The sequence below is a fragment of the Lepidochelys kempii genome, chromosome 14, assembly GCF_965140285.1.
Source record: "Lepidochelys kempii isolate rLepKem1 chromosome 14, rLepKem1.hap1, whole genome shotgun sequence".
In the NCBI taxonomy this organism is placed as follows: Eukaryota; Metazoa; Chordata; order Testudines; family Cheloniidae; genus Lepidochelys; species Lepidochelys kempii.
Genome location: NC_136393.1, coordinates 48,939,503 through 49,072,291, shown reverse-complemented (window position 1 = coordinate 49,072,291; position 132,789 = coordinate 48,939,503). Strand labels below are relative to the sequence as shown.

Here is a 132,789-nt window from a genome sequence, read left to right as displayed (position 1 = left end):
ACGGCAAGAGACCACCCTGGCTTCCCCAGGAGATCTTCAATGATCTAAAACTCAAAAAAGAGTCCTACAAAAAGTGGAAACTAGGTCAAATTACAAAGGATGAATATAAACAAACAACACAAGTCTGTAGGCACAAAACTAGAAAGGCCAAGGCACAAAACGAGACTAAACTAGCTAGAGACATAAAGGGTAAGAAGAGAACATTCTACAAATACATTAGAAGCAAGAGGAAGATCAAGGACAGGGTCGGCCAGTTACTCAATGAGAGGGGAAAAATAATAACAGAAAATGTGGAAATGGCAGAGGTGCATAATGACTTCTTTGTTTCGGTTTTCACCAAGAAGGTTGGTGGCGATTGGACGTCTAACGTAGTGAATGTCAGTGAAAATAAGGTAGGATCAGAGGCAAAAATAAGGAAAGAACAAGTTAAAAATTACTTGGTCAAGTTAGAGGTCTTCAAGTCACCAGGGCCTGATTAAAGGCATCCTAGAATACTCAAGGAACTGACTGAGGAGATATCCGATCCATTAGCAATTATCTTTGAGAAGTCATAGAAGACAGGAGAGATTCCAGAAGACTGGAAAACGGCAAATATAGTGCCCATCTATAAAAAGGGAAATAAGGACAATCTGGGGAATTACAGACCAGACAGCTTAACTTCTGTACCTGGAAAGATAATGGAGCAAATAATTAAGCAATCAATTTGCAAACACCTAAATGATAATAAGGTGATAAGTAACAGCCAGCATGGATTTGTCAAGAACAAAGCGTGTCAAACCAACCTCATAGCTTGTTACCCTGTCAAAGAAAGTTTTGTGGATGGGGGGAAGCGGTAGACACGGAATATCTTGACTTTAGTAAAGCTTTTGATACTGTCTTACATGACCTTCTCATAAACAAACACGGGAAATGCAACCTAGGTGGAGCTACTATAAGGTGGGTGCAGAACTGGTTCGAAAACTGTTCCCAGAGAGTAGTTATCAGTGGTTCACACTCATGCTGGAAGGGCATCACAAGTGGGGTCCTGCAGGGATCGGTTCTGGGTCCGGTTCTGTCCAATATCTTCATCAGTGATTTATATAGTGGCACAGAGAGTACACTTATAAAGTTTGCAGATGATACCAAGCTGGGAGGGGGTGCAAGTGTTTTGGAGAAAAGGATTATAATTCAAAATGATCTGGACAAACTGGAGAAACTGTCTGAAGTAAACAGTACGAAATTCAATAAGGACAAATGCAAAACACTCCACTTAGGAAGGAACAATCAGTTGCACACATAGAGAATGGGAAATGACGGCCTAGGAAGGAGCACTGCGGAAAAGGATCTGGGGGTCATAGTGGACCACAAGCTAAATATGAGTCAACAGTGTAACACTGTTGCAAAAAAAGCAAACATCATTCTCGGCTGTATTAGCAGGAGTGTTGTAAGCAAGACACGAGAAGTAATTCTTCTCCTCTACTCCCTGTTGATTAGGCTTCAACTGGAGTATTGTGTCCAGTTCTGGGTGCCACATTTCAGGAGAGATGTGGACAGATTGGAGAAAATTCCAGAGAAGAGCAACAAAAATGATGAAAGGTCTAGAAAACATGACCTCTGAGGGAAGATAGAAAACACTGGGTTTGTTTAGTCTGGAGAAGAGAAGACTGAGAGAGGACATGAGAACAGTTTCAAATATGGAAAGGGTTACAAGGAGGAGGGAGAAGAACTGTTCTTAACCTCTGAGGACAGGAGAAGCAGCAATGGGTTTCAATTGCAGCCAGGGCGGTTTAGTGGGACATTAGGAAAAACTTCCTAGCTGTCAGGGTGGTCAGGCACTGGAATAAATTGCCTAGGGAGGTTGTGGAAGCGCCATCACTGGGGATGTTTAAGAGCAGGTTGGACACGCGCCTGTCAGGGACGGTCTAGATAATACTGGGTCGTGCCGTGAGCGCGGGGGACTGGACTAGGGACCTCTCCAGGTCCCCGCCAGGTCTGGGAGTCTATGCTGCGTCCTAGCACCACAGCGGCCTCTGGTGGGCAAACTGCGGAACTGCAGCACTTCTTCGGCAAAATGTATTTTATGTGGGAAAATACAAAATTCGATGCCCCGTGGTGCAGGGTCCCCCCGGAGTGGAGCTGATCACAGCACCCTGCCCGCGGAGCCAGGTTAGGACAGAGCGGGGCACACAGGGCTGCTGGGGGGTCACAGACTGGGGTTCAGAATGGCTAGTGGGCAGGGACGGCGCCGAGCCTGGGGATGTGGGGCTGCAGAGACCCACGGGGATGCGGGGTGCAGGGACACGGGCAGACGTGCCTGACTGAATGGGAGAGGTTTGGGGTCAGCCAGGGTCTGCATGGGGGAGGCTTCCCAATTCCCTAACAATCCTCCCCCCCCCCCCGAAAGAAAAACCTCCCACCCACACCCAGCACCCTCCAGGCTCCTTCCCTCTCCCTCAGCTCCTCCGTTACCCCTGACACCCCCCAAGCCTTTACACTGCAGGAAACACACAAGGTTGTGTACTAACACGCCTCCTAAGGAATCTATTTGTCAAAACAGAATGACCAGCTTCTTCTTTTGGTTGGTCTGTATTGTTACAGACATACTCACTGGGAGACAGTTCGAAATAAATGACCAAACTAATTGTAACTGGCATGATTCTATTGTGCTATTTTGACAAATCAAATGTGCAGAATTTTGGAGAATTTTCAAATATGATGTGCAGAATTTTAAAATTTTGGTGCAGAATTCTCCCAGGAGTATAGAACCCAGGAGTCCGGGCTCCCAGCTCCCCGCTCCCAGCACTAGATCCCGCTCCCCTGCGGCAGGCCCTCACCTTCCTCTGGAGCAGGTTGGTGGCGTCCGCGTGGCCGAGCTCCTGGGATCTGAGCTGCACCATGAGGGCAAAGACCTTCTCCCGCCAGCGCCTCAGCAGGGACTGGCTCTTCTGGGCTGGCTCGGGCTGCAGGGGGTCACAGGGCTGGAGGGAGACATTCGTTCAACACCAGGCTACAGCGCTGCCCCCTACAGCACAGCGCCTCCTAGTGCCGCCCTGGAAAACTGGGCCCGCCATGGGCGTCAGGGGAGAGCGCCCCCTGCTGAGCCCCCGCCCCACAACACAGCACCCCCTTTGCCGGCCTGGGGAACTGGGCCAGCCCTGGATGCCGGAGAAAGCGAGCCAGCAGTGCCAGGGGGCCGTTACCTTCCTGGTCAGCTCCAGCTCCTGCAGGGCCAGGATGTCGCTGAGCGAGGCCAGTCTGAGCTGCAGCAGCTCTGCCGTCGTCCTCAGGGCGTCGCGCTCCCCTTCTAGGCGCTGGGGGTAAGGGGAGGGTGTGAGCGCCCCCAGCTGGGGATCAGTCCTGTCCCCCACCCCCATGTGCGTCAGCGCCCCCTGAAGGGGGGGAATCAGTCCTGCCCCCTGCAGGACACAATAGGAACTGCCCGTGTGTAGCTCGCCCCTCCTCACCTGCACCTGGCCAAGCAGCAGCTGCCTCTCGGGGCCCAGCCCGCTCCCCTGCTCTCCCACATAGGTCCGTAGCTGCTGCAGCAGGGCCTGCTGGGAGGCCAGCTCCGCCTGGGCCGTGCTGCGGGGGGAGAAAGCAGGGGGTTGACACATGGGGATGGGGGCTTCCTGCCTCCAGGGGGCGCCATCCTGCGGCTGTTCCTACCTGAGCTGCTCCTGCAGGCTCTGGCGCTCCCGTCCCCTGGCCTCCAGCTCCTGCTCCAGCTGCAGGGCCCGCTGCTGCAGGGAGCCAACTTCAGCCCCATGGGCCACGCAGAGACGGGAGAGCTGGGGGGAGAGAGGGGACCTGGCTGGGAAGAAACCCAGGAGTCCTGGCTCCCAGCCCCCCCTGCTCTAACCACTAGACCCCCCTCTCCTCCCAGAGCTGGGGAGAGAACCCAGGAGCCCTGGCTCCCTGCCCCCTGCTCTAACCCACCAGACCCCACTCCCTTCCCAGAGCTGGGACAGAACCCAGGAGTCCTGGCTCCCAGCCCCCCACTCACCTCAGCCTGGTGCTCCCCCAGCGCCCCCTGCAGGTGCTCTGTTGCCCTCTGGGTCTGGGCCTTCCCTTCCTCCAGCGCCGCCTGCAGCTCCCGCCGCGCCACCACCAGGTCCTGCTGGTGCTGCTCAGTGGCCACCGCTCGCTCTGCCCTCAGGGCGTCGGCTTCTGCTTGGCCACGCCTCCTCTGCTCTTCTAGCTCCGCCCTCAGGACATTAGTTTCTGCTTGGCCACGCCTCCTCAACTCTTCCAGCTCCGCCTTCAGGGCAGTAGCTTCTGCCTGGCCACACCTCTTCTGCTCCTCTAGCTCCGCCCTCAGGGCCTCCCCCTCAGCCTGGCTCCTCCCCCTCAGCTGCTCCAGCTCCCCCTGCAGGCAGGCCACGGTGCTCTCCCGGGCAGCCACCATGGCCTCCTGCTGGAGAACGGCAGTTCGGAGCCCAGCTAGCTCCGCCTCCAGCCGCTGGATCTCGTGGAGCTGGTGGGAAATGAGCTCGGCCTGCTGGGATATGGCCAGGGCATGATGGGCAGCTGGGGGCTCCGCCTCCCTGTCCAGGGACCTGCAGGGGAAGGAGACATGGAGCCTTTCACCTCTAGGGCGCGCCTGCTCCCAACTGGCCCCAGCGTGGGGACTGGCTGGATCGGGGCAGGAGGAGGAATGGGGTCTTTTACCTGCTCCACACTCCAGGCTCCTCCATCTCCGCTCCTGCCCTCCCCCTGGGTGCCCTAGCGCCCCCTGCTGTCCATCTTTGCAGCTCATCTCGGAGGTGCTGGTTCTCCCGTCTCAGCTCCCTGAGCTCCTGGGGCTGCCAGCAGGGGGGCCCTGCCCTCCAGGAAGCCGTTCCAGAAGCAACCAGGGGAGGCGCCGACCGGCTCTGGAAATGCGAGGGAGGAATCAGCCCCCTAGGACCTATAGCAGAAAGGACATGACTGGGACCAGGCATCCAGAACAGCAATTCGTAGGGCTCATCCCTAGGGGGCTGGAGATGGGGAATGGGACCCAGACATTCGGGATGGCAGTGCAGGGCGCTCACCCCTAGAGGGGCAGAGACCAGGACATAGAATCATAGAATATCAGGGTTGGAAGGGACCTCAGGAGGTTCTAGACCAACCCCCTGCCCAGAGCAGGACCAATCCCCAACTAACTCATCCCAGCCAGGGCTTTGTCAAGCCTGACCTTAAAAACCTCTAAGGAAGGAGATTCCACCACCTCCCTGGGTAACGCATTCCGGTGCTTCACCACCCTCCTAGTGAAAAAGTTTTTCCTAATATCCAACCTAGACCTCCCCCACTGCAACTTGAGACCATTACCCCTTGTCCTGTCATCTGCTACCCCTGAGAACACTCTAGATCAATCCTCTTTGGAACCCCGTCAGGTAGTTGAAAGCAGCTATCAAATCCCCCCTCACTCTTCTCTTCCGCAGACTAAACAATCCCAGTTCCCTCAGCCTCTCCTCATAAGTCACGTGGAATGGGACTCAGGCATCCGGGATGACAGTGCATGGTGCGGGGCTTAGGGGACTCTCAGAGCTGTGGATGTTACCGGTGAGTCTGGGGGCTCCAAAGACGGCCGGCGGGTCCAGGTGACCCCTGGACTCTTCCCTTTTGTCCATTGTTCTGGGGATGGCCAGACGACTCTCCGTCCCGTCCTGTCCCTAGGGGGGAACAGCCTGGCTCGTCTCTCTCCCCTGGCCTTGTGCAGGGCCAGTGCAACCACAAGGCGAACTAGGCGGTCGCCTAGGGTGCCAAGTGGTTGGGGGCGGCCAAAGGCATGCTCCGGGGAGGCGGGGGAGCGGAGGGGAGCTGGGGCAGGGGGGCGCGGGGAGGGCCACCTTGCAGCAAGTAACGGGGGGGTGGCAGGGTGGCGCACAGGGGAACAGCTCCCTGCCCCAGGTCACCTCTGCTCCGCCTCCTCCTCTGAGCGCGCTACACTGCTCAGCTGATTGGCGCCGCCAGCCTGGGAGGCGGAGAAGCGGTGATGGCGGGGTGCTCGGGGAGGAGGTGGAGCAGAGGTGAGCTGGGGCAGGGAGTTGCCGCACGGCTCCCTGGACCGAGGGGGAGGGGGGAGTTGCTGCATGGCTCCCGAGGAGAGAGGGGGCGGCGGGGAGCCTCAGGACAGAGTGGGGGGCGGGGAGCTGCCATGGGGGGTGCTTCAGGGCCGGGGGGGTGGAGAGCTGCCGCAGGGGGGGCACCTCAGGGTGGAGGGGGGGCGGCAGGGAGCTGCTGCAGGGGGGGCACCTCAGGGCAGGGGGGGTGCAAGGTGGAAGTTTCGCCTAGGGCGCAAAACATCCTTGCGCCGCCCCGGCCTTGTGCCCACGTTCCCCGCCAGCCCACATCTGATGCCGTCTGCGGATTTAGGATAGACCCTACGATAACGTCCCGAGCCATCGCACAGCAAACAAGGCAGCTCCTTCCCCTCCCACACCCCCCTTCAGGGCCCACGTTCTCCCTTGATCCCGCCAGGCTCCCCTGCCTCTCACTCGCCACCTGCCCCTCCTGCTCCCCTCCAGTCCCCCCTCCCCACCTGTCCCCCACCATCCCCTTCCCCCCTGCCCCCACTCCCATCCCCCGATCCTCCACAGCCTCACCTGCCCCCTTTCCCTCCGCCCAGCGCCGCTTGTTCCCCCCCCCCGCGCAGGGCATGCCGGGAGTCTGGTCCCCCCCGCCCCGCGCAGGGCACGCCGGGAGTCTGGTTCCCCTCCCAGCGCAGGGCACGCCGGGAGACTGGTCCCAGCCCCCGCGCAGAGCACGCCGGGAGACTGGTCCCCCCCGCCCCGCGCAGGGCACGCCGGGAGACTGGTCCCCCCCGCCCCGCGCAGGGCACGCCGGGAGTCTGGTCCCCCCCGCCCCGCGCAGGGCACGCCGGGAGTCTGGTCTCCCCCCCCCCCGCGCAGGGCACGCCGGGAGACTGGTCCCAGCCCCCGCGCAGGGCACGCCGGGAGTCCGGTCGCCGCGCAGGGCACGCCGGGAGTCTGGTCCCCCCCGCCCCGCGCAGGGCACGCCGGGAGTCCGGTCGCCGCGCAGGGCACGCCGGGAGTCCGGTCCCCGCGCTCCCCACCTGCCCGCGACCGGCTCACTCCGGCTCCCCGCACCCGCAGCGCTCTCGGGAAACGTCGCGAGACCAACCGCCCCGGATCCGCAGGAACCCGAACCGGCCATTCAACGGGCAACGGGGAGGGGCCAGCGCGGGACACGCCCTTTTGCCGAGCTAACCAATCAACATCGAGAGAGTGGAGTCGGTGGGGGGGAACGTACGCCCTCAGGCTTCAATGACCAATCAGTGGTGAGAATGGGATACAGAGTATCCGCCCCTAAGGCGTGTTGACCAATCAGAGCTGTAGGAAGCGAGAAAGGGCAGAAGGACACGCCCCCCGCGGAGCTGACTGATCGTAGCTCAGGGCGGTGGGGTGACGCCCCCCTTGAGTCAACCAATCGTAGCACGGAAACGGGGGCGGGACACATGAAATGGGCCAATTAGAGCTGGGAGAGGTGAGACTCGGGAGTAGGCGGACACGCCCTCCACGGAGCTGACCAATCAGAGCTCAGTGAGAGAACGACTCCAGGGGGCGGTTCTGGGCTCCCAGCGAGGGGCGCCCCCAAGGCGGGAGGGGGGCCGCGTCCCGGACTCCTGGGTCCCAGCGAGGGGAGCCCCCGAGGCGGGAGGGTTTAGGGTGCGGGGCGCGTCCCGGACTCCTGGGTCCCAGCGAGGGGAGCCCCCGAGGCGGGAGGGTGCGGGGGGGTCGCGTCCCGGACTCCTGGGTCCCAACGAGGGGAGCCCCCGAGGCGGGAGGGTTCGGGGGGGGCCGCGTCCCGGACTCCTGGGTCCCAGCGAGGGGAGCCCCTGAGGCGGGAGGGTTCGGGGGGGGGGCCGCGTCCCGGACTCCTGGGTCCCAGCGAGGGGAGCCCCTGAGGCGGGTGGGTTTAGGGTGCGGGGCGCGTCCCGGACTCCTGGGTCCCAGCGAGGGGCACCCCCGAGGCGGGAGGGTTCGGGGGGGGGCCACGTCCCGGACTCCTGGGTCCCAGTGAGGGGCGCCCCCGAGGCGGGAGGGTTTAGGGTGCAGGGCGCGTCCCGGACTCCTGGGTCCCAGCGAGGGGCGCCCCCGAGGCGGGAGGGTTTAGGGGGCGGGGGCCACGTCCCAGACTCCTGGGTCCCAGCAAGTGATTTGAAGTGATGTATGTTTCTGGTGATGCCATTTCCCACTGCCACTGTTCTCTCACAAACAGTTCCTGTCATGGCATTAGCCTCCATAATGGCAACTATGGCACCATCTCCCTTCCCGATTTGGAGTTTGGTAGGCTTTACCGCCCCCACTCGACTTTCCCATCGTGTGGCACTCAGTGGTTTCAGTGTCAGAGAGGATGTTCCCAGATGTTGCGTCAAAATTTGCCATCCCTGAGTTGATGCAGAGAAAAATACATCCATGCTTTGAAATTAGCAAATTCAGCAGCCTCACTAGAAGCTGATGCTGCATCACTGACCACCAAGTTCAATGAATGAAAACTACATGGGACAAAAAAACCTCAAGGGTTTAACTCTCGGATCCGTGTCTGCATTGCTCTGTTCTTTCCTCTCATGTTGGCACCATTATCGTAGCCCTGACCTCTCACGTCAGCGATCGCAATTCCCGTCTCTTCCAGCTTTTTAAGAAGCACATTTGTCATACCAGCTCCTGTAGTATCATCAGTGTTGATAAATTCTAGAAAATGCTCTCTGAGAGTCACCATTGCAGGGACATTGTCACTAGGTTCTGTTACAAAACGCACCATTGATTAACACCAGCTTCTCAGGGAGCTTCCTGTGTCCTGCTGCTTCCCTGGACCCACTTGAAGGGAACAGGCCGTCAACTGGACTAGTTTGAGCCAGTTAGGCCCTTAAGATGCTGATCTCTTCCCTCACTTAGGCCCTGCTACCAGCCTGCTTATTAGTCCCCTTCAACTGAGTGTTGAGAGCCACTCTAGCTGGCACAGAACAGCAGCCATGAGTGAAAGAAGAAAACACCCCTCGGGGACAACATTCAGAAAAAGAAAGCCAGCAAAGAAAGCTTTTCTGTCTAAGCAGGAAGGAGCTCTCCTGAGATACACGGACACAAATGTTCCCGGTGAGCCTTTCGGCCCCAGTGAGGATGTGAGTGGTGAGAAGAGGCCTGATCTTCCAGTTAGTCACAGTGCAGGTGATGGGCCAGCTACTGCAGCATCCATATCTCCATCTCAAATGGATGTAGCCATGCACAGTCCTGAAGAAAAGCGTAGATCAGAGGAGAGGGTGGTGGAGGCGCAAAAAACAGCTGCTGCTGAGTTTAGTTCCTTAAGTCGAGATGATCCAGGACTGTGGACCCCCCTGAGCAGTAGCCCGAGGGACTTCCTTGTACTGCACGGGCCACAGCAAGTGAAAAACTTTATGTTCCCCAAAGACAATGAAAATAGAATTTTCCATCCAACACATTATTGGTGTGAAATCCCCAATGGTGACAAAGCGGACAGGCCATGGCTTATGCACTCAAAAACCCAGAATGCTGCATACTGATTTCGTTGCAAACTCTTCCAGTCTAATGTTGGAAGGGACCTCAGGAGGTCATCTAGTCCAACCCCCTGCTCAAAGCAGGGCCAATCCCCAATTTTTGCCCCAGATCCCTAAATGGCCCCCTCAAGGATTGAACTCACAACCCTGGGTTTAGCAGGCCAGTGCTCAAACCACTGAGCTCTCCCTCCCCCTCCAGAAAGGCTCTTGCAAACTAGCAGAACGACCATCTCTGCTCTGATCCTGATCTAGAGACTCTCTAACTCAACTGTAATTTATACGATTCTTTTAACCATTTACTAACTTTCTCCTTTTCTTTTTTATTAATAAATCTTTTGTTTTTAGTTACTAAGGGGATTGGCTGCAATGTGATTTTTGGGAAAAATCTAAATTATATATTGACCTGAGGACAGTGGCTTTTGGCTCGGAAGAACTTTATGTGTGACTTCTGATTTTATCATTTATTACTAAAAAGACCAGTTTGGGTGGACAAGCCAGGAGCTGGAATGCCGAAAGGGGACTGTGCTTTAGCTTCCTGCTAACCAGTGTGGGGATACAAGAGCTCATTTTGTTACTGTTTTGGTTAATCTAATTATAGAATAAACCACCAGTGTTTGGGGTGTATCTGCCCTGTCCTGAATTGGGCATTCTCAGTGGTGATTCATACCAGGCAACAGTCACACCAGTAACAATTCTACTGTCAGCAAATTTAATAATATGAACCCAGACCATCCAAATATGCATTTATCCACATTTTAGAAAGACCACTTTCGGAGGAAAGTCAAATACAATAAATTGCTGACAGCAAAATCAGGGAGATTTCTAAAAGAAAAATGAGTTACATGAAGAACACCTATGGTAATTTTTATACCCAGTTTGCACCTCATGAAAACAGCTTGGATGTGACAGATGCTGGACATTTTAGTTTGAAGGCCGTGCATCTCAAGGGGGTTTTCCATATGATCCGTTCATTTTTATTTCATATTCCTGGTATTGTCAGAGTCATTCCCACCCTGACAGTTACATTATTTACTTGACGGTATAACGGGGGTGGAAGAGAGGATCGAGCAGGAAATGTCGTGCATGATGGAATCCAGCATCATTCCTATATTTGTCATCAATCCTACATTTCTCATCTGTTTTTGCCTTTCCATCCTATATTGGGCAGCGGGCACAAGGGAACGGATTGGGCTTTCAGGGCTCTGTTCATTTTAAATTCATATGGAAACCAACCTTTTGTTTCTGTCTCAAAATACAACTCACACAGCAGACCAGTGCTTTCCGGAAAGTTTTAACAAACAAATTTCCCTCTCGGGTCCATTTACTGAAGGACTTCAATAAGGTGAACAGGAGAACGCAAGCAGTTTGCCTACACAGGGACAATTCATTATTCTAGAAAATATATTAACACATTAAAACTAACGCAATGGTAAACATGACGTAGGTGCTTTTGAAAATCCCACCTGCAGTTACTTAGCAGCACGAGTTCCACTGGAAATCAACGAGTCTGACGTCGCTTCGGTTCCTTTGAAAATTCCAGCCTTCGCACCCCGTACACACGCTAACAGTTGTATGCAAATCTATATTAGCTGGTTGTGACTAAATAACAATCAGCTCACATGAATTTAACACCCCTGTTCCCACCCCAGTTGCTTCACCCAGGCCTCCCCGCACTCTCTCTGCTCCCTTCCTGAGCCTCTTCAGCCAGGCCTCCCCCTGCTCCCCCCCCAGCCTCTTCAGCCAGGCCTCCTCCTACTCCCCCCAGCCTCTTCAGCTGGGCCTCCCCCCTACTCCCCCCTCCCCCCAGTTGAGGGGTCTCTCCAGGCCATAGAGATCAGGGGGGTGGGGGCTAAAGGAGCCGCATGCTAACACCAACCCAGAAGAGCGGGCGGATTCTCTCCCCGGCGAAAGAAGCCCGCGGGAAAGTGAGGATCGGATCCCCGCGATCAGCATCAAAAAACGCCACCCGCCCCTCTTCATAGTCCAGATAAACCCGGATCCTGCGGGGTGCCCGGCTCGGGGACAAGGGGGTGCTCTGCCCAGGGGACGTGAGAGCCCAGTACTCATCCTCACTGCACATCCCAGCCCAGATCCCCTGCTCAGGTTCAGGGCTGATCCATCCCTTCCTGCCCACGGACTCTCTGGCCACCCCTACAGCACAGAGTCCCCTCCACTCCCCCTCCACCTCCACCTCCACCTCCCAGTAATGTCGGCCCGAGGTGAATCCCTCACAGCCCAGCACGCAGGGCACAGTGTCACATCTCTCAGGGTTGTCAGGCAGATCCTGCCGTGTGTCTCCCCATCTCACACGTCTCCGATCCGCAGACACGGTGAGGTCAGGATGGGCCGTGTCTGGATCCAGAGTCACGTTCACTGCAGAGAGAGAATCAGAGCGTGAGGGGCAGAGCTCAGCCCTGGGGCAGGGTCTGATCGTGTCCGTACAGAACCTGCCCCAGCTGGGGAGTGAACCAGGCAACCTCCCCCGTCCAGGATTTACCCAGCTCTGCATGGGGAGCAGTGCTGAGATCTCAGCCATGTGCAGGGGGGATTCACACCCCTGACAGAGCCAGTTCAGTGACAGAGTGAAGGGATCAGCTCCGCTCAGCCAGGCCCCCAAACCCAGAGTCCGATTCTCAGTGATTCCATCCTTGTGCTTGGGGTAAAGACAAGGGGGTTAGAGGGGGGTGTTTTTAAGCCACCTTTGTCCTTCCTTTAGTCTCCCTGGCCCCTAGTTACAGGGGCCTCAGGGCTGCAAAGCAGAGAGCAGCCATAGTGTGATGCCTCCTGTCTATGCCCCCAGCAGAGCCGTCCCTTGGGGAGGGCGAATCCGGGCAACCACTCCGGGCCCTGTGGTTTGGGGGGCCCCACGGGCTGGTGCGATTGGCTGGAGCAGTCAATCCCAGAAGAGACGAGTCCATCACTTCCGCCGCGGACCCCGCACCTCCCTAGGGCCGGCCCTGGCCCCCAGCATGGCCCCCAGCCCACTCCTACAACAACGGCTGGGAGCAGAGTGCTGAAGAGCCCCTGTGCCAACTTCACATGGACAGGACGGGGCGGGACAGGGCCGGGGGCAGGCGCTCCCTTGCACCGGAGCTATTTCCTGGGGACAGTTGCCATGCAAATTGAGGCCCCTTTGCTCTGACAGAGCAGCATAAAAGGGCCAGACGATCAGGCCCATGGAATCTTTCCCCACCTGCACCCACCTCTCCCCACAGATGTGATTAGAGACCCTGGCACCAGAGGAGGCTCCCAGCAGATTACAGGGAATCCAAAGTCCCCCGTCCAATGATGTAACTCTTCACACCCTGTATCCTTGCAGAGCCCCCCGCTCCTAAAGATCAGCCAGCTGAGCAACAGAAAAACTGCTTTTATAGAGACCCCACTGGCCCCCCATGACTCTGTAGCTGCGGTGTGGGTGAGGACACCGCACACTTACTGAGTGGCCGCTCATCTTGTGCTGGTCTATCGGGGACTTTCCAAACTCCACACTGCTGGCCCCAAGGCTATGCAATGGCTAATACAGGATTGCCAACTTCAAGAGATCAAATCTCATGAGATTGTCCCAAAAATCATGACACGTTTGAAAAGGATTCTGTTGTGGTTTCCAGGTCAGTCTCTTGATGTTTGAACTCCCCTGGCCCCTCCCCAGGGTGTGAGCAAGTGACAATTAGTGTTGCCCACTCTCCCATATGTACTGGAGAAGGTGATTTTGGCTCCTGCTGCAGGAGCTCTCACCCCCACATCTGCCCATCTCCTGCCCAGCAATTAATCCTGTCCCCCAGCCCCCCATCTGTTCTGTCCCCATTCAACCTCCCTCAATTCAGTCCCCCAGCCCCCATCATCACTGCCCCATCAGTTCAGCACCCCTACCCCACTGCCCTCCCAGCACTCACCCTATCTGCTCAGAACCCACCATCAATACAGCCTCCCCCAGCCCATCAGCCCCCCACTCACTTCAGGCTCCCTGCAGCCCCCAGGCCATAATAAAGCCTTCCCAGCCTCACCTCTGCCCCTCCTAGGGTTCTTCATCTTCCCTACGCCTGGGGGCTACCGTGGGGTCCCCTCTCCCACTTCCCAGGCTGGCAGGGGAGCAGCCGCACTGGGTGGCTGACAGCGGGAGCCCCAGCCGCGCCCAGGGCTGCTGACAGGATTTCGAAGTAAAATTAAGCCTCAGTTTTAGAGCTCTCAAATGTCGAGGATTTTTTTCAGCCAGACCTGAGAGCTCTATCGCGAGATCATGAGCGAGGCTTAATTCTAAATTCAAACAGAGAAAAGAATCGACTTTTCTGTTTTTAGGAAAGATCTGGGCAGCCACCAGTGATACGGTGTTCAGCTCCTGTCAAATGCAAAATTGAAACAAACCCTGAACTATGGTGCTGCCAATGAGCCACCATGATTCACATGAAAGTTTTCACTCCCCCTTTGATACGAGAAATTTACCTTTGTCCCACTGAGGTTTAGACGACAGTGAGTCTAGAGGAAGAAATGGGTGAAAAAGATGAAATGTCATGTTGATGAATATATTCGCATTGTTCATGTGCGAACACAAAAGCCAAATGAAAAGAAAACAAACTTTATGAAGTTCTAGTTAAGGAGGTTAAGTGCAATTCAGACCAGTACAAACCATTACACACTTCACTAAGAAATAACCACAAACATTAAAAACTAAGGACATGACCTAAGGTTACACGACGGAGCCAGAGATGTTTTACACAGCGATTACACACCTGTGGCTGGCCCATGACAGCTGACTTGGGCTCGCAGGGCCCGGGCAATGGGGCTGTTTAATTTCGGAGTGGATGCTCGGGCTTGGGCAGAAGTCTGGGCTCTGGGACCCTGAGACAGGAGAGGGTCGCAGAGCCCAGGCTCCAGCCCGAGCCCGAACCTCGTGAGCCAGACTCAGTGGACACGGGCCAGCCTCAGGTGTTCAATTGCTGTGTAGACAAACCCTCTGAAACCAACACATAATTCACAGACAGACCCATGACCTGAAACTTTCTCACGGATTAGCATTCAATCAACTTTAAATCTGCCCCTGTACCATGAGTACTTAGTAAACTTGGCTCATCCTTCCTGACAGCCCTGGTGGTCTCATTCTCTCCAGCTCAGGAGGCTAAAAGGTGGAGAATCTCTAAAGCAGGGGTGGGGAACCTATGGACCGTGGACCAGATTCGCCCTGTTGCTAAATTTCATCCGGCCCGCAGCTCACCCCCCACCACCGCAGGGTAGGAGCTGCAAGTACTGAAGCCCCGAGCCTCTGCGCAGAGCCGCGGGAACTAGGAGTGTGGAGGGAGCTGCGGCACCCCCCAGATTTTGCACAGGTTCCTAGCCACCGGCCCCACACCCAGGGTCCCAGCTGGCTGCTGGACCATCGCACGCGGGGTCCCGTCAGCTGGCCCTGCACCAGGGACTCTGCTCCCACCCCCCAGCTGCGGTCCCAGCCTCAGCCCCCTTGCCCCTGTCCACATTTCTCCCCCCGGTCCTGGAGCCACGGCCCAGTCTTGGCCCCACCTCTGGGGAGAGGGGGCACAGACAAGGGTAAGGGGTGGGTGCCAGGTAAAAAGTTTGGGAACCACCGGCTTTCAGCACTCCCCACTGTAAAAATATTTCCAGCGCGACTGCTCACGGGGCTGGAACCGCAAGTGCCGGCAAAGCCTGCTGCGGGGGAAAGCCCCGAGCCTCCACACCCACCACCCACACACCCCCCCCGCCGTGGGTGCGTGGCTCGTGACTGATTTTTTTCTGGGGGTCAACGGCCCGTGAGAGAAAAAAGGTTCCCCAGCCCTGCTCTAGAGCGAGAGCGGGACTGTGAGGACACAGGAGGCCTTGCAGACAGAAAATCCAAACAAACATACTTCAAAACCAGTGAATTCAGCAGGAAGCTCAAGCGAAGGTTCACGTTCATAGCTGCTAAGAAAGGAAAACCCGCAGGGAGTCCGAATGTAGGACCCTAACCCTAACCCTAACCCAGAGCGTCTGTGCCGTATTGAGAGCTGAGTCGGGAATTCATAGGTTCCAAATGATTAGTTGACTATCTCCAGCCACAGTTATTATCCCTAAGAGATTTCCCCAGCTCTGTCAATTATCTGTGTAATGCACGGAGAAAATTCTTTAGGTGACTGTTTATTACCTTTGAATTTCGTCATTCTGGTCTCCAGAGATGCATTTCTTTGAGGAAATTCCCAGATTCTCCATTTCAGGTCCGAAGAAAAGGCCACTGGGTTCTGAAACTTCTCCCTCTCACTTCTGAAAGAACAACCCAGTGTTACTCCTTGTGGAGTCCGTTCATATTTGTGTTTTACTAAAATGTATTTTATTCTAGCGAATGGTTGTAGCTCAGCCGACCGTGGGGGATTAAAGTCTCTCTGGCCCCAGGAATACGTCCAATACCAGCTTTGACACGACAAGCTTCCCCTTCATTTTGGTGAGACCGACATTGGAAAACTGCATCCAGGTCTGGTGTCCCCATTTTAAAATGGACGTTGAAAAAGTGGAGACGGTGCAGAGAAGACCCACAAAAATGATTTGAGGGCTGGTAAAAATGTCTTGCCCTGAGAGCACCCTGGCACTTGAGTGTGGGGTACAAATACCGTCACGGGGAGAACAGACGTGGGCTCCTCAGTTGAGCCGACAAAGGCACAACAAGGACCAATTGCTGGAAGCTGAAGCCAGAGAAATTCAAATGGAAAATAAGAGACATTTTTAAGAGTGTGGGGGGATTAACCTTGGAAGAAACTGCCAAGGGAAGTGGTGGATTCTCCATCTCTTGACAGGGGCGCCAGAACAGGGGGGGCACGGCCCCATCACTTTTATAAGTAGAAGAGCTCTGCTCTCTCCCTTTGTACCTGCCTTAAAGGCAAGTGAAGGGAGAGGGGGCAGAGAGGAGCGAGCAGGGGAGGGGGTCTCAGGGGATGAGGCAGAGCAGGGGTGGGGCCATGGTTTGGGCACCCATGGCCCCCCCACTCCTAGGGAGCTTCAGGTGTTACTGTCTGTTGATGTCTTCAAATCTAGACTGAATTGGTTTCCTGGAAGGTGCTTTAGTTAACACACGTTAGGATTTAGTCAAATACAAGTTATTGGGCTGAATACAGGAATAACTGGGTGAAATTTAAGGACCTGTGATACATAGGCACCGAGTCCATGGGTGCTCCAGGGCTGGAGCACCCACCGAAAAAAATAGCCCCACAGATCAGTTCCTCCCCATGCCTGCCAGCGCCTCCTGGGGATCAGCTGTTCAGCAGCGGGCAGGAGGCGCTAGGCGGAGGGGGGCAGCAAGGGTGGGAAGAGGCTGGGCAGGGCAGGAAGAGGCAGGCCGGGCCTTGGGGGGAAGGGGTGGAGTGGGGACAGGGCCCAGGGCCGAGCCGGGGTCCAACACCCCCGGGGGAATGAGAAAGTCGGAGCCTGTGCTGTGATATACAGGAGGTCAAATGTGATGATCTTACGGTCCTTTCTGGCCTTCAACTTTATGCATTTATGAAACTCAGCAATACCATGTGGCAATGAGTTCCACGGGTTAATAATGAATTGTGTAAAAAAAGGGTATTTCCTTTTCTCAGCTTTACACTAGTTGCCTTCCAGTTGCACTGAACATCCCCTTGGTTTGTGAGTGTGGGAAGCAGGATCACCTGACTTATATCCTGTACACCATTTAAGGGAGATAATTAGGGACAATCCTTGTGGGGATGTCGATACCCATTATACCAGGACCTGGAGTGAGACCCACTAACCCATTTCAAAGATGATTTATGTTCTTATTTAGCTCTTTGGATACATACAATGGTCAGTCCACTAGCACAGGGGTTCTCAGCTTACAAAGGCCAGGGCGTGTCCACCCCACACTGGGGAAGGCAAACGACTTAATGAACTTGCCCTGCCCCAGGGAGCCTTGAGCAGGGTGAGTCGGTGCAGTTCTGGGGGGCAGGGCTGGAGCTGGGGGGAACTGGCTGGCGCCTTCTATTGCTGGTTCATCAATGGCCAGGAGCGGAGTCGTGTAACACAGCTGGGCGTGTCCCTGCCCGTGGGCGTCTGTCTCAGCGCAGGGCCGGCCAGGCTTGTAGCTGGACATCAGCATCACAGGGCGAGAGGCAGCCCAGGCTGGGGATCTAGAGGGCTCAGCAGTCCCACCGTCCAGGCTGCACCCCGGGAACCCCGTCCCACTAATGTAAATCTCCCTTGTTGCAAATGAAAGTGATTACTCCTTGTTCTACCCCCACTGGACTTGAAGAACAGCTGATCACCGCTCTGTGTAGAACAGCCTCAGACATATCTGAAGACTGTTATCAGGCCCTCCCTGAGTCTTCTCTTCTCGAGACTAAACACACCCATTTATTGCAACCTTTCCTCACAGCTCATCCACTCTAAACCTCTGATCATTTCTGTTGCTCCCCTCTGAACTCTCCAGTTTTTCCACATCTTTCTGAAAGTGCGATGCCCACAACTGGACACGGTATTCCAGCTGAGGCCTCACCGTGGCAAGAAGGGTGGAACAACGTCCTTCTGTGTCTTCCACGTGACACTCCTGTTAATACATCTGTGGTGGGGTGTTCACCCCACATCAGCCCCTCAAAAGAGTGAGGGAAGCTGAGAAAGAGGAGATGAGTGAGACAGGCCACACATGAGGGGTTTAGGGCAGAGAAGCAACCCCTAATTGGACGATAAATCTCAGCTGAGCCGGGGGGGGGGGGGGGGGGGTCTGGGCTAGTATAAAGCCAGGAAGCTGGCAACAGAAACTGGGTGCCGCGAGGAAGTCTGCAGCCACCCTGTGTGCGTTGGAAAGGGAAGGAGGGAACCCAGGGGAAGAGTAGGATGCTGGGAGCCTGGCCCTGGGGGAAGGGAGTACTTCGAATCACAGGGCTAGAAGGGACTGCCAGGGTCATCTCGTCTAACCCCTGTACGAGAGAAGGGTGGAGAAGAAAGCCTCTGGGAGGCGAGCAGGAAGCAGCTCAGGGAGAGAGCAGACCATTTAGTGATCAGGCTGGAGGGCTGAGTCCCAAAGAGGAAGCTGCAGCCCTTGGAGCGAGAGATGAGGCTGCAGAGTGAGAGAGAGACAACCGGGGGAGAGACTGCAAGGGGAGGTGTTGGCCCTGGAAGAGAGCTAATCCCCAGAACAGCATCACATGGCCGACTCATTCAATGTGTGATCCATTTTAACCCCCAGATGTTTTTCCACAGTCCTGCTGCCTAGCCAGTTATTCCCCATTTCATAGTTGTACATTTGATTTTTCCTTCCAAAGTGGAGCACTTTGTCTTTATTGAATGTCCCCTTAAACTGATTTTAATCCTCCCTCCTTCCGCCCTTTGTCTCTTGTGTCTATTTAGACTGTAAACTCCCTGGGGCAGGGACTGTCTCTTACTACATGTCTGTGCAGCACCCCGTGTGTTGGGCCCTGATTTTGCCTTGAGCCTCTCGGCCCTGCCATAGAGCTTCTGATCACAGCACGTTATAAACTCCTTAGAGCAGGGAATGTCTCTTCCATCGTCTCTCTTGCCACACCAAGCCCACTGATAGAGCTCACGGCATAATAAGAAACAATTAATAAACAGCTCATTGAATAGTCATCAGAGGGCCCTGACTTTCCATCCCTACCAACCTAGGTGGAGTTTGGAGTCTGTGACCTAGAAATGAGAGAGCCATTCTCCATCCCCAATCTCCTGAGGTCTCCACTCCATCAGCGACACTATAAATAACAACCCTGTCTGTACGTAAATCACTCTTTTCTCAGGTAGACCTATTCTGGAGTCTAGTCAAAATGACAACAGCCCCAAGATTAGATTTAACAGAGGGAGATTGGGAACCAGCCCCACGCTCTGCACTGCTGGACCATGGGGAGCCAGGTCTCATGTCCAAAATCCCTTCCCTGCATTGGAAAGTGAAAGGGAGAGTAAGAAGGAGCCACCTACCTTCTCAAGGTGCCTTTGATGTCCTAGAGAGGAGAGATAAAAGGAAATTCAGTCCCGTATCTCATACTAAGGATCCCTCCTGCTCTGGAGGGGACTCACTTTGTCTTCACAGTTTTGAGGTTCAAAGTGAAATGATTTGTTATTTATTAACATAAACAAAAACATCACACGTGTTGCCTTTGTTCTTTTGGAGAAGTCCTCTGACTGCAGGATCTGGGCCCAGGAAGTTTGTATAAGGAGGCACACGAGCTCTTCGTGTAACGACATGTGAATAACCACCCGGCACATGGAACCAGAGGGCTCAGCCTTCTGATGTGCTGAACAAGGATCTTCCGAAAACTCAGAGGTGTGGGGAAGATCCCCTCCTGCAGACTCCAGTGGGTCCAGAGGGAGGAATGTCCCCCATGCTGTGCTGCCCCCATGCTGTAAACTCTCTCCCCACTCGCCCACAAACATTACGAAGGCCCGTCCTGTGCACTTCTTAACATCCACAGGAAGCTGGGGCTGGGTGAGAACAATGGGTGTGGGGTACAGAGTAACACAGGGCCATTCACTATCCTACATGCCAGGTCAATGCAGGATACCTGAGGAGTGAAGAACGCTGCCCACAGCAGATATTGGTTGCAACAGAGAATTTGACCCTAGGTATCAGCTAGAGAAGTCCAGGATGCTACAGTTTATGTCTCACCTTCTTTCTTGTTTGCTGCTTAGAGGCACTTTTTGAAAATTAAAATAATTAGAAAGCTTTTGAAATTCTAAGGACTACTTATACAGTCAGGATACCATAAGTAATGAACAGCTTCCCTAACTAACTTCAGTTCTGGAAAAAAAAAATCACGACAGCCTCAGACCTCATGTATCAATTTTGAGGCCACTATTTTTCCTTTTTTGGTGTATGTAGGAAGAGTGTCAAAATCAAGTTTAAAATGGAAACTCAGCTTCAATCTTAGCTATTTCTGTAATTAAGGACTGGTTCCATCTTTCATCTTTTGGAGTTAGCGTCTGGAACAGAAAATGCCAGATTGGATCAGACTTTAGGTCCATCTGGTCAGTATTCTGTCTCCAAAGGTGGACAGTGCCAGACGCTTCAGGGGAAGGTGTAAGATAATTTGCACCCCACATTCTCATCCTGCTCTCTAAGAGGTAGCGACTGGCTGAAGCAATGAAGCATAAGGTTTAATATCACTCTGGATATTGTGTTATCCATATAAATATCCTATCAATTCTTGAGTTTTGCTAAATGCTTGATATTAGGGGGCTTATTCCTCCACCCTCTCACTTCCTTGGTCCTTCTCGCCTGAACAGAGAGCAACAATACCCTAAGTCCAAAGATGCCAACAATTCAATGTTTACTGGGGTGAACCTCCAGCAAGCTTAAATCCAAGTTCCTTTTTCCTTATTTTTGAATCCCAACTTACTTCCTGTTTGCCCCTTATTTATATAGTAATATTCTCAGCTATACCTTAACCAATCATTTTACTGAAATTTACCTAACCAATTGTAACATGGTTAGCTAACCAGTTATATCCCACCACCTTCATTAGTTTACACCCAGCAAAATTAATTATCCAGCAGACAGAAACAATCACAGAACCAGACAGAGACCATGAAAATAAACAATAGCAAAGTGGGAACTATAATGACAAAACAATACAGAAATGAGGATTTTACAACTACACCTATAAGGACATAAGGGTTTCCCAGCTGTGTCTATTGGTAAGTGAGTTCTTACCAGACAGAAAACTATCAAACTGCATTTCCTTTTACATCCTCTAGGCCCTTCCCTTTCTCTGGAGGTGATAGATCGGATCACCTTTCCAACAGCCCCAGGTTGCCTGATTTCAATGTGACTGGTTTGGGATGTGAGGATGTGACCAGTTGCTTCCCAGCTGAATGCATCCGATGAAGTGAGCTGTAGCTCACGAAAGCTTATGCTCAAATAAATTGGTTAGTCCCTAAGGTGCCACAAGTCCTCCTTTTCTTTTTCCCAGCATATGGCAGCCCCTGCTGCTTAGCCTAAGAACAGGGTCTCAGACTGTCGCCGTGAGAGAAGGCCCTTACACTGGCAGACAGTGATTTTGATTCTCTCTTTTATACCTCTAGAACTAGCTAAATGATAAGAATACACCTGAATTCTTAAAGTATAGGCCTTTCCAGACAGGCCTGAATATCAGGGGGTAGCTGTGTTAGTCTGTATCCACAAAAAACAACAAGGAGTCCGGTGGCACCTTAAAGGCTAACAGAGTTATTTGGGCATAAGCTTTCGTGGGTCTCAACGACATCTGGTGGCAATGAGTTCCACAGTCTAATTATGTGATGTGTGAAAACATGTTCATTGGATCCGTTTTGAATTTGTCACCTTCTAATTTTATTGCATGTCCCTTTGTTCTTGCATTAGGAGACAGGGAGAACAGAGTTTGGAGTTTGCCATTTTTGGAGGAGTCTTCTCCAACTAGAATTCAAACGAAGAATTTTTTTCATTTAGGACTTGATCCTATGCCCAATGTATTCAAGAAGTATATTTCCATTGACTTTAATGAGCATTTTATCAAGCCCTTAAGGAAAAATAATGTACAGTTTACTAATACTGTATGTTCTGACCATTCACTCCTACACTCCAAAAGTGAAGAGTTAGGAGACTTTCTTGCCCTGTGAAAGGTTCTGGGGGTGTTTCTAACACTGTCTCACCTGCAGGAATTCACTCGCTGGCAGCTGGCACTTCTGCTCCATCTCACTGATCAGGGAACTGAAAGAAGATATTTCCTCAGATAATTTGGCAACATACTCAGCCCTCCTCTTTTCAATTTCCTTATTCAGCTCTTCCAGCTGGGCCAGGAGGAGTTGCTCTTGTTCCTCCAGAAACTGGCGCAGTTGCTGAAATTCAGACACAATCTTCTGCTTCTCAGTTTCTAGCTGTTTCTGAAATGACGAGATACAGCCAGGGAAAGCACAGGTCAAGGACAGGGACATGGAGTGAGTCATGGGACATTTTATAAAGCCTTATGTGTACACATGGGAGCATGTCATTGCAACCCGTAGCATTTAACTCCTGACATTTTATGGAGAACATGCTCTATGCTCAGTAGACAGGTGGTTTTTCAATAGATTTTCAAGAGTCCTAGCTGGTGTTTAGAATATGAATGTATCTTGCATTGTGAGGATATTCTGTGATCCGTGGCATCTGGAAAACCAGATCCTTCAGATAACAGAGAGCACAGCAGGTGCAGGATCCAGAACTGGAGAGGCAAGGACTAATTCTGGGGAGCGAGCAGTAGAACCCAAACTCAGAAACACTGGAAGCAGCGATGTCACTGGGGCCTGTTCCAACGCTCACCAAAATCAACAGGAGTCTTTCCAATGACTTCAGTAGGGTTTGGTTAGGAGTTAAGTGACCATCCTTCTCTGGGGCAGCATGAAAGACCCCCTAAGCTTATATTCCACCAGCTTAGGTTAAAAACTTCCCCGAGGCACAAATTCCTTGCCCTGGGATGGTATCGCAGCCACCACCAAGTGAGTTAGACAAAGATTCAGGTAAAGGACCACTTGGAGTTCCTGTTTCCCCAAAATATCCCCCCCAAGCCCCTTCACCCCCTTTCCTGGGGAGGCTTGAGAATAATATACCAACCAAATAGGTAACCAAGGTGAGCACAGACCAGACCCTTGGGGTTTTAGGACACCAAAAACCCAATCAGGTTCTTAAAAACAGAACTTTATTATAAAGAAAAAAGTAAAAGAAGCACCTCTGTAAAATCAGGATGGAAGGTAATTTTACAGGGTAATAAGATTTAAAACACAGAGGACTCCCCTCTAGGCAAAACTTTAAAGTTACAAAACAAAAAACAGGAATAAACCTCCTACTTAGCATAGGGAAAATTCACCAGCTAAAACAAAAGATAATCTAAGGCATTTCCTTGCTATTACTTACTATTTCTGTAATAATTAGATGTATCATTTCAGTAGGAGCTGGATTACTTGCTTGGTCTCTTTCTTTGTCTCAGAGAGAACACAAAGGAACACAAAACAAAAACTGCATGCATCCGATGAAGTGAGCTGTAGCTCACGAAAGCTTATGCTCTAATAAATTTGTTAGTCTCTAAGGTGCCGCACGTCCTCCTGTTCTTAAAACAAAAACCTTCCCCTACAGATTTGACAGTATCTTCTCCCCTCATTTGTCCTTTTGATCAGGTGCCAACCAGGTTATTTGAGCTTCTTAACCCTTTACAGATAAAGGAGGGATTTTATGCTACCCTTAGCTGTATGTTCATGACAACCCCGCATCCCCCTTCCCAGCTCCGACGCCGCAGAGCCTTTACCCCATATCCCCCCTTCCCAGCTCTGACACCGCAGAGCCTTTACCCCATGTCCCCATTCCCCATCCCTCCTTCTTAGCCAGTCCAAATATACCTGTAGTACGCGCCCCTAGTCACACCCCTTACAACTTATGGTCATGTTCCATTCTGGAGGGTTGTGAGTCTGGGACCTTCATCTCACCTCTTTTGTATCCCATGGGAGGGGTAAGGAGTAAGGTTGTGTCCTGGCCAAGACCGGGCTTTTCTTTGGCTTTTAGTGTTTCTTATGCCTCCCCCCATTCTCCTTTGCCCCTCCTAACTGGTTGCTTGACCTTGGCTTGAGAGAGGAGCCAGGCAGCCTTCCAGTGTGTGCTCATATTTAAAACTTTTATTAAAGCTAATGTTAAAAAAATTATATAATATACAGGTTGGGGAAGGAGTGTCTGCTCATCTTGACATAGTGCTTAGATTATCCACAAATATAAAGTTAGTTTTTAAAAGTCACCCTGTAACACTTTAGAATCATAGAATCAATGAATATCAGGGTTGGAAGGGACCTCAGGAGGTTCTAGTCCAACCCCCTGCTCAAAGCAGGACCAACCCCAACTAACTCATCCCAGCCAGGGCTTTGTCAAGCTGGGTCTTAAAAACCTCTAAGGAAGAAGATTCCACCACCTCCCTACGTAACCCATTCCAGTGCTTCACCACCCTCCTAGTGAAAACTTTTTTCCTAATATCCAGCCTAGACCTCCCCGACTGCATCTTGAGACCATTGCTCCTTGTTCTGTCATCTGCTACCCCTGAGAACAGTCTAGATCCCTCCTCTTTGGAACCCTCCTTCAGGCAGTTGAAAGCAGCTATCAGATCCCCCCTCATTCTTCTCTTCTGCAGACTAAACAATCCCAGTTCCCTCAGCCTCTCCTCATAAGTCATGTGCTCCAGCCCCCTAATCATTTTTGTTGTCCTCCCCTGGATTCTTTCCAATTTTTCCACATCCTTCTTGTAGGGTGGGGCCCAAAACTGGACATCGTACTCCAGATGAGGCCTCACCAATGCCGAATAGAAGGGAACGATCACGTCCCTCGATCTGCTTTACCTGTTCTTATCTGTTCCCATTATACTAACAAACCCATCTGGCTAGGCAGAAGCCACACACTGTGTCTTTGTCCTTTGTTCTTCACACACATTATTAAGGATGTAAGAGTATCAAAAGTCAAACCCAAAATTCTATCTCAGGTTAACAAACAAACAGTTATGGCTGTTGAAAGTAAAGCCAAAAAATGGGGGAGAAATTTGCAAAAAATTTTGAAATTTCAAACTTGTTTCCATTTTTCAGTGTTCAAAATGGGACAACTTTTAATTTCTTTGAAAAATATCATGAAATAACTGGAAAAAATTTCACATTTCTGTTTCCCCTTTTTTCTAAAATGTAATAAAATAATGTCCATTTCCACCACCGCCCCATTTGTTCCTTTTATTCCATTCTCTCTGGAACTCTTCAAAAGTTCTCCCATTTTGGAAAAATTGGCAAAAAGAAAAAGGAAAATCCAGGAGAAAAAACCCGGAAATTATTCATGTTATTGTACTCAGTGGCAAAAAGGAGCAAAAGGGGAAACAAAGGGATAAAAAACATTTGAAATTTTGAAAAAATTTCAGCTTTTTAAAACCAAAATTAAAACTTCAGTTTGAAATGAAAATAAACATTTTTGTTCATTCTGAAATTTCTTGTCAAAAAACTTTTATTATTTATTTGCAAAAGACATTTTCCCACAGAAAAAAAAATGTTTTCTACTAAATCCCATTTTCCTACAGGACATTTTTGTGTTTGAATTTCGACCAGCTCTAGTTGCAAGACTAAAAGAAAAACTACCATTAGCTAAACAAATTACACTCACATTATCAATGGAAATATTTGGATTATTAAAACTCTTTCCTTAATGCTCCATTTTCCTGTTTATACTCAATTAAATCAGAACAATTCTTCTTTACAATGAGAATAAAGAAGTAATAAACTTTCACGGAAGGGAAGATGTTTCTCACTGTTCTTCTTCCGTTAGACTAAGCAGAGTATCAATAATGTCCCTGTGCACATTTGTCTCTGAGTAAGAACAGCACCTACCAGTAGTTCCTGGCTTGTATTTTCCGCACTAGATTTATATGACAGAATCTCTTCTCTCTCTTTTTTCCAACTCTCCAAACGGCTCTGAATTTGTTCCTAACAAAAGAAAAACTGGATTAGCTTTGGTTGCTTTCCCCCATTTTATTTATATTTTCAAGAATATGAAATGCATAATAAAACGGGTGAGTGCTCTAACCACATGACTATACCGTCATTCTCATGCTTGTGGTCTCTCTCTCTCCTGCAAATGACTCTCTAAGGGCTTGGCTACACTTGGAAGTTAGAGCGCATTAAAGCAGCCCCGGGCGCCCTAACTCATGACGCGTCCACACTGGCAGACTCCGTGGCTCCGTGGCTGGAGCGCTCCTGGTGCTCCACCTCGACGAGAAGCCTAACGCTTGATGCGCCCTGGCTGGAGCACCGCAGCACCAGTGTGGACGCCCTGGTCTGTTAGTGCGCTGTGATCGGCCTCCAGACGTGTCCCACAACGCCTGCTCCAGCCACGCTGGTCATCGCTTTGAACTCTACTGCCCTGCCCTCAGGTGACCACCCGTCAGACCCGCCCTTTAAACTCTCTGGGAATTTTGAAAATCCCCCTCCTGTTTGCTCAGCCAGGCGTGAGGTGCTTTCAGCGCAACTTTCCCGGTGACCAGGCCTCCATGCGCCAGGCGAGGCCCCGCATGGAGCAATGGCGAGGTGCTGGACCTCATCAGTGTTTGTGGGGAGGAAGCTGTCCAGTCCCAGCTGCGCTCCAGCCGTAGGAATTACGATACCTTTGGGCAGATATCAAGGGCCACGCTGGAAAGGGGCCATGACCGGCATGGCTGCAGTGCGGGGTTCAAGTGAAGGAGCTGCAGGATGCCCACCGCAAAGCCCGCGGGGCAAACAGCCGCTCCGGTGCTACCCCGTGACCTGCCGTTTCTACAAAGGGCTGGACGCCATCCTGGGGGGCGACCCCACCTCCACTCCGAGCAGCACCCTGGACACTTCAGAGCCCAGTTCAACCAGGCAGGAGGAGGAGGAAAGCGGGAGTGAGGGTGCTGAGGAGAAGGGGGACAGCCCAGCACCCCCAGCATGCAGCCAGGAGCTGTTCTCAAGCCAGGAGGAAGGTAGCCAGTCGCAGCGGCCGGTGCTCGGGGAAGGACAAACTCCAGAGGAGGTTCCCGGCAAGTGGCTTTTATTTTGGGAAGGAAGTTGTTGGGGGCGGGCTCTTGGGGCGAGGAGGGTTAGGGCCGCGTGCCTAGATGCAGAATAGGGCGTTGATGAGCTCTCTCACATCGCGGCAATCGGCCTCAGCGATCTCTTCAAAGGTCTCATGCAGAAGCTGGGCAATGGGCTTGCGCAGGTTCCTTGGGAGAGCCTCTGTGGCCCTTGTCCCAGTCAGGCTAACATGTCCCCACCACTGTGCCGCGAGGGGCGGGGGGACCATTGCTGCACACAGGCAAGCTGCAGACGGGCCGGAGCGGAAGCCGCCTTGCCGCAGAAGACCCTCCCTTGCTTCCCAGGTCACCCTCACCAGCGAGATCTCTTCCAGGACAAACTCATCCTGTGGAAAATGTGGGGACAGTGTTCAGTATAGGGGCCCCCTGCCGCTGTTGGCTCTCCCCGAGGCACAGAAACCCAGAGGACAGTGCGGCCGTGAATCAATCAGTCCCCCTTGCCCCTGTGCTTGCTCACCATTTTGGGGCTCCCGGGGGTTATGTGCGCAACTTTGGGATGAGCGGTTTCTGCTGTTGTGTAGACTGTGCTTGTCTTTAAGTACGGGGGAATCATTGCTCTGTCTGGCGTGAACAATGCTGCTGCTAAGTGTTGCATTTTGGCTTTACAAATGCAGCCTTGAGATCCCAGCCGTCCTTGTTATCAAGGGCCGAAAGACTCCAAAGAATCAGGAAACGTACACGAGAAAGCAAAGAGGACCTGCTGCATGAAGTCATGCAGCTGTCCCTTAATACACATCGAAAAGCGCAGGAGTGGCGGGAGAGTGAAAGGAGGGTCCGCCTCAAGGCATCCCTCATCCTTGCAGCCCCGCGCTGGGGCCCTCTAATAGCCCAGCTCTCTGGCTGTTCAAATTCAGCCAAATACTCTGCCCTGATCCTCCACCTCCTTCCCCCCGGATAACAGGACCCCGGATCTTCATTTTGAAAATATGGTCACCCTACCCCGGCCTCAGCAGATTTCAAGAAATCTGCTGGAATGGGCCAGGCCCGCAACCGTTGTCCATTCTGTATGAGACGCAAACCCCGCTCCCCCGACCCTGCAACGATCCAAAGGAACCTGTGTGAGCTGGAACTTGTAGAGTTTCCTGCCCCCACGTGGATTTCTCCCTGCACAGGGGATGCCCTTGCTCTCGGGCACGCAAATCATACCCTGCTTTACATATCCCGGTGCTATTAAAGCCATACCGCCCTGCGAGTGTGGGTGTCATTACACCCGTATAAAAGTGTATAGCCTCTTCCTGCATGGAAATGGAAACAAGCATTGCTGGCATCAGGCACCTTTACACCTGTCCAACTTGTATTCACACCCGGGGGCTTTTGCTGATATAACTATTTTGTTTAAAAAAAAAAAAAATCCCACCCGTCACCAGCACAGCCCAGTACAAAACCTGTATGCAGAGGAGGCCTGAAAAACACGTCTCCGCAACGTTCTTCCTGTATAAAATCCCTTCTGCTTTTCTACCTTCTCATTGTAGGAAGCTAGTTTTATTACCTTGCTGGTTTTATATTTCTCAGATGGCTCTGTTCTGATTGCTCGAGCCTGCCTGGGCTGGGATGCCTTCCCAAGGCAAAAATTACCTGGGAATCCAGAGCAGCCTCCTCGAGAGGAAGCACGGGGTGGTCTTTGTGACGGCGGGACTCTCTGCACACCACACAGATGAGGGTTTGATCCACTTCACAGAAGAGTTTCAAAAGCTCCTCGTGTTTTTCACATGCTTCCTTCCCCGTTGGGTCTGGGAATTTTTTGGCTATTTCAACTACGGCCCTCAGCTGCCGGTTTGGCTGGAGTTCCCCTTCCTGGAAGGGGTCCCTGCACTGGGGGCAGGGATAGTGGGGCGAGGTTTTGGACCCCTTGCAGTACTGAGTGATGCAGGCTCGGCAGAAATTGTGTCCACACTTGAGAATCACCGGATCGTTAAAATAAGCCAGGCAAATGGAACAGAGAACAGCCTCTTGGAGCTCTTTGACCCGGCTTGTGGAGGCCATGGCACCTGGGAGAGAGAGGAACGTACTGTAACGTTCACTTGCCCAGCAATGTGTCTATCCCCGGCTGGAGCTGGCCTCCGCCCTTCCTGCAGCCGCCTGCCCTCTGCCTCCTTGCTGGTCTGCTGTGACTGTGTTCGCTGGGGCCTGGGATCCTTCAGGTCTGGAAAGGAGAAAATATAAGGAGAGATGTAGATAAAATCAGGGCCGGATTATCCTTCTGTGGGCCCCCTTGGAGGCAATGGGGCGCGGGGCGGGGAGGGCGGTCCCGGGAGCGAGGGGCCGGCCAGGGGCAATGGGGCGGGGAGGGCGGTCCCCGGAGCGAGGGGCCGGCCAGGGGCAATGGGGCGGGGGCGGGGAGGTCGGTCCCCGGAGCGAGGGGCCGGCCAGGGGCAATGGGGCGGGGGCGGGGAGGGCGGTCCCCGGAGCGAGGGGCCGGCCAGGGGCAATGGGGCGGGGGCGGGGAGGGCGGTCCCCGGAGCGAGGGGCCGGCCAGGGGCAATGGGGCGGGGGCGGGGAGGGCGGTCCCCGGAGCGAGGGGCCGGCCAGGGGCAATGGGGCGGGGAGGGCGGTCCCCGGAGCGAGGGGCCGGCCAGGGGCAATGGGGCGGGGGCGGGGAGGGCGGTCCCCGGAGCGAGGGGCCGGCCAGGGGCAATGGGGCGGGGGCGGGGAGGGCGGTCCCCGGAGCGAGGGGCCGGCCAGGGGCAATGGGGCGGGGGCGGGGAGGGCGGTCCCGGGAGCGAGGGGCCGGCCAGGGGCAATGGGGCGGGGAGGGCGGTCCCCGGAGCGAGGGGCCGGCCAGGGGCAATGGGGCGGGGGCGGGGAGGGCGGTCCCCGGAGCGAGGGGCTGGCCAGGGGCAATGGGGCGGGGAGGGCGGTCCCCGGAGCGAGGGGCCGGACAGGGGCAATGGGGCGGGGAGGGCGGTCCCCGGAGCGAGGGGCCGGCCAGGGGCAATGGGGCGGGGGCGGGGAGGGCGGTCCCCGGAGCGAGGGGCCGGCCAGGGGCAATGGGGCGGGGGCGGGGAGGGCGGTCCCCGGAGCGAGGGGCCGGCCAGGGGCAATGGGGCGGGGGCGGGGAGGGCGGTCCCCGGAGCGAGGGGCCGGCCAGGGGCAATGGGGCGGGGGCGGGGAGGGCGGTCCCCGGAGCGAGGGGCCGGCCAGGGGCAATGGGGCGGGGGCGGGGAGGGCGGTCCCCGGAGCGAGGGGCCGGCCAGGGGCAATGGGGCGCGGGGCGGGGAGGGCGGTCCCCGGAGCGAGGGGCCGGCCAGGGGCAATGGGGCGGGGGCGGGGAGGGCGGTCCCGGGAGCGAGGGGCCGGCCAGGGGCAATGGGGCGGGGAGGGCGGTCCCCGGAGCGAGGGGCCGGCCAGGGGCAATGGGGCGCGGGGCGGGGAGGGCGGTCCCCGGAGCGAGGGGCCGGCCAGGGGCAATGGGGCGGGGGCGGGGAGGGCGGTCCCGGGAGCGAGGGGCCGGCCAGGGGCAATGGGGCGGGGAGGGCGGTCCCCGGAGCGAGGGGCTGGCCAGGGGCAATGGGGCGGGGAGGGCGGTCCCCGGAGCTAGGGGCCGGCCAGGGGCAATGGGGCGGGGGCGGGGAGGGCGGTCCCCGGAGCGAGGGGCCGGCCAGGGGCAATGGGGCGGGGGCGGGGAGGGCGGTCCCCGGAGCGAGGGGCCGGCCAGGGGCAATGGGGCGGGGGCGGGGAGGGCGGTCCCCGGAGCGAGGGGCCGGCCAGGGGCAATGGGGCGGGGGCGGGGAGGGCGGTCCCCGGAGCGAGGGGCCGGCCAGGGGCAATGGGGCGGGGGCGGGGAGGGCGGTCCCCGGAGCGAGGGGCCGGCCAGGGGCAATGGGGCGCGGGGCGGGGAGGGCGGTCCCCGGAGCGAGGGGCCGGCCAGGGGCAATGGGGCGCGGGGCGGGGAGGGCGGTCCCGGGAGCGAGGGGCCGGCCAGGGGCAATGGGGCGGGGAGGGCGGTCCCCGGAGCGAGGGGCCGGCCAGGGGCAATGGGGCGGGGGCGGGGAGGGCGGTCCCCGGAGCGAGGGGCCGGCCAGGGGCAATGGGGCGCGGGGCGGGGAGGGCGGTCCCCGGAGCGAGGGGCCGGCCAGGGGCAATGGGGCGGGGAGGGCGGTCCCCGGAGCGAGGGGCCGGCCAGGGGCAATGGGGCGCGGGGCGGGGAGGGCGGTCCCCGGAGCGAGGGGCCGGCCAGGGGCAATGGGGCGGGGGCGGGGAGGGCGGTCCCCGGAGCGAGGGGCCGGCCAGGGGCAATGGGGCGGGGGCGGGGAGGGCGGTCCCCGGAGCGAGGGGCTGGCCAGGGGCAATGGGGCGCGGGGCGGGGAGGGCGGTCCCCGGAGCGAGGGGCCGGCCAGGGGCAATGGGGCGGGGGCGGGGAGGGCGGTCCCCGGAGCGAGGGGCCGGCCAGGGGCAATGGGGCGGGGGCGGGGAGGGCGGTCCCCGGAGCGAGGGGCTGGCCAGGGGCAATGGGGCATGGCAGGGGCGGCCCCGCTCCGCCCAATGCGAGGGCCGACGCACAGTGGCCCACCCGGCCCTGTAATGCCAGCGTGACCCTTCCCCTCGGGGATGGGCCTATGCCACACCGCACAGCCCCCCTGCCCAACACCCCCCCGACTCCCTATGGCCAGAGCCACCCCAGACCCACTATGCCCATCACCCCCCCCCGAGACCCTCCCACAAATGCACAGCGCCCTGCACAACACCACCCCTGCCCGCAGCCCCACCACAACTGCCCAGCACCCCCCGTCACTGAACCCCCACTCCCTAGTGCCCCAGCACACACAGATCCTCCCCGCCCCTTCACAGCCCAGCGCCCCCCCCAGACCCACCCCCTAAGCCTTGCCTCCCGGCCGCACTCACTGGCCCTGCTGGAATCGCTCTGCCCCCCCCGGGGAGTGATGCGATCAGCCAGGCCAGGACCTGCCCCGGCCGGGGTCCCTCAAGATGCACTTGCCTGGAGGGGCCCAGCCAAGCCCCCCACATTGCCCCACACCCACACCTGGCTGAGACTGGCCAGGCTTCTGCACCAGTCCCAGGTGGCTCAGCTCCGGGGAGACAGGTGGGGCCCCACAGGTGGTGGGAAGCAGAGACTGCCCAGAGCGGGAGGCGCGCTGGGGTCCGGCCAGGGGGCTGAGAGGAGCCGGGGCTGGGGCCAGGAGGTGGAGAGGAGCCCTCAGCCAGCTGGCGGGCAGGCCAAGAGGAGCAAGTGGTGGGCGGGGGGAGCCAGAGGGCTCTCGGGGTGCAGTGCAAGGGGAGCAGGCTGGGGCCCCTTCTGAGCATGGGCCTGGCTCCCTGGAGCCACTGGAAACCTGGCACTGTATAAAATAACGAATATATTGAACTCCTACGTTTGTACAGATTAGACTTTAGACAAATATTTTCCTATGCAGTCATAAAAAGAATTAAGTCAGTCAAGTCACCGAAGAGATCCAAGCATTTTCTAAACAAAAGAGTTGATCGTAAAATCCCTCATTCCGTGCCCACAAAAACTTTATAGAGGCCAACAGTATCGGCAGAATGATGCCAAAAATATGCCATGATACTTTCCTTCAAACATCATTGTCAAGGGTCCCTCCCCACTCTGAACTCTAGGGTACAGATGTGGGGACCTGCATGAAAGACCCCCTAAACTTATCAGCTTAGGTTAAAACTTCCCCAAGGTACAAACTTTGCCCTGTCCTTGAACCCTAGGCTGACACCACCAAGCATTTTAAACAAAGAACAGGGAAAGAGCCCACTTGGAGACGTCTCCCCCCCCCCAAATATCCCCCAAGCCCTACATACCCCCTTTCCTGGGGAAGGCTTGATAAAAATCCTCACCAATTGGTACAGGTGAACACAGGCCCAAGCCCTTGGATCTTAAGAACAAATGAAAAATCAATCAGGTTCTTAAAAGAAGAATTTTAATTAAAGAAAAGGTAAAAGAATCGCCTCTGTAAAACCAGGATGGTAAATACCTTACAGGGAAACCAGATTCAAAACACAGAGAATCCCTCTAGGCAAAACCTTAAGTTACAAAAAGACAAAAAACAGGAATCTACGTTCCCTCCAACACAGCTTATTTACCAGCCATTAAACAAAAGGAAATCTTTTCCATTTTCTAGCATTTCTAGCTAGATTACTTACTAATTTAACAGTTGTAAGGCTGGATTCTTGATCTGTTCCCGGCAAAAGCATCCCAGAGACAGAAAGAGCCTTTGTTTCCCCCCTCGGATTTGAAAGTATCTTGTCTCCTCATTGGTCATTTTGGTCAGGTGCCAGTGAGGTTACCTTAGCTTCTTAACCCTTCACAGGTAAAAGGGTTTTGCCTCTGGCTAGGAGGGATTTAAAGGTGGTTACCCTTCCCTTGATATTTATGACAATCATCGTTAGAAATTATTTTTAAACATTCCAAAACAGGATCTGATGTGAATTAGAAATAGATCAGAGTTGCCCTCTTAGTCTGATTGGGACTGGAACTTTGCCCAGGTTCTGGTGTTCTCGAGCTAATCAGATCCATTTCTGATATAATTTTATTATTAATGTGTGTTGCAACATTTAAAAACTTCCTCTGGGGGGCCTGCTCATGCCACACCCCAGAATGAGCAGGCCCCCCAGAGGTCCACTTTTTGTATGACTCTTTTTTGAGTTTCAGGTCAAAAAGGTTGAAATGTTCCTTTTGACCTTTCAGAATGGATTGGTTCACGTTTTGGTTTCAAAAGGCCTTTACCTCACATACCCTCCTCCCCACCCCATAGACATTTCCTTGGCCACAAGGGCCCGTCCCAGCCACCGTCTTCTCCTGACTCCCTCTCTGGGTTTTCCGTGGCTCAGCCCTTCGTCCAAGTCACCCCAGGGATCTTGTGAGGACCGCCCCAGGTCACGTGGTGGAGAAGGGACGGAGGGATGTGTGGCTTGCCAGCAGGGAGGGTAAGGAGTGGTTACGGGGTGGGAGGATGGGGGTCCAAGGCCTGGAGGAAGAAGAGGGTAAGGCTGGTGGGGGTGAGGGGCAATGGCTGGGTTTGTCTGCTTTTTTGCCCCTTGGAGGTGGCGACCCTACCTAACAAGCATTGTTAACTTGCTACAATTCTCAAACATAGAGGGAAGCTCACGCGCTCGTCGTAGCCTGGCCGTGGGCCTGGGACTTCGGCTTTGGAAATCGTGGCCCTAATAGTCTATTGCTGCTGGCTCGGCGTCTGCCCGGGCTCTGAGGCTGCGGCCGCCCGACTTTAACTTCTCAAGGAGGCCCTGGAGTTCCCCCGCGGCCAGGAATCTCATGCCAGCCTCGCCTCCCGGGCTCATAGTGGGTAGGATGTGCTGAACGACCTCTCCGAGGACGTTGGCTAGCTCCTCATAGATCAGCAGGTCCTCGGTGAGCCTCTTAGCCACGCAGACCTTCCCTGCTAGCCCGTTCATGAAGGTAACACATTTCCGCAGCCCGTTCTGCAGGGCGACGATCTTGCCCTGGAGCACGGCCAACGCCTGCCGCTCCGCGTCGATCTGAGCCAGGCGCGGCTCGTTGGCCGCGATCTCGGCCTCCACCCGCCGCTCCTCCTCCTCGTGGCTGCGGACGTCTGCTGAGAACCTGGCCGCTTTGTTCGTGTGAACGGCATCCTGGGCCTCGCCTGCGGCTTTATTGGCGGCATCCAAAGCTACCTGCCCACAGCCGACCATGATGGAGCCTGGGGGAAGCGAATGTCATTAGTTCTGGGATAGCGATTTGTACTGGTATTAAACGAGCGCTTGGAGGCCCCGACCGAGATCGGGTCTGCCCATCACCCCAGGCCCTGCACAGCCCCCCCCGACCGAGATCAGGTCTGCCCATCCCCCCAGGCCCTGCACAGACACCCCCCACCCCCGACCGAGATCGGGTCTGCCCATCGCGCCAGGCCCTGTACAGACCCCCCCCCCCATGACAGAGATCGGGTCTGCCCATCACCCCAGGCCCTGCACAGACCCCCCCGACCGAGATCAGGTCTGCCCATCCCCCCAGGCCCTGCACAGACACCCCCCACCCCCGACCGAGATCAGGTCTGCCCATCACGCCAGACCCTGTACAGACCCCCCCCCCGCCCCCGCCTGAGATCGGGTCTGCCCATCGCGCCAGGCCCTGCACAGGACCCCCCCCCGACTGAGATCGGGGGTCTGCCCATCACGCCAGACCCTGTAAGACCCCCCCCCCATGACAGAGATCGGGTCTGCCCATCCACCCAGGCCCTGCACAGACCCCCCCCCCCGACTGAGATCGGGTCTGCCCATCGCGCCAGGCCCTGTACAGACCCCCCCCCGACCAAGTCTGGAGCCCTGTCCACCGGGGCTGCGCAGATACCTTCCCCCTCCCCCCAAACAGAGCTCAGGGCCCCCATCATGCCGGGTGCTGCATGGACCCCCCAACAAAGACTGGGGCCCAAGCGCTGCATATGTGGAGTGGGGTCCCCTAGCTAGTAGCAAACTCCAACCCCCTCCCTTGCTGTGGGGTGCAGACCCCTCCAGCAGCCTGCGGGGAGACGGGCATTCCCCCAGGACTCACCCCCCAGCCACTCACAGTCCCACGGCCCCCCCCAGCAGCCCCAGCCTGGGGCCTCCTTCCTTTCGGGCCCGGTGCTCCTCACACACGGCCTGGGCTCGTGCCCTCCCCAGTGACCCATGCAGCCCCTTCCCCCCCCCCACCTGCCCCCAGAGGTGGGGGCAGCATGGCCAGGTATCCAGCCAGAGCCCTGTGGGGAGTCTCCTGTGTGCTCCCCCCCGGCAGGGCACCGGGGCAGGGCAGCTTCCACAGCCCGGCTGCTGCTCCGGGCAGTGGAGGGTGCCACACCCAGACCCCGAACGGGATCAAGGCCCCGTTGGCCAGTGCTGCCCAGAAGCCAGGCCAAGGTGCTGACGAGCTAAACAGGAATAAATGGGCTGGGATTTGAGAGAACCAGAGTCTATTTCTGGCTCTGCCAGGGCCCCACTCGGTCACCTTGAGCCAGCTGCTGCCCCGCTCTGTGCCTCAGTTTCCCCACCTGTACAACATGGGTAATGACACCCCCCTCCTTTGTGAAGCACTTGAGCTCTGAGGTGGGAAAGAGCTAGATAAGAGCCAGGAATGGTTTGGATTAAACAAGGCCCAAGGTTTTACATTGCTGACTACACGGCAATAAATTATTTGAAATCACGTGGTTCTTAAGTGTGTGGTGAATATGTGGTTATGGGACCTTTCTATTCATGGAACCCATCCACCTATCCCCACACTCCCCTCTCTCCATCCATTTCTCCATCCATCCCCATACACCCCCCCCATCCATCCATCCCCACACCCTGCCCTCCATCCATTCCTCAATTTCCATACACCACATCCATCCATCCATCCCCACACACACCCCCATCCATCCCCATACACCCCCTCTCCCTCCGTCCATCCCCACACCCCGCCCTCCATCCAGTCATCAATTTCCATACACCACATCCATCCATCCATCCCCACACACACCCCTCTCCATCCTTCCATCCTCATACACCCCTCTCTCATCCATCCATCCATCTAGCCTCACACACCTCTCTTTCCATCCATCCATCAATTCCCACACACTCCCCCCATCCATCTATCCCTCTCTCCATCCATCCCCACACACCCTCTCTCCATCCATCCCCCCACACCCATCTCTGCCTCCATCCATCCCAATACACCTCCCCCATCCATCCATCGCCATTCACCCCCCTCTCGCTCCATGCATCTGCATACACCCCCCCATCCATCCCCATATAGCCCCATCTCTCCAAGCCCATACACCCCCTCTATCTATCCATCCATCCATCTTCATACAACCCATCTATCTCTCCCCCTACACATCCATCTGTGTATCTACTCGCTTGGAGGCCTCTTTGTATTCCCTCCCCCTAGTGTAGGACCCACCCAGCTGGATGGTGGATAAGATCCCCTTCTACCACATACAAAACATTTGGCCTGAGCCAAGAAATGAGCCATCTCTAAAGAAGAGGGAATTGTGCTCTCGGTGTCCTGCTGAAACTGCAAACCGGGCTGGGTGACCCAGTCTGAGAACCTGCCAATGTACTTTGTACAGAACAAAACATCCCATGAGAGAGAATCAGAACCACTGCCCCAGAGGGGAAAGGCCCCATGCCCCATTCCCTGCACCCCTGAGCCAGCCATTCCCCATCCCTGGGGCTGGATCGGAGCCAGCGTGCCCTAGAGGGGATAGACCCCCATCCCATTCACCAGCCCTCTTATGCTTGCCAGTTTCTGGCTGGTTCTCCATGCTCAGTACAGACTTGAAGAGCGAGAACTACTGGAAAGGGGATTAAGTGGCCCCATCCTATCGTGCCAGTGGATGGACGGCCTCTCCAAGTCCTAAATCCCTGGTAGCAACTGCGAAGTGTGTGCGATAAGGCGCCATGAGGCAGTAAGCTACAAACAGCACAAGCCACTCACCCGCAATTGTCCCCAGGAGAGGAATAAACATCAGCCCGATGCCGACATCTCGTTGCAGTCGGTTGCGTTCTGCTTCCTCTCGTTGTCTCTGCAGCTCGGCCTGCATTTCTCCGAGGTGTCTGTTGGCCCTTTCCAGCATCTCTCTGGCCTCTCTTTCTGACCTGCGGCAAGAGCCCAGCTGGATCCTTAAGCGCTCGAGGTTCCCTTTCTTTTCCTCTTGCTCATCCTGCAGGTTTTTCTTCTTCACTACTAACTCCTCGGTTGTGGCATCTACCGACTCCAGCTGCCTTCCCAGCTCCTCTTCTGCTGCTGACATCTCTCGGGAAGCTGCCTCGATTCGTCCCCGGATTTTCCCGTGTGCATTCGGATCTGCCTCGGCTTCAAGTAGGTGTTGGGTGAAACACACCAGTTCCCTCATCCCTGCCTCAAAACGGTCCCGGACGACCAGTTTATAACCCTCATCTCGCCCAGAGCAAGTCGAAAGAGCCATGGGGAGCTGCCACAAGATGATATCCTGCCTGCAAGAACAAAATAACTCTGAGCATCGCAGACAGATGTTGGGTCCAGCTGTTAGCAGAGGACAGCTGTTATCCAATCTGTGCACGGTTACACCTGGGCAAGTACAGAACAACTCCACGGGTGCAGCAGGGTCGCTCCAGATTCACACTGGTGACCGAGATCAGAATCCAGCCCTGACTCCATTGAAGGCAGGGGGATCACTCTGGATTCACACTGGTGACTGAGATCAGAATCCAGCCCTGACTCCATTGAGGGCAGGGGGATCACTCTGGATTCACACTGGTAACTGAGATCAGAATCCAGCCCTGACTCCATTGAGGGCAGGGGGATCACTCTGGATTCACACTGGGTCACTGAGATCAGAATCTGGCCCTTTATCGTTATTTGATTCCTCACAAATGGAAAAGTTCTGTGGCCTCTTCAGGTCCACAGGATCTTCTAGTAGACAGACTGATTCCTTCCTTGCATTGCAAGTCCGCACCTCGCCTTTCCCCTGCCGATCTGAAATTCAAGGCGCGTCAGCTCCAATAAGCAGGGACACGTCTGTAATGTAAACGTTTTCAGTGGGAAAGGGCCTCACGTAACCACAGAACAAAGGAGGGCCCTGATTCCTCGCCGTGTTCCTAGTTTAACATGGAGGTGACTTCGTGTTACCAGTTCTCATGGGAGGTTTTAACCTTGGTGACTGGAGAATGTGATTTTTTCATACCCAGCCCCCCCGGCCTTTGACTGTCTTCCCTGCACCACAGGGGTTTTGGGGTACGGGTGGGGTGGGGTGAGCAGCTCCCTGCCCCAGGTGGGGGGGGGCGGGTGGTGGATCCAGGGTGCAGGTCTGGGGCTCTACTGATGTAAGGCAGGGGCAGATGCGAGGGCCGGGTGCTGGCAATTAATTGATGTGGCAGCTTCAACAACCTCTGCAATTACCCTTAGGTTAACGAACCGGCTGATGGTGCCATTGGCATCTTCCAGCATAACCGCACCCCAGCTCCGCTCTGCCCATCGCCTCAGTGGAGGGGAACGTGCTGACACCCTGAAGGACGGGTCTCCCAGCGAGAAAGGAATGGTGGGGGAAAGGAAGTAAATGAGCCCCTGGCGTGGGTGGCAAAGGGGGCATACAGATGCCACGACGAGGGGGGAATGAGGGACTCTGGGATCGGCGGAAAGAAGGCACACCGAGCCCCTGGCATGAGTACTCCTAGGGGAATTCTGTGCCAAAAAATTGAAAATTCTGCACAGTTCTGCATATTTTATCTGACAAAGGAACACCGTATAATCACACCAGTTTCAATTATTTTGGTAATTCATTTCAAAACCCCTGTCAGCAAGTCTGTCTGTCTGTCTGTCTCCAAACAACAAAAAAGGATTCCCCCAGGAGAAGAGAGTTAAAAAAAAAACCCTATGACCACCCAGTTCCTGTTTCTCTGTTATGCTTTTGTTGGGCACCTCAGTCTGGGTGCATCATGCATGGTAGCTGGGCACATCCCTGCCCCTCCGGTCTATTACTCGATTCTTGTTTTTTCATCCTGTCCCCATAGAGAGGTTCCCAAACAGAGGACACTGCAGGAGGGATGGAGAGGTAGAAAGGGGCTACAGTTAGGGGGCACTGGAGGGGAGTATTTGGGGGGTGCTGAAGGGTGTGTACGTATACTGGAAGGGGGTATTTGGGGGGGTGCAGGAGGAGGCTGCGTCAGGCCTCCCTCTGCCCAGACACCATACACCATTCCCTCTGAGCCCAGGGATCCAGCGGCAGACACAGCCTGATGCTGGCCAGACCAGGGTGGATGGAGTTTCCCGATTTCAGTGCTGAGCTGTGCAGAGTTGATGGTGCGCAGGGCTCCATCCCCGCTGGGCTGGGCACTCTGCTCACGGCGGGACACGCCGCCTCCTTCCTTCAGGGCATGCCGGGAACAGCCGCTGCCGGGAACCCTCCGGCTCCCGCTCCTCTCCGCAGTGCCCTCTATTTGTGGGGAGCCAGACTCCGCTGGGTCCAGCGGTCCCTAATGGCGGCCAGGAGCTCTGCAGCGCCAATTCTGCAGAGAACAATGAAATTCTGCGCAGAGCGTTAATTCTGCAGTCCTCGACTAAATAACGACGACGAGAGGCTCCTGAATGCTAGTAAATGCCCGAGGCTTTATTGGAAGTGCTCAGCGCTGCGTCATCGCAAAGCAGGAAATCCAGGGACCGACTGGGCCACTCACACGGGACGGTCGGTTCATTGCCAGGTGTGCATAGTGAACTGCCATCTGGCTGAATCCCCCCTGCGCCTCGGGGGAGCTACTCAGAGTAAGTGAGGCCGCTACGCCAGCTTCTGATTTCCTCCCACCTGTCAGGAGGAACCCTGCGCCCATCGAAATCAAAGGGAGCTTTGCCTCACCCTTAGTGGGCACAAGGTGGGCCCTCCTCAGGCCGTACCCCTGCGGGCCAGGTTTCTGAAAGGCTTTAAGTATCTAACAGTGCAGATGGGGACCTAGGGGGACTCTCAAAAGTGCCAAAGCTGGTTAGGTGCCTAACTCCCCTTGCAATCCACTAGGTGCCTAATTCCCCTTGCAATCCAATTTAAGATCCCCCAGGTGCCAATCATAGAATATAAGGGTTGGAAGGGACCTGCACCATTAGGTGACTAAATCCCTTGAACACCTGGCCCTGTGAGTCTAGCAAGTGCTATGGCCCCATCTTGCAGATGTGAGGCCCAGAGAGTGGGGAAGTGACTTGCCCTTCAGCTAACAAAGTGAGGCACAGGAAAGACTGACTGGAACCCAGGAGTCCTGGCTCCCAGCCCCCTCCACCCCCCTCTGTCAACGCAAATCTCTCCTGGGTTACTGAAGGTGGAATTTGCTCTCCAGCGCAAGTAGCGGGAGCTCTGTCGCTTGTGATGTTTCTAAAATCTATAAATCCTGCTTCATAGAGAATGGGCATTTTCCTCATCTCCCCCCTCCGTGAATCTCTCTGTAGGTTCTTATCAGGGCCAACTACTACCTAAGTGTCTCACCTCCCCCCGTACCCTGTGGCTGAGATGGGGTAACGATACATCCCTGTCTTACAGATGTGAAGCCCAAGCACAGAGAAATAAAGTGACTTGCCCAGGGTCACAAAGGACAGCGTGTGGCAGAGCAAAGACTAGAACCAGCGTGTGCCGGGTCCTCGCGCAGCACCTTGACTGCAAAGCTGGCCTTTCTCAAGCTCGGGTCTTGCAAAGCAAAGGTCATATTTGGAGCGAAGCGAGGTGGGGCTATGATTGGTTGATTAGGGAGACTCCCCATAGCATGAGCCAGTAGCTCGGACCCCACCAATGCATCCATCTACTCAAATAGGTCTTCTTCCTCCACGGTCAGCTCCTTCATCCCCTGTTTCACCGCTCCCTCAATTGCCTTCTGTTCTTCCACGCTCACGGGGGGTAGCACAGCCTTCAGCTCTCTGTCGATCGTCTCCACCCTGGCCTCGACACTCCTATCAAACTCCTTTTTCTTCTCGATCACCATGTCGTAGATGGCTTGGCGGGCCTCTTTGCAACCTTTCTGTAATGCCTCCCGCTCAGACTTGAAGCTCGGGTCGGAAGGTTCCATGGCGATCAGTCGCCCCAGGCTGCTCACGCGATCCATCAGGTAATTATTGGACACTTCGGTGTAGGTCTCAGAGATCATGTGCACCAGGTGGGCCACGTTGGAAGCGTTGAACGCCTGGGTGTAGATGGTGTCTATCACGAAGGATTTGGAGGAATAATTTTCAATTTTCTGCACATCTGAGACAGAACTCACAAATTCCTTGATGTCCCGACTGAGGCAGGAATCAATGAGGCTGGAGATCATCTGGAAGAATCTCACCATCTTCTCCCACTGCTCCTTCACCCTCCCCAGGGCCTCCAGCCCTTTGATCAGCATCTTCCGTGCCATCTCAAAATCGATTTCTTGCACCTTGCATTTCTCCATGGTGCACATGATCTTCATCAGCTCATCATTCTGCCTCTTGAAGTTCTCAAAGCTCCTCTGATACTCATCCTGGGTCGACTTCAGCATCTCCCGGCTCTGCTCGACCTTCAAATGTGCATTTCGCAGGGCACTGGATCCTCCCGTTGAGCCTTGCTGACATTTAGCCACGTTCAGCGGCTTGGCGGTGAAGGCAGGAGATCCCACTGAGGATTTACTGTGTGAATCAAATTCTGATGCTGTTTGGTATAAGCGTTTGATCTCTTCAACGAGAGACTTCTCTTCTTCCTTTCCTTTGTTTTGGGACAAGGCCATCTTTTCCAGCTGTTCACAGATACGGAGGCCAGATGCGCAGATCTCTTGAGCTTGATTTTTTGGCTCACACATATTTTCCGTGTCTATGCTGCTCTTCGTCTTTAGGAAACTCTCTTTCAGCCAGTTGGTGTTAACTTCCTGAGTTTTCTCATTGACGACTTTCTTCATGTTGAGGCCATCGTGCTCATCGCTTAGCTCTTTGAGCTGCGTTGCAAACGTCAGTAGCATTTCTGACTTGGCAAAAATGCTGAGTGCCGGCATTATGCTTCCATGGTTGAATTCCTCTGGGCCAGCCGCTGCACTGGCTTTCATTTTCCCAGCTTGCATCTTGCCGTGTTTTCCCGTGAACATGCTTGTAAACCCATTGATAAAACTGGTCATTCCATCTGTAATATTCTCCACAACGGTCATGCCCACAGCATCCCACCCTGTGGGGATGGCTTTCATGGCTTCCTTGTACTGGTTAAAAGATTCATCGACCTGCTGCTTCATCTGGTTGTGATACTGTTCGGCCAGCTTCTGTGCCTCCTTGGCTGCTTTCTCCTTGATCTGTTCTTGCTGCAGGGCTATCTGGATGTCTTTCAGCTCATCCTCGTAACCTTTCTTGGCATTCAAACAGGCCTCCATCAGCTCCTGGATCAGGTAGATGACGTCTGAATACTTGTCCTTCACCGCCTGGGCTAAGTCTTTGCAGTCGTCTGCCACCGCCTTCATGTTCTTTAGGTGCGTCGGCAGCATGGCATTCACCATCTCCATGTCCTGGAACAGAATTTTAACAATCACCTTCATCCGTCCCGGGACGCTCATGGAGAGGAGTCTGATCTGGTCCATGTTGACGTGTGCGGTGTTGAAGGCTGCCCAGCCTTGGTTACTGACTTGACACAAGCAGGCCCTGAAGGATTCTGGGTATTTGATGTGCTTGAAGCCATCCTTAGGGGGGTTCTTATTGATGGAGAAGTCTCCCTGCCCTGCTGAAATGAAAACCAGCTGCCCCAGTATGGCGATGGAGATGGGGGCCGGCATGAGGAACTCCTCCCAGTTGGCATAGGACTTCATCCTCAACTCCGTCTCCTTCCGCACATCCTTGGCTTTGCTGACACTCAGCTGAGCTTTAACCAGCACCTGGGACTTTCTGTCTTCATCTGCCATTGGGCAGCCAGTAACCCTGAAAATATTATTAATTATTATTAAATGTGTATTTTAGAGTAGCACTCAGTTAGGAGAAAGGCTCCAGCGTGCTGGGAGTGGGACAAAGACCTAGGAAGATGTGATCCCTTCCCTAAAAGAGCTTACAAACTAAAAAACATGTACTAGTGGGTTAGCGCGGGGCGGGTGAGTCAGGACTCCTGGGTTCTCCCCCCTGCTCTGGGAGGGGAGGGGCGTCTAAGGCGTTAGAGTGGGGGATGGGCTGGGACTCAGGATTCCTGGGTTCCATGTGTACAATGGGGCTAATAATCCGGCCTTTCTTTCTCTCTGTGGTACGTATCTGTCCCCATTTAGTGTAGTATCTGGGCGCCTCACACTCTCTAATGTTTTACCCTCGTACCCCTCAGGGAGGCAGGGCAGAGCTGTCTTCCCCATAGCAGGGATGGGAGAGCCTAAGCACCAGATGTTCAAAGGTGTCTAGGCACCTCACTCCCACTTAAATCAATGGGAGTTAGGCACCAGGGAGAAACCTGGCCCCAAGTCAGAACTGAATGTGGGTCTCGTCTAAAACTAGCTGCCTAACCACTGGCCCAGCTGCCTTCCTCTGCTATTGTCAAATTAGATTATAAACACTCGGGGGCAGGGACTGTCTCTCTCTCTCTGTGTCTGGGCAGCGCCCGGCCCAATGTTAGCTGCATATGACACATGTTCCAGAATGTGGTGTTGCACTTCTTCTTCCACAGCAACACTGTGGGTGCTGAAAAATTTAAAGTTCCTTTATGCTGAGAACAGTTGGAGACATCTGTTAATGTGTTGTGTTCAGGTTTGTTCTTTGCTTTTTTGTTTTAATTGGCTGGTTGACTTCCAAAGTGTCAACCTCTGAAACAACATTTGATGCCTGCATAGTTGACGTGTCTCAATAGCCATAAAGCCCACACACTTGTGAAGCTGCAACTGGAAAGCAGACTCAAGAGTAAAGTAAGAAGATCCATAGATGGGAATTGGAGTGTTTATGTTCCCAGCACACACTCTTTCTCTTTAATGGACCAGAGGAAGGTATCTGCGTAGATACTTTTAGCTGGGGTAGAGTAGATCTTCATCTCCCTGATCTTCAATGGTTGTGTATTACCCTCCTAAACCTAGGCCACAGTTGCACCATCCTCTCCTTCAAGAGAGTAGAACAGAATTAAGGGAGAGAGAGGGCAACAGCAGCATAGGGAAGCCTGGGCTGCCCTGTCCATGTGGGGAGTGGGACGGTAGGATCCCCTGCATTAGTAAGTTATCAAGGCACAGAAGGGATGGCAGTCGCAGCTAAACCTTCCTCCGTTCCTTTAAGAAAGGAGCAAAACAGACATTGTCCAGAAACATAACACAATCTCTTCTCTTACCAGCCTTCCAGTGACAGCTTAAAGGGCTAATTGACTATGTGGATATATGATTATCCACCAGAGGACAGTCAACATTCAGGTGATTGACTTTAGCAGTGTAGACTGTGTCCAGTTTTTTCACATACTTTCTGTATTTGTATTTCTAAGCCTCTGCTTTATTTTGCCTTCCACTATCAAATGCATGAAACTTTTTAACAACTTATTGAGCATCCTGATTTACACGGATAACGTACTATTTTGTAAACTTTAATATTTTTTTGTGACTGCAAGCAAACATTTTAGCATGATTCTACAGGTAACTTCATAAGTATTTATTACTCTGATTTTAACCTGGAAACAGTTGTTACTTTGACTATTTTTTTGGGGTGATTGGAAAAATATTATGGCAAATTCTAACTTTAAAAAAAAACAAAACAAAATGTTGTTTATAATGGTCACTGTATATTACTACGTCAGTGAAAGATTACAGTAAATACTTCAGCCAGTTAGGAACTATAAGCCCAGTAAGCTTGGTTCTCTGTCTTCCTTTTGGCATTCTAATAAAGCCTCATCTTTGGTTGCTTTTCTTGATGGTTTGTATTTAATAAGTTCTACAATTTTCTATAAATAAAAGTAAATGTTAATAGCCTATCTGTGTATTTTCTTGAAAGACCTAAATTAATATTCTCTGCTAGATCCCTGGTCCTTGGCTAGCATCCCTACTGTTTACAAACAGAGCCTACCATGAACATTAACACCAGGATTCACGCTGGTGTTCAAGTGAAGTTGCGCTTTGCATCAGAGATCTCGTCACTTGAACACCAGCGTGAATCCTGTTGTTAATGTATATATTTAAATAGCTCCTGTGCTCTGCTTAGTGTATTCCCATGTTCCTTGAAGTCTTTAAATCATGATTTGAGGACTTCAATAGCTCAGACAGAGGTGAGAAGTTTATTGCAGGGGTGGGTGGGTGAGATTCTGTGGCCTGCGTTGTGCAGGAGGCCAGACTAGATGATCATAATGGTCCCTTCTGACCTTAAAGTCTATGAATCTATGAAACGGGGCCCTGATCTCAGCTGGGGCAGGGACTGTCTCTCGCTGTGTGTCTGGGCAGCGCCTGGCACAAGGGGGCCCTGATCCCCGTTGGGGCCCATAGGTGCTCCTGTAATACAAACAGTTAATAATACTAAGGAATGAATGTGCTGAATGCAGGAGGCAGAAAGGGCTGCACTGAGAACTTGTCCGACTGGATCAGCTCTGGGAATATCATCTGCGTAGCGTCCGGTCTCCTCTCTCTGACAGCGGCCACCGTCACCTGCTTCAGAGGAAGGTGTAAGAACTAGGCAGTAGGAGACGCTGGATAATCTCCCTGCAGGGAACGTTCCCTCCTGACCTGCAGGAGCTGACGGTTGGTTTTCACGCTGAAACAGGAAGGTTAGAGCCTCACCAAATCCTGAGGGTTTGTTTCTTAATCCTCACTATTCGAATTCGTGGCTGGACTCCATTGCAAGTGTCCGAGCCTTCTTTTGAATCTTCTGGAGCGGTTGGGCCCTAGCTTGTCTTGTGGCAGGGAGTTCCACCGGACAAGTGTGCCTTGTGTGATCAGTCCATCTGTTGCTGTTCAGTTTCTTTGAATGTACATTTTATGCACTTACCCTCAAGTACACTTGCCTTCTTTTTTCCTTTCTATTTTTTAAACTATTTAGCTTGGTGCTACAGAATCAGTCTTGACATCCCAGGAGTCGTTTTCTCCAGAGACTGATCCACCCCAAGTTTATGATCGGACCAGGACAGGTCCTTCTCCTCACCACACATCATTTACCGCCCTCCACACACACACCAACGCCTGTGTCCTGAGTGTAACCGGTGCAGCGACGCTGCCTAAGTCTGCAGAAAGCCTGAGCCGATGGCTCTGCGAAGGAAGAGCTGCCCACGCACGTCAATGGGGCGATGACCCCTAAGCCCAAGGTAGAAACCATGATGTATTTCACTGCCCAGTAAAGCCCCGAGACAAGGGGGCCCCAGACTATGACAATCACCACATCTCATTTTGTCAGGACAAGTGGTGGCATCTGGGGGTACCACTGCTCACTGGTCTTATCTCCGTGGGCAGAAGATAATTCGTCCATCCACCTAGTACTGGCTACACGGGGACTTTCGGCGTCACTGCACTGGTGGGGAGGTGGATGTTTTTAGCCCAGACCAGCCCCGGCTCGGTGGTGCTGGAGTCACGGAGCTCCCTGCTACTCTCCATTAAGGAGCAGTTTGGGCCGGGACGCGGGAGAAGCTGGACTACGAAGTGCCCTGCTGGGATCCGGAGAGAGCCGGGTTATTCACCGCCCCGCTGGTCCCGATCCCCGACTGATTTGCCGGGTGAAAATTTCGTTAGGCCAGGGCTTTCTTTGTTTCTTTATAAAAAAACAACCAACCTCCCCCTCCCCTTCAACCTGCCCACGGGGGCAGAGAAAAGCCTTACCACGAACTGCCTAGCTGCGCCCGCTTGCTTCCTCCTGCCAGAGATGCTGGAACCCAGAGCCCGGCGCTGAGTGTAGACAGCAGTGACTGCGCCAGGCAGCTCCCCGGAGGGTCAATCAGCTCCGGGGAACCTGAGGTTTGTGTGGGATGGGTGAGATATTGCCTTTTAAGGGGCTGGGGAAGTGCAGGGACTGGACCCACTGGCTTTCAGACTCTCATCTCTCCCCGCAGGTTACACTAGCAGGGGGCAGGACGTTACAGCTGCTGAGCTCACCGCATCCGCCAGGGCTCCTGGACCCCTCCACGCCCCCCACAACCTCCCTGGGTTCCCCCCCTCCCGTACCTTCAGGGAACCCACTCCCCCCATGACAGGGGCTCTGTGCCCCCCACTGTCCCCTCCCCCCCCGTCAGAATCTCTTGTGCCCCACACTGCCTTTTCCCCCCATGCCGTTTCGCCCTGTCAGGAGCTCTGTACGCCCCCCATCCCATGGCCTGCCCCCCAACCCCCTCTGGTTTCGTTTCTGGCTCTGGCTCAGAGCTCAGTCACTGAGGGCGTCCACACGTTAAACTCAATTGGGATGATGAGCAAACAGCAAGCCCGGCTCTGCTCACCCTGTGAGGTGGCAATTAGGCCATCGACCCATCCTTCGCTCTACAGACCAGAGGGCTCTGCCCCCCCCCACGCTTCCCCCTTCGGATTGCCCCCCCAAAACCACTAGGCTTCTGCCCAGAGACGCCTCAAATGTTCCCTGAGAGCCTGGAGCCGATGGGCTGTGGTGTTTAAACGTAGCACGGCCAGAGAGAGAATGCTGGTGCTTCCCTAGCCCAGCCAAAACGGGGCAGAGCGGGGCTAGACTGAAGCTCCTTTGGGAAGCACCCTCCTGTATTCGATGATGTGTGGGGCAGCTGGTGCTGCTTAAGATTGGACTGCTAAAATTGTTTGCTTTAAATGCAATGGGGGGTTTCCTGCTCCTGCTGGCAGCCAAGGGGGATCTGTCAGGAAGCCTGAAATCTGAGACAGTCCCCCAAGAGCCAGCCGAGAATCAGGGGAGTTGAGCTGGCCCTTGCCAGCCTGGGGAGCAGTCTGTTTTCTCTCTCCTGGTTTTGCTTCTTGTGTGTTATCGTGCTTGAGTCTAAGCGCTGAAGCCAGGACACATTGCGACCTTCCAGGAAGAGTCTCGATGGGTTTAACCTCACTTGTGTGTGTGCGCACACGCACCAAGAAACATAACACCTCATAAAGAAACTTCTCCCGTGTTTCTCCACTGCATGACAGAGGCTCTCGCCCCCTGGAAATGGGAAAGCTGGGCTTTTTTCAGCTTTGTTTTTAAACCAGCAAGCCCCGAGGAAAGGTTATTTTAAGGGCAGAAGTTTCTGGGGAGTATCACGGATGTGAAAACCACACAGCAGCTAAAGCGTGTGAGTGTGATGAGCAAAGCCTCAAGTCATTTAGCAGAAATTACTTACCACTTATCACCATTCTCAGCACAGTCCTACTCCCTAATCACATTGTCTGACGCTCATAGGAATGGAAAGTATGATGAAGTTCTTCTTATGATCTGACTATTACATTCATGTTCAGAAACGTCAATACAGAAAATAAAACAAAGCCACCAACCACATCCCACCCCAGGCAGGACCCCATCTGGGGTATCACCAAACAGATACACCGCACAGTCAATGGGGACCCCCATCTTGAAAGAAATCTTCCGCGAACCCCCTCTTCTAGCCTTCAAACAACCCCCAGCCTCACCAAGCTGGTCATCAAAACAAATTCCCCACAGACCAGGACCCACCAGTCCAAAGTGGCCCTGGAACAGATGCAAAACCTACATGGATGGAGAGGGAGTGTACGGGGATGGATGGATGGAGAGAGGTAGGGATGGGGGTGTGTATGGGAAGTGAATGGATGGAGAGCGGGGTGTGAGGGATGGATGGAGGGAGAGAGGGGTGTGGGGGGGATGGATGGAGAGGGATGTATGCAATATATCGAGGAAGGGAGAGGGGGATATGGGAGGATGGACGGATGGGGGTGTATGGGAATTGATGAATGGATGTAAAGAGGTGTGTGTGGATGGAGGGAGGGATGTGTGTGGGGCTAGATGGATGGATGCAGTGAAGGGTGTGTGGGAATGGAGGGAGGCGTATGGATATAGATGGATGCATGGATTGAGGGGGGGTGTATGAGGATGGATGGAGAGGGGATGAATGAGGATGGAGGGCGGAAGAGGGATGTGTGTGGGGCGATCGATGGATGGAGAGGGGTGTGTGGGAATGGAGGGAGGGATGGGGGTGTGTATGGGAATTGAATGGATGGAGAGGGGGGTGTAATGGAGAGAGGGGAGTGTGGGGATGGATGGAGAGGTTCCATGAATAGAAATGTCCCATGACCACACATTCACCGCATACTTAAAAACCACGTGAATTTAAATAATTTCTTACCATGTTGGCAGCAAAGTAAAATCTTGGGCCTTGTTTAATCCTAACCATCCCTGGCTCTTATCTAGCTCTTTCCCGCTGCAGAGCTCAAAGCGCTTCACAGAGGAGGGGGGTGTCATTATCCATGTTGTACAGATGGGGAAACTGAGGCACAGAGGGGTGCAGTGACTGACCCAAAGTGACCCAGGAGGGACCTGGTAGAGCTGGGAATAGATCCGAGTTCTCTCAGGTCTCAGCCCATTTATTCCTGTTTAGCCCGTCAGTGCCTTGGCCTGGCGGTTAGACAAACACCAGCGCAAAAGGGCCTCGATCCCGTCTGGGGTCTGCGTGTGCCCCCACCCCACACACAGAGCAGAGCAGCTGCCCAGGCCCCCTGCTTGGGGGAGCACACAGGAGCCTCCCCACAGGGCTCTGGCTGGATACCTGGCCATGCTGCTCCCTCCCCTGGGGTGGGGAAGGGGCTGCGTGGGTCACTGGAGAGGGAACAGACGCAAAACCTGCAGCCGTAGCTCCACTGCTACAATGATCAACGCTCCCCCAATGCACCTTCCACGATCCACGGGTCCTACCCCTGCCTCTCACGGCGTAGGTACCTCGCCCAGGGCGCTAAATGCCCCAACGAGCACTAGGCGCTCTCAAATGAACTCACATGGGACAACGATAAAAGACAAAAAACACCTGCTCCCCTGTGGGTGACCCCATCGCATGGCGATCACTCCATATCTGACCTCTCCATACTCGTCCTCCAAGGAAACCAGCACAACGCTTTCCAAAGACGAGCCCAGGAGCTTACATCCCACACTGCTGGACGCAAACTCCCGGCCCGAACAGAGACGCTGGTTTGCGGTCTCCTTACAACAATCTGGAGCCCGCTACCCCGTTGCCCTAGGGCGGCAGATGGTTGAATTGCCCACTTCATCTTGCAAGGTGTGTTAACTCCTTACGCTAAACGATCTGCTCCCCCTTGGATTTAGCTGTGACGCCCTTTCCCAGCCCCGCAGAGGAGCTTGGTGCAGGTCGAAAGCTTGGCTCGCTCTCCAGCAGCAGTTGGTCCAATAAAAGAGAGATTACTGACATTCCCCACGACACGGATCTGACCCTCGTCTTTCAACCCCGCTCATGCCTGCGCTGTTCCCACGCAAACACCCCTGCGGGAATGTGACCTCACCGCTGGGGCGTCTCCCCGTGGCCAGGCATGGCATGGCAGCACTCTCCTCTCTGGCGCCCCCTCCTGGCCCCCTGTGGCATGGTGACTTCCCTCTCTGGCGCCCCCTCCTGGCTAGGCAAGACATAGTGGTTGTCCCCTTTCTGGCGCCCCCTCCTGGCCCCCTGTGGCATGGTGACTTCCCTCTCCGGTGCCCCCTGCTGACAATCACTTTAGTCTCTTCTTGCGACTCAGCCCTGCACCCAGGTCAGGCTTTAGTCCCTCCACAAAACCCAGCGTCTTTCAAGCTGGCCGTCGCCCCATGGTCCTTCCCCCCCCTTGCAGGGCTTTGAACCATCCTTATCCTCCTCTGTCCAGGGGAGCCTCACACCCCCTTCCCGGGCGGCTGGGGGACCCAGGCCCATCCTCTGCCCCAGGCTCCACGGCCTTGGTGTAGTAACGGGGCCGACCCATTTACCCTTCTTGCGAGCTCAGCTGTGAAATGTGAGTGAAAGTCACGAAAACATCCCCAGCCCCCGGCAACTCTGACGGGAAGCAGAGGAAAGGGAAACAGAAAAACGAAAGGAGTCCAAAACGAGCGCGCCTCCAGCCAGAACGCACGGGCTGGGCAGGGATCACGCCTGGCAGCCAAGAGAAACTGAGGACCGAAAATTAATAAACCAAACTTGGCGCGTGGGAAATTAGCCCGAACTGGGAGACTGAGGGGATGAGCTGCTCCACCCCCCACTCCCTCTTGGGGTCCTTAAAGAAAACGGCTGAGGGGGAAAAACCGGTTTCTGGAGCAAGCGCCACCATGGGGGCTGCTCCCCACCCACCTCCTGGGACCCTGGGGCCTTCGGCCTCCTGATCCACTTGAGTCATAACTGAGGCCTACAGGGCCAGCGGGGGGCGTGACTGGGCAGGACAGAAGGGGGGGGGCGTTAAATCTAGTGCCAGCCTGATTCCCCCCCGCCCGAGACACCCGGGCACCACCCACCACTGGCAGTGCAAGGGGCTGGATGGAACAATCAGTCACAGCTGCACCCTGCTTCTGAACACCCGCGGGTGACGTCAATGCAACAGCAGGGGACGGGCCCCTGCCCCATTCCCCGCCCCCCGGAGCCAGCCAGTCCCCACCCTGGGGCCAGATGGGAGCCAGCGCCCCCTAGAGGGGACAGGCCCCGTGCCCCATTCCCCACCCCCCTGAGCCAGCCAGTCCCCGCCCTGGGCCAGATGGGAGCCAGCACCCCCCAGAGAGGACGGGCCTCTGCCCCATTCCCCGCCCCCCTGAGCCAGCCAGTCCCCGCCCCGGGGCCAGATGGGAGCCGGTGCCCCCTAGAGGGGACAGGCCCCGTGCCCCATTCCCCGCCCCCCTGAGCCAGCCAGTCCCCGCCCTGGGACCGGGTGGGAGCTGACGCCCCCTAGAGGAAAAAGGCCCCGTATTAGCCACATTATTTCAAAATGACTTTATTGAGCTAGAAAAGCGGGGTATTTACAGGGTTAAGGCTCATAGGTCCAAGGACCCCTCAGCGCCGCCTCTTGGCAGACCTGGGCGGGGCGGGGGCAGGACCCGCTGCCCCCTTCCTCTTGCTCCCCCGGGTGGCAGGGGTAGCGGCACTGGGCGGGGCAGGCGTGCCGTCCAGGCGGTAGGAGGCCAGGTCGACAGCCTGCTGGAGGATGCCCGTCAGGAGGAACTCGGTGCTGGCGACGGGCAGCCGGGCGCTCAGGGCGGGTCGGCAGCGGGGAAGGTCTTCGGGGCAGGAGATGATGACGCGCTTGTCCTGAAAGGGTTAAATCCTGCTCACTCCCGACCCGCAGCCCCCCCTTCTGTGCCCCTCAGTCCCGACCGGCAGCCCCCCTTCCTTCCGTCACTCCTGCCCCACAGCCCCCCTCCTCCTGTGCCCCTCACTCCCTCCCCTCCTCCCCGCTGCCCTTCAGCCCCCCTCCCCGTGTCCCCCCCAACCTCCCCTGCCTGTCACTGCCAACCCGCAGCCCCCTCCGTGCCCCTCAGTCCCGACCCACAGCCCGCACTTTCTTCCGTCACTCCTGCCCCACAGCTCCCCTCCTCCTGTGCCCCTCACTCCCTTCCCTCCTCCCTGCACCCCTCATTGCTGCCCCGCAGCTCCCCTCCCCTTCACTCCCCCCCCCCCAACCTCCCCTGCCCCTCACTGCCAACCCGCAGCCCCTCTCCCAGCTCTGCCGGTGCCCCTCACTCCCCCCTCACCTTGTACGTCCGGGGCATATGGGGCAGGAAGACCCCCCCGCTGCACTGGATGATGTCCTTCATGTGCTCGGGCTCCGGCTTGACGTTGGGGGTGACGTGAATCTCGTAGCCCTGCGGGAGGGGGACGCGGCTGTGACTGACCCACCCCCTGCTCCCATGAGGGAAGGGGCGGAGCCTGTGGAAGGGGCGGAGCCAGCGAGGGGCAGGGCCCATGGACCATGTGTCCACAGCTGAGACCTCGAGGGTGAGGAGCTTGTGACAGGGCCAGTTGCAGGCGGCATCCTGCCCAGATGGGTCCACCAGGGTGCTTAGGGCATGAGTGGGGGGGGGGCCCACAACTGCAGCTCTCCCCCCCCCATGTGGTGTACGGTGGGGAGCAGACTGGGGGGGGGGTGAGCGGGTTCAGAGGGTCTCACCTGCAAGAGGCTAGTGGGGGGTGGATGTTGGGGGGAGCCAGTTGGGTTTAACATGCAGACGGGCCCCCCGAAGTGGGCAGTGTGTGGGGGGGAAGGGGTCTCAACGGCAAGGGCCCAGGATGGTGCAGGGGGTGTCAATGGGGACGGGGGGGGGGGTCTCACGTGCAGCAGGCCCCCCGCGTGGTGCAGGGGGTGTCAATGGGGTCGGGGGGGCTCACGTGCAGCAGGCCCCCCGCGTGGTGCAGGGGGTGTCAATGGGGTCGGGGGGGGGCTCACCTGCAGCAGGGCCCCCCTGTGTGGTGCAGGGGGTGTCAATGGGGTCGGGGGGGGCTCACGTGCAGCAGGCCCCCCGCGTGGTGCAGGGGGTGTCAATGGGGTCGGGGGGGGCTCACCTGCAGCAGGGCCCCCCCGCGTGGTGCAGGGGGTGTCAATGGGGTCGGGGGGGGCTCACGTGCAGCAGGCCCCCCGCGTGGTGCAGGGGGTGTCAATGGGGTCGGGGGGGGGCTCACCTGCAGCAGGGCCCCCCTGTGTGGTGCAGGGGGTGTCAATGGGGTCGGGGGGGGCTCACGTGCAGCAGGCCCCCCGCGTGGTGCAGGGGGTGTCAATGGGGTCGGGGGGGGCTCACCTGCAGCAGGGCCCCCCCGCGTGGTGCAGGGGGTGTCAATGGGGTCGGGGGGGCTCACCTGCAGCAGGGCCCCCCCGCGTGGTGCAGGGGGTGTCAATGGGGTCGGGGGGGGCTCACCTGCAGCAGGGCCCCCCCGCGTGGTGCAGGGGGTGTCAATGGGGTCGGGGGGGGCTCACCTGCAGCAGGCCCCGCCGCGTGGTGCAGGGGGTGTCAATGGGGACGGGGGGGGTTTCACGTGCAGCAGGCCCCCCCGCGTGGTGCAGGGGGTGTCAACGGGGTCGGGGGGGCTCACCTCCAGCAGGGCCCCCCGCGTGGTGCAGGGGGTGTCAATGGGGACGGGGGGGGTCTCACCTGCAGCAGGCCCCCCCGCGTGGTGCAGGGGGTGTCAATGGGGACAGAGGGGGGCTCACCTGCAGCAGGGCCCCCCGCATGGTGCAGGGGGTGTCAATGGGGTCGGGGGGGGGCTCACCTGCAGCAGGGCCCCCCCGCGCGCTCGCTGCAGCGACTGGGCCAGGCTGAAGTGGAAGTTTCGCTCTTGCTCGGGGTCCCGCACCAGGAAGCCGCTGGGCGACAGGAAGCAGGTGCTGCGTCCGCTCTGGGGGAGGGGAAGGGGGGCAGGGTCACCTGGGGCAGCCCCCCAATGTTGCTTCCTCTCCCGCCCTCCGGTCCCCAGCCTCGCCCCAATCGTTCCCTCCGCCCTGCCCCTCCCCCACAGGGTCCCCCCTCCCACCCTGCCCCCCCCCCGGGGTACCTTGGCCAGCCAGTCCAGCGTGACGATGGGCACCCCCCGGGCCAGGGCGCACAGGAACTTGACGGTGCGGCGCACCCGGTCCGTCACCAGGTGGGTGCAGTCGAAGACCGACTGGGCCAGCGTCCCGCCCAGCGCCGAGACCACCCCCTCGCCCGCCTCGTCAATCACCCCCGTGAACAGCACCTGGGGGCGGGGAGCCCAGTCAGCACGGACCAGCCCGTCCCCCAGACTGCCCCCCTCCCCGCCCCTCGCAAGCGGGGCGGCTTGGTACAGTCCCTTCCCCACCACCCCCAGGGGCAGAGTAACTTGCTAAATCCCCCTCCCCACCACCCAGGGGGCAGGGCTGTTTGGTATGGTCCCCTCACACCCTCCCCCCCCCGGGCAGGGTAACTTGGTACGTCCCCTCCCACCCCAAGGAGGGGGAGCTGTTTGCTACCAGCTCCTCATCCCCTCCCCACAGCAAGGCACCATGGTAAATTCCTCTCCTACCCCACCCTTACGGCTTGGTACGTTCCCATTAGGTCCGTTAAAGGTAGGGGTACAGCCCCCCCCCCAACTTGGTACAGCCTGACCACCCACTTCCACTCCAGTGCAGGCCTGCTGGAGCCTGGATTCCAGCCCCCCCCACCCCCCCTCCCGCCTTGCACCCGTGCCAGGGCCCGACGGGCCGTGTCCCGCCCCACACCGGCCCCAGCAGGTCAGCAGGTCTCTGGACTCTGAACAAATGGCCCAACGGAAACCCCGAGTGTGTCTGTGTGGGGGGGGAGAGTGGGGGGGGACGGGACTAAAAGTAACGCACGAGGGGAACTGCTGGCCACAGGAACAGCCAACCACCAGGGCGTCATGGCAGCGAACTGACGCAGGAAACAGGTACGCGAGCCGCAGCCAGCGCATCACCGCCATGCGTTAACCTCCTCAGGCCTCTCGACACATTTCTGGTGGCCTGAGAGCGCGGCCACCAACTCCTGCTGGTGGCCGCTCTGCCAGTTTTCCCTAAAACGCTTCATTAATTTGAGGAAACACAAATAAACGTGCACCTCGACACGTCCCAATCATGGGCATCGATTTACGTAGGAGGGTCTTTTCCTGACTCAGTCACAGAAGTAACGCAGAGTCGTCTCTGTTCTTTACTGGACCGACAGCACAGAAACGCAAACAGGGTGCTTTGCACGTTCCCGTCTCTTTTCGGAGGGGGACGGTTTGGTTGGTTAGCTAGTGGTCTACTGCTGCGAGACGTGACACTTGTCTGTTAACATCGCTTTTCACCGTCTCCCAGCTGGCTGCGAGAAGCGATATGAACAAACCGACAGATATCACCTTTCCCAGCCGATTTACTGTGACAAATTAAGCCGTGGAGGCCATGGGAGGGGGGTGGTGAGCTGGGGGGACGGAGCCCAAAGCCCCAGGGCTGAAGTCCGACCCCACCGCCTCTGGGAAGGTGAAGAACTCAGTGTGTGTCTCCCCAGAGGCGGGCAGATTATGTATCATCTACAGATCGGTCTACACAGTCCCTGTCGTCCCCCCCCCACTCCCTCCTCTGAACCAGGATAGAACCCAGAGCTGGGAGATACGTGGGGCGGGATGGGAGTTGGCACCCCCTAGAGGGGAAGGGCCTCCCCGCCCCGCGGTCCTGGGCTTTCTTACCCTGGGGGAGGTCGTGCCACCGGCTGCCCCCTGGGATCGGCGAGGGGCCCTGGCTCGCAGCCCCTCCACCTTGTTCTCTGTGCTCTGACGGCGCAATGTGGGGACCGGCGCCTCCTGCAGGGGCAATGAGGGGAGTGAGACTCACTTACAGCCCCCCCACCCCGCCCCTTCGGAGTTCTCCCCAGCCACTTAGACCACACCCCCATAGTCCCACCCCCTCGCAGGACAGGCCCTGCACCTCGAGTCCACCCCAGCAATGGATTCCCCCACCACACTGTATCAGGCTCCGCCCCCAGAAAATTATACCCCGCCCATTTTGCAAACAACCGGAGTCAGTCTGTCCACACAATAAATTACACCCTGGCCCCTAGTGCCCAGGCCCCACCCATATTAGGCCCCGCCTCCCAGTGGCCAGGCCCTGTCCATAGCAAGTTAGGGGTGGGGCCCGACACCTGCGGTGGGGACTTTCTCCCAGCCCTGCCAGTCCTGCCCAGTGGCCTGTTACCCACCTGCCTCTTTCTGGCATCGCTCCCAGCATCCTCTTGGGCCATGGTACTGCCCACTTGTCCCTTGCCCTGCACCTGAGGCGGATCCGGGGTGGCCACCCCTCTCCGCTTGCCTCGGGCCTCCCTGGCTGGCTCTGCTGCACCCCTCCTCCTGGGGGCTGGCTCCAGGGCGGGGACTCTCTGGGACCGCCGGGCTCGGCCCTGCAACGCCTCCGGCTCTGGTCCCCCTGAACCCCTCCTGGGCTTGTTGGCTGGGGCTGGTTCCGTGCCTGCAGCCCCCCGAGATCTCCGGGCCCGGCCTGGTGCCCCCTGGCTCGAGGCCTCTGGCTCCGTGGGGGGGTCCTGGGTCCGCACAGCCCTCCTGGGCCTCTTCACAGGGCCGGGCTGGTCCACCTCCTCGACGCTCCCCGGCTCCGGCGCCTCCATGTACACGGCCGGGCTGCAGAGCTGACGCCGCCCCCTACGCTGGGGGGCGGCCGGGGTGGGCTGGCTGGGGTCTCCAGACCCCACTGGCTTCTCCGCCCCACCCCGCCGGCTCCGCCTCTCTGGAGCAGGGGCTGGTGGAGGGGGAGCGGGAACCGGAGCGGATCGCAGGCTCCGGCGCCTCACGGGTGTGGAAGGACTGGGATGAACCTCTGGGACCTGGGGGGGGAAAGAGAGACAGAGATTGGGGGGCTGGGATCCAGGACTCCTGGGTTCTGTCCCCAGCTCCGGGAGAACGTGGTGCAGGAGCTCCCCAGTCAGTGTGTGCAGTCTCCATTCCTCCAGGAGAGGGCGCCAGCCCCTGCTCACCTTCCCAGCATCCTCAGGCCGTGCCCCCGGCGGGTGGGCCCCAGCCCCCGTGACCCCGACAGCCGCTGGGGTCTCCCATCTCTCCGCAGCCTCCGGGCCACCTGGAGAAGAGGATGAATTAATTCCAATCAGCAACTGCAGTTCCCTTCATTGCCACTAGATGTCGCTGCCTGCCAAGGCACATCATGTGACTGCCAGCAACACCCCTGCTCCTTGCACAGGGTGTCTCACACCCCCCCCCACCCCCCATCACTCACCCCACCCCCCACCCCCCATCACTCACCCCCCCATCACTCACCCTGCCGTCTCAGGCGCTGCCCGGAGCGGCTGCCTCCGGGCTCCGCTCCTGCCCGCCCGCCCTCACCCGGCAGTGCCAGGGCTGGTCTGCGGGGGGCGCTCAGCACGAGGCGCACGGGCTGGGATTCCTCCTCTTCCGGCAGCTCCCCCCCAGCGCCCCCTGCTGGCAGCGCCCGGCCAGGGGGCTCTGACTCCTCCTTGGGGCCGAGGCGAGCAGCAGCGGGGGCCTGGGTGCCGAGGGGCAGCAGCCCCCCAGAGGCCGGGCCGGGTACTGCGGGCTGCGCCGGCTCCTGAGACAGGGCTCCCCCTGGTGGCGGATGGCGGAGCAGCAGCTGGGTGTCCTCCTCGGGGGTGAAGGGCTGGGTGGGCTGGTCCGAGTGGAGCCCGGGGTCCTCGCAGAACAACTGAGTCGCCCCCACAACATACAGATCCTCGTCCGAGTCCTCCTCCTTCTCTGAAGAGGCGCAGACTGAGGGTGGGGGGAGGAGGAGGGGGGAAAAGAAGATGAGGATAGAACCCAGGCATCCTGGCTCCCAGCCCCTCTTCCTCACTCTAACCACTAGCCCCCACTCCCCTCCCAGAGCTGGGGAGAGAACCCAGGCGTCCTGGCTCCCATCCCACCCTGCTCTAACCACTAGCCCCCACTCCCCTCCCAGAGCCGGGGAGAGAACCCAGGCGTCCTGGCTCCCATCCCACCCCCCTCTAACCACTAGCCCCCACTCCCCTCCCAGAGCCGGGGAGAGAACCCAGGAGTTCGGGCTCCAAGCCCCTGCTCTAATCACTCCAGTCAGCACTGGGTGGCTCGGCCCAGCCTGGCACAGAGGCGGGGAGACCAGTCAGGGCAGGTCTGTCACAGCAGCAGCTCTCGCGCTTCCCAGAATCCTTAGCAACCTCCTCCTCCTCCTCCCCACCATGAAATCCAAGATGGCGGCTCCAGACGGGTTTCCTCTCTGCCCCCCCCCCTTACCCTGAGCGCCTTAACCCAGCGTGGGGCCGTTGTGCTCACCTGGAGCGTGCAGGGCTGGGCCAGCAGGGGGCGACATCACGGACCCTGCAAAGGGATGAGAGTGGCAGCAGGAATTGGTGGGGGAGGGGTGACTGCCTGAGGCCCTGCCCCTGGGGTCACTAACTCCACCCCCTGCCTGCGGCCCCGCCCCCAGGGGCATCACTAACTCCGCCCCTCTGGTGACATTGGTGAGTTCTCAACCCAGCAGGGCCACGGAGACTGAGCTGCCCTGTCTGGCCACCAGATGGAGCCACCCCGGGAGGAGACGCTGATGGGGGCTGGGATTCCCCCCCAACCCACCTTTTGCAGGTGGGGGTGATCTGAAGACAAACGTCTGGGTGGCTTCCTCCTCTAGGCTGCTCCCAGAATCTGTGGAGAGAGGAATTACCCAGGGTCCTTCACAGCTTTCCCACCACCGATCTCTTCGCTCACGGCCCCACAACCCCACAGATCGCCTGCTCAGAGGGAGGGACGAACGCTAGGTCATGGGGGGAAACTGAGGCACAGAAAGGGGAAGAGACATGCCAGAGGTCACACAGATACAGAACCCAGGAGTCCTGGCTCCGCCCTCCCCCCTTAACCACAGATCCCACTCCCCTCCCAGAGCCAGGGATGGAACTCAGGTGTCCCACCTGCCGCCGCGGGGGCTCTGGCGGCCTCGGCCCCCGCGGACGGGGTCTCCTCAGCCAGGTAGCACTGCGTGGCCTGCAGGGCAAAATCAGCGTCCTCTGGGAAGGGGAAGAAGAGCGGAGACTCCAGGTGAAACTGACGCGCCTGATCCCAGCCCAGCATGCAGGGCAGGGCCCTCACCCCTCGGGAGCCGGAGACCGGGGCAGGGAACGGGACCCAGGCGTCCGGGATGGCAGGGGCAGGGCCTCGGGAGCCGGAGACCGGGGCAGGGAACGGGACCCAGGCGTCCGGGATGGCAGGGCAGGGCCCTCACCCCTCGGGAGCCGCAGACCGGGGCAGGGAACAGGACCCAGGCGTCCGGGACGGCAGGGCAGGGCCCTCACCCCTCGGGAGCCGCAGACCGGGGCAGGGAACGGGACCCAGGCGTCCGGGACAGCAGGGCAGGGCCCTCACCCCTCGGGAGCCGGAGACTGGGGCAGGGAACGGGACCCAGGCGTCCGGGATGGCAGGGGCAGGGCCTCGGGAGCCGGAGACCGGGGCAGGGAACGGGACCCAGGCGTCCGGGACGGCAGGGCAGGGCCCTCACCCCTCGGGAGCCGGAGACCGGGGCAGGGAACGGGACCCAGGCGTCCGGGACGGCAGGGGCAGGGCCTCGGGAGCCGGAGACCGGGGCAGGGAACGGGACCCAGGCGTCCGGGACGGCAGGGCAGGGCCTGTGTCTCCCAGCCCCCATATTTACCCTCCACATCCGTCTCGCTGTCGTCTCCGGGCTGGGCTGGGCCCCACGCTGGCTCTTTGTTCCCCTCGGTGTCCATCACCTTGGCCTCTGGGCTGACATGGGACTGGGGGGCCGGTAGCTCCTCCCCACCTGCCTGGGCTGGGCCCCCCACCAGACCTGGTGCCTGGTCGAACTCTGCCCCGGGAGCTCCCTCCACATCTGTGTCGCTGTCTCCACTGGCTGTAGGCAGGTGGAGTGTCTGTTGGCCAACATCTGGATTCTCCTCCACATCTGTATCGCTGTCCTCAGCGGCGACAGGCGGGGGGTCCTTTTGTCTTCCAACATCTGGTTTCCCCTCAGCCTCCTCCACATCTGTATCACTGTCCTCAGCGGCGACAGGCGGGGGGTCCTTTTGTCTTCCAATATCTGGTTTCCCCTCAGCCTCCTCCACATCTGTATCGTCGCCTGCCTCCACAGTGGGCTGATGGCTCCTCTGTACAACATCTGGATTCCCCACAGACTCCTCCACATCTGTATCACTGCCCACATCAACAGCGGGTAGATGGCTCTTTGCAGTGACATCTGGATTTCCCACAAACTCCTCCACATCTGTATCGCTGTCCTCATTTCCTGCAGGCCGATGGCCCTTAGGATGCACATCTGATTTCCCCACTGTCCCCGTCACATCTGTATCTCTGTCTCCAGGGAGAGCAAGTTGATGGCTCTTTGTTACAACATCTGGATTCTTTGCCTCCTTTTCCTCCACATCTGTATCACTGCCCACATCAACAGCGGGTAGATGGCTCTTTGCAGTGACATCTGGATTTCCCACAAACTCCTCCACATCTGTATCGCTGTCCTCATTTCCTGCAGGCTGATGGCCCTTAGGATGCACATCTGGTTTTCCCACCGCCCGCGCCACATCTGCATCTCCACCCCCTGGGGAAACAAGTTGATGGTTGTTCGGTACAACCACTGGAGTCTCTGCCTTCTCCTCCTCCACATCTGTATCACTGCCCACCTCAACAGCGGGCTGATGGCTCTTCTGTACATCTGGATTCTCTGCAACCTCCTCCACATCTGTATCGCTCTCCCCATCTTTGGCAGAGTGATGGCTCTCGGGATGCGTATCATCTGGATTCTCCACTCCCCCCTCCACATGTGTGTCTCTGCCCCCAGGGAGAGTATGTCGATGGTTCTGCTGCACATCTGGATTCTTCACCGCCGCCTCCTCCACATCTGTATCGCTGTCCCCATTTCCGGCAAGCTGATGGCCCTTTGGATGCACATCTGCATTCTCTGCCTCCTCCTCCACATCTGTATCACCACCCAGCTCAACGGCAGGCGGGTGGCTCTTTGGATCCACAACATCTAGATTCTCCACATCTGTATCGCTCTCCCCCAGGACAACAGGTCCATGGCTCTTCTGCACAACATCTGGATGCCATACCTCCTCCTCCACATCTGTAACGCTGCCCACCTCAGCGAGGCAACCGTTCCCCAGGCCCCCGACAGCTGGTGCCTGGCCCGTGCCGACGCCCCTGTGGCCAGGCCCCTTGACCAAGCGGCAGGTGGCCAGCGCAGGCTCTCGGGCCGTCCCAACAACCCCCATGGCCCTGGGCTGCTCGGCACCCAGGGCAGCGACTCCGTTCTCCGGCGGGCCGGGGGGCCTCTCGCCGCCGTAGCTCAGGCGCAGGGAGGGGCAGGGGGCGTCAGGGGTCTCGCCACCTTCCTCATCGCTGGGGGGCAGAGAACAGCAGATCAGAACCCACCGTAACCTACAGAGTCAGCACTACCGAACCGCCCACCCCACAGCACAGCGCCCCCACCGAGCTCCCTCCCGAGCCCCCCGCAGCGCCCTCCACTGAACCCCCGCCCCACAGCACAGTGCCCCCTATCAAGCCCCGCTGCGCTCCCTACCAAGCCCCCGCCCCTCAGCATAGCACCCCCCCGAACGTGCCTGTGCTCCCTCCCGAGCCCCCTGCCGCGCAGCACAGCTCCCCCCACTGAACCCCCCCAACCCCAGTACCCCCTACTGAGCCCTACAGCAGCCCCCTGCCCCACAGCACAATGCCCCCTACCAAGCCCACCCTGCGGCATGGCTCCCACTACTAAGCCCCCCCAGCAGCCTCTATCAAGCCCGCTCCACGACACAGCTCCCGCTACCAAGTCTCCCACAGCACCCTCTACTGAGCTCCCTGCCCCATAGCACAGCGCCCCCTACTGAGCCCACCCCATGGGGCAGCTCCTGCTACCAAGCCCCCGCAGCACAGTGCCGCACTGGGATCTTGGGGTCAGCACTTACTGCTGGAGGAGAGCGCCCCCTGCTGAGCCCCCTGCCTCGCTCCCTGCAGCAAATCCCCCCCTCGCTCTAACCACTAGACCCCGCTCCCCACCCAGAGCCAGGACAGAACCTATGTCCGTCTCTACCTTTCCGGCACCACAGTTGCGCACGGGGAGGAGAACGCTGCATCGGAACGGACTCCGGTGTCAGAGGAGGAGTCGGAGCCTGGTGGAGAAGACAGACACAGGGTGTCAGCAGGGAATCCGGGGGCCTGTGCGTCTCCCACCTGCAGAAGGTTTGTTACCATAATATCGTAGGATGCCTGAGCGCTGGCGCTGTCAGTAACCAGAGGGGAAGTCCAGACATGGAATTCCCGACCCTCATCCCTCCACCCCCAATTTGTTATCGTAGGGTCTACTGTAATAGAGAGGGGTACAAACAAAGCCAGGAGTCCCGACTCCCAGCCCCCTCCCCTGCTCCAGTGACTAGCCCTTACGCCACGGGAACAGAACCCAGGAATGCTTGCCCATTAACACTGGTTTGTTATTGTAGGGTCTACAGTAATATCATAAGGTCCCTGTGCATAGGCGGGGTGGGGGCTCAACAGAACCTCCCACTACCCTACTCATGCCCTCACCTAGCTACTTTGTTATTGTAGGGTCTATAGTAATATCACAGGGTACCCTAGTGCCACAATTGTGTGTAACCTTGCAGGAAGAGGGAGTCCATACAGACTCAACCCCCACCCCCCACACTTCTGAATCCCACACTCATGCCATGCCTGGTTTGTTGTTGTAGAGCCTATCATAATATCATACGGAGGGGGTTGCCCTAATGCCAGGACTGTGCCTAATCTGTGTGGAAGTGGGAACCCAGATACAGACTCGCTCTCAGCCCCCCTGCGTGCAGACCGTGGCTAGTTCATTATCGTAGGGCCTACCATAATATTATAGAGTTGCCCAAGTGCGAGGACTGTGTAATCTGTGTGGAAGAGGGAGGAGCCCAGACATAGAATCATGCCCAGTCCCCCACACTCATGCCCTGGCTAGTTTGTTATTGAAGAGTTTATCACAATACCATAGGGTCCCTTCACTCCAGGGCTCTTTATAAACTTGAGGGCAGGAGCCCAGACACAGAATCATTGGCAGTCCTGCCGCACCCCAGCCCGACTTGTGCCACGCCTGGTTTGTTATTGTAGGGCCTACCATAATATCACGGGGTTGCCCTAATAATGCAATAGCTAGATGTAATTTAAGTGGAAGCGGGAGCCCAAACAGAAAAACAAACCAGCAATGGTATGAGCGTGGGGTTGCTGGTTTGTTATTTTAGGGTCTGCAATAACATTACAGACCCATCCCCACAATCCCAACTCACCATTGCTCCCCGGTAGTTGCAGGAGCCTTCCTCCGCCCTGCGACTCCTCCTCATCCTCAGAGTCCCTGGCCAGCAGGGCCCCGTAGCCCATCCTCTTGCTGGGCGCAGGGGTTTCCTCGATGGCCAGGGTGTTGGGGACCCGGGGCTGGGTGGGCGGCACCTCCAGAGAGTCTTCAGGGTCGGCGCCCACCAGGGGCAGCAGGAAGTACTGGCAGCCCAAGTCCCCGAACATGAGGGTGTCGCCATCCTCCAGGCTGTAGCGGACATGGGGCAGCAGCACGGCACGCTGGCGCCGGGTCCGGTTCAGGCTGCCCCGATCATAGAGCAAGTGGGGTCCATCCGGCACCGGGACCTCGATCACCGCATGGGCCTTGGAGACAGAGGGGGCCGGCAGGCAGACCTGGCAGCTCGGCAGCCGCCCCACCACATTCTCCCCGGGGTAGATCCAGAAATCTGGGGGGGAGAAAGAGAACCCCGGAGTCCTGACACCCAGGGTGAGCCAGTAGACCCCATTCCCCTCCCGGAGTAGGGGAGAGAACCCAGGAGTCCTGGCTCCCAGCCCCCCGCCGCTCTAACCACTAGCCCCCACTCCCCTCCCAGAGCTCAGGAGAGAACCCAGGAGTCCTGGCGCCAGGATGCCATCATCGAGGGTCATCAGAGCACCGGTGCCCGCCCACTTCCTGGATCCCAATAGGATCCCCCAAGTGAGCAGGTGAAATCTCCAAGGGGCGGGTGGCTCTGATGGGCGGGGCCGGCCCCAGCCCCCTCCCCCCATCCCCACCCAGCACCACTGACCTTGCTCTGGCCCGTATTTGCTGCTGAGCAGGTGCAGCCGCCCCACGGGCCGGGGGGCTTCCCCGTCGGCCTCTCCCCCAGAGGGGTCCCCGTCCTCCCCCCACTCCAGCAGCTGGGTCTGATCCATGGCCTGCAGGGCAACAGTCACAGGGTGAGTGACGGGCACCCCCCCAGTGCTCCCCTCCCCCCAGTGCCCCCTATCAGCCCCGCCCCCCGTGTCCCTCTCTGCCTCCCCACCCCCCTGGCAGCACCAGCACCCCCCGGTGCCCCTCACTGCCCCCGCCCCCTGTCGGCCCCCCCGCCCCCTTCCCGTGCCCCTCACTGCCCCCCCGCCCCCTGGCAGCCCCAGCACCCCCCCGCATACGCCTCACTGCCCCCTCCCAGCCGCCAGTGCCCCCCTCCCGTGCCCCTCACTGCCCCCCGCCCGTGCCCCTCACTGCCCCCCCACCCCCTGGCAGCCCCAGCACCCCCCCGCATACGCCTCACTGCCCCCTCCCAGCCGCCAGTGCCCCCCGCCCGTGCCCCTCACTGCCCCCCCACCCCCTGGCAGCCCCAGCACCCCCCCGCATACGCCTCACTGCCCCCTCCCAGCCGCCAGTGCCCCCCTCCCGTGCCCCTCACTGCCCCCCCGCCCCCTGGCAGCCCCAGCACCCCTCCACATACGCCTCACTGCCCCCTCCCCGCCCCCAGTGCCCCCCTCCCGTGCCCCTCACTGCCCCCCCGCCCCCTGGCAGCCCCAGCACCCCCCCACATACGCCTCACTGCCCCCTCCCAGCCGCCAGTGCCCCCCTCCCGTGCCCCTCACTGCCCCCCGCCCGTGCCCCTCACTGCCCCCCCACCCCCTGGCAGCCCCAGCACCCCTCCACATACGCCTCACTGCCCCCTCCCAGCCGCCAGTGCCCCCCGCCCGTGCCCCTCACTGCCCCCCCACCCCCTGGCAGCCCCAGCACCCCCCCGCATACGCCTCACTGCCCCCTCCCCGCCCCCAGTGCCCCCCTCCCGTGCCCCTCACTCCCCCCCACCGCCCCCTGCCCGTGCCCCTCCATCCCCGGCACCCCCCGTGCCCCCTTCCCGCCCCCCCAGTGCCCCCTCTCTGCCCCCCGCCCCCTGGCAGCCCCGGCACCCCCCCCCGCATGCCCCTCCCCGCCCGTGTCAGGCCCCCCCCGAGCCCCACACTGTCCCGCGCCCCGTCAGCCTCCCCGCCCCCCCAGTGCCCCCCCGTGCCCCTCACTCCCCCCAGTGCCCCCTGTCAGCCCCGCCCCTCTTTGCCCCCCCAGCTCTGCCAGGCCCCCCCCTCACCTCCTGTTCCAACTGCGGCCCCCCAGGTCCCTCTCCGCGCTTCCCAGCGGGGAGGCCCCTGATTGGCCAGCCGGGGCCTTCCGGCATAGCCTTCTCTTGTTCTGATTGGTCAGTGTGGGTGCCCGTCATTGGGATGGGCGGGTCCTACCGCCCTTGTTCCCGCCCCGCTGCTCCCTGGGGCCTCGTCTGGAGGTTGGAGCATCGAGAGGAGGCGGATGTGCGTGTAGAGTGTCGACCCGGAACCATAGAGCAGCACAGGGTTCCTGGCTAGATTGTTCACTACGAGTCCGTCACCCCGCCCTTTTGGCGCCAACGAGGACCATAGAGAGGCCAATGTTCGGGTAGATATTACCCTGGAGACCATAGAGTGATACCGTGCCCTAGGCTAGAGTGTACACGACGGGTCCGCCACAACATGGAGGCGCTGTCGCTCCTCCCGACGAGCGCCACCTGGGATCATAGAGAGGAAACGCGTTGCCTAGACGTTACCACTGGACCATCGAGCCGTGGGGGCTTTTGCAGGCTGGACTGGGCAGGCTGGGTCCTCCAAGGCATGGCGGCTGCGGTCCGTGGACAATCTCACCGGAACCATAGAGGGGGGGGCGAGCCCGTAAGAGTAGCTAGAGCGTACGCGCCGAGGTCCTCCCCCACCGCGGGCCCCGCCCTCTTCTCCCCATGACGTCACCTGCGACCATGGAGGTGAATACGCTTGTGCGGAGAACACCGCGCAACCATAGAGCCTTGGTGTGGGAGGCTAGAGCGTACACACCAGTCCTCCAGAAGATCCGGGGCCTGGGGTGATTTGCAGGGAATGGCCGGAGGGGGTGCATGGGGCTGGATGGCCGGAGGGGGTGCATGGGGCTGGATGGCTGGACAGATGGCATGTAGAGGGCTGGGTGGCTGGAGGGGGTGCATGGGGCTGGATGGCCGGAGGGGGTGCATGGGGCTGGATGGCTGGACAGATGGCATGTAGAGGGCTGGGTGGCTGGAGGGGGTGCATGGGGCTGGGTGGCTGGAGGGGGTGCATGGGGCTGGATGGATGGACAGATGGCATGTAGAGGGCTGGGTGGCTGGAGGGGGTGCATGGGGCTGGGTGGCTGGAGGGGGTGCATGGGGCTGGATGGATGGACAGATGGCATGTAGAGGGCTGGGTGGCTGGAGGGGGTGCATGGGGCTGGATGGCCGGAGGGGGTGCATGGGGCTGGATGGATGGACAGATGGCATGTAGAGGGCTGGATGGCCGGAGGGGGTGCATGGGGCTGGATGGCCGGAGGGGGTGCATGGGGCTGGATGGCCGGAGGGGGTGCATGGGGCTGGATGGATGGACAGATGGCATGTAGAGGGCTGGATGGCTGGAAGGGGTGGATGGGGATGGCTGGCTGGTGGATGGGGATAGATGGCTAGAGGGGATGCATGGGGCTGGATGGATGGACAGATGGCATGTGGATGGCTAGAGGGGGTGCATGGGGCTGGATGGCTAGAGGGGGTGCATGGGGCTGGATGGATGGACAGATGGCATGTGGATGGATGGATGGCTGGAAGGGCTCGATGGGGCTGGATGGCCGGAGGGGGTGCATGGGGCTGGATGGCTGGAGGGGGTGCATGGGGCTGGATGGATGGACAGATGGCATGTGGATGGCTAAAAGGGGTGCATGGGGCTGGATGGCTAGAGGGGATGCATGGGGCTGGATGGATGGACAGATGGCATGTGGATGGCTGGAAGGGGTGGATGGGGATGGATGGCTAGAGGGGATGCATGGGGCTGGATGGACGGACAGATAGAAGGTGTGTGGATGGCTGGAGTGGGTGTATGGGGGGGGGAGGGATAGCAGGTATGTATATGGGTGGATGGAGAGAGGGGATGCATGGCGGTGGATGGATGGGTGGACAGACAGAAGGTACATAAGAATGGCCACACTGGGTCAGACCAAAGGTCCATTTAGCCTAGTATCCAACAGTGGCCAATGCCAGCTGCCCTAGAGGGAATGAACAGAACAGGGAATCATCGAGTGATCCATCCCCTGTCGCCCATTCCCAGCTCCTGGCAAACAGAGGCTAGGGATGCCATCCCTGCCCAACCTGCCTAATAGACCTATCCTCCATGAATTTATCTAAGTCGGTTTTGAACCCTGTTATGGCCTTGGGCTTCACAACATCCTCTGGCAAGGAGTTTCACAGGTTGACTGTGCGTTGTGTGAAGAAATACTTCCTTTTGTTTCAGAGTAACAGCCGTGTTAGTCTGTATTCGCAAAAAGAAAAGGAGTACTTGTGGCACCTTAGAGACTAACCAATTTATTAGAGCATAAGCTTTCGTGAGCTACAGCTCACAGTCTTAAACCTGCTGCCTGTTAATTTCACTGGGTGATCCCTAGTTCTTGTGTTATGAGAAGGAGTAAATAACACTTCATTATTTACTTTCCCCACACCAGTCAGGATTTTATAGACCTCTATCATATTCCCCCTTAGTCATCTCTTTTCCAAGCTGAAAAGTCCCAGTCTTATTAATCTGTCCTGATATGGAAGCTGTTCCATACACCTACTCACTTTTGTTGCCCTTTTCTGAACCTTTTCCAGTTCTAATATATCTTTTTTGAGATGGGGCGACCACATCTGCACACAGTATTCAAGATGTGGGCATACCATGGATTTCTATAAGTATGTATATGGATGGATGGATGGATAGAGGGGGTGTATGGGGATGGATGGATGGATAGATGGACAGATAGAGAGTGTGTATAGGGATGGATGGATAGAGAGGGTGTATGGGGATGGGTGGATGGATGGATAGAGAGGGTGTATGGGGATGGGTGGAGGGATGGATAGAGAGGGTGTATGGGGATGGGTGGAGGGATGGATAGAGGAACCCAGGTGTCCTGATGGTTTCCATGCCTGTCGTTATGGCGTTTCCAGCCAGTCGCAGCATCTCCAGGGTGGGAACCCGTTCTGGAAAAACACCCAACACTGTCCCTGCCAAGACGGAAAGGCGCAGACAGGTTGCAGTCCCGCCACCTCACCACTAGATGTCAGGCCCAACCCTGTCTCAGCTGACGCCTGATGCCTGCTCTGAGCTGGATCCAAGCCTGTGCACAAGCCGATTGCTTCAAGGGATGGGACACGGGACCTTTCCCGTCTAGGGGGCGTTGGTTCTGATCCAGTCCCAGGGCAGGCGATTGGCTGGCTCTGGGGTGACCCGACTCCTGTGACATGCAGAGAGGCCTGTGGGATGCCTAGCTGGGAGCAAGACACACCAGCCAGGCAGCGAGAGAGAGAATTCTTGGGGCCGGCTCAGAGCGCTGGGTCACACCATCCAGTGTCCCGTCTCCAGCCGTGGCTGATCGCTGACGCTTGGGACAGGCCTCGTGGTCTCACCACGTTCAGTGGTGCAGTGAGACGCAGAGGAGGAAGAAAACTCCAAAGAGGATACATCTGGCCAGCTGAGCAACAGGGGAAAACCTATTCCTTCCTGACCCCAAGTGGCGGAAGCCACGAAGCATGAGATTGGATTTTACATGTTGTCTTCATGCAGAGCTGCAAGGGCCAGGCCCATGCTGCGCACAGTACTGGTGATTCTCTTCTCCCCGAGGCCCCTGAAGGATGGGGACAGACAAGGAGATTTGTAGATTCACACCTGCTAGGACCAGAACGGCCTGCCACAACCATCCTGCTCACTTGCATGCATGCAGGCCAGCGAATTTCTCCCAGCAGCTGTATCTCGGGCAGAGATCTAACCACGTACGAATGACTCCCAGCCATGGGGCACGCACCACCACCCCGGCACGCTGGTCCAATGTTGCATCGCCCTTCAGAGTTAGGAAAACACCTCTGATTTCAAGGTTGAATTTGTCCAGCCTAAACTTCCAGCTGTCGGATCTTGTGAGGCCTTGGTCAGCGAGGTTGAAAATCTCCCGTCTAGGATCCAGCCGCCTTTGAACCTTATCTTCGTTCAGCTGAATAGACCGAGCTCCTTAAAGCTTCTTACCCTGCCCCTGGCTCATTTCTGGGGCCGTCCTAGGAGCTCGCGCTGGTATTTCCACCTCTCCTTGAACGCTGGACGTCGGAGCAGGACACAGTGTTCTAGCAGCAGTCGCACCAATGCTGTGTAAAGAGTTTCCCATCGGTGGAGCCTGGGCTGCCCCTGGGCCAGTGACTCGGGCAGCTTCTGCCAATCCACACACAGGCCCTGTTCAGTGGGTTAAGATCCTATCACTGCATGTGGTTAGGGGGTGGGGGTGGGGGGAGTCTGGGAGCCAGGACTCCTGGGTTCTCTCCAAAAACAACGAGAAGTCCTTGTGGCACCTTAGAGACTAACACATTTATTTGGGCATAAGCTTTCGTGAGCTAGAACCCACTTCATCAGATGCATGGAGTGGAAAATACAGGAGCAGGTATAAATACATGAAAGGATGGGAGTTACCTTACCAAGTGTGAGGTCAGTCTAAGGAGACCATTCAATTAACAGCAGGATCCCAAGGGAGGGAGAATAACTTTTGAAGTGGTAATGAGAGTGGCCCATTTCAGACAGGCTTCAGAGTAACAGCCGTGTTAGTCTGTATCGCAGAAAGAAAAGGAGTACTTGTGGCACCTTAGAGACTAACTAATTTATTTGAGCATAAGCTTTCATGAGCTACAGCTCACTTCATCGGCTGCATACTGTGGAAAGTGTAGAAGATCTTTTTATACACACAAAGCATGAAAAAATACCTCCCCCCCACCCCACTCTCCTGCTGGTAATAGCTTATCTAAAGTGATCACTCTCCTTACAATGTGTATGATAATCAAGTTGGGCCATTTCCAGTTGACAAGAAGGTGTGAGTAACAGTAGGGGGAAATTAGGTTTAGGTTTTGTAATGACCCAACCACTCCCACTCTTTATTCAGGCCTAATCTGATGGTGTCCAGTTTGCAAATTAATCCCAGTTCGGCAGTTTCACGTTGGAGTCTGTTTTTGAAGTTTTTTTGTTGAAGAATTGCCACTTTTAGGTCTGTTATTGAGTGACCAGGGAGATTGAAGTGTTCTCCGACTGGTTTTTGAATGTTATGATTCCTGATGTCAGATTTGTGTCCATTTATTCTTTTGCATAGAGACTGTCCAGTTTGACCAATGTACATGGCAGAGGGGCATTGCTGGCACATGATGGCATATATCACATTGGTAGATGTGCAGGGGAACCAGCCCCTGATGGTGTGGCTGATGTGGTTAGGTCCTGTGATGGTGTCCCTTGAATAGATATGTGGACAGAGTTGGCACCGGGGTTTGTTGCAGAGTTTGGTTCCTGGGTTGGTGTTTTTGCTGTGTGGTGTGTGGTTGCTGGTGAGTATTTGCTTCAGGTTGGGGGGCTGTCTGTAGGCAAGGACTGGCCTGTCTCCCAAGGTCTGTGAGAGTGAGGGATCGTCCTTCAGGGTAGGTTGTAGATCCTTGATGACGCGTTGGAGAGGTTTGAGTTGGGGGCTGTAGTGGGGTTCTGTTACTGAGGACCCTCGCTAGACTGCGTGTCTACGTAGCGCAGATTCGCATTTAGCGCGGTCGCGGCCATGGATCCCAAATTTAACTACTTGAATTGCATTCATTTTAACGCGGTCCCCACTATAACGTGGTTCCCGCGTTAACGCAGTGCCACGCACGGATCCCAAATCCCGCGTTCTACTGGGGAGGGGTCTGGTGTACTTTCTTTGTTGGGCCTGTCTTGTAGTAGGTGACTTCTGGGTACCCTTCTGGCTCTGTCAATCTGTTTCTTCACTTCCCCAGGTGGGTATTGTAGTTTTAAGAACGCTTGATAGAGATCCTGGGTGTTTGTCTCTGTCTGAGGGACTGGAGTAAATGCAGTTGTATCTTAGGGCTTGGCTGCAGACAATGGATCGTGTGGTGTGGTCTGGATGAAAACTGGAGGCATGTAGGTAGGCATAGTGGTGAGTAGGTTTCCGGTATAGGGTGGTGTTTATGTGACCATCGCTTATGAGCACCGTAGTGTCCAGGAAGTGGATCTCTTGTGTGGACTGGTCCAGGCTGAGGTTGGTGGTGGGATGGAAATTGTTGAAATCATGGTGGAATTCCTCAAGGGCTTCTTTTCCATGGGTCCAGATGATGAAGATGTCAGCAGTGTGGCGCAAGTAGAGTAGGGGCGTTAGGGGACGAGAGCTGAGGAAGCGTTGTTCTAAATCAGCCATAAAAATGTTGGCATACTGTGGGGCCATGCGGGTACCCATAGCAGTGCCGCTGATCTGAAGGTATACATTGTCCCCAAATGTGAAATAGTTCTGGGTAAGGACAAAGTCACAAAGTTCAGCCACCAGGTTTGCCGTGACATTATCGGGGATACTGTTCCTGACGAGAGCCAGGACTCCTGGGTTCTATCCCTGGCTCGGGGAGGGAAGTTGGTGTCTCCTCCATTTCTTTCTCCTCCACTCCCTGCAGCTCCCAGATTCCCAGGGTTTGAACTCTGAGGTCATAGGCCAGTGGGCTGCCCGCTCCCCATGGCCAGGTCCTCCCCTGCCCTTCCCGGCCAGGTAATCCCAGCAGGGATCCTGGCTGGAGCAGAGGTGCCCAGCTGTAGGTGAGGATTTTCTCAGCCCTTCGTCACGGGTTTGGGGCAGGGGATGAAGAGGGGGAAGAAAGTAGCAGCTCAGCACACTGCTGAGGGAGGGGGCAATGCAGCCACTGCTGGGGGCCTCCGTGTCCTGCTGGGAGCTGGGGCAGGTACACCCTTGACAAGGTTACTGCAGCATTAGGCAGGGTGTTGCTTCTAGGGGGCGCCAGCTCCAGGACAGGGACTGGCTGGCTCAGGAAATGGGACCTTTCTCCTTTAGGGGGTGCCACTCCTCTCTGGACCCCAGTCCCCTCCCCGAGCTGGGGACAGACCCCAGGAGTCCTGGTTCCCAGCCCCCTGCTCTAACCACTAGCCCGCCCTCCCCTCCCAGAGCTGGGGACAGAACCCAGGAGCAGCCCTGGATTCACCACCCTGCATTCGATGCATTTGCACAGGGCCAGTGTCTCAACGCCACATCAAGGCTGGGGGCATGGGGCGGCCAGTACCCGCCTCCCACTGTACCTGCCGCAGGCTGCTACTCGCTCAAAGCCCCATCCTCGCTCGGCAGGGCTGTGCCCGGAGCAGCCCGCAGCTTTGCCCCAGCTGCGTGGTCGCAGCACCACCCACATCGGGCCCGGCCGCCCCTCTGCCCAGGCAGCATGCAGCGAGTGGTCCCTGGCAGCGCATCTCGGATCTGCCCTGGCCCCCCTCCCGTCTGGACCTGCTGCAAGGGGACCTTGTCCCTGAGTGCGGGGGAGTCCACCAAGAACTTGCCTCCGGGCGACCCCCGCATGAGCTCTGGGTGTGGGAGGGAGAGGGACTGAGGGAGACCCTGGGTCCAGGGAGGGACAAGCAGGGACTGGAAGAGGGTGCCTGCCAGGTGGGGGGCAGGGACTGGAATTTGTCCCTCTGTCCCCATCCCCTCCCAAGAATTGGTGCAAATGGGGCTGCGTCCTCACCTGAAATGGTGCTGGGGAGCGGGGTGGACCCATCGTCACACAAGGAGGCTGGCCAGCCGGGCAGGGTAAGGTAAGGAGTGGGGTGGGGGAGACGGGATAATAGGGGGCTTGGGGCTCCCGCAAGGGCAGAGGATCCTGGGAAGGGGAGGGGGTAATGGGCTGGGGAGGGGGGGTTGGCAGTGGCACAGCGGGGGGGTGTGTGTGTCAATTTCCATAGCGCACAGGGCCCAAGAACTGGCCCAGCGCCCCTCCGCTCTAACCACCAGACCCCGCTTCCCTCCCAGAGCTGGGCAGAGAACCCAGGAGTCCTGGCTCCCAGCCCCCCCCCCCCCACTACCCCACTAGAGAGGCAAGAACGGTGGTTCCAAGCCCCCCGCCAGGGGATGCGCCCTCAAGGCTGCTCCATGGGGCAGGCAGGATGAGACCAGACGGGCGCCTGCCCAGGACCCTGGCTAAGGCAGCCATGGCCTCCAGCCAGCGAGGAGACAAGGGTGGGCCCCGGGCGGCCGGCTCAGCCAGTCTGTCCCTGTTCCTCCTCCCGCCCCATTCGCTCTCCTCGCGCTCTCCTCTTCATTGTCCTTTTTTTGTCCTCTTTTTTCTTTGCTCAGTCTTTCTTTCTTTCTTTCTTTCTTTCTTTCTTTCTTTCTTTCTTTCTTTCTGCTTGGTTTTCCCTCCTCTCGTTTTACATTCATTCATTCATTCTTTCCCCCTTTCTTTTTCATCTTTCCGTGTGCTCTCTTTTTCATTCATTCTTTTCCCCCTTTATCTTTCTTTCTTTCTTATGCATTCAGTCCTTTCCCTTCCTCTCTCTCTTTCCTTCCTTCTTCCCTTTTGCTCCCATTCCTTCTTTCCTTGGCCTTTCCCTCTGGTCTCCCCGCCCTCCCTCCCTGTGCGTGCTTTCTCGGGCTTTGCGGGGCACCCCATGCCGTGTAGACGTGGGCGGCGGTGGGGGGAAGACAGCATTAGGCCTGCCTCCCAGCCTGGTTCTCCCTCTTCCCCCGTCACACCCAGTTTAGCCGCAATCCCACTTAAAAACCTGTACAACAAAAGGAGACTACAACTCCCAGCGCCCCTTGCGCCCGGGACGACACCCTGCGGCCCCCCTCCCCCCCACCGCCTCTACGTGTCCGCGGCTCCGCTGTCCAATAGGCTCCGCGCGCGTGATCCCAGCGGGCCAATCAGCGGGCTGGCCGCCCTCCAGCTTATAAAAGCTTTGTCTATATCAGCCCCAGCCCCTCTCGCTCTCGCTTTTTCGGCCGCTTGGAACGTTCCCTCCCGGCGCGTTCGGCGGAGAGAACCTTGAGCTCCCCAGCGTTCTATTCTTCCAAGGGCGCCGGATCAGGCTAGACCAAAGGGAGGCAAGATGAGGGAAATCGTCCACATCCAGGCTGGCCAGTGCGGCAACCAGATCGGTGCCAAGGTGAGTGAGGAGCCTCGTGTGCTTCCAAACGAATGGAGCGTCACGAGCAAAGGGGGGGACGGGACGATCCCAGCATATTGTGTGGGGGGTGTTAAGGAGGAAAAGGGTTTAAAATCCTGGATCTCCTGAAGGAGGAAACAGTGCCTCCACCCCGGATTTTTTGGGGCGGCGGTGGGAGGGGCAGCAGCTATTGCTCTTGCAGGGCGCGTTTGGGGGAGGCGGCTCGATTTTGGCAATTGAAATCGAGGCGGGGTGGTGTGAGCATTTTCGGGGAGGGGGAAGAGGATCGGAGTCGTTTATAAACCGGTCTCGATTTTTTTCCATCCGATTTTTTTTTTAATCCGGATTTAAAACCGTTGCGCCGTTTTGAATTTACCCCTCCCCTCCGATTTTTATTTTTTTTTTTAAACCCGGGACTTTAGACTCCGGATTCCAGCCAGTCCCGGCATTAGAAAGGGGATTTGCAGTTAACGGGATTAGTCGGCGCAGCAGATGACTCAGACCCAGGGGAGCTTGGGGGGGGGGGGTTGCAGAGGGGAATGGGGGGGCAGGCAGGAAACTTCCCCCGCCCGCTACGCGCTTTCCAGCGGTTTTAGCGCCAAACCCAACCCGCCTGCTGCTGGGGGGGCGTGTCCGGCGCTGCAAGGATTTGGCTTTGGTCTCGCTCGGGAGCGGGGCCGGATTCCCCTGGCAGAGCCCCCCCCCCGGTCTGGCTGCGGATTAATCTAGTGTCTCTCCCCCCGCCCGCCTGTCTGCTGCTGGTTAATTTCACGTCCTCTTTCTCTGCTGGTTAGTTCAACCCCGCCCTTTGATCTCCATTGTCTGCCGCCAGGGGCGAGAGATAGGGAGGGAAATGGCCCCTCTCACCCCAACTGCTATGTTGGGGGGGGGGGAAATATGAACGCCCCCTCCAGCTCTTGAGATAGCGGCAAAATCACCCCCCCCATTTCTCTTCCGTTAATCAGTGGAAGGGGGTATTGTTCTCCGGTGTTAGGGGCGTTGCCTTATATAGGCAATATCTCTTCCCCCCCCCCCCCCAATTCTTCTCACTTGCTCTCTGGGGTCACCCTACCCTGCCCAGTGTGTAATAACCCCCCGCCCTTGCCCCCCTGCTTGCTAGATCCGGAGTGAGGCCACTTTCCTCTCCTGGACCCCCTTGGAAACCTTCCGTTACAGTGTTGCAGTGGGGGGGGGGGAGAGTTACCTTAAAATGTTGCAGTGTGTGTGGGGGGGGAATCTTGTTTCAGTTGCAAATAAAGAATGTTACTTCTGGCGCCAAACCGCCCCTCCCCCCCTTCTCCTCCTTTCCCCTCCCCACCCACCATCTTCCCCACCTCTTTGTCTGCCGGCCCCACATGGCTGACTGCAAGGCTGGCTTGATCCCCCCCCCCCCCCCCCTGGACTAGAGCTGTCCCTGCCCAGGGGTGCCTGATCCCTTCCCGTCGGCCCCCCGCCCCCCCCCGGAGGCCAGTGGGATCTCCAGTTTAAGCTGAGACACACGCCACATCCTTTGTGCCCCGTAATGGCCGCCCTTGCACAGCTGGGGGGAGGGAAGGCGGGGGGGGGGCGGTTTCCAGGCGGCTGCTAGACACTGAGGGACTTTCTGTGCCTAAAGAAGGGCCTGTTTGCAGTTGGATGGCTGCAAAATCCCCCCCCCCCCCCCCGCCCCCAAGCAGTTGGCTGGCTCTGGCCCTGGGTTTCTCCACCTGGTGGGGTGGACAAAGAGACTTTCTTTGAGCCAGTGCAGAACCAGGAGCATCCCTGCTCAATGGACCCACCAGGCCCTGAGTTTTTATTTTTACGGCGGGGGATGTTAACCCCCCTGCATCACGCACCTCATCCGCCGCCCCCCCCCCAGCCTCACCTCTGCCTGACCGGGTTTGCCAGGCGGGCTTAATTCTGCGCTAGGCGTGGCTGGCAAATGAGGGGTGCTGACCCCACAGCCAGGCGATATCGCAGGGGTGCGCTGTGGGAGGGCTGCCGATCAATCCCCCTCTGCCTGGATCCCCATAACGGAGATCCAGTCCGCCCCCCCTCTCGCGCACGCTTTAAAACTGGCCTCTCTGCCAGGCCAGGGTGGGTGCGGCTCTAATAAGAAAGACCCAGCCCAGCAAATTCTTGCAGCGAGACCCAGACCTGGCTGCAAATGGCTGCTCTGTCAGAAGATCATGACCCCCCCCAAAAAAATCTGTGGAGGCCCTGCCGGGCCAGGAATGTTTGGGGGAAATCTAAAGCAGGTTTTTCTGCCCCCCCCCCCCCCAAAGAGCCTTCCTGGCTCCTGTTAGAGCCGTTCAGGTTATCCATCTGGAATCACTCTGCATTTGCACCAGGGTCCCTGAAATCAGAATCCAGCCCTGAATCCGCTGACTCAGGGTCTGGCTACACTGATCGTTAAAGCCGGCCTCTGCCGCAGGGCCCAAGCCCCCCTGCTGTCCACACGCAAATCAGCCTGACCCGCGTCAGCAAGCGCTCACAGCCTGGGTCCTAGGACCCCGCTGGGGGCAGCTCAGAGCCCCCGTCCTGCTGTGGCTCTGGTCCAGGTCATGTCTTTTTGCTGTGTGGACGCAGTCCAAGCCACAACCCCGGGTCAGGTTTGTGCAGTGTGGACGCGTTAGCACGCCTATGAGCCCCCAGCCATGGAAAGCCCAGGTTTCCCATGCAGTGAGGTTGCTGAAGCACAACCGAGTCCACAAGCCTGGGGTCCCACAGCCCTGGGTTTACAATGCAGTGTAGACGCAACCTCAGTGACCCTGGTGTAAATCCAGATCCACTCCAGATTGACACCAGAGTTGCTGCGATCAGTGCAATTGGCTGCCACCTTCCTCACTGATCCGGGCTGGGGCTGGGGGTGGATTTCCTGGTGCAGTGACCCGTGCTGCCAGAAATGCCAGGGATGTTGAAGGGGTCGGCTGGGCTGCCCTTGTGTTGTGGGGGGGGTGGTGTCCTGGTGGTGGGGGCTGGGGTGGAAACCAGAGATGTGTTCTCCGTGACAGATGCCCTGACACTGCTTTGTCCCAGGCAGGCTTGGAGGTGGGAGCAGGCTTGACTGGGGACAGCAGACAGTGACCCCCCCCCCCACCCCAGTGGATTGATTTCACTGGTAGCCTGTTCAAACAGTCCCTGTCCTTGAGCCCAGGGGGCTGGGTCGGCCCACACCCTGCTGGGGCTGAACACGGCTGGGATGATCTGTTAATGGCCAGCCAGGCCCCACACCCTGGTTTGCAATGTCCAAAGGCTCCTTTCAAAGCAGCTGGCTAAGAGGTGACTTAACTGACCAGCCGGCCTGGCTCCCAGCGCCCCCCCCCCCCGGCCCCCACTCCCCTCCCAGAGCCGGGGAGAGAACCCAGGAGTCCTGGCTCCCAGCCCCCGGTGCTCTAACCCGCTAGCCCCCACTCCCCTCCCAGAGCCAGGGAGAGAACCCAGGAGTACTGGCTCCCAGCCCCCCTGCTGTAACCGGCTAGCCTCCACTCCCCTGTCAGAGCCGGGGATAGAACCCAGGCGTCCTGGCTCTCAGCCCCCCCTGCTCTAACCTGCTAGCCCCCACTCCCCTGTCAGAGCCGGGGAGAGAACCCAGGAGTCCTGGCTCCCAGCCCCCCCGCTGTAACCGGCTAGCCCCCACTCGCCTGTCAGAGCCGGGGATAGAACCCAGGCGTCCTGGCTCTCAGCCCACCCCTGCTCTAACCTGCTAGCCCCCACTCCCCTCCCAGAGATGGGGAGAGAACCCAGGAGTCCTGGCTCCCAGCCCCCCTGCTGTAACCAGCTAGCCCCGCTCCCCGAGCCGGCGGCTGAGAAGTGGCTGATCAGCTCTGAAGCCGCCAGCCCGCAGCAAGCGGGGGCGGGGAATCGGCTCGTAGGCTCAGCCGGGCGCCATCTGCTCTTTGCTCGGCTCAGAAGCGGGAAGCTGGATTTGCATCAGGGCTGGGGGAGGGGCGTGCAATGGGGCACAGCTCAGTGGGGGGGGGGGGCACCACCAATCCCAGCGCTCCCACCAGCGCTCTGCCGTCCCTGCCCTGGCTGATTGCCGCAGGGCTCCGGGGCAGGCCCACGGCCAGGGAGCGCTTCGGGCGGCAGAGGAAATCTGAAACAGCAGCAATGGTTCCCTGCCGGGCTGGGTTTGGCCATCGCATCCCGGCGGGGCAGGGCTGTGGCCGCTGGTGCTTAGCCCAGGGCTTGGCGGGGGGGCACGTTGGCTCAGGCGTCACTTCCCTGGAGCTGGGCCTGAGGGGGTGAGTGCCCGGCCCACCCTCCCTGGCAAGGCAGAGCAGAGCCCCGCGGGAGCCCGAGACCCCAGCCAAGTGTGGGGAGGGACAGGGATGCCCCGATGGGGGTGGGGCGAGAGGGCTCTGTCCTGGGGGGGGGGGGGGGGGGAGGGTGATGCACTCCAGTGGGCTGGAGATGTGATGCCAGAGGGGCCTCCTCTCTCGCCCCCCGCCCCCCACCTTCCGTGTCCCAGCCTCCCCAGCGCTGGGGACGTCTGAGCCCCAGAGATCTGTCTGGGGCAGGATTAGCTTTGCAGGGGGCGGACTTACCCTGATCCCCGCTCCCATGCTCGACCATCACTTCTCACCCCAACCTAGGGATGGGCATGGAGGGGGGAGGGGACCTCATAACACCCCCGCCAGGGGGTCTGAGCAGCACCTCAAACTTCCATGGGGTCCCTCTGCCACTAGGGGGCAGTCTTGCCGGTGTGGTGTGTTGCTGCCCCCACACAGCCGGCAGGGGGTGGGGGGGCGATGTGCAGTCCTAGGGGAAGCCCCTCTTTCTGGACCAGGCTGTGATCACCTGTTAGGGGCACTGCTGGCTCTGGCTGGCTGCGCATGGTGGGCGTGGCACCATCATGTGCCCTTTGTATGCCGGGGGAGGGGGAGAGCTAATGGGGACATGCCGGGGGGGGGCTCAGATGTGGGGTAACCTCCCTTGGGCTGGCAGCTGCAGGACTAGCTGAGATCCCCCCCAGAGAAGAGCCGTGTCCCCTCGCGGCAGGGGTGGCTGGTACAGGGATGGGGGGGAGGCAGCTGTCCCAATGACCCCCCCTCCCTGCTGTCTCCCCTAGTTCTGGGAGGTGATCAGTGACGAGCACGGCATCGACCCCACCGGCACCTACCACGGGGACAGCGACCTGCAGCTCGACCGCATCAGCGTCTATTACAACGAGGCCACAGGTACTGCTGGGGGGGTGGGAGTCCCCTCCACAAACACCCATGGTTTGGTATGTGGAGATTGGGGTGGTCTGAGATTGTTCCCCCCCCCCATATATATATATATATATAATATATATATATATATACACACACACATGGTTTGGCCTGGTTCCCCCCCCCCCACGTTCCCATGGTTTGAGCCAGTCCCCCTCCCCTATATGCAGGGAATAGGAGGGTCCAGGGATCCTTCCCCGTAAATACTCGTGGTTTGGTCCTGGTCCAGTCTGTTCCACTCCCCATGCCATGTGTGGGTTGGTCTGATCCTGGGCACCCCCATTCCGCATGCCCCAAAGGCTAGGCCCCCCCTTTCTTCCCACATGGCTGGGACCAAACCCTTTCAGTGCATTAGTGTCTCATGGCTGCGGGGATCCCTCTGCACCCATGGGTTTCAATCAACCCCGAACTCCTCTTCCTGGGTAACCCAGACCCCCTAAGACCATCCTGCTGCCTCTTGGTTTGGTTGACCCATCCCTGCCGAGACTCTTCTCGCTCCCCCTCTAGGTGGTAAATATGTCCCTCGCGCCATCTTGGTCGATTTGGAACCGGGCACCATGGACTCCGTCCGCTCCGGTCCCTTCGGCCAGATCTTCCGACCAGACAACTTCGTCTTCGGTAAGATTCCCATCGTCCCTCCGTGCGGTGTCTCTGCTGGGGCCCTGGGGTTGGCTGTGGGTGACTGAGAATTACCCAGTGGTTGACCCCCCTGATCTTGGCCCTCGTGTAGCAACAAGGGTGGGGTCGCTTCTGTGGTTCAAACTCGAGTTTCTAGGCTTCGTCTTCTCAACTGAGTCCAGATTGGGCCTAGTAGCAGCCTGCAGATAGTCCCCCTAAATTTTGGAGTCAACAATGTGTTATGGCTTTGAGATGGGCCTTGTCTGATCTGGTGGGCATGGGGCATGCATGGGGAGGGACCCAGCTGACTTCAGTTCACTGTCTGGAGCTAGGGGTGCGTCCCTCAGCCATGCCACGTTCCCAGAGCGGTGGCTTGCATTAGGTTCCCCTGGTCTAACAATTGGAGGCCACTTAGATGCCATGGTAACCAGGCATCTTCCCCCATCTGTGAGCCTAACCCAACTGAGGACCTGATGCTTCTCTTAGACCATTGGGGGAATTGGCACATGTCCCCCAGGGACTCCATTGGAGGTAATTCGGGGGCATGACTGGTCAAGGAGCGGCTGGTTCCCCAGTGCCTTTGCCCAATGCTTGTGGCTTCTTCCCCTCCACCCCACCCCTACAGGCCAGAGCGGAGCTGGTAACAACTGGGCCAAGGGGCACTACACGGAGGGGGCCGAGCTGGTGGACTCAGTGCTGGACGTGGTGAGGAAGGAGGCGGAGAGCTGCGACTGCCTGCAGGGCTTCCAGCTGACCCACTCGCTGGGCGGCGGCACCGGCTCGGGCATGGGCACGCTGCTGATCAGCAAGATCCGGGAGGAGTACCCCGACCGCATCATGAACACCTTCAGCGTGGTGCCGTCACCCAAGGTCTCGGACACGGTGGTGGAGCCCTACAACGCCACCCTGTCCGTCCACCAGCTGGTGGAGAACACGGACGAGACCTACTGCATCGACAACGAGGCCCTGTACGACATCTGCTTCCGCACCCTCAAGCTCACCACCCCCACCTACGGCGACCTCAACCACCTGGTCTCGGCCACCATGAGCGGCGTCACCACCTGCCTCCGTTTCCCCGGGCAGCTCAACGCCGACCTCCGCAAACTGGCCGTCAACATGGTGCCCTTCCCTCGCCTCCACTTCTTCATGCCTGGCTTTGCCCCCTTGACCAGCCGCGGCAGCCAGCAGTACCGGGCCTTGACCGTGCCGGAGCTGACCCAGCAGGTCTTCGACGCTAAGAACATGATGGCGGCCTGTGACCCCCGCCACGGGCGCTACCTGACGGTGGCGGCTGTCTTCCGCGGCCGCATGTCCATGAAGGAGGTGGACGAGCAGATGCTGAACGTGCAGAACAAGAACAGCAGCTACTTCGTGGAGTGGATCCCCAACAACGTCAAGACGGCCGTGTGCGACATCCCGCCCCGCGGGCTCAAGATGGCCGTCACTTTCATCGGCAACAGCACGGCCATCCAGGAGCTCTTCAAGCGCATCTCGGAGCAGTTCACCGCCATGTTCCGCCGCAAGGCTTTCCTCCACTGGTACACGGGCGAGGGCATGGACGAGATGGAGTTCACCGAGGCAGAGAGCAACATGAACGACTTGGTGTCCGAGTACCAGCAGTACCAGGATGCCACGGCCGAGGAGGAAGAGGACTTCGGGGAAGAGGCTGAAGAAGAAGCTTGAAGCTTCACCCGCCACCGTGATCGCGCCCGCACAAATTAATTCTTTTTAAAACAAAACCCCACATCGCATCATGTTCCAGTTTTCTTTCTCTCTCCCTTCTCAACTGTCTTCTCCATCCAGGTTCCTCCAGGGCTGAGCTTACTCTGGTTCCCTGATCTCCCATGTAAACATCACCTTGGGCATCAGAGCGAGAGATGCCACTTCTGCTGTCACTCTCCACCCCTCAGCTGTCTTCTCTTCTTCCCCAGCACTGATTTATTGTGAGGTTCTGTCTCCAATAAAAGTCAGATCCCCTTTCTCTGTAACTGTCTACATCCAATGGCATCTCCCCTCTGCTCTCTCAAAGAGGGAGTTTAAATTTTGGTGATTCTTCTCAGCCCATGCTCGTCTCACTGAGGGGTTCTTCAGGGATGGGAGAAGATGGAGCATGGGGATAACGGAGGGCTTGGTTGGGTTGTCTTAAGACCTGAAATGTAACCCAAGCGATGTGCAAAATTAAAGGTCCCAAAGCAGGGTTGATAGATTGTCCCTTCTTTGGCCCAGTGGCCTAGCAACCTGGAGCCAGGTCGTGAGAGAGACCTCTTTGCTGACTTCTTCCTGCTCTGGTCTTTATTGAAGGAGCTTCTCGCGTGTAGCTGCCATCCTGTAGGTAGTGTCAGGCAGGTGCCAAACTCTTCTAGCAAAACCAGTGGAGGTGGGAGCTGTGAAGTTGATTAGCAGGAACAAGATGGATCGGTTTGTGGGAGCCCACCACTGGAGAAGGTGGGGGATGTGAGGCTGGTCTGGACCCAAGGAAGTCTAGTTGGTTGCTTGTTAGACTGAACAGAAGGTAGGAAGAGGTGGCCCTGAACTGGTTAGACCTTGTAGGCAACTAAATAATACCAGAAGCAGAGCAGACCTAGCAGAAACATCTGGCCCTACTTCGGGGAAGGAGATTCAGTTTGCTTTTGCCGTTAGCAAGTTTCCCTGCTGCACCTTCCTCCTCGGGGACAATGAGCTCGTGGCTGAATGCAGTGGGACTTGGGGGAGGAGAGTCTACTGGAGGGGAGAAGGGATAGAACCCAGGAGTCCTGCCCTCCTGCTGTGGGAGGAGGACTCCAGGACCCCTGGGTTAGATTTATGGGTCTGCTACTGTGGTGAGAGCTGCTTGATCAAGGAACTCCTTCTCCCTCCTGGCTGGACGTGAGCATGTTTGCAAAGCTGTAGGAAATGCTGGAGCCCTGGCACAAACACCCCCCCCCCACCCCCCCCAAAAAAACCTGTCTCTGTACCACCCCGCTCAACGTGTCCCCACATTTCTGTGAAGGTCCCATCCACCAGCTGCGTGGATCTAAGTTCTGGAGCTGCCTGGCCCGCCCACACCCTCAAAGGGTGCATCCCTGGCTTCCCCTAGTCAATATGCTTTCTGTTGGGGGATCAGCCCCCTGCTTTTCCAGGCAGGGGCCTCCCTCCCCTTTTCATTTCCGTTCCTGCCCCTATGCTGAGGATTTGACCCACAGATTTTTTTGGGGGGGGGGGAAGGGGGAGGTGGTTCTCTTCCTTGTATCAATTTGGCTCCAGATCAGCGGACACCCCCCATACCCTCTACCTCCCCGGTGCCCTAGATAAGTCAACTGAGCCAGGCTCTCCAGGGATGAAAGGGCACAAGCCGCATGGGTCACGGAGCTGGTCTCTGCCATCTCAGCAGCCTTTGGGAAAAGGGTCAGGGCAGGCCACAGCCAGGGTGTTTCTTCCCCCCCAGGGTAGTTTCTCCCAGCAGAAAGGAAAATCTCCGCCCACGGGGCTCTCATTTCTTCTCCAGGTTGGGGGATGGTCCTGCTGGAGGCAAAGTTGGGGGGGCTGTAAACGTAGATTGTCTCCATGTTCTGTGGGGCTCAGTTGGCCCCCAAGGTCCTGCCGCCAGGGATCAGCCCGCAGCTCCTTCGAGACAACTCAGCCCTGGAGGAATTAAAGGGGAAGAGAGTTGGGGAGGGGGGACCCCCCCACTGCTGTGGGCTCCAGCTGGTAGGTGACTGCAGCTGGAGGTCCCACCCAGTGGGGCCCCCTCCACTCGGGCTCGCGCGGGCCTGTCTGGTTCTCATCAGCTCAGTCTCTTTTCTTTTTTTGCCCTCTCGCTCGCTCCATCTTTCTCTCGTTTTTTTTTTTAAACTGCTTTTTTTCATATTGAAAAGACGACGTTCTGCGAAAGAATAAACCAATTTTTTTTTAAATTTCCTGACTGTCTCCTGGCTCTGTGTGTGTGTCTGGGGGGGGGGGACACGACAGCAGTCTGAGTAGCCCCTACCCCCCAGCATGGTGGCTTCGGCTGTCAGCAAAACTTCCCCAAAGCGCAGCCCCTGCTCGATTCCTGATCCCACCACCCCCAGCTCCCCTGGGGTCCTTCCCTCCCCACAACGCCTGAGGTCTGCTGGTGCCCCCCACTCCCGACCTGCAGCCCCCCACTAGCCCAGCCCTGAGCTCTCCCCCCCCCCCCCCAAGCCCTGCCGGTGCCCCTCGCTCCCACCATGCAGCCCCCCCCTCCCCGCTAGCCCGGCCCTGAGCTCTCCTTCCCCCCCCAGCCCTGAGCTCTCCTTCCCCCAGCTCTGCCGCAGGGCGTGGGGCAGGGAAGTGCTGGAGGGGACGTGGCCAGGGGATGAGCTCATTGCCTGGGGGGGGGGGTGTCAGCTGTGCCACGTGGCACGGAAGGGGAAATACACTGGCCCCCCCCGTTTCCTTTCCCTGTGCTTCCTCCACCACGCTGCCCCCCCCACACATTAAACGCAAGGGGGCTGCAGGGTGGGAGTGAGGGGCGCTGGCGGGGGCCCGGGGCTGCAGGTTGGGACTGGGGGGGGTGGAGGCTGGGGTGGACATTCCCCGTCGCCACCCCCCCCAATTAATTCAGCCGGGTTTCTTTGAGCTTAAACAGCAGCTGGATTGTGCCCCCTCCTGGCAGACCACACTGCCCCCCCCCCCCTTGAGCTGCAGGGGGGGGGGCAGGCAGGGGTGTTGATCTGGATAACCCATAACCGGCTTTCACCCAGGCACCAGTGACTGCTCGTGGAGTTGGGGCAGGGGAAAGGGGCTCAGGAAGGCCCCCCCCCCCCCATCAGTGCTGGTCCTGATGCCCCAGTGCAGCGCTGGGGGGGGCGCTCCCCCCGGCAGTCTGGGGCTCGGCGGGGGGCGCTGTGCTTTGCCCCATTGACGCTCCAGCTGTCCCCCCCCGGACCCCCCCCCCCCAGGAGAATGAGGCGCCAGGAGACGGGGCCGTTCACACGCCAGGGTGTTTAATGGGCTGGGGGGACAGGTATCGGCGACATATACACAGGCTCACTTACACAGGGGGGCAGAGAAGGCACCTTCATGCGCCCCACACATTCGGGGCACCAGCACACACAGAGGGTCGGAGGGGGGAGCATGGGCCTTGGCCCAGGTTCTGGGACCCCCACCCTGGCACAGCCCCAGGGCAGGGCAAGGAGGGATGGGTGGGGGCTGTGTACAGACGGGGGGCTTTTCCCCTCGAGGGGGCACCAGCCCCAGGGCAGGGCAAGGAGGGATTAGGCCCCCTGCGGCCCTGAACCCTGGGAACGTCTGGGGGGTGGGGGAGGGGGGCGCACATTGCAGGAGGGGGAAACATGAGGGAGGGGGAACCCCTGGTGGTGGAGGGGGGGTATAGCAGCTGGGGGCTGTGTACAGATATGGGGCTTTTCCCCTCGAGGGGGCACCAGCCCCAGGGCAGGGGACTGATGGGGTCAATGAAAAGGACACAGGGCCCTTCCCCTCTACAGGTTGCCGGCTGGCTCAGGGGGATGGAGAATGGGGCACGGGACCTTTCCCCTCCGGGGGGGCGGGGGGGTGCAGAAGAGTTTACTTTGGCCACACAGAGGGAGTGAAAAACCAGTTGGAGAGGCGAAAGGGGGAAATCCTCCCCCACTCCCCTCCATCCTGCGCCCCGTAATGGCGATGAGATCCCCACATCCAGAGGCGCTGGGACGACTGGATCCTGGGTGCTCTGCCCCATCCCCGCCCCAAAAAGGGTTTGGCTCCCGTCTCTTCCTGACCCACGGCCGGGACTGGTGCTACGGAAGAGCATCTCGCGCGTTTACAGCCCCGGGTGGCCGTGAAATACCAAACCCCACAGCTCCAGCCCGGTGCCAAACGAACGCTCTGCCCTTTGACATCAGTCCGATTACCTTCTTGCCTCGCTTCTCCCACCCGGCTTCAGCAGGCAGACCCGTGTGGCAGGCGTCGTTCCGAAGCTGGGGCTGTTGGCTTTCGGCCGGCATCGGCCTTTTACTTGGGGTTTTGGCCACTCGAGAGAGATGAGCCGTTAAATCCGGGCTGGTGCAAGGGAAAAGGAAGCCAGAGGCTTCTGAAAACGATGGGGCTTTAAGGTGAGATATCTCAGGCCGCATTAGGAGTAGAAATAAGAGGTTGGTGGCATTGAAAAGAAAAATCCCGAGCTTTCCTGTAGTGTAAAGGGGGTGTTTCTCACTCTGTGGTGCTTGAGAAATCAGACTGGAAAGTGGCACCCCCCGAATGACAAAGCCACGGCGCCCCCCATTCCAGAGCTGGAGGGGACGGAGCTTCTCCCTCGGGATGATCTTGGATGTGAAGAGAAGACGGCTGGGGGGCTGATCCCCCAGGAATACAAGGCCCAGGCGAGGTTAGGGTGGTGTGAGGAGCAAACGCCCCCCCAGCTCTTTGGGGAGGGGGAGAAGTTGGGGGGCTGGCGAGGGTACACGGGAGATGGCATTGACCCATGGGGCTTGGTGGCTGGTGCCCCGCACACAGCCCCCTCAGGGGGGCAGCCAGCGTGAGGGGGGGCCCGAGATGCAGACACAGCAAGGAGAAGTGTGTGGGGGGGGCTCAGGGACATGCGCAGCTCAGGGTAGAGCCCCCCAACTTCCAGCAACTAGGACATTCGCCCCGGCTTCTTCTGACTCATCTGTGGGCAGGAGGCAAAACCAACAGGGGGAGCAGGGTCAGCACGTCGCTCCCAGGAACCCTGATCGCAGAACACAGTCACGGACGCCTCTGGACCCCCTAGCAATGGGGGAAGGGAGTCAGGGAGAGAACCCAGGAGTCCTGGCTCCCAGCCCCTCCCCAGACCCCACTCCCCTCCCAGAGCTGGGGATAGAACCCAGGAGTCCTAGTTCCCAGCCCTCCCCTCCCTTCCCCTAGAACCCAGGAGTCCTGGCTCCCAGCCCCACCCTGCTCTAGCCCCCAGACCCCACTCCTTTCCCAGAGCCGGGGAGAGAACCCAGGAGTCCTGGCTCCCAGCCTCGACCCCGCTCTAACCACTAGCCCCCACTCCCCTCCCCTGGGAAAGAACCCAGGCGTCCTGCGCCGGTACCTGGGAGATGCTGATGCCGGTGAGTTTCTCCACAGTCTCGGGGAGTTTGCTCATGATGTCCAGCACCTCCCCTGTCACCTTGGCAGCGCCCATGCCCTGGCTGCCGCTCGACACCATGGTGATCTTCTTCACCGCGCTCAGCGGCTTGCTGATCTCCTCCGCCACCTGCGGGAGGGACACCACGCCGCTCCGTTATTGTAGGGTCTCCCTTAAGTGCTGGGGGCTGAGCGGGGTTATCAGCACAGGGCCCCCCATATGGGCTGGGGCTGTGCTCACTGATTTGTTATTGTAGAGCTGGGGGCCAAGCAGGCTGGGGCTTGCGATCGTAGGGTCTCCCGTAAGGGCTGGGGCTTGCGATCGTAGGGTCTCCCGTAAGGGCTGGGGCTTGCGATCGTAGGGTCTCCCGTAAGGGCTGGGGCTTGCGATCGTAGGGTCCCCTGTAAGGGCTGGGGCTTGCGATCGTAGGGTATCCCGTAAGGGCTGGGGCTTGCGATCGTAGGGTCCCCCGTAAGGGCTGGGGCTTGTGATCGTAAGGTCTCCCGCAAGGGCTGGGGCTTGTGATCGTAAGGTCTCCCGTAAGGGCTGGGGCTTGCGATCGTAGGGTCCCCCGCAAGGGCTGGGGCTTGCGATCGTAGGGTCCCCCGCAAGGGCTGGGGCTTGCGATCGTAGGGTCTCCCGTAAGGGCTGGGGCTTGCGATCGTAGGGTCTCCCGTAAGGGCTGGGGCTTGCGATCGTAGGGTCTCCCGTAAGGGCTGGGGCTTGCGATCGTAGGGTCCCCTGTAAGGGCTGGGGCTTGCGATCGTAGGGTCTCCCGTAAGGGCTGGGGCTTGCGATCGTAGGGTCCCCTGCAAGGGCTGGGGCTTGCGATCGTAGGGTCCCCTGTAAGGGCTGGGGCTTGCGATCGTAGGGTCCCCTGCAAGGGCTGGGGCTTGCGATCGTAGGGTCCCCTGCAAGGGCTGGGGCTTGCGATCGTAGGGTCTCCCGTAAGGGCTGGGGCTTGCGATCGTAGGGTCCCCTGTAAGGGCTGGGGCTTGCGATCGTAGGGTCTCCCGTAAGGGCTGGGGCTTGCGATCGTAGGGTCCCCTGCAAGGGCTGGGGCTTGCGATCGTAGGGTCCCCTGTAAGGGCTGGGGCTTGCGATCGTAAGGTCTCCCGTAAGGGCTGGGGCTTGCGATCGTAAGGTCTCCCGTAAGGGCTGGGGCTTGCGATCGTAGGGTCCCCTGCAAGGGCTGGGGCTTGCGATCGTAGGGTCCCCTGCAAGGGCTGGGGCTTGCGATCGTAGGGTCCCCTGTAAGGGCTGGGGCTTGCGATCGTAAGGTCTCCCGTAAGGGCTGGGGCCTGCGATCGTAGGGTCCCCCGTAAGGGCTGGGGCTTGCGATCGTAGGGTCCCCTGTAAGGGCTGGGGCTTGCGATCGTAGGGTCCCCTGTAAGGGCTGGGGCTTGCGATCGTAAGGTCTCCCGTAAGGGCTGGGGCTTGCGATCGTAGGGTCCCCCGTAAGGGCTGGGGCTTGCGATCGTAGGGTCCCCCGTAAGGGCTGGGGCTTGCGATCGTAGGGTCCCCTGTAAGGGCTGGGGCTTGCGATCGTAAGGTCTCCCGTAAGGGCTGGGGCTTGCGATCGTAGGGTCCCCTGCAAGGGCTGGGGCTTGCGATCGTAGGGTCCCCTGCAAGGGCTGGGGCTTGCGATCGTAGGGTCCCCTGTAAGGGCTGGGGCTTGCGATCGTAGGGTCCCCCGTAAGGGCTGGGGCTTGCGATCGTAGGGTCCCCTGTAAGGGCTGGGGCTTGCGATCGTAGGGTCCCCTGTAAGGGCTGGGGCCTGCGATCGTAGGGTCCCCTGTAAGGGCTGGGGCCTGCGATCGTAAGGTCTCCCGTAAGGGCTGGGGCCTGCGATCGTAAGGTCTCCCGTAAGGGCTGGGGCTTGCGATCGTAGGGTCCCCTGTAAGGGCTGGGGCTTGCGATCGTAGGGTCCCCCGTAAGGGCTGGGGCTTGCGATCGTAGGGTCCCCTGTAAGGGCTGGGGCCTGCGATCGTAGGGTCCCCTGTAAGGGCTGGGGCTTGCGATCGTAGGGTCCCCTGTAAGGGCTGGGGCTTGCGATCGTAGGGTCCCCTGTAAGGGCTGGGGCCTGCGATCGTAAGGTCTCCCGTAAGGGCTGGGGCCTGCGATCGTAAGGTCTCCCGTAAGGGCTGGGGCTTGCGATCGTAGGGTCCCCTGTAAGGGCTGGGGCTTGCGATCGTAGGGTCCCCCGTAAGGGCTGGGGCTTGCGATCGTAGGGTCCCCTGTAAGGGCTGGGGCTTGCGATCGTAAGGTCTCCCGTAAGGGCTGGGGCTTGCGATCGTAGGGTCCCCCGTAAGGGCTGGGGCTTGCGATCGTAGGGTCCCCTGTAAGGGCTGGGGCTTGCGATCGTAGGGTCCCCTGCAAGGGCTGGGGCTTGCGATCGTAGGGTCCCCTGTAAGGGCTGGGGCTTGCGATCGTAGGGTCCCCCGTAAGGGCTGGGGCTTGCGATCGTAGGGTCCCCTGTAAGGGCTGGGGCTTGCGATCGTAAGGTCTCCCGTAAGGGCTGGGGCTTGCGATCGTAGGGTCCCCTGCAAGGGCTGGGGCTTGCGATCGTAGGGTCCCCCGTAAGGGCTGAGGCTTGCGATCGTAGGGTCCCCCGTAAGGGCTGGGGCTTGCGATCGTAGGGTCCCCCGTAAGGGCTGGGGCTTGCGATCGTAGGGTCCCCCGTAAGGGCTGGCCGTGAGCCATGTTGCTAAGGCTTTCCGTGAGGGCTGGGTTGGGGGGTGGGGATGTTGTTTTGGCAGGGACTCTCGGGAGGGCTTGCGCTAGGCTGCTTTGTTATTGTAGGGTCTCCCCAGGAGCCGATCCGGCCCTCCCCCCGGCCAGGCCTCACCTGGGGCAGCTTCTCCAGCAGCATGTCGACCATGGCAGCGTCCTGATACTGCTGGAACGCCTCCGCCTTCTTGGACATCTGCTCGGCGTCCGCCCGCGCCTTGGCCTCAATGGCGAAGGCCTGCGCCTCCCCCTTCACCTGCAGGAGGGGGGGCATGGGTCAGCGCCGGGGGCGGATAGCATCTCCGCCCACCACTGTCGGCCCGGACGCCTGGGTCCCATCCCGGCCTCCAGCCCCCCCAGGGGTGAGAGCCCCACGCTGCCGTCCCGGACGCCTGGGTCCCATCCCGGCCTGCAGCCCCCCTAGGGGTGAGAGCCCCACGCTGCCGTCCCGGATGCCTGGGTCCCATCCCAGCCTGCAACCCCCCTAGGGGTAAGAGCCCCGCGCTCTCGTCCCGGATGCCTGGGTCCCATCTCGGCCTCCAGCCCCCCCTAGGGGTGAAAGCCCCACGCTGCCGTCCCGGATGCCTGGGTCCCATCCCGGCCTGCAGCCCCCCTAGGGGTGAGAGCCCCGCGCTGCTGTCCTGGACGCCTGGGTCCCATCCTTCCCTCCAGCCCCCCTAGGGGTGAGAGCCCCGTGCTGCTGTCCCGGACGCCTGGGTCCCATCCCGGCCTGCAACCCCCCCTAGGGGTAAGAGCCCCGCACTGCCGGCCTGGACGCCTAGGTCCCATCCCGGCCTGCAGCCCCCCTAGGGGTGAGAGCCCCGCGCTGCCGTCCCGGACTCCTGGGTCCCATCCCCATTGCAAGGCTGGCAGGGGCGAGCGGCAGACTCACCCTCAGGGACTCTGCTTCGGCCTCCGCCTGCATGATGAGCTGGCACCTGGTGAGGGGAGAAGGGAGGGGGAGCGTCAGTGACTCCCGAGCGGCGGGGTGGGGGGGGAATGCTGGGCGGAGAGGTGGGGAGCTTGCAGCAGGGGTGTTGGGGGCAGGGAGCAGGTAAGGAGGGTGCCGAGGGGTGAGCAGGGCGCTCGGGGAAGGAGCGGTGGATGAGGCTTGCTGTGTGGGGCACTGGATGGGGGCGGAGGGGGGGGATTAGAGGCGGGGCACCGTGCGCGGGGAGGCAGGCTGAGGCTGGCAGGGAGCCCCGGGGCGTAGCTGCGGCCCCGGCTGGGAAGGGATCGCGGGGCGGTGCCCAGGCCAGAGGCGCTTGGCCCAGCTGCGTCTCGGGGGTGGCTGGAGGGCGGCGTGGGGAGAGGGGAGCTGGGGGGGGGGGGGCGTCCCGCTACCTCTGGGCCTCTGCCAGCTTCTCCAGCCGGTAGCGCTCGGCCTCGGCCGGCTTCTTGACCATGGCCTCCAGCTCGTGCTCCTTGCGGATGATTTCCTGCTCCTGCAGCTGGATCTGCTGGGTCCGCTCCACCACCAGGACCTGCATCTTCTGCTCCTCAATCTTCTGCTTGGTCTTGGCCACCTGCACGGGGAGGGGTCCGGGGTCACCACCGGGGGGGCCAGCAGGAGCTGATACCATGGCGCGAGGGGTCAAACGTCGGCTGCGCTGATGGGCATCGCCACCGCGGACACCCGGGGTTCGTGCCAAACCGACGCCCCCAGGGAGGTCAGGGGTCAATGTCGAGGGGGGTCATGGGTCAACCCCGCTGGCATTCGTAGGTCAAGATTTGACCCCCGTTGAGAGGATTCAAGGGGTGAATGGTCAAGACCCGGCAACACTGAGGGATGGAGGGACACCACCGTGGGGAGTCAAGGGCAGACCCCACTGAGGCGGGTCAAAGGTCAATGTTGGGGGCAGTCTGTGGTCAACACTGGGGGGTTGCTAAGTCAAGAACTGACCCCAACGACGGATCAAAAGTCAACACCACGCAGAGGTAGGGACGGGGTCAACTTGGCCATGGGGGCGGGGGGTGTCAAGGGTCAACAGCTGACGTCAGCGAAGTGGGGGAGGGGTCAGCCTGGACAAAGGGGTCACAGGTCCAGAACCGGTGCCACTGGACGGATCATGGTTGACGCCGCTGGGTGGCAAAGACGTGTGAGGCCAGAGATGCCCCGTGCTGCCGGCCTGGACGCCTCGGTCCCATCCCGGCCTCCAGCCCCCCCTCGGGGTGAGAGCCCCGTGCTGCTGTCCCGGACGCCTGGGTCCCATCCTGGCCTGCAGCCCCCCCCAGGGGGGACGCCAAGAGCAGAGGGTGGAGTCATCGGGCAGGGAAGGAGGCCAAGAGGGTCAACCCACCAGGCTGTCCAGGGTCAAGTTGCAGGGGTCAAAGGTCAACAGCTGTGGGTTGGCCATCACAACAAGGTGCTTGCCCTGCCGGGCTACGGTGTCCCATGGTGCCCAGACACCTGGGCCGTGGGCTGGTATCGGGGGGGGGGGGGGCCGGATCCCCCTACCCCCATCCCCAGGGGCATCTCACCTGCAGCTGATAGGCCAGGTCGGACTCGGCCTTGCGGGTGTTCACCTCGATGTCGTAGGTGGCTTTCTTCAGCTCGTAGTCCCGCTGTGCCTTGGCCATCTCGATCTCGCTCAAGTACTGGGCAGAGAGCTTCTCCTGCTTCGCCTCGGCCTCCTGCAGGTGTGGGGGTCAGACCCATAGTAACCTGCCTCCTATCAGAGCCACGGGCCGGCTGGTGTCCCCTGCCCTGTCTGACCCAAGGGCTGGCTGGCCCATGCCCCCCACCCCCGGGTCGCAGCCGCGGGCTGGCCGGCCCGTGCCCCCCACCCCTAGATCGGACCCAGTCAGCCTGGAATCCCCTACCCCTGGATCAGACCCATGCACCCAGCGCTCACCTTGATGCCGGCATCTCTCTTGGCCTCGGCTTCCCCCATCCGGGCGTCTTTCTGCACCTGGGCGGTCCTGGCTTTCCCCAGCGAGTGCAGATAATCCTGGGGCAACACCGGGGGCGGGGAAGGGGGGAGAACGGAGCAGAGACAGACACCTCAGTCCTGCCCCGCAGCCTGGCTGGAGGCCATTCCCCTCTAGGGGGTGCCGGCTCCCATCCGCCCTGGGGCAGGGCGGGGGGCTGGCTGGCTCCGGGCTGGGAACGGGGCCTTTCCCCTGGAGGGGGCGCCGTTCTCCCTCACCTGGTCGTCGTGAATGTCCTTGAGCGTGTAGCTCACCACGCTGATGCCCATGTTGACCAGGTCTGAGGAGGCCACCTTGAAAACCTGCTCCGAGAACTTCTTCCGATCCTTATAGATTTCCTGCCCGGGGCGGGGAGACAAGGGGTGAGTTGGGGCGGGGGTGGAGCTGGGACATACACATGGGGGGTGGGGGGGCAGATCTGACCCCCAGCAGGGGGCTGCCCCCACCCCCCGAGCCGCCGGCCCCTCACCTCCACAGTCATGTGGGCCATGATGGCCCGCTGATGCCCCTCCAGCGTCTCCAGCGCGATGTGGGTGATCTCGCTCTCCGACTTGCCGAGGAACATCTGGCAGGCGGCCGCCAGCATCTCCTTGTTCTGGCCCTGGATCTTCACCTGCCGGAGCGAGGGGACAAGAGGAGGGAGGGATGGAGCCCCCGGCCCCCGCGACACCCCTCCCTGCGAACCCCAGGAATGCTCCGGGGGCGGGGCGCCTTCCCCTTTAAGAGAAGAGGCTATTGCTTGCACCCAGACAACCGTTGCCCGGAGACCGTATCCATGGTGGTCAAGGGCCCTGTGGTCCCAGGGCATCACTGGGCAGGTACCAATGGGGAAATGGGGGGGGGGGGGGAGAGGAGGGGTAACAAGTCAGCTTGGGCAAGTACCATGGGCCGGGGGGAGGGGAGCCAAGCTGGGCAGGTACCATTGGGAGAAATGGGGGGATGAGCCAGGCTGGGCAGGTACCATTAGGAGACATGGGGGAGTTGAGCCAGGCTGGGCAGGTACCATTAGGAGACATGGGGGAGATGAGCCAGGCTGGGCAGGTACCACTGGGGAAATACAGGGGTGAGTGCTGCCAGTGGCAGGTACCACTGGGGAGACCGGGGTAGCTGGCTGGTTTCCTAGGTGATCCGGACGCTGTTCCCTCCTCCCTGGGGTTTCCGTGGCGACCTCGGGTGAGGTCATGGTGACCTTCAGGGGCGCCGGTTACCTGGGCGATGCCGGTGACGGAGATGGGGACCCCGTGCCGGGTATAAACCTTCTCGCTCTTCACGTTCAGGGTCAGCGTGTTCAAGGAGATCCTGCGGGAGAGCAGGTGGGTCAGGGAGAGGGGACACCCCCCAAGCCCTTTGACGATACCCCCCACCCATGGACCCATCCAGCCCAGTATTCCCACCCCCACACACTGATCCCTTCCTGCCCCCTGCCCCAGCTCTGACCCCTCCCCTGTCCCCTGCCCCAGCGGGGTGACGGGGGGGTCCCTACAGACTTGGGGAGCCCAGGGACGAGCCAGGGCGCCCTGACCTAGGGTTCTCTGTGGAGGGGGGGCTTTGGGGACTCACCTCTGGATCTGCTGGATGCAGGGGAGGACGAAGACCCGGCCCCCCGCCACCATCACTGGGGGGCTGCGGCAGAAGCCTAGGGGGAGGGGAGGAGAGCGTTAGCCGCCGCTGGGCACGGATATGCAGCCGCCTCTGGGGTGGGACAGCCGGGGAACTGCTGCGTGGAACAGCCACGGGGCACAGGACAGGCTGGCCCGCTGTTGAGATGCAGCCAGCTCTGGGGTGGGCGGCTGGGGAACATGCCGTGAATCCTGAACAATTTGAAACCACCGGGGAAATTTTAAGGAGGCAGGAAGTGAGCTCAGTTGGGACACCGGGGTCGCCACACGACTTCAGAGCGACAGACTGATTTTAAGTCTTGCCGGTAAAATTGTAGCAGAGGACAGCTGCCCCGGCCAAGCCCCCGCCCTGCTCCCACAGCATGGTGGCCCCTGCTGAGCCCCCCCCCCACTCCCCAGCGCCCCCTGCTGAGCCCCCCACCCCACTCCCCACACTCCCTGCTGAGCCCCTGCCCTGCTCCCCGCAGCCCAGCGCCCCCTGCTGAGCCCCCCCACTGAGCCCCCGCCCTGCTCCCCACAGCCCAGCACCGCCTGCTGAGCCCCCCACCCCCGCCCCCCAGGGCCCCTGCTGAGCCCCCCTGCCCCGCTCCCCACCGCTGAGCCCCCCGCCCTGCTCCCTGCGCCCCCTGCTGAGCCCCCGCAGCCCCCCCACTCCCCGCACCCCCTGCTGAGCCCCCGCCCTGCTCCCCGCAGCCCAGCACCCCCTGCTGAGCCCCCCACCCCCACCCCCCCAGGGCCCCTGCTGAGCCCCCCGCCTCGCCCCCCGTACCCCCTGCTGAGCCCCCTGCCCCACTCCCCACCGCCCACTGCTGAGCCCCCCCCCACAGCCCAGTGCCCCCTGCTGAGCCCCCGCCCTGCTCCCCGCAGCCCCAGCACCCCCTGCTGAGCCCCCCACCCCCGCCCCCCCAGGGCCCCTGCTGAGCCCCCCGCCTCGCCCCCCGCCCCACTCCCCACCGCCCACTGCTGAGCCCCCCCCCACAGCCCAGTGCCCCCTGCTGAGCCCCCGCCCTGCTCCTGCAGCCCAGCGCCCCCTGCTCATCCCCCGCCCCCACCCTGCTCCTCCCCAGTGGTCATTAGTGATGCATTCGTTAACCATCAGATTAGCCCCGCTCCCCATCCCCTGGGAGCAGGTGATGTCACTCTGGCTCAGATCCCATCTCTTCACTGCTGGGTATTTCAGGCTGGCTCAGGGGGACGGGGCCTTTCCCCGTGGGGCGGGTGAGTCCCATCAGTGGGGGGCTGCGTGTGGGGAGCTCTCCCGCTGTGCGGGGCTCCAACTCCAGTCCCTGGTTCGGGTTTCTCCTGGGGATCAGGCCCCTAACGAGCTCGTGGCATTAGGCCCAGGTCTCAGCCGGGCTGACCGGGCCGCCCCAGCAGCGCGGGGGTGGGGCTGGGGTGTTAGGGGTCCCTGGAGGGGGAGGGGACGGCATCAGGCTCCCACCCTGGGAGCGTCTCTGCCCACGTGAGACCAGCGGGGGGGGGGGGAGCCACTCACCCGAGACCACCATGGCCTCATTGGGGCCACAAGTGAAGAACATCCTGATGCTGAAAGAGATGAGAGCAACTCAATCGAACCCAGGAGTCCTGGCTCCCAGCCCCCCTGCTCTAATCACTAGACCCCCCCCACCCCCCTCCCAGAGCCAGGGAGGGAACCCAGGAGTCCTGGCTCCCAGCGCCCCCCCCCACTCTAATCACTAGACCCGCCCCCCTCCCAGAGCCAGGGAGGGAACCCAAGAGTCCTGGCTCCCAGCGCCCCCCCCCACTCTAATGACTAGACCCCACCCCCCTCCCAGAGCCAGGGAGAGAACCCAGGAGTCCTGGGTATTTTCCCCTCTCCCTGCAGGCCATGGCTGATAATTACAGACCCGCCCCTGGCCAGACTCCAGCTGAGCCCCAGGGAGCTCCCCACCCGCCTGCCACCTGAGCCCCACAGAGCCGCTGCTGGTTGCCCCCACTCATAACCAATGCAGCCCCTGCACCCCAACCTCAGCCCGTGCTCCCCGCTGCCCATACGCCCCCTGCAGCCCGCCCTTGGGCTTCCCGATCCCCGGCCAGGAGCCCCACTTCATCCTGCCCCCCAAACAGCCCCTGCATTGGCAGCCGGCACCCCTGGCCCCACCCAGACACCCCCATCGCCACCTATGAACCCCGTCCACACTCTGCAGCCAATGCACCCCCCCACCCCCTTCTCGGCCCGTGCAGCCCCCCCGACCCCCTTCTCGGCCTGGGCTCCCCCCCACCCCCCTCTCGGCCCGGGCTCCCCCCGACCCCCCTCTCGGGACGAGCAGCCCCCCCGACCCCCCTCTCCGCCCGGGCTCCCCCCCCGACCCCCTTCTCGGCCCATGCAGCCCCCCCCGACCCCTTCTCGGCCCGGGCTCCCCCCCCACCCCCTTCTCGGCCCATGCAGCCCCCCCCGATGCCCTTCTCGGCCTGGGCTCCCCCCCACCCCCCTCTCGGCCCGTGCAGCCCCCCCGACCCCCTTCTCGGCCCATGCAGCCCCCCCCGACCCCCCTCTCGGCCCGGGCTCCCCCCCACCCCCTTCTCGGCCCGGGCTCCCCCCCACCCCCTTCTCGGCCCGTGCAGCCCCCCCCGACCCCCCTCTCCGCCCGGGGTCCCCCCCACCCCCTTCTCGGCCCGTGCAGCCCCCCCCCCGACCCCCCTCTCCGCCCGGGGTCCCCCCGACCCCCCTTTGCTGACCGGGTCTCTGGCTCCGGCCACCCCCCGTCCGCCCTGCTGCAGACCCGCCCCACCCTCCTGGGACCGCCACGATCCCGTCAGCCCCCGCGGTTTCCCCAGCGCCGGGGCGGTGCTGCCACCTGCTGGCCGCGGGCGGGGCAGCAGCTTCCCTGGGACCCCCCTGCCAGCCCCCCAGATCCATGCAGCCGCGGGGGGGCGGGGGCCAGGGCTGGGCTGGCGGGGGGCTGCGGGTCGGGAGTGAGGGGCACCGGCTGGCTGGGGGGGGGGGCAGAGCCGGGCTGGCAGGGGGCTGCGGGTCGGGAGTGAGGGGCACCGGCAGGGCTGGGGGGCAGAGCCGGGCTGGCAGGGGGCTGCGGGTCGGGAGTGAGGGGCACCGGCAGGGCTGGAGGGGCAGAGCCGGGCTGGCAGGGGGCTGCGGGTCGGGAGTGAGGGGCACCGGCAGGGCTGGGGGGGCAGAGCCGGGCTGGCAGGGGGCTGTGGGTCGGGAGTGAGGGGCACCGGCAGGGCTGGGGGGGGCAGAGCCGGGCTGGCGGGGGGCTGCGGGTCGGGAGTGAGGGGCACCGGCAGGGCTGGGGGGGGACCAGGATTTCGTGAGTCGACCCTGCTGTGTTGGCCGAAGCCCCCATCCCGTTCTCCTGCCCTTCCAGGAGGACCCAGGGCGGCGTCTGCCTCACTTCCTGTCCCAAACTCGGGGGCGCGGCACCTGCGAACGGGCCGCCCTGTCCCCACCCAGAGGTGGCTGCATGGGAGCCCCTGGCTGGCTCCCCTGTTCCCTGCCACGCAGCGCCCAGGGCCGGCAGGTCACCGGGTGGCCACCAGGTGGCGCGCCTGGCCAGTCGTCCAGCGCCGGAGCGGGCGGGGCATCGTGTGAACATGGGGGAGAAAATGGGCTCCTTTCAGTGTGTGTGTGGGGGGGTGCCCAGCCCATAACGCCCCCCCCAGGCCTCTGTGTCGCCCCCCAGAATAGGGGCAGAACATGCCGTGAGTGGCAGAGAGCCCCCCCCCCACGAGCCAGCCCTTTTCATGCCTGCACCGATGCCAGATAGGGGGCACTCGCTGTCGGTGGCATGTTCGACCCCCACCCACTCTGCCGGGGCTGCTGGCCAGGGGTCAGTTAATGCCTGGGGGCGTGGGGGGCAGGGGAGGGGGCACTGGTAATGTGGGCAGAGAGCCAGCAAACTCGTTACACACAGAGGTTCTCGGCTGGGAGGGAGCCGGACTCATTGGAATGATCAGAGCCGCTGCCCCCCAGCGGGGACAGGCCCCATGCCCCATTCCCTGCCCCCTTGAGCCGGCCAGCCCCCGCCCTGGGGCCGGATGGGAGCTGCTGCCCCCTAGAGAGGACAGGCCCTGTACTCCATTCCCTGTCCCCAAGTCAGACTTGGCCTAGTGAGTGTGTTAGGGGCAGGGTGTGTGTGTGTGTGAGGGGTGGGGGAAGAGTTGTGTATTTCTAGTGCTGGTATTTCTACTCCTCTGTCCCCCCGTGGCTCTTTATATTTAGGCCCTGGGCTCTCTGTGCCGGGTGGGGGGCGGATGTGGGCTCTGCCGCGTGTGGTTCTCACCTCTGGGGTATGAGGAAATGCAGCCGTGCAGATAGGCAGAGCCCGGAAGCCACGAGCTTGGGCAATTCCCAGCCTCAACCTGAGCCCAGGGCCCCTGGCAGTGCTTTCCGTCATGTGTTTTCTCAGCTGCAGAGCGGAGGGTTGTGTGTGTGACCCAGCATGTGTGCACAGACTCACACACCAGCCAGGCTGGACCATGAAAACACACACAGAGCTGCCCTTGCTCAGTCTAACCACTAGACCCCACCCCACCCCTCCCCAGAGCCAGGGAGAGAACCCAGGAGTCCTGGCTCTCAGCCCCCCTGCTCTAACCACTAGACCCCACTCCCCTCCCAGAGCCGAGGAGAGAACCCGGGAATCCTGGCTCCCAGCCCCCACCCCTGCTCTAACCACTAGACCTCACTCCCCTCCCAGAGCCGGGGAGAGAACCCAGGAGTCCTGGCTCCCAGCCCCCACCCCTGCTCTAACCACTAGACCCCACTCCCCTTCCAGAGCCGGGGAGAGAACCCAGGCGTCCTGCTGAGGCCACCCTGGGCTGAGTGTCCGTTGCCGCACACGCTATCTGTACGTGGGTGCTCGCTATATATAACCCTCCCCTCGTGGCCCAGACAGGTACCAGCGGGAACCCGCAGTTCCTCTGCCCCCGCAGAGAGCCTGGAATAGCCCCTTATCAGTCATTGCCCCTGGGCTTATCCGTGTGGCCAAGGGCGCCGGGCGTGGCTCGCCCAGCCTCTCCGGCCCTCGCTGTCTGGGAGCTTGGTGCTAAAAATACCCCAGAGAAGAGATGGATAACAATCCGGCTGGGGGCGGGTGGATACGTACCTAGATTAGACAGACCGGATCTATGGATCCCTCAAGAGGGAGCGATTTGCTGGAGCTAAGGATGGCGGGACGGGGCTGAGAAAGGCTGGTTGGCAGATACACACACACCCCTGTCGAGTCCAGTGCAACAGAGTCCCTGATTCCCAGACCCTCTCGGAGACACGCCGGGACGGCTTAGAGTCCCGGGACACCAGGAAGTACCATTAAACTGGTGATTTGATTGATTTTTAAATCATGTCAAATCAGGGTTAATGATTAAAAACCCAGGAAGAATGAAAACCTCCAGAGAATTATATGTAAACTGTAGTTATATGGGTTATAGCAGCGTTGGACTGGAAGGGACCTCCAGAGGTTATCTAGTCCAGTCCCCTGCACTCAAGGCAGGATTAAGTATTATCTTGACCGTCCCTAAAAGGTGTTTCTCTGATCTGCTCTTAAAAATCTCCATCAACACATATTCCACAACCTCCCTGGGCAATTTGTTCCAGAGTTTAACCACCCTGACAGTTAGGAAGTTTTTCCTAATGTCCAACCTAAACCGCCCTTTCTGCAATTTGAGCCCATTGCTTCTTGTCCTAGCCTCAGAGGTTAAGGAGAACAATTTATCACCTTCCTCTTTACAACTTTTTACATACTTGAAAACTGTTCTCATGTCCCCCCTCGCTCTTCTCTTTTCCAGCCTAAACAAACCCCATTTTTTCAATCTTCCCTCCTAAGCCATGTTTTCTTAGACCTTTAATCGTTGATGCTGCTCTTCTCTGGACTCTCTCCAATTTGTCCACATCTTTCCTGAAATGTGGTGCCCAGAACAGGACACAATCCTCCCGTTGAGGCCTAATCAGTGCAGAGCAAAGCGGAAAAATTACTTCTAATTTCCTGCTTACAACACTTCTGCTAATATATTTGGCAACAGCGTTACACTATTGACTCATATTCAGCTTGTGGTCCACTCTGACCCCCAGATCCGTTTCCGCAGTTCTCCTTCGGCCGTCATTTCCCATTCTCTGTGTGTGTGCAACTGATTGTTCCTTCCTAAGTGGGTGCTTTGCATTTCTCCTTATTGAATTTCGTCCTGTTTACTTCAGACCGTTTCTCCAGATCATTTTGAATTTTCATCCTATCCTCCAAAGCACTTGCAACCCCTCCCAGCTTGGTATTGTCCGCAAACTTTATGTGTACTCTCTGTGCCGTGATCTAAATCGTTGATGGAAGATATTAAAGAAAACCGGGCCCAGAACGGATCTCTGGGGGGCCCCTCTCGCTATGTCCTTCCAGCTTGACTGCGACCCACCGCTCGCTCCCAGAGAGGAGTTGTTTTCGCACCCGCATTCAGCCAGGTTGCATTGCCCTAGTTTGTGTGTGAGGTGGCCACATGAGCGTCACAAGCTTTACTGAAATCAAGCTAAATCATGTCAACCACTTCCCCCCCTACCCGCAAGGCTTGTTACTCTGCCAAAGGTAACAAGCCTTGTGGATTGGGGGAGGAGAATAGATAACCCTACTATGCAGCTGAGGATGATAACCCAGGTGTCCTGACTCCCAGCACCCCCTGTTCTAATTCACTGGACCCCTCTTCCCTCCCAGGGCTGGGGCTGCACCCCACCTTTATGAGATGGGCTAGCCTCTCTGAAGAGTTCTCCCAAGGTCCCGCGCCCATGATCCACCATCAGCCAATGAGAATGTATCCAGCTGATGTAATGCAGAAAGTGGATGGGGCTTGGAAGATGAAGGCCACCCCCTGCTCCCCCCTTGGATGCTCCTGTAGTTGAATTGAGCTTTGCCCCCTCCCAGCACAATCTCCTCCTTCCTCCAGCACCCTGACACCCTCGCGCTCCTCCAGGGGAGCTGAGTTTCGCCTTCAGCCCAGCCAGCCCCTAACGCCGACCCCCTCCCCCAAAGGATGTGGGATGCCCCTGCCCCCCAGAAATCAGACACACTCGCAGGAGTCAACATGTTTATTTTGTTCACAGAACATACACAGGTTGGACGACTTGTCCGGGAAAGAGTTTGGGGCAAAAACGCCTTGGAAACATCAGCCTGAAGTCAGGGCAGTTCGGGGCGAGTCTTGGCCTCCGAAGCATCCACAGGAGCTTACACAGTAAGCGTAGACAGCAAGCAGGACCCTGCTGGTCAGACACCCCAGGCGTAAACATAGCTGGGGGGGTCCGAGAGGGAAGGGCGGAGGGGTCCGCACTCTCTTTAGTGCGGGCCGTTCTTCCCGTGACTTCTCTCCTCCTCCCAGGGTCAGGAAAATCCCTGTTTGCTCCTGGTTTAAAGCACGCGAATCATTTTTCGGGCTCCAAACTTCTCCCTCCGCCCAATGCACCAGTGCTGTCTTCGTTCTGTGCCCCTATCAAGTAGCTACTTTATGGGAGACCCAAGGGTCAGAGGCTGTTTTGCCACAGAGCAACCCAGCCCGGCCTCCGCCTGGAGAACTGTAGCGTTGAATTCTAGCACATTTGGCCATCAAAGTTTTTTACCCCGCCCAGTAGCATTTCCAGCTTTATACCTCCCTGGGATTTGCAGCCAGCTATCCCTCCGGCTGCTTTGCTACCCATTAGAGCGGGGTTTCTCCTCCCGGGGTAACGGCACTAACAAACATCAATTAAAAGTCCCCGTAGAGAAACAAGAGCAAGATACATGTCCCTGTTTAAACGGATGAGGACATTTAACGGTTTTATTCCATCCTGGATGAAAGCAGCGTTTTCCTCGCCAGCATGTTCCGGCTTCGATCATTAAATAGCACACTATCTTTAAATTACAAATGTATAAATAATATAAATATTAGATATTAATAAGTTATGTCAGTAATACCCCTCCCCGCCACACAATGTCTCAGTCATGGCTGGAGCCAGGAATTCCCTGCTCACGGCTGCGGAGAGGTTTCACGTTGCTATTGACGTCAAGTGTCCGGCGGCGTCCAGATTCTTCACTGGCTTCGTTCAGAGACAGCAGCAGAAAGAGCTGGCCGAAGACCAGGCGGGGTTAACCCATGAGTGGCTGGAGCCCAGCCCAGTTGACCCCTTAGGTGTCTTGGCCTGAGAAACGCTGGGTGGGGAATCTCAGAAAGCAGCTGGATTCTGCTCCAGGAACTGGCTGATTTCCACGGTGGATTCAACAGCCGCATGGCCCCCGTGCAAACTGGTAGCGTTGGCCATCTCTGGGACCTCCAGGGGTGTCGGGAGCATTTCCGAGAGGGGGGTCTCCACACGGGAGCTCCCGCTCTCCGCAGAGCAGTCACGAACCCCCTGCTCAGGCCCCAGGGCCAGGTCTTCGTCAGCATTATAGACTTGGTAGAAGACGATGGTGAGGAGGATGAAAAGCAGACGCTTGGCCTGGCTGCGCTCTTTGGCCGGATAGTAGCGTTTCACCTGGTCAGGAGGAAGGAGACAGGACATTAGAGACCTGGCTGGCAGGGGGACCCATGTATTACCCACAATGCACCAGTCCTACTCCAAGTGCCCTGTGCCCAACGGATTACCCAGAATGCCCTGGCACTCAGCCCCAGGCCAATCCCACAACCCAGGAGGCCCCACACCCAGCCACCATGGCTAAGAGGACAGCCTGGTTACCCAGAATTCTCTGTTTCTACCCACAATGCCCTATTCCACCAAACCAACTTGAGATTCGGGCTCAGCAGCTGAGCCAGGCAACCTGAACCCCACTGCACTGAGCATGATCTAGATATCCCCCCCCATGTGTCATATGGCCCATACTGCTCCCAGCTGGGGGCAGATTAGCAAGAGACTCACCCCTGGCTGTGAACAGCAGGGAGCCTGGGACACATGCAGCACCCCCATCAGCCAGGGATCTCTGGGGCAGAGAGACCTGTGCATGGGGCTTCCTGTCCAGGACACGCAGCAGCAGGTGTAATGGGGTGACTCATCCTGCACTGTCTGTATGCCCACAGCAAGGGGGGCCGGGCTACAGGTCTTAGCTCCCCCCCCCTCCACTGGGGAGAGGCTACACCACCCTCACCCTCCCTCCAGCAGCAGGGACTGACCCAGAGAGCCATCAGTAGCCTACTTCTACAGCGGGGGAAACTGAGGCACAGAGGGGGGCTGGATCAGAAGGTGGGCCCTCACTCCTCGATCCCCCTCCCCCCACTTTAACCCAAAAGACCCCTCCCCACATCGCAGAGAACCCAGGAGTCCCGACTCCCCCCTCACGCCCCCCAGAGAACCCAGGCGTCCCGGCTTCTACCCCACCCCCACAGACTCACCACGGGGGGGTAGAGCACTTTGCGCAGTCGTTTCCTGCCCCGGGCCGGATTCCTGCGGGAAGGGGTCTGGCTCACCGCGGGCAGGGGGTCGAAGGTGAAGTACTGGGGGCCGGTGCCCCTGCGGGGGGGCTCGGCTCTGGGCAGGGCGGCCATCCGGGGCTCGTAGGCTAAGCACATGCTCGTGGCACCGTACAGCGCGTTCATGAGACCGGGGCGCAGCGCGATTTTCAGAACTAGTCCTCGGCTGCGGCGCAGAACGATCAACTGCCCGCGCCCCGCCCGGCGCCGCTTTATGAATGGGGCGAGCCCCGCCCCTGGCGCCCCATTGGCTGCGCCCGGGGGTGACAGCTCAGCCTGCAATCACCGCGGGGAAATCCCGGGCCGCCGCGCGGTGCTTGCCCGGAGCCCGGGCGGGGATGACACGTAGCGGGCGGGGCTCGGGGGGGGGCAGGGCAAGAAATAAGGAATGCAGGAAATCTGCAAGTACACACGGGGTGTGCAACCCCACCGTTGTGCAACACACAAACACACACTGTGTATACACTCCCCCAGCTGTGCAACACACAAACACACACACACTGTGTATACACTCCCCCAGCTGTGCAACACACAAACACACACACACACTGTGTATACACTCCCCCGGCTGTGCAACACACAAACACACACACACTGTGTATACACTCCCCCGGCTGTGCAACACACAAACACACACACACTGTGTATACACACACCCCAGCTGTGCAACACACAAACACACACACACACACTGTGTATACACTCCCCCGGCTGTGCAACACACAAACACACACACACTGTGTATACACTCCCCCGGCTGTGCAACACACAAACACACACACACTGTGTATACACTCCCCCGGCTGTGCAACACACAAACACACACACACACTGTGTATACACTCCCCCGGCTGTGCAACACACAAACACACACACACTGTGTATACACTCCCCCGGCTGTGCAACACACAAACACACACACACACTGTGTATACACTCCCCCGGCTGTGCAACACACAAACACACACACACTGTGTATACACTCCCCTGGCTGTGCAACACACAAACACACACACACTGTGTATACACACACCCCAGCTGTGCAACACACAAACACACACACACACTGTGTATACACTCCCCCGGCTGTGCAACACACAAACACACACACACACTGTGTATACACTCCCCCGGCTGTGCAACACACAAACACACACACACTGTGTATACACTCCCCCGGCTGTGCAACACACAAACACACACACACACTGTGTATACACTCCCCCGGCTGTGCAACACACAAACACACACACACTGTGTATACACCCCACCTGTGTAACACACAAACACACACACACAGTGTATACACACACCCTAGCTGTGCAACACACAAACACACACACACACTGTGTATACACACACCCCAGCTGTGCAACACACAAACACACACACACACTGTGTATACACTCCCCCAGCTGTGCAACACACAAACACACACACACTGTGTATACACCCAACCTGTGTAACACACAAACACACACACACAGTGTATACACACACCCTAGCTGTGCAACACACAAACACACACACACACTGTGTATACACTCCCCCAGCTGTGCAACACACAAACACACACACACACTGTGTATACACTCCCCCGGCTGTGCAACACACAAACACACACACACTGAGTATACACTCCCCCGGCTGTGCAACACACAAACACACACACACTGTGTATACACCCCACCTGTGTAACACACAAACACACACACAGTGTATATACACACCCCAGCTGTGCAACACACAAACACACACACACTGTGTATATACACACCCCAGCTGTGCAACACACAAACACACACACACACTGTGTATACACTCCCCCAGCTGTGCAACACACAAACACACACACACACTGTGTATACACTCCCCCAGCTGTGCAACACACAAACACACACACAGAGTGTATACACACACCCCAGCTGTGCAACACACAAACACACACACACAGTGTATACACTCCCCCAGCTGTGAAACACACAAACACACACACACTGTGTATACACTCCCCCAGCTGTGAAACACACAAACACACACACACACTGTGTATACACTCCCCCGGCTGTGCAACACACAAACACACACACACAGTGTGTATACACCCCAGCTGTGCAACACACAAACACACACACACACACTGTGTATACACCCCCAGCTGTGCAACACACAAACACACACACACAGTGTATACGCACACCCCAGCTGTGCAACACACAAACACACACACACTGTGTATACACTCCCCCAGCTGTGCAACACACAAACACACACACACACACTGTGTATACAGTCCCCCGGCTGTGCAACACACAAACACACACACACACTGTGTATACACTCCCCCAGCTGTGCAACACACAAACACACACACACAGTGTATACACTGCCCCAGCTGTGCAACACACAAACACACACACACTGTGTATACACTCCCCCGGTTGTGCAACACACAAACACACACACACAGTGTATACACACACCCCAGCTGTGCAACACACAAACACACACACACAGTGTATACACTCCCCCGGCTGTGCAACACACAAACACACACACACACTGTGTATACACACACCCCAGCTGTGCAACACACAAACACACACACGGTGTATACACACACCCCAGCTGTGCAACACACAAACACACACTGTGTATACACTCCCCCGGCTGTGCAACACACAGACACAAACACACACTGTGTATACACTCCCCCAGCTGTGCAACACACAAACACACACACACAGTGTATACACACACCCCAGCTGTGCAACACACACACACTGTGTATACACTCCACAGCTGTGCAGCACACACACAAACACAGTGTATATACACCCCCCATCTGTGCAATAGACACACACTAAGAATACACACACACACACTGTGTACACACCCCAGCTGTGCAATAGATATCTCTGTGTGTGTATTCTTAGTGTTACCCACACGGAATAGACACAGAGAGTACCCCCCCCAGCTGTGCAATACAGACACAGAGAACACACACACACACACAGAGGTTTCAGAGTGGTACCCGTGTTAGTCTGTATCGGCAAAAAAACCGAGGCGTCCTTGTGGCACCCGACTAACACATTTATTTGGGCATAAGCTTTCGTGGGCTAATGCCCACTTCCTCGGATGCAGAGAACATGAAACAATGGGGGTTGCCATATCCACTGTAATGAGACTCATCAATTAAGGTGGGCTATTATCAGCAGGAGAAAAATAAACCTTTTGTGGTGATAATCAGGGTGGCCCATGTCAAACATTTGACAAGAAGTTGTGAGTAACAGCGGGGGAAAAAATTAGCAAGGGGGGAATAGTTTTTACTTTGTGTAATGACCCATCCACTCCAGTCTCTATTCGAGCCTAATTTAATGGTGTCCAGTTTGCAAATTAATTCCAGTTCTGCAGTTTCTTGTTGGAGTCTGTTTCTGAAGTTTTTTTGTTGAAGAATTGCCACTTTTAGGTCTGTAATCGAGTGACCAGGGAGGCTGAAGTGTTCACCGACTGGTTTTTGAATGTTATAATTCTTGACGTCTGATTTGTGTCCGTTTATTCTTTTGCATAGAGACTGTCCAGTTTGGCCAATGTACATGGCAGAGGGGCATTGCCTGCACATGATGGCGTATACCACATGGGTAGATGTGCAGGTGAACGAGCCTCTGATGGTGTGACAGATGTGATTAGGTCCTATGATGGCGTCCCTTGAATAGATATGTGGATAGACTTGACAACGGGCTTTGTTGCAGGGATTGGTTCCTGGGTTTGTGTATATACACCTTTCCAGGAGTGCAATAGACACACACAGAGAACACACACACTCTCTCTCACATGCACAGATTACATACACACACCCCTGAGCTGTGCAAGAGACACACAGAGAATATACACCTCCCCCCATATAGATACACACATACACGGAGCTGTGCAATAGACACACACAGAAAATACACACACACCATGAGTTGGGCAATAGACACACACAGAAAATACACACACACAGAAAAACAACGAGGAGTCCTTGTGGCACCTTAGAGACTAACAGATTTATTTGGGCCTAAGCTTTCATGGGCTAAAACCCACTTCCTGTATTTTAAAATACAGCTGGCTGTATTTTAAAGAATCCTGATTGAGGTTACAGGGACAAACCATCCTGATGTGTAGAAAGAATAGCAAATATGGCAGGCGACCAGCTTGGCTTAACAGTGAAATCCTTGCTGATATTAAACGCAAAAAAGCAGCTAACAAGAATCATAGAATATCAGGGTTGGAAGGGACCCCAGAAGGTCATCTAGTCCAACCCCCTGCTCGAAGCAGGACCAATTCCCAGTTAAATCATCCCAGCCAGGGCTTTGTCAAGCCTGACCTTAAAAACCTCTAAGGAAGGAGATTCTACCACCTCCCTAGGTAACGCATTCCAGTGTTTCACCACCCTCTTAGTGAAAAAGTTTTTCCTAATATCCAACCTAAACCTCCCCCACTGCAACTTGAAGTGGAAGATTGGACAAATGACCAGGGAGGAGTATAAAAATATTCCTCGGTCATGCAGGAGTGAAATCAGGAAGGCCAAATCACACCTGGAGTTGCAGCGAGCAAGGGATGTTAAGAGTAACAAGAAGGGTTTCTTCAGGTATGTTGGCAACAAGAAGAAAGTCAAGGAAAGTGTGGGCCCCTTACTGAATGAGGGAGGCAACCTAGTGACAGAGGATGTGGAAAAAGCTAATGTACTCAATGCTTTTTTTGCCTCTGTCTTCACAAACAAGGTCAGCTCCCAGACTGCTGCACTGGGCAGCACAGCATGGGAAGGAGGTGACTAGCCCTCTGTGGAGAAAGCAGTGGTTCGGGACTATTTAGAAAAGCTGGACGTGCACAAGTCCATGGGGCCGGATGCGCTGCATCCGAGAGTGCTGAAGGAGTTGGCGGATGTGATTGCAGAGCCACTGGCCTTTATCTCGGATAAGTCATGGCCACCGGGGGAGGTCCCGGAGGACTGGAAAAAGGCTAACGTAGTGCCCATCTTTTGAAAAGGGAAGAAGGATCCGGGGAACTACAGGCCAGTCAGCCTCTCCTCAGTCCCTGGAAAAATCATGGAGCAGGTCCTCAAGGAATCATTTCTGAAGCACGCAGAGGAGAGGAAAGTGATCAGGAACAGTCAGCATGGATTCACCAAGGGCAAGTCATGCCTGACTAATCTAATCGCCTTCTGTGACGAGATAACTGGCTCTGTGGATGAGGGGAAAGCAGTGGACGTGTTGTTCCTTGACTTTAGCAAAGCTTTTGACACGGTCTCCCACAGTATTCTTGCCAGCAAGTTAAAGAAGTATGGGCTGGATGGATGGACTATAAGGTGGATAGAAAGTTGGCTAGATTGTTGGGCTCAACGGGTAGTGATCAATGGCTCCATGTCTAGTTGGCAGCCGGTATCAAGTGGAGTGCCCCAAGGGTCGGTCCTGGGGCCGGTTTTGTTCAATATCTTCATAAATGATCTGGAGGATGGTGTGGATTGCACCCTCAGCAAGTTTGCAGATGACACTAAACTGGGAGGAGAGGTAGATACGCTGGAGGGTAGGGATAGGATACAGAGGGACCTAGACAAATTGGAGGATTGGGCCAAAAGAAATCTGATGAGGTTCAATAAGGACAAGTGCAGAGTCCTGCACTTAGGACGGAAGAATCCCAGGCACCGCTACAGACTAGGGACCGACTGGCTCGGCAGCAGTTCTGCAGAAAAGGACCTAGGGGTGACAGTGGATGAGAAGCTGGATATGAGTCAGCAGTGTGCACTTGTTGCCAAGAAGGCTAACGGTATTTTGGGCTGTATAAGTAGGGGCATTGCCAGCAGATCGAGGAACGTGATCATTCCCCTCTATTCGACATTGGTGAGGCGTCATCTGGAGTACTGTGTCCAGTTTTGGGCCCCACACTACAAGAAGGATGTGGATAAATTGGAGAGAGTCCAGCGGAGGGCAACAAAAATGATTAGGGGTCTGGAACACATGACTTATGAGGAGAGGCTGAGGGAGCTGGGATTGTTTAATCTCGGAAGAGAAGAATGAGGGGGGATTTGATAGCTGCTTTCAACTACCTGACAGGGGGTCCCAAAGAGGATGGCTCTAGACTGTTCTCAATGGTAGCAGATGACAGAACGAGGAGTAATGGTCTCAAGTTGTAGTGGGGGAGGTTTAGATTGGATATTAGGAAAAACCTTTTCACTAGGAGGGTGGTGAAGCACTGGAATGCGTTACCTAGGGAAGTGGTGGAATCTCCTTCCTTAAAAAGAACAGGAGGACGTGTGGCACCTTAGAGAGTAACCAATTTATTTGAGCATGAGCTTTCGTGAGCTACAGCTCACTTCATCGGATGCAAGTCATGAAAGCTGATGCTCAAATAAATTGGTTAGTCTCTAAGGTGCCACACGTCCTCCTGTTCTTTTTGCGGATACAGAGTAACCCGGCTGTTACTCTGAAACAAGGTCAGGCTTGACAAAGCCCTGGCTGGGATGATTTAGTTGTGAATTGGTCCTGCTTTGAGCAGGGGGTGGGACTAGACGACCTTCAGGGGTCCCTTCCACCTACGATATTCTGTGATTCTGTGATTCCTCAGCTGCATGGAGTGGAAAACACAGTAGCAGGTATAAATATACAGCACAGGAAAAGATGGGGGGAGTTGCTACCACTACGAAACCTGCACACCACACATACCCTGAGCCGTGCATCACCCCCCCCGATCCCCACCTCCTGAGCCGTGCATCACCCCCCCCGATCCCCACCTCCTGAGCCGTGCATCACCCCCCCGATCCCCACCTCCTGAGCCGCGCATCACCCCCCCCGATCCCCACCTCCTGAGCCGAGCATCACCCCCCCGATCCCCACCTCCTGAGCCGTGCATCACCCCCCGATCCCCACCTCCTGAGCCGCGCATCACCCCCCCCGATCCCCACCTCCTGAGCCGCGCATCACACCCCCGATCCCCACCTCCTGAGCCGTGCATCACCCCCCCGATCCCCACCTCCTGAGCCGCGCATCACACCCCCGATCCCCACCTCCTGAGCCGTGCATCACCCCCCCGATCCCCACCTCCTGAGCCGCGCATCACACCCCCGATCCCCACCTCCTGAGCCGCGCATCACACCCCCCCGATCCCCACCTCCTGAGCGGCGCATCACCCCCCCCGATCCCCACCTCCTGAGCCGTGCATCACCCCCCCGATCCCCACCTCCTGAGCGGCGCATCACCCCCCCCGATCCCCACCTCCTGAGCCGCGCATCACACCCCCCCGATCCCCACCTCCTGAGCCGTGCATCACCCCCCCGATCCCCACCTCCTGAGCCGCGCATCACCCCCCCCGATCCCCACCTCCTGAGCCGAGCATCACCCCCCCGATCCCCACCTCCTGAGCCGTGCATCACCCCCCGATCCCCACCTCCTGAGCCGCGCATCACACCCCCGATCCCCACCTCCTGAGCCGTGCATCACCCCCCCGATCCCCACCTCCTGAGCCGAGCATCACCCCCCCGATCCCCACCTCCTGAGCCGCGCATCACCCCCCCCGATCCCCACCTCCTGAGCCGAGCATCACCCCCCCCGATCCCCACCTCCTGAGCCGCGCATCACCCCCCCCGATCCCCACCTCCTGAGCCGAGCATCACCCCCCCGATCCCCACCTCCTGAGCCGTGCATCACCCCCCGATCCCCACCTCCTGAGCCGCGCATCACCCCCCCCGATCCCCACCTCCTGAGCCGCGCATCACCCCCCCCCGATCCCCACCTCCTGAGCCGCGCATCACCCCCCCCGATCCCCACCTCCTGAGCCGCGCATCACCCCCCCCCGATCCCCACCTCCTGAGCCGCGCATCACACCCCCCCGATCCCCACCTCCTGAGCGGCGCATCACACCCCCCCGATCCCCACCTCCTGAGCGGCGCATCACACCCCCCCGATCCCCACCTCCTGAGCGGCGCATCACACCCCCCCGATCCCCACCTCCTGAGCCGCGCATCACCCCCCCGATCCCCACCTCCTGAGCCGCGCATCACCCCCCCGATCCCCACCTCCTGAGCCGCGCATCACCCCCCCCGATCCCCACCTCCTGAGCCGCGCATCACACACCCCCGATCCCCACCTCCTGAGCCGCGCATCACACCCCCCCGATCCCCACCTCCTGAGCCACGCATCACACCCCCCCGATCCCCACCTCCTGAGCCGCGCATCACACCCCCCCGATCCCCACCTCCTGAGCGGCGCATCACACCCCCCCGATCCCCACCTCCTGAGCGGCGCATCACACCCCCCCGATCCCCACCTCCTGAGCCGCGCATCACACCCCCCCTGATCCCCACCTCCTGAGCCGCGCATCACACCCCCCCTGATCCCCACATCCTGAGCCGTGCATCACACCCCCCCGATCCCCACCTCCTGAGCCGCGCATCACACCCCCCCGATCCCCACCTCCTGAGCCGCGCATCACACCCCCCGATCCCCACCTCCTGAGCCGAGCATCACCCCCCCGATCCCCACCTCCTGAGCCGCGCATCACCCCCCCCGATCCCCACCTCCTGAGCCGAGCATCACCCCCCCCGATCCCCACCTCCTGAGCCGAGCATCACCCCCCCGATCCCCACCTCCTGAGCCGCGCATCACACCCCCCCGATCCCCACCTCCTGAGCCGCGCATCACACCCCCCCGATCCCCACCTCCTGAGCGGCGCATCACACCCCCCCGATCCCCACCTCCTGAGCCGCGCATCACACACCCCCGATCCCCACCTCCTGAGCGGCGCATCACACCCCCCCGATCCCCACCTCCTGAGCCGCGCATCACACCCCCCCGATCCCCACCTCCTGAGCCGCGCATCACACCCCCCCGATCCCCACCTCCTGAGCCGCGCATCACACCCCCCCGATCCCCACCTCCTGAGCGGCGCATCACACCCCCCCGATCCCCACCTCCTGAGCCGCGCATCACACCCCCCCGATCCCCACCTCCTGAGCCGCGCATCACCCCCCCGATCCCCACCTCCTGAGCCGCGCATCACCCCCCCCGATCCCCACCTCCTGAGCCGCGCATCACACACCCCCGATCCCCACCTCCTGAGCGGCGCATCACACCCCCCCGATCCCCACCTCCTGAGCCGCGCATCACCCCCCCGATCCCCACCTCCTGAGCCGCGCATCACCCCCCCGATCCCCACCTCCTGAGCCGCGCATCACCCCCCCCGATCCCCACCTCCTGAGCCGCGCATCACACACCCCCGATCCCCACCTCCTGAGCCGCGCATCACACCCCCCCGATCCCCACCTCCTGAGCCGCGCATCACACCCCCCCGATCCCCACCTCCTGAGCCGCGCATCACACCCCCCCGATCCCCACCTCCTGAGCCGCGCATCACACCCCCCCGATCCCCACCTCCTGAGCGGCGCATCACACCCCCCCGATCCCCACCTCCTGAGCGGCGCATCACACCCCCCCGATCCCCACCTCCTGAGCCGCGCATCACACCCCCCCTGATCCCCACCTCCTGAGCCGCGCATCACACCCCCCCTGATCCCCACATCCTGAGCCGTGCATCACACCCCCCCGATCCCCACCTCCTGAGCCGCGCATCACACCCCCCCGATCCCCACCTCCTGAGCAGCGCATCACACCCCCCCGATCCCCACCTCCTGAGCGGCACATCACACCCCCCCGATCCCCACCTCCTGAGCCGTGCATCACCCCCCCCGATCCCCACCTCCTGAGCCGTGCATCACACCCCCCCGATCCCCACATCCTGAGCCGCGCATCACACCCGCCCTGATCCCCACATCCTGAGCCGTGCATCACCCCCCGATCCCCACCTCCTGAGCCGCGCATCACACCCCCCGATCCCCACCTCCTGAGCCGCGCATCACACCCCCCCCGATCCCCACCTCCTGAGCGGCGCATCACACACCCCCGATCCCCACCTCCTGAGCCACGCATCACACCCCCCCGATCCCCACCTCCTGAGCCGCGCATCACCCCCCCCGATCCCCACCTCCTGAGCCGCGCATCACCCCCCCGATCCCCACCTCCTGAGCCGCGCATCACCCCCCCCGATCCCCACCTCCTGAGCCGCGCATCACACACCCCCGATCCCCACCTCCTGAGCCGCGCATCACACCCCCCCGATCCCCACCTCCTGAGCCGCGCATCACACCCCCCCGATCCCCACCTCCTGAGCCGCGCATCACACCCCCCCGATCCCCACCTCCTGAGCGGCGCATCACACCCCCCCGATCCCCACCTCCTGAGCCGCGCATCACCCCCCCCGATCCCCACCTCCTGAGCCGCGCATCACCCCCCCCGATCCCCACCTCCTGAGCCGCGCATCACCCCCCCGATCCCCACCTCCTGAGCCGCGCATCACCCCCCCCGATCCCCACCTCCTGAGCCGAGCATCACCCCCCCGATCCCCACCTCCTGAGCCGTGCATCACCCCCCGATCCCCACCTCCTGAGCCGCGCATCACCCCCCCCGATCCCCACCTCCTGAGCCGCGCATCACACCCCCGATCCCCACCTCCTGAGCCGTGCATCACCCCCCCGATCCCCACCTCCTGAGCCGCGCATCACACCCCCGATCCCCACCTCCTGAGCCGTGCATCACCCCCCCGATCCCCACCTCCTGAGCCGCGCATCACACCCCCGATCCCCACCTCCTGAGCCGCGCATCACACCCCCCCGATCCCCACCTCCTGAGCGGCGCATCACCCCCCCCGATCCCCACCTCCTGAGCCGTGCATCACCCCCCCGATCCCCACCTCCTGAGCGGCGCATCACCCCCCCCGATCCCCACCTCCTGAGCCGCGCATCACACCCCCCCGATCCCCACCTCCTGAGCCGTGCATCACCCCCCCGATCCCCACCTCCTGAGCCGCGCATCACCCCCCCCGATCCCCACCTCCTGAGCCGAGCATCACCCCCCCGATCCCCACCTCCTGAGCCGTGCATCACCCCCCGATCCCCACCTCCTGAGCCGCGCATCACACCCCCGATCCCCACCTCCTGAGCCGTGCATCACCCCCCCGATCCCCACCTCCTGAGCCGAGCATCACCCCCCCGATCCCCACCTCCTGAGCCGCGCATCACCCCCCCCGATCCCCACCTCCTGAGCCGAGCATCACCCCCCCCGATCCCCACCTCCTGAGCCGCGCATCACCCCCCCCGATCCCCACCTCCTGAGCCGAGCATCACCCCCCCGATCCCCACCTCCTGAGCCGTGCATCACCCCCCGATCCCCACCTCCTGAGCCGCGCATCACCCCCCCCGATCCCCACCTCCTGAGCCGCGCATCACCCCCCCCCGATCCCCACCTCCTGAGCCGCGCATCACCCCCCCCGATCCCCACCTCCTGAGCCGCGCATCACCCCCCCCCGATCCCCACCTCCTGAGCCGCGCATCACACCCCCCCGATCCCCACCTCCTGAGCGGCGCATCACACCCCCCCGATCCCCACCTCCTGAGCGGCGCATCACACCCCCCCGATCCCCACCTCCTGAGCGGCGCATCACACCCCCCCGATCCCCACCTCCTGAGCCGCGCATCACCCCCCCGATCCCCACCTCCTGAGCCGCGCATCACCCCCCCGATCCCCACCTCCTGAGCCGCGCATCACCCCCCCCGATCCCCACCTCCTGAGCCGCGCATCACACACCCCCGATCCCCACCTCCTGAGCCGCGCATCACACCCCCCCGATCCCCACCTCCTGAGCCACGCATCACACCCCCCCGATCCCCACCTCCTGAGCCGCGCATCACACCCCCCCGATCCCCACCTCCTGAGCCGCGCATCACACCCCCCCGATCCCCACCTCCTGAGCGGCGCATCACACCCCCCCGATCCCCACCTCCTGAGCCGCGCATCACACCCCCCCTGATCCCCACCTCCTGAGCCGCGCATCACACCCCCCCTGATCCCCACATCCTGAGCCGTGCATCACACCCCCCCGATCCCCACCTCCTGAGCCGCGCATCACACCCCCCCGATCCCCACCTCCTGAGCCGCGCATCACACCCCCCGATCCCCACCTCCTGAGCCGAGCATCACCCCCCCGATCCCCACCTCCTGAGCCGCGCATCACCCCCCCCGATCCCCACCTCCTGAGCCGAGCATCACCCCCCCCGATCCCCACCTCCTGAGCCGAGCATCACCCCCCCGATCCCCACCTCCTGAGCCGCGCATCACACACCCCCGATCCCCACCTCCTGAGCCGCGCATCACACCCCCCCGATCCCCACCTCCTGAGCGGCGCATCACACCCCCCCGATCCCCACCTCCTGAGCCGCGCATCACACACCCCCGATCCCCACCTCCTGAGCGGCGCATCACACCCCCCCGATCCCCACCTCCTGAGCCGCGCATCACACCCCCCCGATCCCCACCTCCTGAGCCGCGCATCACACCCCCCCGATCCCCACCTCCTGAGCCGCGCATCACACACCCCCGATCCCCACCTCCTGAGCGGCGCATCACACACCCCCGATCCCCACCTCCTGAGCCACGCATCACACCCCCCCGATCCCCACCTCCTGAGCCGCGCATCACACCCCCCCGATCCCCACCTCCTGAGCCGCGCATCACACCCCCCCGATCCCCACCTCCTGAGCGGCGCATCACACCCCCCCGATCCCCACCTCCTGAGCCGCGCATCACCCCCCCCGATCCCCACCTCCTGAGCCGCGCATCACAGCCCCCCCTGATCCCCACCTCCTGAGCCGCGCATCACACACCCCCGATCCCCACCTCCTGAGCCACGCATCACACCCCCCCGATCCCCACCTCCTGAGCCGCGCATCACACCCCCCCGATCCCCACCTCCTGAGCGGCGCATCACACCCCCCCGATCCCCACCTCCTGAGCCGCGCATCACACCCCCCCTGATCCCCACCTCCTGAGCCGCGCATCACACCCCCCCTGATCCCCACCTCCTGAGCCGCGCATCACACCCCCCCTGATCCCCACCTCCTGAGCAGCGCATCACACCCCCCCGATCCCCACCTCCTGAGCGGCACATCACACCCCCCCGATCCCCACCTCCTGAGCCGTGCATCACCCCCCCCGATCCCCACCTCCTGAGCCGTGCATCACACCCCCCCGATCCCCACATCCTGAGCCGCGCATCACACCCGCCCTGATCCCCACATCCTGAGCCGTGCATCACCCCCCGATCCCCACCTCCTGAGCCGCGCATCACACCCCCCCGATCCCCACCTCCTGAGCCGTGCATCACACCCCCCGATCCCCACCTCCTGAGCCGCGCATCACACCCCCCCCGATCCCCACCTCCTGAGCGGCGCATCACACACCCCCGATCCCCACCTCCTGAGCCACGCATCACACCCCCCGATCCCCACCTCCTGAGCCGCGCATCACACCCCCCCGATCCCCACCTCCTGAGCCGCGCATCACCCCCCCCGATCCCCACCTCCTGAGCCGAGCATCACCCCCCCGATCCCCACCTCCTGAGCCGTGCATCACACCCCCCCGATCCCCACCTCCTGAGCCGCGCATCACACCCCCCCGATCCCCACCTCCTGAGCCGTGCATCACACCCCCCCGATCCCCACATCCTGAGCCGCGCATCACACCCGCCCTGATCCCCACATCCTGAGCCATGCATCACCCCCCGATCCCCACCTCCTGAGCCGCGCATCACAGCCCCCCTGATCCCCACATCCTGAGCCGTGCATCACACCCCCCCTGATCCCCACATCCTGAGCCGTGCATCACACCCCCCCCAATCCCCACCTCCTGAGCCGCGCATCACAGCCCCCCCTGATCCCACCTCCTGAGCCGCGCATCACACCCCCCCTGATCCCCACATCCTGAGCCGCGCATCACACCCCCCCCGATCCCCACCTCCTGAGCCGCGCATCACAGCCCCCCCGATCCCCACCTCCTGAGCCGTGCATCACACACACACAGAACACCCCCCCCACGCACACACACAGAGAATAACCACCTTAATAGAAAATAAGCTCTCTCTGACCTACACACACACAAACACTATCGAATAAATACACACAGAGACCCACACTCCCTGAGCTGTGCGATAGACATCCCACACAAAATACACACGCAACCCACATGTATTGACCACCCACATCTGGTCTGTGCGATGCACCAACACACAGAATAAACACTCTCACAGAATGTAAATTCTCCCTGACTTACACTTCCGGATGTGTAATAAACAAACACACACACGTCTGACTGTCCACACGCGCTGACTTGCACTTCCTGCCCTGGGTAATAGATGCAGACACCCCCCAAAGATGCCTGTAAAATACAGTCACGGTGTTTGCATATATTGACCCCTACAGCCTGCAACAAACACACAGTCAACGCACTCACAAAATACACACACTGCTCACACCTGGCCTGACCCACGCAATAGACGTAGACTCCCACGATCAACACAAACACGCTGCCAGAACATGGACACGCACTGACCCACACCTCCTGATCTGTGCAATAAATACACACAGCGACACACACACACAATTACACAAACACGCTGCCAGAATCGTCGGACGCACTGACCCACACCTCCTGATCTGTGCAATAAATACACACAGCGACACACACACACAATTACACAAACACGCTGCCAGAATCGTCGGACGCACTGACCCACACCTCCTGATCTGTGCAATAAATACACACAGCGACACACACACACAATTACACAAACACGCTGCCAGAATCGTCGGACACACTGACCCACACCTCCTGATCTGTGCAATAAATACACACAGCGACACACACACACAATTACGCAAACACGCTGCCAGAATCGTCGGACGCACTGACCCACACCTCCTGATCTGTGCAATAAATACACACAGCGACACACACACACAATTACACAAACACACTGCCAGAATCGTCGGACGCACTGACCCACACCTCCTGATCTGTGCAATAAATACACACAGCGACACACACACACAATTACACAAACACGCTGCCAGAATCGTCGGACACACTGACCCACACCTCCTGATCTGTGCAATAAATACACACAGCGACACACACACACAATTACACAAACACGCTGCCAGAATCGTCGGACGCACTGACCCACACCTCCTGGGCCGTTGCCAAACACTCGCACAATAAGCCCAAGAGATGACAATGCACACCCATCAAAACGCACACCATCAACCCAAAGACCCACCCACCCACAGGTCCACCCAGGCTGCTCACTCCCCGACGCACGTCCCAATGCACACACTCAACACACACACGCACCCACCCATTCCCTGACACAGCACACAGGAGCACAGTTCTCCCTCTCTCTCTCTCACACACACATTACAACACACACGCCCTCCCCCACTGCCCGGCGGTGGGCGGGCTCCGAGCAGACGCGATGGAGAGCGTGTTGTGATTTCACAAGATTAGAAAAACCAGATGCCAGCGTGTGATGCAACACAACTTCCCCGTTGGCACAGGGGAAATGGGGGGCGGGGAATGGGGCCAGGGGCCTGTCCCTTCTCGGGGGCACCGGCTCCCACCCGGCCCCAGGGCGGGGACTGGCTGGCTCAGGGGGGCAGGGAATGGGGCAGGGGCCTGTCCCCTCTAGGGGGCACCGGCTCCCATCCGGCCCCAGGGCAGGGACTGGCTGGCTCAGGGGGGCAGGGAATGGGGCAGGGGCCTGTCCCTTCTCGGGGGCACCGGCTCCCATCCGGCCCCAGGGCAGGGACCGGCTGGCTCAGGGGGGCAGGGAATGGGGCAGGGGCCTGTCCCCTCTAGGGGGCACCGGCTCCCATCCGGCCCCAGGGCAGGGACTGGCTGGCTCAGGGGGGCAGGGAATGGGGCAGGGGCCTGTCCCTTCTCGGGGGCACCGGCTCCCATCCGGCCCCAGGGCAGGGACTGGTTGGCTCAGGGGGGCGGGGAATGGGGCAGGGGCCTGTCCCTTCTAGGGGGCACCAGCTCCCATCCAGCCCCAGGGCAGGGACTGGCTGGCTCAGGGGGGCGGGGAATGGGGCAGGGGCCTGTCCCCTCTAGGGGGCACCAGCTCCCATCTGGCCCCAGGGCGGGGACTGGCTGGCTCAGGGGGGCAGGGAATGGGGCAGGGGCCTGTCCCTTCTAGGGGGCACCGGCTCCCACCCGGCCCCAGGGCGGGACTGGCGGGCCCAGGGAAGCAGGGAAGGGGGTGAGGGGCTCTGTGTGTGGGCAGAGAGGGGCCCGCGCGGAGGTGTTGGGGCGGCGGGCTGGGGGGGGCCACAGGCACCCGCTGGAGGCAGATCGGGGGAAGGAAGTGATGGAAAAATCCGTCTCTGCTAAAGAGCTTCAGAGCCACTTCAGCCCTGGGTCAGCAAAATCAGAACTGGAACCAACTGCCTGAGCCCCGTGGGCCAGGGTCTCCCCCCCCCCCCATGACCCCCTCGTGTGCGCTTCCCAGGAGCCAGGACTCCTGGGTTCTATCCCTGGCTCTGCGGGGGGAGTGGGGGCTAGTGGTTAGAGCAGGGGGGGCTGGGAGCCAGGACTCCTGGGGTCTCTCCCCAGCACTGGGAGGGGAGCAGGGGCTAGTGGGTTAGAGTGGGGGATGCTGGGAGCCAGGACTCCTGGGTTCTATCCCTGGCTCTGGGAGGGGAGTGGGGGCTAGTGGTTAGAGCAGGGCCGAGGGCTGGGAGTCAGGACTCCTGGGTTCTGTCCTGGCCCTGGGAGGGGAGAGGGTGGGTTAGCTGGGGTCCCTATGGAGGTGGGACAGTTCCTGTCCCTACTGCCTGGGGTGGGGGCCAGCGAGCCGGGGGGCAGCAGCCGGTCGGGTGCGGGGCCGAGGGGAGCCCGGGCAGAGGCTGAGCCGAGCCCGGTGATTCTTACAGAGAAAGAGGAAGCCGGATGAGGCCCCAGGGCCCGTCCCCCGTCACAGGGACGCTTTAGTCACTTCCAGGGACCCCTCAGCTGAGGCAAGCCGGGCTCCCGGAAGGGCCTGGTGCCTGGAGTTATGAGAAGGGGGGTCCGCAGAGCTTTCACTTCCCGTGGAGGAGCTGACTTCGAGGGGGGGAAGGGAGCTGAGCTAACGAGGGCACAGGAAACATGATGGGGGGGGGAATCAAGGTGAGGACACATTTGGGGTGGTGTGTGAGGGGGATGGAGGCATGAAGGGGGATGGGAAAAGGAAGAATGGGGGGCTGTGGGTCAGGAGTGAGGGGCACCGGCAGGGCTGGGGGGGCAGGGCTGGGCTAGCAGGGGCTGCAGGTCGGGAGTGAGGGGCACCGGCAGGGCTGTGGGGGGGCCAGGCCAGGGGTAGCAGGGGCTGTGGGTCAGGAGTGAGGGGCACCGGCAGGGCTGGGGGGGGGCAGGGCTGGGCTAGCAGGGGCTGTGGGTCGGGAGTGAGGGGCACCGGCAGAGCTGGGGGGGGGCAGGGCGGGAGTAGCAGGGGCTGCGGGTCAGGATTGAGGGGCACCGGCAGGGCTGGGGGGGCCAGGGCGGAGGTAGCAGGGGCTGTGGGTCGGGAGTGAGGGGCACCGGCAGGGCTGTGGGGGGGCCAGGCCAGGGGTAGCAAGGGCTGCGGGTCAGGAGTGAGGGGCACCGACAGAGCTCGGGGGGGCAGGGCTGGGCTAGCAGGGGCTGTGGGTCAGGAGTGAGGGGCACCGGCAGGGCTGTGGGGGGGCCAGGGCTGGGCTAGCAGGGGCTGTGGGTCGGGAGTGAGGGGCACCGGCAGAGCTGGGGGGGGCAGGGCTGGGGGGGTTAGAGCTGGGCTGGCAGGGGCTGTGGGTTGGGAGTGAGGGGCACCGACAGAGCTCGGGGGGGCAGGGCTGGGCTAGCAGGGGCTGTGGGTCAGGAGTGAGGGGCACCGGCAGAGCTGGGGGGGGCACGGCTGGGGGGGTTAGAGCTGGGCTGGCAGGGGGCTGTGGGTTGGGAGTGAGGGGCACCGGCAGAGCTGGGGGGGGCCAGGGCTGGGCTAGCAGGGGCTGCGGGTCGGGAGTGAGGGGCACCGGCAGGGCTGTGTGGGGGCCAGGGCTGGGCTGGGGGGGTTAGAGCTGGGCTGGCAGGGGCTGTGGGTCGGGATTGAGGGGCACCGGCAGGGCTGTGGGGGGGCCAGGGCGGGGTAGCAGGGGCTGCGGGTCGGGAGTGAGGGGCACCGACAGAGCTGGGCGGGGCCAGGGCTGGGCTAGCAGGGGCTGCGGGTCGGGAGTGAGGGGCACCGGCAGGGCTGGGGGGGGGCCAGGGCTGGGGTAGCAGGGGCTGCAGGTCGGGAGTGAGGGGCACCGGCAGGGCTGTGGGGGGGCCAGGGCGGGGTAGCAGGGGCTGCAGGTCGGGAGTGAGGGGCACCGGCAGGGCTGTGGGGGGGCCAGGGCGGGGTAGCAGGGGCTGCGGGTCGGGAGTGAGGGGCACCGGCAGGGCTGTGGGGAGCCAGGGCGGGGGTAGCAGGGGCTGTGGGTCGGGAGTGAGGGGCACCGGCAGGGCTGGGGGGGTTAGAGCTGGGCTGGCAGGGGCTGTGGGTCAGGATTGAGGGGCACCGGCAGGGCTGGGGGGGGCCAGGGCGGGGGTAGCAGGGGCTGCGGGTCGGGAGTGAGGGGCACCGGCAGGGCTGGGAGGGGCGGGGCTGGGGTAGCAGGGGCTGCGGGTCGGGAGTGAGGGGCACCCGCAGGGCTGGGGGGGCCAGGGGTGCGGGTCGGGAGTGAGGGGCACCGGCAGGGCTGGGGGGGCCAGGGGTGCCGGTAGGGAGTGAGGGGCACCGGCAGGGCTGGGGGGGCCAGGGCGGGGGTAGCAGGGGTGCGGGTCGGGAGTGCGGGGCACCGGCAGGGCGGGGGTAGCAGGGGTGCGGGTCGGGAGTGAGAGGCACCGGCAGGGCTGGGGGGGCCAGGGGTGCGGGTCGGGAGTGAGGGGCACCGGCAGGGCTGGGGGGGCCAGGGGTGCGGGTTGGGAGTGAGGGGCACCGGCAGGGCTGGGGGGGGCCAGGGTGGGGGTAGCAGGGGTGCGGGTCGGGAGTGAGGGGCACCGGCAGGGCGGGGGTAGCAGGGGTGCGGGTCGGGATTGAGGGGCACCGGCAGGGCGGGGGGGGCCAGGGTGTGGGTAGCAGGGGTGCGGGTCGGGAGTGAGGGGCACCGGCAGGGCGGGGGTAGCAGGGGTGCGGGTCGGGATTGAGGGGCACCGGCAGGGCTGGGGGGGCCAGGGGTGCGGGTCGGGATTGAGGGGCACCGGCAGGGCTGGGGGGGGCCAGGGTGGGGGTAGCAGGGGTGCGGGTCGGGAGTGAGGGGCACCGGCAGGGCGGGGGTAGCAGGGGTGCGGGTCGGGATTGAGGGGCACCGGCAGGGCGGGGGGGGCCAGGTCTGGGCTAGCAGGGGCTGCGGGTCTGGATTGAGGGGCACCGGCAGGGCTGGGGGGGCCAGGGCTGCGGCTCGGGATTGAGGGGCACCGGCAGGGCGGGGGGGGGCCAGGGCTGGGCTAGCAGGGGCTGCGGGTCGGGATTGAGGGGCACCGGCAGGGCTGGGGGGGGCCAGGGTGGGGGTAGCAGGGGTGCGGGTCGGGAGTGAGGGGCACCGGCAGGGCTGGGGGGGCCAGGGCTGCGGGTCGGGAGTGAGGGGCACCGGCAGGGCTGGGGGGGCCAGGGCTGCGGGTCGGGAGTGAGGGGCACCGGCAGGGCTGGGGGGAGGCGGCCAGGCGGCCAGGCCGTGTGAAGGGACAGAGGGGGGCAGGCGCCGGCGGGGGCCTTGTTCCTGCCCCGGTGAGGCTGGGCAGGCAGCCGGGTGTTGGCGTCCCTGAGCCGGATGCTGCAGCCCCTGGGCTGGATCAGACACTGCCGGGGACGGGGAGCTGCAGGTAGTGAACAGGCCGGGGCAAGTCCTGGCTCCCACACCCTGCACCACAGCTTCTCACCGTCACACCAGAGCTGGGAGGGGAGTGGGGTCTGGTGGTTAGAGCAGGGGGGAGGGCGGGAGCCAGGACGCCTGGGTTCTTTGACACTGACTCACTTTTCCTTTCAACTGTTATATCATATCAACTCTTCAGGCCCGATTTTTCCAGTCCTGAAATGGAGTTAATAATACAAACCTGCATCTGTCCCAGCGCCAGGGAGAGAACCCAGGCGTCCTGGCTCCCAGCCTCCCCCGCTCTAAGCCCCATTTCCTGGCCAGAGCCCTGGCTCTGGGGTTTGCGTGTCCAGGTGATGGGGGAAGGTGACTAAGTCACTGAACTTCATAGTTCAACCCGGGGGCTGGGGTTGTTTGTAGTTTGGCAGGAAAGCCAGGGGCCCCGCGAGCTCCTGGCCAGGCTCTGACCCCAAACAAGCCGCAGCTGCCCGGCTAGCCAGGTCGGGGCGGGGGTGTCTGGATGGGATGAGTCACTGGCCACACACTCAGGAATGACTCGTGTAGCCCCTGTAAATATCACTGCAACACGACCCAGCTCTGAGCTCATCTTCCCCCCTGGAATCCGGCCCCAGGGCGACCCCCCTGCCGTCAATGGAGCCAGAGCCGGGCCTGATCTCAGTGACCCCGGTGTGAAACCGGAGTGACCCCCCCACCGTCAATGGAGCCAGAGCCGGGCCTGATCTCAGTGACCCGGGTGTGAAACCGGAGTGACCCCCCTGCCGTCAATGGAGCCAGAGCCGGGCCTGATCTCAGTGCCCCGGGTGTGAAACCGGAGTGACCCCCCACCCACCGTCAATGGAGCCAGAGCCGGGCCTGATCTCAGTGACCCGGGTGTGAAACCGGAGTGACCCCCCTGCCGTCAATGGAGCCAGAGCCGGGCCTGATCTCAGTGACCCCGGTGTGAAACCGGAGTGACCCCCCGCACCGTCAATGGAGCCAGAGCCGGGCCTGATCTCAGTGACCCGGGTGTGAAACCGGAGTGACCCCCCTGCCGTCAATGGAGCCAGAGCTGGGCCTGATCTCAGTGACCCGGGTGTGAAACCGGAGTGACCCCCCCCAACGTCCATGGAGCCAGAGCCGTGTCTCATCTCAGTGACCCCGGTGTGAATCCGCAGTGAGCCCGCTGGAATCAGGGCCAGATTGCACCCAATCTGTGGAGGGATTCGCTCAGGGCAGAAGCATCCCAGGAATCCGGTTGCATGTGGGGTTTTGGAGATTGCAAAGTTTTCCTGCCTTGGGCTCCGGGCCCAGCCTCTGTCAGCTCTGGTGAGTCACCCAGCTCCCGGTCCTGGGGAGATTAGCACGCACCTCAGGCTGTGAGGGTGTGGGTGTGAGCACGCGCATCTGTAGCACGGAGGGCGTGTGTTTGTGTTGCTGGGTGTGTGGCTGTCTAGACGCGTGTTGCGGCGACTGGCTGGGCGTGTTTGCGTTGCTGTGTAAGTGTGTGAGTCTGACTGTGAGCGCTTGTGTTGCTGTGACACGGTTGTGCGGCTCTTGACGCGGGCGTGTTTGGGGGCGGGCTTCTGTGTGTCTGTGTCTGGCGGGGAGGGGGTGTGTGTGTGTGTGTGTGATCGGGGGAGGAGTTTTTGTGTGTGTGTGTGAGCGCGAGGGTGGTTGTGTGGGTGCGTTAGGTGTAGTGTGTATGGGGGGGTTGTGTGTGCGTGTTTGCAGCCCTCAAACTGAGCCCAGTCAAACACGTCTCACCCTCTCGTTTCCCCTCCCAGCCCAAGAGACTCAGGCCCCTTCCCGCCACGGATCCCACCGCTGGCACCAGAAGTCTCTCTGCGCTGGGCCCCTCGGGTCCCCACTAAGGAGAGTGGGGGGAGCAGCCACAGGACCCACTAAGGAACACTGGGGGGCACCGGCAGCCCTCCCACAAACAGGTGTCTGCAGTGGGGTATTTGTATCTGGGTGTGAACAGAGCCCGGTGCTCTCTGGCCTCCGCCAGCGCCTGGGGCCGAGAACAGGAACCGGGGCCTGGCAGGAACTGCCCCGGGCCAGGGCGTCTCGGGCCGCTGCTCCCGGGAGGGGTCAGCAGTGGGGGCGGGGGGGGGGGCAGTTTCCGGGGACGCGGCTGGAACTGGTGGATTTGCCGAGGGCAGGTTGCTTGAGCAATTGGCGTCCTGTAAATTGTTCTGGGCAGGAAGGTGAAAGAGAGGGGGAGGGGGAGGGGGATGGGGGAGAAAGAAAGAAAGAAAGAAAGAAAGAAAGAAAGAAAGGCATTTCCACTCCAGATTGCTAGCCTGGCCCTGGGTGCCCCCCTCCCCTGCCAGGCCCCCCGCAGTGCCCCTCACTCCCGACCCACAGCCCCTGCTAGCCTAGTCCTGCCCCCCCAGCTCTGCCGGTGCCCCTCACTCCCGACCCGCAGCCCCTCTGCTCTGCCCCACACAGCACGCAGCGATCGAGGGGTCCCTTTGGGTAGCCGGATGCCCAGAGGCCGGTGCACTCGTTTCACTGGTGGGTGAAGCCGGCGGAGGCCGGATCTGGGCAGTGCGCAGGTTCTTGCTCTGGCCCAGCCGAGCCAAGAGCTCCAACGTGGGAATAACAGCTCCAGGCCGTACACGACCCCCTCGGATGTTCAGTAAACACTGCGGGTGAGTGCGTCATTTCCCTTCGCTTCTGGCCTTGCAACGCAACCTCTCAGTGGCCTGCAAGGGCAGCGGGGTGTAGTGGGTCAGAGCAGGGGGGGCTGGGAGCCAGGACGCCTGGGTTCTCTCCCCGGCTCTGGGAGGGCAGTGGGGTCCAGTGGTTAGAGCCGGAGGGCTGGGAGCCAGGGCTCTGTTGTGCCGGGCTCTGCACAGACACAGGGCGAGACAGTCCCTGCCCCAGCTGAGATCAGGGCCCCGTTGTGCCGGGCGCTGCCCAGACACCATCTGAGATGGGGGCCCTGCTGTATTTAATGATCCAGCCCACCCCACTCCTGGGCCCCCAGGCACGCTGAGTGCGGAGACAGCCGGTCAGCCCAACATTCAGGGACCCCCCAGGCCGGGGAGGCATCAGCCTGGGGCTTCCTGGGTAGAGAAGGAGAGAGGAAAAAAAAACTTCTATGCCAGGGAAAGAACACAACACAGAGCTGTCCGTCCTGAGAACTGCCCTTGGGGAAACGCCAGCACCAGCCCTGGTCACCAATCTGTCCATTTGTCCATCCCCTACACCCCCAGCTACTTGTCTGTCCATTCCCTACACCCCATCCTTCTGTCTCTCCATTCGCTACGCCCCCCATCTATCTGTCTGTCCATCCCCTACACCCCCAGCTACCTGTCTCTCCATTCCCATACACCCCTATCTATCTGTCTGTCCACCCCATACACCCTCATCTGTCCGTCTGTCCACCCCCCACATCCCCAGCTATCTGTCTGTCCATCCCCATACACCCTCATCTGTCCGTCCCCGTACACCCCCAGCTATCTGTCTGTCCATCCCCATCTGTCTGTCTGTCCATCTCCATACCTATCCATCTGTCCATCCCCCTAAACTCCCATTTATCTCTGTCTATCCCCTACACCCCCATCTATCTGTCTGTCTATCCCCACACACCCCCATCTGTCTGTCTGTCCATCCCCATACGCATCTCTCTATCTACTCTACCGATGCCCTGACACCTCTATTGCAAGCATAAAAGTATCATTCGGGAGGCCAAACATGAATTTGAAGAGCAACCAGCCAAAGACAGAAAGACGAACAGCCAAAATTGTTTTGTGTAGAAGCAGGAAACGTGGCAAACACCCAGTGGGGCCCCGGACGATCGGGGCACTGAGGGAGCACTCAAGGAGGACAAGGCCTTTGAGACGACCCTAAATGAATTCTTCGCATCAGTCTTCACGGCTGAGGGTGTGAGGGAGATTCCCACCCCTGAGCTAGTTCTTGTAGGTGACAAACACGAGGAACTGTCCCAGACTGAGGTTGCGTTCGAGGAGGTTTTGGAACAAGCTGATAAACTAAAGAGTAATAAGTCACCGGGACCAGATGGGATTCACCCCCGGCTTCTGAAGGGGCTCAGATGTGAAATTGCAGAACTACCAACCGAGCTGTGGAACCAATCATGTCAATCCGCGTCTGCACCAGATGACCGGAGGGGAGCTACCGTGATGCCCGTGTGTTTTAAAAGGGCTCCAGAGGTGACCCCGGTGATGACAGGCCCCTAAGCCGGACTTCAGCCCCGGGCAAACAGGTTGAAACTATTGCAAAGACCAGAACGTGATCGAGAACACGATGTCGGGGCAGCGTCCATGTGGCTTTTGTAAAGGGTGATTTTGTCTCACTATAAGATTTATGTGAGGGGGTCAACAGGCCTGTGGACAAGGGGGATCCAGTGGATAGAGCGTACTTGGATTTTCATGAAAGCCTTTGACAAGGTCCCTGACCAAAGGCTCTGAAGCAAAGTCAGCTGTCACGGGATAAATGGGACGGTGCTCTCATGGATCGGTAACTGGTTAAAAGATAGGCAACAAAGGGTAGGAATAAATGGTCAGTTTTGACAGTGGGAAGAGGTAAATAGTGGTGTCCCCCAGGGGTCTGTACTGGGCCCAGTCCTATTCAACATATTCATAAATGATCTGGAAAAAGGCATAAACAGGGAGGTGGCAAAATTTGCAGATATACGAAACTACTCAGGATAGTTAAGCCCCAGGCAGACTGCGAAGGGGTACAAAAGGATCTCACCAAACTGTGTGATCGGGCTACAAAATGGCAGAGGAAATTCAATGTTGATAAATGCAAAGTCATGCACATTGGAAAACGTAATCCCAACTAGACCATATACAACGATGGGGTCTAAATTAGCGGTGACCACTCAAGAAAGATCTGGGCGTCACTGCGGACAGTTCTCTGAAAACATCCACTCAATGGGCAGCGGCCGGCAAAGACGTGAGCAGGATGTTGGGAATCATTAAGAAAGGGATAGAGAATAGGACCGAAAACATCATATCGCCTCTGTACAACTCCATGGTGCGCCCACGCCTTGAACACTGCGTGCAGATCTGGTCGCCCCGTCTCTCTTGCATTTGGGGAGGCTGGGTGCGAGCGCTGGAAGTGCCTAGAAGCGGGGGTCCACCGGTGCCTGGACTGTGGCCCTGCCTGCGGCTCTGCCCCAAGGCTCCGCCCCCACTCGACCTCTTCCCCCGAAGCCCCGCCCCCACTCTGCCTCTTCCCCTGAGGCGTCCCTTGCCCGTAGCTCACTCCACTCTGCCCCTTGCTACAGGGCCCCCCTGCCCACTCCTCTCCGCTTCCTCCTTCGAGGCCCCCTCCTGCTTCTCTCCGCCCCACCGAGGCCCCCACTGCCTGCCGGCCAGCCACTCCCTCCTCTCTGCCCCCGAGTCCCGCTCTAGCCCTCACTCGCTCCTTTCTGCCCCCTCCTGCCTTAAGGGCGAGCAATGGGGGAAGAGGGAGCGAGCGACGGATGGGGGGGGCCTCGGGGGAAGAGGTGGAGCGAGGGCGGGGCCTCAGGGCAGAGCAAGGGACGGGGCCACGGTCCAGGCGCCAGGGGGCTGTAACAGCTTCTGGATGAGGAGAGATTAAAGAGACTGGGGCTGTTTTCCTGAGAAAAGAGACGACACTGCCAGAGGTGGATAAAACCGCGACGGGTGTGGAGCAAGCGATAAGGACGTGCCATTTACCCCTTCTCAGAGCAAAACAACGAGGGGTCACCTGGTGAAATGAATAGGCAGCAGGTTCAAAACAAAGCAAAGGCAGTATTTCTTCACTCAGGGCACAGCCAACCTGTGGAACTCCTTGCCAGAAGGTGGGAATGGGCGAGAGGGGACGATCAGTGGACGATGACCTGGTCTGTTCATTCTCTCTGGGGCACCTGGCCGGAAGACAGGATACTGGGCTAGATGGATCATTGGGCCATGGACCGTTCCTATCATCTATCTATCTATCCATCTCCAGACCCCCCCTCTATCTATCTATCTATCCCCAGATAATCTATCTATCTATCTATCTATCTATCTATCTATCTATCCCCAGACATTCATCTATCTATCTATCCCCAGACATTCATCTATCTATCTATCTATCTATCTATCTATCTATCTATCTATCTATCTATCTATCTATCTATCTATCTATCTATCTATCTATCTATCTATCTATCTATCTATCTATCTATCTATCCCCAGACACCCTCTCTATCTATCTAATCTATCTATCTATCTATCTATCTATCTATCTATCTATCTATCTATCTATCTATCTATCTATCTATCTATCTATCTATCTATCTATCTATCTATCTATCCCCAGACACCCTCTCTATCTATCTAATCTAATCTATCTATCTATCTATCTATCTATCTATCTATCTATCTATCTATCTATCTATCCCCAGACCCCCCCTCTATCTATCTATCGATCTCTCTCCATTCCCAAGCTCAGCCCTGCTCTCCCGGCCTGCTCTGGTAGCCGGAGTCCCCTGTGGTGGCCGCTCAGCAGTGGCCAGTGAGTCAGCGTGGGATGTGAGCGCACGGAGGGTCATGCAGAGCGGGGATGAGCGAGCCCAGTGTCGCCATCCAGTCCTTTCCCTGCAGGCCGCAGGGGATGGACCTGGCCAAGGACGCGGGGGGGGGGGGGCGGGGGGGACACGGGACTTCCACTGAGCATCAACCTCTAACTTCTCTCCAGCGTGTTAGTCCCGGGTGTGGGGCTGGGGAACGGGGCACGGGGCCTTCCCCCTCTAGGGGGCGCTGGCTCCCATCTGGGCCCAGGGTTGGGGGACTGGCTGGCTCAGCGGGGAGGGACCCTGTGTGCATGTGGGAGGTGTGTGTGTCACTAGATCTAACCTGCCCCCGTCCCATTCTTTGCTGCCCAGTCCCCCCCCCCGCCCATCCTGTTCCTGCAGTTAATTGTAGCTCATTGCTCTGCAGGGAGAATGGGGCCCAGTCACTCATTAACAGCCCCCTGCATCCTGATGGCCCCGTTCACATGGGGGTGGGGGGGGCTCAGCCCTAGGCCGATATTAACCGGACGTTGCCCTGGTGGCTGATTGTTCCAGGATCGGCTGGGGCTGTGTCCCTGACCTGCCCCATGACGCAGGCGTCCGTGGCACTGTGCCAGGGGGAAGGGGCGCCCGTGGGTGTGAACAGACCCGTAGATCGCAACGCGCTGGCCGTGGGAATGCAGCCAGCTCTGGGGAGGGGCGGCTGGCGAACAGCCGCGCAGCAGCACCGCATGGGGAGGACTCGCCCGGCGCTGAGATGCAGCCACCTCTGGGGTGGGGCAGCGGGTCCGGGCCTCACAGCAGCGCCTGGGGAGGAGCAGGAGGAAGGACAATCCTGGATCCGTTTGAAGCGTCACAAGGGATTTGGGGAGGCCTTACGGGAAAGGGGCTTGCTGGGGGTTCAAACCCACTGTGCTGGATTGCCCCCCCACCCCCCACGGACGCACACCGGCCCCTGACCCCTGGGACAGGCCCAGAGAGACTGGAACGCTGAGCTTGGGCCCACAGGGTGCAGGGGGTCGTGTGCTACTGAGATGAGAATTCAAGGCCCAGTTCTGCTGCCCTGCTGTGATGTGAGAGAGCATCGCCGCCCCCTGCTGGTGGGCTGTGTGCGTGCGTGAACACTGCCCCCTGCTGGTGGGTTGTGTGTGTGTGAACACTGCCCTCTGGTGGTGGGAATAGAGACACGGGCCGTGTGTGTGTGTGTGTGTGAACACTGCCCTCTGGTGGTGGGAATAGAGACCTGGGCTGTGTGTGTGTGTGTGTGTGAACACTGCCCCCTGCTGGTGGGAATAGAGACCTGGGCTCTGTGTGTGTGTGAACACTGCCCCCTGCTGGTGGGAATAGAGACCTGGGCTCTGTGTGATGTGTGTGTGTGAACACTGCCCCCTGGGGGTGGGAATAGAGACCTGGGCTCTGTGTGATGTGTGTGTGAACACTGCCCTCTGGGGGTGGGAATAGAGACCTGGGCTCTGTGTGATGTGTGTGTGAACACTGCCCCCTGGGGGTGGGAATAGAGACCTGGGCTCTGTGTGATGTGTGTGTGAACACTGCCCCCTGGGGGTGGGAATAGAGACCTGGGCTGTGTGTGTGTGTGTGTGAACACTGCCCCCTGGGGGTGGGAATAGAGACCTGGGCTCTGTGTGTGTGTGTGTGAACACTGCCCCCTGCTGGTGGGAATAGAGACCTGGGCTCTGTGTGTGTGTGTGTGAACACTGCCCCTTGGGGGTGGGAATAGAGACCTGGGCTCTGTGTGTGTGAACACTGCCCCCTGGGGGTGGGAATAGAGACCTGGGCTCTGTGTGTGTGTGTGTGAACACTGCCCCCTGCTGGTGGGAATAGAGACCTGGGCTCTGTGTGATGTGTGTGTGAACACTGCCCCCTGGGGGTGGGAATAGAGACCTGGGCTCTGTGTGATGTGTGTGTGAACACTGCCCTCTGCTGGTGGGAATAGAGACCTGGGCTCTGTGTGTG

The 132,789-nt window shown here is 59.4% G+C and overlaps 6 protein-coding genes across 16 annotated transcripts; 1 reads left to right on the top strand and 5 right to left on the bottom strand.

Annotated features, from left to right (window-relative positions):
• Window positions 1-6: 6 nt before the first annotated feature.
• CCHCR1 (coiled-coil alpha-helical rod protein 1) lies at window positions 7-7,160 on the bottom strand. Its single transcript, XM_078848650.1, has 8 exons — window positions 7,053-7,160; window positions 5,519-5,630; window positions 4,648-4,885; window positions 3,983-4,535; window positions 3,646-3,767; window positions 3,444-3,561; window positions 3,180-3,290; window positions 7-2,957 (listed from the first exon to the last, which is right to left on the bottom strand). Exons 2-8 carry the CDS (start codon window positions 5,586-5,588, stop codon window positions 2,646-2,648), a joined length of 1,524 nt encoding a protein of 507 aa, XP_078704776.1. The 5' UTR covers window positions 5,589-5,630; window positions 7,053-7,160; the 3' UTR covers window positions 7-2,645.
• Window positions 7,161-11,300: 4,140 nt separating this feature from the next.
• Window positions 11,301-29,004, bottom strand: LOC140897776 (E3 ubiquitin-protein ligase TRIM7). The gene is made up of 7 exons (XM_073310802.1): window positions 28,597-29,004; window positions 25,802-25,897; window positions 22,082-22,312; window positions 19,394-19,416; window positions 15,624-15,739; window positions 13,934-13,966; window positions 11,301-11,866 (listed from the first exon to the last, which is right to left on the bottom strand). Exons 1-7 carry the CDS (start codon window positions 29,002-29,004, stop codon window positions 11,343-11,345), a joined length of 1,431 nt encoding a protein of 476 aa, XP_073166903.1. The 3' UTR covers window positions 11,301-11,342.
• Window positions 29,005-52,193: 23,189 nt separating this feature from the next.
• Window positions 52,194-66,314, bottom strand: MDC1 (mediator of DNA damage checkpoint 1). Of its 6 annotated transcripts, none has more exons than XM_073311330.2 (16): window positions 66,104-66,307; window positions 64,805-64,934; window positions 64,010-64,462; window positions 62,782-62,860; window positions 60,373-62,090; window positions 59,636-59,731; window positions 59,304-59,372; window positions 59,004-59,048; window positions 57,999-58,466; window positions 57,701-57,801; window positions 56,912-57,550; window positions 56,403-56,516; window positions 54,759-54,941; window positions 54,477-54,602; window positions 52,967-53,077; window positions 52,194-52,523 (listed from the first exon to the last, which is right to left on the bottom strand). In XM_073311330.2, exons 1-16 carry the CDS (start codon window positions 66,230-66,232, stop codon window positions 52,269-52,271), a joined length of 4,716 nt encoding a protein of 1,571 aa, XP_073167431.2. In that variant the 5' UTR covers window positions 66,233-66,307; the 3' UTR covers window positions 52,194-52,268. The 6 variants fall into 6 exon arrangements, 5 of the variants coding, with proteins under 5 accessions (XP_073167431.2, XP_073167433.2, XP_073167432.2 ...); XR_012154899.2 differs by having other exon boundaries at window positions 52,434-52,523; window positions 54,418-54,602; window positions 66,104-66,314; XM_073311332.2 differs by lacking the exon at window positions 54,759-54,941.
• Window positions 66,315-74,735: 8,421 nt separating this feature from the next.
• On the top strand, window positions 74,736-84,716 carry TUBB (tubulin beta class I). 2 transcript variants are annotated; one of them, XM_073311335.2, is made up of 4 exons: window positions 74,736-75,005; window positions 80,059-80,167; window positions 80,708-80,818; window positions 81,444-84,716. In XM_073311335.2, exons 1-4 carry the CDS (start codon window positions 74,949-74,951, stop codon window positions 82,499-82,501), a joined length of 1,335 nt encoding a protein of 444 aa, XP_073167436.1. In that variant the 5' UTR covers window positions 74,736-74,948; the 3' UTR covers window positions 82,502-84,716. The 2 variants fall into 2 exon arrangements, with proteins under 2 accessions (XP_073167436.1, XP_073167437.1); XM_073311336.2 differs by lacking the exons at window positions 74,736-75,005; window positions 80,059-80,167; window positions 80,708-80,818 and adding an exon at window positions 80,982-80,985 and having other exon boundaries at window positions 81,442-84,716.
• Window positions 84,717-85,747: 1,031 nt separating this feature from the next.
• On the bottom strand, window positions 85,748-98,572 carry FLOT1 (flotillin 1). 5 transcript variants are annotated; one of them, XM_073310334.2, is made up of 13 exons: window positions 98,550-98,572; window positions 96,645-96,694; window positions 95,091-95,166; window positions 94,739-94,829; window positions 94,000-94,143; window positions 93,749-93,868; window positions 93,455-93,550; window positions 93,081-93,233; window positions 91,944-92,125; window positions 91,492-91,537; window positions 90,718-90,855; window positions 87,834-87,998; window positions 85,748-87,425 (listed from the first exon to the last, which is right to left on the bottom strand). In XM_073310334.2, exons 2-13 carry the CDS (start codon window positions 96,685-96,687, stop codon window positions 87,393-87,395), a joined length of 1,287 nt encoding a protein of 428 aa, XP_073166435.1. In that variant the 5' UTR covers window positions 96,688-96,694; window positions 98,550-98,572; the 3' UTR covers window positions 85,748-87,392. The 5 variants fall into 5 exon arrangements, with proteins under 5 accessions (XP_073166435.1, XP_073166433.1, XP_073166434.1 ...); XM_073310332.2 differs by lacking the exon at window positions 98,550-98,572 and adding an exon at window positions 98,521-98,544; XM_073310333.2 differs by lacking the exon at window positions 98,550-98,572 and adding an exon at window positions 97,847-97,932.
• A 3,598-nt stretch (window positions 98,573-102,170) lies between these two features.
• IER3 (immediate early response 3) lies at window positions 102,171-104,705 on the bottom strand. The gene is made up of 2 exons (XM_073310329.2): window positions 104,453-104,705; window positions 102,171-103,601 (listed from the first exon to the last, which is right to left on the bottom strand). Exons 1-2 carry the CDS (start codon window positions 104,654-104,656, stop codon window positions 103,293-103,295), a joined length of 513 nt encoding a protein of 170 aa, XP_073166430.1. The 5' UTR covers window positions 104,657-104,705; the 3' UTR covers window positions 102,171-103,292.
• Between the last annotated feature and the right edge of the window lie 28,084 nt (window positions 104,706-132,789).

What these genes read in the sequence shown, in the direction of transcription:
- FLOT1 (XM_073310330.2), bottom strand. Translation starts at nt 98,027, where the DNA reads ATGGATCTGGGGGGCTGGCAGGGGGGTCCCAGGGAAGCTGCTGCCCCG. An exon ending in TGCATCCAGCAGATCCAGAG is followed by an intron (nt 94,830 to 95,090) that starts GTGAGTCCCCAA and finishes GCTCTCCCGCAG; the next exon opens with GATCTCCTTGAACACGCTGA. An exon ending in AGAGAGATGCCGGCATCAAG is followed by an intron (nt 93,234 to 93,454) that starts GTGAGCGCTGGG and finishes CCACACCTGCAG; the next exon opens with GAGGCCGAGGCGAAGCAGGA.
- IER3 (XM_073310329.2), bottom strand. Translation starts at nt 104,656, where the DNA reads ATGAACGCGCTGTACGGTGCCACGAGCATGTGCTTAGCCTACGAGCCC. An exon ending in AAGTGCTCTACCCCCCCGTG is followed by an intron (nt 103,602 to 104,452) that starts GTGAGTCTGTGG and finishes CCTCCTGACCAG; the next exon opens with GTGAAACGCTACTATCCGGC.
- CCHCR1 (XM_078848650.1), bottom strand. Translation starts at nt 5,588, where the DNA reads ATGGACAAAAGGGAAGAGTCCAGGGGTCACCTGGACCCGCCGGCCGTC. An exon ending in AGCCTGCAGGAGCAGCTCAG is followed by an intron (nt 3,562 to 3,645) that starts GTAGGAACAGCC and finishes CTCCCCCCGCAG; the next exon opens with CACGGCCCAGGCGGAGCTGG. An exon ending in AGCTGGAGCTGACCAGGAAG is followed by an intron (nt 2,958 to 3,179) that starts GTAACGGCCCCC and finishes GTCTCCCTCCAG; the next exon opens with CCCTGTGACCCCCTGCAGCC.
- MDC1 (XM_073311330.2), bottom strand. Translation starts at nt 66,232, where the DNA reads ATGACGGGCACCCACACTGACCAATCAGAACAAGAGAAGGCTATGCCG. An exon ending in GGCCTGAGGATGCTGGGAAG is followed by an intron (nt 57,551 to 57,700) that starts GTGAGCAGGGGC and finishes TTCCCCCCCCAG; the next exon opens with GTCCCAGAGGTTCATCCCAG. An exon ending in GTGGCACGACCTCCCCCAGG is followed by an intron (nt 54,942 to 56,402) that starts GTAAGAAAGCCC and finishes CCCCGCCCCCAG; the next exon opens with GTGCTGTTCACGGGGGTGAT.
- LOC140897776 (XM_073310802.1), bottom strand. Translation starts at nt 29,004, where the DNA reads ATGGCCTCCACAAGCCGGGTCAAAGAGCTCCAAGAGGCTGTTCTCTGT. An exon ending in ATACAAGCCAGGAACTACTG is followed by an intron (nt 22,313 to 25,801) that starts GTAGGTGCTGTT and finishes TCGTCATTTCAG; the next exon opens with AAACAGCTAGAAACTGAGAA. An exon ending in ATCAAAGGCACCTTGAGAAG is followed by an intron (nt 15,740 to 19,393) that starts GTAGGTGGCTCC and finishes TTGTTCTTTCAG; the next exon opens with AAGTGAGAGGGAGAAGTTTC.
- TUBB (XM_073311335.2), top strand. Translation starts at nt 74,949, where the DNA reads ATGAGGGAAATCGTCCACATCCAGGCTGGCCAGTGCGGCAACCAGATC. An exon ending in GCAACCAGATCGGTGCCAAG is followed by an intron (nt 75,006 to 80,058) that starts GTGAGTGAGGAG and finishes TGTCTCCCCTAG; the next exon opens with TTCTGGGAGGTGATCAGTGA. An exon ending in ACCAGACAACTTCGTCTTCG is followed by an intron (nt 80,819 to 81,443) that starts GTAAGATTCCCA and finishes CCACCCCTACAG; the next exon opens with GCCAGAGCGGAGCTGGTAAC.